Below are 142,119 nucleotides of genomic sequence, written 5' to 3'. Positions count from 1 at the left end.
CTATGCTTAGGATTAAGGCTAGGTTTAGGATTAGTGTTATGGTTATGGTTAGGGATTGTTTAGGTTTTCGGTTAAGGTTAGGGATAGGGGTAGGGTTAGGGTAAGGGTTAGGTTAGGGTTAGGGTTAGTGATAGTGGTAGGAGTTGGGTTAGGGTTAGGGTTAGGTTTAGAGGAGTGGTAGGTTTAGGGGTAGGGTGAGGGTTGGGTTAGGGTTATAGTTACGGTGAGCATTACGGCTGGTGGTAGCATGAGAGTTAACGTTAAGGCTAGAGTTAGAGTTTGGGCTAGAGTTATGCTGAGGGCTGGGTTACACCTAGCATTAGGGGTAGGTTTAAGTGTAGGGCTAGGGTGAGGGTTATGTTTTGCATTATTTGTAAGGGCAGTTTTAGGGCTACAGCTAGGGTTACTGGTAGGTTAGGGTTACATTTAGGGTTAGGGTTTGGGTTAGGTATAGGTTTAAGGTTAGTGTCGGGTTTAGGGCTAGTGTCATGGTTAGGAGTAGGATTAGGACTAGGGTTAGGCTTAGGGTTGGACATGGGCTAGTGTTTGCATTAGGGCTAGGGCTAGGGCTAGGGCTAGGTTTAGGGCAGTGTTAACATTAGGGTTAGGGTTAGTGTTGGGTTACGTTTAGGGTTAGAGTTAGGGTCATCTCTAGGGCTAGGGTTGCGGTTAGGACTACAGCTAGGGTTAGAGTTAAGATAAGGTTTAGTTATAGGGTTAGTCCTAGAGCTTGGGTTAGGTTTATTTTTAGTGGTAGTGTTAGGGTTAGAGGTAAGTTTAGGTTAGGTATAGGGCTAGGGCAATGGCTCGGGCTAGTTTTTGTTAGGGATAGAGTTACGGTTAGTGTTAGGGATCAAACTAGGGTTAGGGCTGTGGCTCAGACTAGGATAAGGGTTAGGGTCAGGGTTAGCATAGGGATCAGTTAGAGTTAGGGTTAATGATCGGTTACGTTTAACGTTAGGGGTAGGGTTAGCTGTAGAGCTCAGTTAGAGTTAACATTAAATTTAGGGGTAAGGGTAGGGATGGTGTTAGAGGTCGGTTTGGATTAGGGTTAGGTTTAGAGTTAGTGGTAGGTGTAGGTGCAGGATTCGGATTAGTGTTAGGGTAAAGTTAGGGTTAAGGTTATGTTTGGGACAGGGTTAATGTTAGTTATATGGTTAGCGGTAGGGTTAGGGTTCAGGTTAAATTTAAGGATTGGGTAGTGTTCGGATTAGGATTAGGGGAGAAGTAGGTGTAGGAGTAGAGTTAGGCTTAGGGTTAGAGCTTGTGTGGAGTGTTATGGTTAGGTGTAGGGTTAGGTCTAGTGCTAGGGTTAGGGTTATGGTTAGTTCTAGCTTTAGGGTTAGTGTTATGTGTAAGGCTAGCATTTTGGTTATGCCTAACGTTAGGTTTAGCGATTGGGTTAGGGTGAGGGCTGATGTTAGGGTTAGTTTTAGGTTTAAAAGTAACTTTAATGTTAGGGTTACCATTATGTTTAGGGTTTGGGTTTGGCTTAGGGTTAGGAATACGGTTAGGGTTAGTGGTAGAGCTAGGGCAAGGGTTTGTGTTAGGACTCTGTCTAGGATTAGTGTTAGGCTTAAGGTTAGGGTTAGAGTTATGCTAAGTGTTTGGGTTAAGGGTATCTGTAGGGATAAGGGCACAGTTAGGGTTAGGTTTAGGATTAAAGTTAGGGGTGGGGGAGGTCTTCTTGTAGTGTTATTGTTAATATTAGTGTTTGTGCTACTGTTAGGGTTCCGCATATGATTAGTGTTAGGGGTAGGGGTAAGTTTAGGCTTCCGATTGGATTAAGGTTAGGGTTAGTGTCTGGGTAGGTGTAGGGGTAGGACTAGGATTAGTGTTAAGGTTAAGGATAGTGTTAGGGTTAGGTTTTTGGTTAGGGTTAGAGTTAATTTATGGAGATAAGCACGGGTAGGGTTGGGGTTTGGGTTGCATTAGGCTTAGGTTTAAGGTTAGTGTTAGGGATAGGGTTTGGTTACAGTTAGGGTTAGGGTTAGGGTGGTATTAGTGTTAGTGTTAGCGTTATTGTTAGGGTTAGAGTTAAGGTTAGTGTTAGCCTTAGTGTTTGTGCTAGAGTTAGTATAAGGTTAGCGTTAGGGTTAAGGTTTAGGCCAAGGCTAGTCTTAGAAATAGGGTTAGGGTTATGGTTAGTGACAAGTCTGGGTTTAGGGCTAGGGCTAGGATTACTTTCAGGTGTACGGTTGGGTTAGGGCTAGATCTAGGGCAAGGGTTAGGGGTAATGTTACAGTTTGGGTTAGAGATAAGGTTAATGCCAGGGTTAAGGTTAAGGCTTGGACTAGGTTTAATGTTAGGGATAGGGCTAGGCTTAGGCTTAGTGTTACATCTTGGATTATTGTTAGGGTTAGGGTTAGTGTTTGGGTTGGTGTTAGGTTGCAGTATGGGTCAGTTATAGGGTTAGTGGTAGGCGTAGGTTAGGTGGGGTAAGTTTAGGGTTAGCTTTAGGTTTAGGGTTAGAGATAAGGTTAGGTCTACGGCTATGGTTAGGGTTAAGGTTAAGGCTAGGTCTATGGTGAGAATTAGGCTTCACATTCGGATTAATGTTAGCATTAGTTGTAGGACTAGGGTTGAGGTTTGCATCACGAACTCTAACCCAACTTTAGCTCAAAGCATAAGCTTATCCAAAACCCTAAAACTAGACCTAGCACTAACCCTAATCGCATGCCTACCCCTAGCACTCACTGTAGCTCTAACCCTAAGCCAACTATAACACTAATTTTAAACTTAGTCCTAGCCCTAGCCATAACAGTAACCCTAACACTAGTATAACGCTAACTCTAAACATTGTTCTAATCCAAACCAAAGTCCTATGCCTACTCTTACCCTTTCCATTGTCCCAACCTTAAGGCACACCCAACACTAACGTCAGACCTAATCCTAATCCTACCCCTAACCATAACTTCAAAACCAGCCCCATCCCTAACCATAAAAATAAATTTAGCCATAAACTTAAAGAGAAACCTAACCCCAAATATAATAACTAAACTTAGTCTTAAGCCCAGCCCTAATGATAACTCTTGCCATAACACTAACCCTAATACTACCCCGACCACTATTCTTCACCATGACCCTACACGTAACCCAACCGTAACCCTAACCCTAGCCATTGCTGTAGCCCTAAACCAGTCCTAACACAAAACCTAGCCCTATTCATAATCCTACCCCTACTGCTAAACCTAACCTTAACCGAAACACAAACCACCTCCCCTAACACTAATAATAACCCTGACACTAATCCTAGCTCTATCTAATCATAAACCAGCCCTAGCTAATCATAACCCAGCCCTAAGAGTAACCCTACCCTAGCCCTAAGCAACACTAATGCTAACCCAAATGGTAAACCTCACCCTAAACCTAACCTTAACCCTATTCTTAACCCTCACATTGAGCTAGACCTGACGCTAACACTAGCCCTAGCCCAAATCTTAATACTCGACCAAACCTTAGACATAACCCTAACCTTAGCATTAACCCTAACAATGGCCCTAACCCTTACACTAACCCTAACCTTAACCTTAGCCCTAACCAACAATAACCCTAACCCTAATTGTAACACCAAGCCTACTCTTTTCCTTCACCTAACCCTAAACCATTCCTAGACCTGACACAAACACTGGCTCTAGAATGAACCGCAAACATTCATCAAACCCTAGAACTAATCCTAATCTTAGCACTAACACTAGCAATGGCCCTAACCCTAAACATAACACTAAATCTATCCCTAACCCTAACACAAAACCTAAAACTAACACTAACACGCACCCTAAACCTAACCCAAAACCCATCCCCACCCTTAACCCAAACCCTAATTAGAACTGTATCCCTGACACAAACATGAACCTTAACTCTAATCCGAACCTGAACTCTAACCCTAACCCGAACCACAAGCTAGCCCACATCATAACCCTAAGCCTAACACGTATCTTAACCCTAACCCGAACACTAACCTGAATGCTAACCCTAAACTGAACCCAAACCCAAATACTAAGACTAACCAGAACTCTAATCCTAATCTAACCCTAACTTGAACACTTACTCTAACCCTAGAACTAACACTAAACATAAAACAAACCTTAGCCCTAACCCAACCAATGGCGAACCCGAGCACTAGCCTTAACCCTAACATGAACCCTATCCTTAGGCCTAACTCTAACTTGAATCAAATTGTAACCATAACCAAAAGCATAACCCCACCCTAACGCTAAACCTAACCCAAGCCCGAACCGTAAACCTAAACTTAACCCTAACCCTAATCTTAACGCGAACCCTAACCCTAACCCTAACCTAACACTAACCCTAACCCTAAACCCTAACTCTAACACTAACCCTAGATAAAACCGGTGCCCGTACCCTAACCCTAACACTAACCATACCCATAACCCTAGCCCTAACCCCAACCCCAACCCTAACTCTAACCTGAAACCTAAACCTAACTGTAAACTGATCTCTAACCCTAACACTAACACTAACCCTAAAATGAACCCTAACCCGAACACAAACCTTAAACCTAACCGGAATCCAAACATAAGCCTAACCATAACCTTAACAGTAACCCTCACCCTAACACTAGCCAGAAACCTAACACTAATCCTAACCATAAGCCTAACCAGACCCTTAACCCTTACCCTAACCCAACCCAACCATAACCCTAACCCTAACAATAACCATAACCCAAACCCTAACAGTAACCGTCAGCCTAACCCGAACCCGAACCCTAAACCTAACCCTAACCATAACGCTAACCCTAAGCAAACCCAATTCTAACCCTAACCTTAAACCTAACCCTAATTCTAACCCTAAACTTTACACTAACATGAAACCTAACGGTAACCACAACCCGCACCAGAACCCTCAACATGATCCTAACCCTAAAACTACCCAGAACACTAGGCCTAAAACTAAGCCGCACTCTAACCTTAACCCTAAGCTGAACCCTAACCCTAGCCCTAAACCGAATCCTAAACCTAAACCTAAGCATAATCCCAACCCTAAACCTAACCCTAACACTAACTCTAATGCTTAACCGAACGCTAACCCTAACCCAAACCCAACCCTAACTTGAAACCTAGCCATTACCATAACACCAACCCTACCGCTAATCCTAACGCTAACCTGAACCCGAAACCTAACCCTAACCCTAACCCTAACCCTAATCTGAACACTAATTCTAAACCTAAACCTAGCCCTAACACTAATGCTAACATAAACCCTAACCCTAACCATAAGCCAACCAATCCTAACCCTAACACAAACCTTAACGATAACCCTAACCCAAACCCAAACCCAACCCTAACCTTCAATCTAACTCTGATCCTAACCCGAACACTAACTCTAACCATAACCCTAACCTGAACCCTAGCCTAAACCTAACCCTAACCTTAACGTTAACCCCAAACTGAACCCTAACTGTAACCATAACACTAACTCTAACGTGAAAACTAACCTTAACCCTAACGCAAACTTGATTCTTAAACCTAACCATAACTCGAACCTAAACCCAACCTGAACCCAGCCCTATCCCTAATCCAAAACTAACCCTAAACCTAGCCCTAACCCTAAGCTTAAACATAACCCAAACTCTAACAATAACCCTAACCCGAACCCCAACCCTAACCTTGACGCTAATCCCAACCTTAACCCTTTCCCTAAAACTAACAAACACAAACCCAAAGCCTAATCCGACGGTAACGCTAACCCCATCGATAACCCACACCCTAACCCTTACCCTAAGCCAAACACTAACCTCACTCTAAACGTTAACATAACCCTAAAAGTAACCTTAATCCTAACTATGACAAAAAAGCAAAACATAATCCTAACCCTATCTGGAAAATGAACCCGAAACCCTGCCCTAACTCTAACCAGAAAACAACCCTGACGTTACCTAACCCTAAACATAACACAAACATTAAACCTAACCCTAACATCAGCCCTAATCCGAACCATAATCCTAACTATAACCCTAATCCCAGCCCGCCTCTAACCCTAAGCTCTAAGTAGATCCTGAAACCGAACCCTAACCCTAACCCTAACTTGAACACTAGCCTTAACACTAAAACTAAACCTTACCCTAACTTGAACCCTATTGTTAACCCTAACCCTAACCCAAACTCTGACCGTAATTCTAACCCTAATGCTAACACAAAACCTAACCCGAACCCGAAGCCTAATCCTACCCTAACTCTAACCCTAACCCGAATCCCGAACCCAAACTGGAACCAGAACCCAATCAGACAACTAACTCTAGTCTTACACCTAACCATAACCCTAAGCCAAATCCGAACCCTAACCCTTGCACTAACCCTAACCCTAACCTTAACTGTAACCCTAACCCTAACCCTAAACCTAATCTTAACCCTAACCTGAGCCTGAAAACTAACACTAACACTAACCCAAACTAGAATGCTAACCCTAACCTAACCCAACACTAAACCTAGCCCTAAATCTTAGCCTAACCATAACCCAAACCATAGCAGTAACCCTATCACTAATCCGAACCCCAACCCTAACCCTAAAACTTCCCAGATCCCAAAAACAAAGCCTAACCCCAACCCTAATGCAAACACTAACCCTAACACTAATCATAAACCTAACCCTAACCCTAACCCTAACCCAAACACTAACCTTAAACTTAACATGAATACTAACCCTAACCCTAAACCCTAACACTAACTTTAAGCCTAAAGAAAACAGGTGCTGGAACCCTGACCCTAACATTAACCAGACCCCTAAGCTGCATCCTAATCTTAAACCTAACTGTAACCCAAACAGATCCTAAGCCTAACTCTAACAGTAACCCTAACCATAACACTGTCCTGAAACCTAACACAAATACTAACCCTAACCTTAACCCTAACTCTAACCTGAACCCTAACCCTAAACCTAACCGGAACGCAACCATAACCATAAACCTAACCCTAACAGTAACGCAATCCCTAACCCTAACCCGAACCTGCACCCAACTCTAACACTAACCCTAGGCCTAACCCTAACACTAACTCATACCAGAACACGAACCCTAACACTAAACCTAACCTGAAGCCTAACTCGACCCTAACCCTAACAATGACCAATCCGTAACCTGAAACCTAAGCCTCACCCTAATCCAAACACTAACCCTAAAACAAAACTGAACCTTAAACCTAACCCTAACCCTAACCCTAACCGTAACGCTTACCCTAACAAGAAACCTAATCCAAACCATAACGTGAAGTTGAATCATAACACTAACCCTAACTCTTACTCTAATTCTTACTCTAACTCTAAACCTAACTTGTACCCTAACCCTAACACTAACTCTAACTGTAAACTTAACCCTAACCTTAATCCTAACCTGAAACCTAACCTTAACGCTAAACATAAACCTAATCCAATCCCTAACCTTAACCCAAAACCAAACCTAAACCAAACTCTAACCCTAACACTAACCTGAACACTATCGCTATCCCTAACCCTAACCAGAAACTGAAATCTAACCATGACACAAACACTAACACAAACCCTAACCCTAACCCAACGAAACCCGAAGAGTAAACCTAGCCCTAACCCTAAGCCTAACCATAACTCGAACTCTAACAGCAACCTTAACCCTAAACTGAGCCATAACCCTAACTATAACCCTAACATGAATCCTGAACCTAACCGAAACTTGAACCCTAATGCTCTCCATAACCTAACGCTAACCCTAACCCTAGCGCTAACCCAAAGCCTAACCCTAACACTAGCCTTAACCCTAACCCAAACCCAAACATTAATCCTAACCCAGCCCTACCCCTAACCCTAACACAAACTCTAACCCTAACACAACCCAACTCTAACCCTAACCATAGCACTAAACCGAAGCCTAATCCTAACCCCAACCCTAATAGTAACACGAAACTTAACTCTAACCCTAACCGTTACACTAAACCAAACCCTAAACCTAACCCTGACACTAAGCAGAGCCCGACAATAACCGAAAACCTAACACGATCCAGAACCCGAACCCTAACCCTAACCCTAATCCGAACACTAACCTCTCCCTAAGTGTAACATTAACAATAACTGTAACCCCCATCTTAACCCTAAACATAACCCGAAACATAACACTAACACTAACCCGAACAAGAACTTGAACCCTAAACATAACCTGAAGCCCAGATCTAACCCTAACCCGAACCCAACCCTAACCCTATAGCTAAACTTTATCCTAACATGAATATTAAGCCCAACACTATCAGAAACCCTAACCTGAACCATAACCCTAACCCGAACACAACCCTAACCCTATAGCTAAACATTATCCTAAAGATGAATATTAAGCCCAACAATATCAGAAACCCTAACCTGAACTGTAACCCTAACCCTAACCCGACTCCTAGCCTGACACTAACCCTAACCCTAACGTGATCTTGAAGCTCAACCCTAACAATAACACTAACATGAACGCTAACCCTAACACTAAACCCAATCCTACCCCTAACTCTAACCCTTATACTAACCTTAACCCTAACACTACACCGAACCATAACCCTAAATCCAGCCCTAATTCTAACCCTAACCCGAACCCGAACCCAACCCTAACCCTAACCATGGCACTAACCCTAACCCTAACCCGAACCCTAAAGCTAAGTCTAATCCTAAACCGAAACTGAAACCTAATCGTAACATTAATCCGAACACTAAACATAACCCTATACATAACCCAACTCCTAACCCTAAACTGAAGCCAACCGTAATCCTAACCCTAACGTGAACCCTAACTCTAAAGCTAACCATAAACCAAACCGAAAACCTAACCATAACCCTAATCTAAACACTAACAATAAAACTAAACCTAACGCTAACCCAAACCATAGCCGTTACCCTAACATGAAACCTAAACCTAACTCTAACCCGAAATCGAACCATAATACTAAAACTAACCCTAAACTTAACATTAACCCTAACCCTAACCCTAACCTTAACCTGAAACCTAACCCTAATGCTAACACTAACCCGAACCCGAACCCTAGCCCTAACCCGAACAATAACTCTAAATGTAATCCGAACTGGAACCCGACCACTAACCATAACCCGAACCCTATCCCTAACCCGAACACGAACCCAACCATACCCCTAAACCTAACCCTAACCCTAAAACAAGCCCTAAACCGATCCCTAAGCCTAACCCTAACCTGAAGACTGACCCTACCTAACTCTAACCCTAAACCTAACTCTAACTCTAACAATTACCAGACCACTAAACCTAACCCTTACCCCAACTTGAACCCTAACACTAACCTTAAACTAAAGCTAACACAACCACTGACCTGAAGGCTAAAACTAACCATAAACCTAAACCAAAACAGTACACGAACCCTAACTGTAACCCTAACCAGAACCCTAACCCTAACCCTAACCCCAACTCTAACCCTAATACTAACCCTAAATTAAAACCTAAACTGAACCATAACCCTAACCCTAACCTGAACCCTAACAGTAACCCGAACCTTAACCCTAATGGGGAGGCAAAGATAACCCTAATTCTAAGCAAGCAGTAACACTTACCCTAAGCCTAACCCTAACTCAAACCTGAACCCTAACTCTAACCCGACCCTAACACTAACTAGAATCCTAAGTCTAACATTAACCCAAATCCTAAATGTAACCCTAACCATAAACCAGCCTGAACTCTAACCCGCACCCTGATCCTAACCCTAAGTGGAACCCAACCATAACCCTGACACTAACCCTAACAGTAACCCGAACCCTAACCCAAACCCGATAGATAACCCTAGACCTAAGCCTGACCCTAACCCTAGCCCTAACCCTAAACCTAACCCTAAACCTAAACCAAACCAGTACACAAACCCTAACCTGAAACCTAAGCCAAACCTTAACCCTAACAGCAACCCAACCCGAACCCTAATCCTAACCCTAAACCTAACCCAATCCCTAACTCAAACTCTAACATGAACCTTAACCCGAAAGCTAGTAATGATTCACACTTGGATACAAAGATGTTTCTTTCTGTCAATTTACAAACCGAGAGAAGAAAGTGTGTTCTCTAAGGAATTTGAGAGTGTTCCTGTCTCTAGGAACTCCACGGCCCTGTTTCCAAACCACCTTTCAGAAGGTGATCATTAGCAAGTAGAAGGAAGGAAGACGGGGCATGAAGGTACTTCCAGGAATGGATGTTATCCATAGTTTAACTCAGCTGTAGTAGTGAATGCCCCTCAGATACCAAGATGTTTCTTACCATCTTCTCACAAGCCAGGATAAGAAAGTGCCTTCTCTAAGGAATTAGACTGAGATTCTGTCTCAAGGCCCTACATGGTGCTGTGCACAACTTTCTCCGGGAAGGCAATCCTTAGGAGCTGGAAGGAAAGGAGATGAGCATGAAGTTACTTCCAGGAATCGCTGGTATCCATCGTTTCACTCAGCTCTAGTAGCGATTGCCACAAAGATAGAAAGATGTTTCATAACAGCTACTTACTTTCCAGGAGAAGAAAGTGCCCTCTCTAAGGCATGTGAGTGAGAGTCTCTCTGAAGGCCCTCTGTGGGCCTGTGGAAACCTTTTTGGGAAGGCAATCTTTAGGAGTGGGAAGGAAGAGAGATGGGGCATGAAGTTACTTCCAGGAATGGGTACTATACATAGTTTGTCCGAGTTGTAGTGGTGATTGCCACTCAGATACACGGATGTCTCTTACCATCTAAATACAAGCGAGGATAAGAAAGTGCCTTCTCTAAATCATGTGAGTGAGATTGTCTCTCAAGGCCCTTCATGGGCCTGTGTAAACCTGCTTTGGCAAGGCGATCCTTATGCGCTGGAAGGAAGGGAGATCTGGCAAGAAGTTTTTTCCAGGAATGGATGTTATACATAGTTTAACTCAGATTTAGTAGTGATTGCCACTCAGATAGAAAGATGTTTCTTTCCATCTACTTACAAGCCGAGATAAGAAAGTGCCTTCCCTAAGGCATGTGTGTGAAATCCTCTCTCAAGGCCCTCCATGTCCCTATGCACAACCTGGTTTTGGATGGCGATCTTCAGGAGCTGGGAGAAAGGGAGATTGGGCACCAAGTTGTTTCCAGGAATGGGTCTTATACATAGTTTAACTCAGCTGTAGTAATGACTGCCACTCACAAACAAAGATGTTTCTAACCATCTACTTCCAACCCAGGATAAGAAATTCCATTCTCTAAGGCATTTGAGAGTGATCCTGTGTCAAGGCCCTACACAGCCCTGTTTTCGTACCTGCTTTGGGAAAGTGATCCTTTGGAGCTGGAAGGAAGGGAGATTGGGCACATAGTAATTTCCAGGAATGGGAGTTATACTTAGTTTAGCTCAGCTGTAGTAATGCCTGCCACTCAGATACAAACATGTTTCTAGCCATCGACTTAGAATGTAGTATGAGAAAACGTGCTCTCAATGGATTATGAGTGGGATGCTGTCACAAGACACCACACAGTCCTGTTTCCAAATCCGCTTTGAGAAGGCGATCCTTAGGAGCTGGAAGGAAGGGAGATTGGGCACTAAGTCATTTCCAGGAATGGGTGTCATACTTAGTTTAGCTCAGCTGTGGCAATTCTTGCCACTCAGATATAAACATGATCCTAACCATCTATTTAGAATCCGCTATCAGTAAGTGTGCTCTCTATGGCTTGTGAGTGAGATTGTCTCAAGGCAGTACATGGTCCTCGTTCCATACCGTCCTTAGGAAGGCGATCCTCATGTACCGGAAGGAAGGGATATTGGGCCTGAACTTCGTTCCAGGAACTGGTGTTATCCATGGTTTAACTCAGCTGTAGTAGTGATGCCACTCAGAAAGATGTTCCTTACCATCTACTTACAAACCGGGATAAGAAAGTTCCTTCTCTAAGACATGTGCGTGAGATTCTCTCTCAAGGCCCTACATGGCCCTGTGCAAAACCTGTTTTGGGAAGGCGATCCTTAGGAGCTGGAAGGAAGACACATTGGGCATGAAGTTACTATCAGGAATGGTTGTAATACATAGTTCAACTCAGCTGTAGTAATGAATGCCTCTCAGATACCAAGGTGTTTCATACCATCTACATTCAAACCGGGAAAAGAAATTGTGTTCTCCAAGGCATTTGAGAGTGATCCTGCCTCAAGGCCCTACATGGCCCTGTTTATAAACCTGCTTTTGGAAGGAGATCTGTAGCAGCTGGAAGGAAGGGAGATTGGGCACGAAGTCATGTCCAGAAACTGGTGATATACATAGGTTAGCTCAGTTGTAGTAATGATTACCACTCACATAGCTACTTGTTCCTAGACTGTTACTTACAAGGGGGTTGAGAAAGTGCCTTAGCAAAGGAGTATGAGATTCGTTCTCAGGGCACAAAATGGCATTATGCTCCAAACCGGGTTCAGGTTTTTCACCATTACAAGATGGAAAGAAGAGAGGTTAGGCACAAATTTATTTCCAGGAATGGGCGTTACACATACTTCGGCTAAGCTCTAGGAATGATTGCCACTCATATAGAAACTTGTTCATGGACTTCTACTTAGAAGCCTGCATCAGAAATTTCCTTCTCAAAGGAAAGTGAGATTAATTCTCAGGTCCAGAAATGGCATTATGTTCCAAACCTGGGTGAGGAAAGTGATCTTTACAACATGGGAGGAAGAGAGGTTATGCACAAAGTTATTTCAGGGATTATGTGTTATACACTTTTTAAAAGAGCCTTCTCAAGGGAATGTGAGATTTGTTGTCCAGGTGCGAAATGACAGTATGTTCGAAATCTGGTTTAGGTTTGTGATCTTTATGAGATGGAAGGAAGAGAGTTTAGGCACAAAGTTACTTCCAGGAATGGGTGTTATGTGAAGTTTACCTCAACTGTAGTAATGATTGCCAATCATATACAAACTTGTTCCTAGACATCTACGTAAAAGCCAGGATCAGAACATTCCTTCTGAAAGCAATGTGAGACTCCTTCTTAAGGACCGACATGGCACTATGGTCCAAATCTGGTTTAGGTTTGTGATCCTTACGTGATGAAAGGAAGAGAGATTAGGCACGAAGTGATTTCCAGGAATGGGTGTTATACCAAGTTTGTCAGCCCCAGTAATGACAGTCACGCCTAAACAAACTTGTTCCTAGATATCTACTTAGAAGCTGGTATCAGAGAATGTGTTCTCAAAAGAATGTGAAACTCCTTCTAAAGGCCTGAGAGGACACTATGTTCCAAACCTGGTTGATGAAGATGGTCCTTACGAGCCGGAATGAAGAGAGTTTGGGCATGAAGTTATTTCCAGGAATGACTGTTAGTCACAGTTTAGCTCAGCTGTAGTAATGATTGCCAAACATATACAAACTTGTTCCTGGACTTCTACTTAGAAGCTGGGATAAGAAGGTTCCTTCTGAAAGGAATATGTGGTTCCTTCTCTTTTCTCTTTGTGAGTAAGATCAGCCCTGAGCTAACGGCCATGCCAATCCTCCTCTAATTGCTGAGCAACGCTGGCCCAGACCTAACATCCGTCCTGATCTTCCTCCACTTTATGTGGGGTGCCACCACAGCATGGCCTGACAAGGGGTGTGTCGGTGTGTGTCCGGTATCCGAACCTGGGCCACCAGCAACAGAGGGTGCACTTAACCACTACACCATGGGGCTGGACCCTATGAGGTTCCTTCTCAAGGCCAGAAATAGCATGATGTTCCAAAAATGGTTGAGCAAGCTGATTCTGATGAGGTAAAGGAAGAGCGATTAGGCAAAAAGTGATTTCCAGGAATGGCTGTTATACATACTTTAGCTCCCGTAGTCATGATTGCCACTCATATGCAAACTTGCTCATAGAAATCTACATACAGGTCAGGAACACAAAGGGCCTTCGCAAAGGAATGTGACATTCCTTCTCAGGGCCCAAAATCCCAATACTGTCCAAACCTGGCTTAGGTTTGTGACCCTTACTGGATGGAAGGAAGAGAGATTGGGCACAATGACATATTCATGAATGAGTTTTACACATAGATTAACTCAGGTGTAGTAATGATTGCCACTCATATACAAACTTGTTCCTAGACATCTACATAAGCCCGGGATCAGAAAGTGACTTCTCAAAAGAATGTGATATTCCTTGTCAAGGCCTGAAACAGCAATATGTTCCAAACTTGGTCGACGAAGGTGGTACTTACGAGCTGGAAGTAAGAGAGATTGAGCATGAAGTCTTTTTCCAGGAATTGATGCTACTCATAGAATAGCTCAGTTGTACTAACGATTGCCACTTATATAGAATCTTGTTCCTGGACATATACTTAGAAGCAGTGATCAGAAAGTGCCTTCTTAAAGGAATATGAGATTCCTTCTCAAGGCCGGAAATGGCAATATGTTCCAAACGTGGTTGAGGAAGGTGGGCCTTATGATCTGGAAGGAAGAGAGACCGGCACGAAGTTATTTTCAGGAATAGGTGTTATTCATAGTTCATCTAAGTTGTAGTGATGATTCCCACTCATATACAAACTTGTTTCTAGGGATCTACTTAGAAGCTGGGATCAGAAAGTTCCATCTCAAGGTAATGTGAGATTCCTTCTCAAGGCCCGACATGGTATTACATTCAAAACCTTGCTTAGGAATGTAATCCTTTAGAGCTGGAAGGAAGAGAGATGGGGTAGGAAGTTATTTTGAGGAATGGTTCTTATACACCGTTTAGCTCAGCTGTAGTAATGGTTGCCACTCATTTAGAAACTCGTTACTAGACGTTTACTTACAAGCCGAGATCAGAAAGTGCTTTCTCAAAGGAATGTGAGATTTGTTCTCAAGGGCCTGAAATGGCATTATGTTCCAAACCTGATTTAGGTTTGTGATCCTTACGAGATGGAAGGAAGAGAGAAGCACAGCTCTATTAGTGATTGCCACTCACATGCAAACTTGATCCTAGACGTCTACATACAGGCTGCGATCAGAAACTGCTGTCTGAAAGAATTGTGAGATTTCTTCTCAAGGTCTGAAATGGCAATATGTTCCCAACTCGGTTGAGGAAGGTCTTCATTACGAGCTGGAAGGAAGATAGATTGGGCATGAAGTTATTTTCAGGATCGGGTGTTACTCAAAGAATAGTTCAGTTGTAGTAACGATTGCCACTTATATAGAATCTTGTCCTGGACATTTCCTTAGAAGCAGAGATCAGAAAGTGCCTTCCAAGTAGTGTGAGATTCATTCTCAAGGCCTGAAATGGCATGATACATGAAACTTGGTTTATATTTGTGATCCTTATGAGATTGAAGGAGGAGAGATGAGGCAAAAAGTATTACCAGGAATGGTTGTTATAGACAGTTGAGCTCAGATCTAGTAAGGATTAACACTCATATACATACTTATTCCTAGACTTCAACATTCTGGACAGGAAAAGAATGTGTCTTCTCAAAGGAATATGAGATTCCATCTCAAGGAGTGACATGGCAATATGTTCCAAACCTGGTTTAGCTTTGTGATCCTTATGAGTTGGAAGGAAGAGAGATGAGGCACAAAGTTATTTTCAGGAATGGGTATTATACACAGCTTAGCTCAGCTGTAGTAACGCTTGCCACTCATATACAAACTTGTTCCTAGACATCTACTTCCACTCTGGGATCAGAAAGTGCCTTCTCAAAGGAATGCGAGATTCCTTCTCAAGGTCCAACAAGGCAATATGGTCCAAAACTGGTTTAGTTTAGTGAATCTTAGTGCTAGAAGGAAGAGAGTTTTTACATGAAGTTATTTCACGGAATGGGTATTATAAATCATTTTACTCAGCTGTAGTACTGATTGATGCTCCAATATAAACTTGTTCCTAGACATCTACTTACAAGAAGTTATCAGTAAGTGTCTTCACAGAGGAATGTGAGATTTGCTCTCAACGACCAAAATAGCATTATGTTCTAAACCTGGTTTAGGAAGGTGATTCTCACGAGCTGAAAGGAAGAGTGAGTGAGCACAAAGATACTTCCAGGGATGGGTATTTTATACAGATGAGCTCAGCTGTAGTGATGATTGCCACTCATATACTAACTTGTTCCTGGACATCTACTTACATGCTGGGACGAGAAATGCCTTCTCAAAGGAATGTGATATTCCCTCCTAAGGCTCGAAACAGCAATATATTCAAAACCTGTTTTAGGAATGTAAACCTTCAGAGCTGGAAGGAAGAGAGATTGGGCATGAAGATATTTCCAGAAATGGGTGTTAACCATAGATTAGCTCAGCTGTATTAATGATTGCCACTCACATACAAAGTCGTTTCTAGACATTTACTTACAAGCCTGGATCAGAAAGTGCCCTCTCAAAGGAATATGAGATTCAATCTCAAGGCCTGAAACTGCATTCTGTTATATACCTGTTTTAGGTTTCTGATCCTTACGAGATGGAAGGAAGAGATAGTGGGCATGAAGTTATTTCCAACAATGCGTGTTATACATAGTTCAGCTAAGTTCCAGTAATCTTTGAAACTCATTTACTAACTTGTTGCTAGAGCTCTACTTAGAACCCGGGATCAGAAATTGCCTTCTCAAAGGAATGTGATATTCCTTCTCAAGGCCTGAAATGGCAATATGTCCCCAACCTGGGTAAGGTAGGTTGACTTCATTTGCCGGAAGGAAGAGAGACAGGGCACGAAGTTATTTCCTTACTTGTTACTGGCAAAAGTGCTTGAGCAGTAGTATTTTGTCTTTCCATTGAGAAGGCAGCCTCAGTGCAGGCAACGAACCAAAAGGAAGAAAAGGCACTTTCCATTATGATCCTCAAAAACTAAATGGAAATGTTTTTCTCCACAGAGTACGTTCATTAGATGGATACTATAGATATTCGCTCTCAGCTGTAGTGGAAAATTTAAAAGTTCTCAGGGGTAGATGCTCCTTAAACCTACTTGCAAGCAGAGTTAAGCAAGAACTTTCTGGCATTACATAGGAGAGACATTATTTTTAGCATGTGTGAGGAAGATCAACCCTGAGGTAACATCCGATGCTGATCCTCCTCTATTTTGCTGAGGAAGTTTGGCCCTGAGCTAACATGAGTGCCCATCTTCCTCTACTTTATATGGGACACCACCACAGCATGTCCTGGCAAGCAGTGCATTGGTGCGTGCCCAGGGTTGGGAAACTGAAAACCCAAGGCCACCAAAGTGGAGCGTGCACACGAAACTGTTTGTGACACCGGGCAGGCCCCAGGGAGAAAATTCTTAAGTAAATGTCGTTAACCGCAATGTTGAGAGAGGCAATTTTCAGGAGAGTCCTCTGCAGATGCAAGTAAGAATTTTGCTCCATACTGGCCTTTCCTTTTACAGATGCTATAGATACTATCTCCCAGGTGTACTGAAATTTTAAAAGCTCTCATATGAAGATGTTACTTACACTTATTGGGTACCTGTGTTAAGAAAAAGTGTTTGTCATGATATGCTAGTGAGACCCTGAATGTAGTTTGAACTGCAGTGTATTCAAATTCTCAAGATGATCCTAAACAGGTACAAGGAGGAGTTTCTCTGAAAAGTCAACTGTCATTGAATGGATGGTAAGGATAATCTGCACCACCTGTAGTGATAGCTCTCCTAGTAAGATGATCCTGAAAACTACTGGCAAACTTGGTTGATTAGTGGTGTTTTGTCATTCCATTGGGAAGACGGCCTCAGTGCAGGCAATGAACGGCAAAGAGGAAAAGTCACTGAACCACATCATCCAAAAATCTACAGGGAAGAGTTTTTCTGCACAGGGTACGTTCATGTACTGGATGTTATAGATATTCTGTCCCAGCTGCAGTGGAAAGTTTAAAAACTCTCAGAGGCAGATCCTGCGGAAAGCCACTTGCAATCTGAATTCAGCAAGGTCTTTCTTTCATTAAATAGGGAGAGAATTACTAAGTGAATGTTGTTAACTGCAAGGATGGAAAGAAAAATTTCAGGATAGTCCTATACAGATATTAGCAAGAAATATTCTCTACAATGATCTTTCATTTTATGGATGTTATAGATACTCCCATCTGTACTGAAATTTTAAAACCTCTCATATGAAGGTATTCCTAACAGATATTTGCAACCTGTGTTAAGCAATAGTGTTGATAATGATATGCTAGTGAGACCCTGAAGGTAGACTGTACTACAATGGTTTTAATGTCACTCATGAATATGATTCTAAACAGCGACAAGATATTCTTCACACGGTACTTTCCTTGAATGGATGTGATACAGTTTCCTCCCCGGTTGTGGTGACAACTCTAACATCTCATAGGAATGTGCTCCTAGCAGCAACTGGCAAAATAGGTTTACAGTGGTGTTTTGTCTTTGTGTTGGGGAGGAGGCCTGAGTGCAGGCAGTGAACTGCAGAGATGAAGAGGCACTTTGCAAGATGATCTTAAAAAGCTAAAATGATGTATGTTCCTCCACAGAGTACTTACATGGAATGTATGGCATAGATATTCTGTCCCAGCTGCAGTGGAAAGTTTAAAAGCTTGCAGAGGCAGATCTGCTGAAAGCTACTTGCCATCTGAGTTCATCAAGATCTTTCTTGCCTTACCTGGGAGTGAATTCCTAAGGGAAGGTCCTTAACCGCAATGGTGGAAAAGGCAATTTTCAGGATACTCCTATACAGATACAACCAAGAGATTTTGTCCCCACTGAACTCTCATTTTATGGATGTTATAGATACTCTCTCCAGCTGTCCTGAAAATTTAAAACCTCTCATATGAAGAAGTTATTAACAGATATTGGCAACCTGTGTTAAGCAATAGTGTTTATCATGATATGCTAATGATACCCTAAATGCAGGCTGAACTGCAGTGCCTTTAAAGTCATTCATGAAGATAATCCTAAGCAGGTACAAGAAGAGGTCTTCTTCATGGTATACTTTCATTGAATGGATTTGATAGAGCTTCTTTCCGAGGTGTGTTGAAAAGTTGAAACTCTCCTAGGAAGGTGTTCCTAACAGCTACTGGCAGAGTAGGTTTAGCAGTAGTGTTTTCTCTTTAAATCAGGGAGGAAACGTGAGTGCAGGCAATGAAATGCAAAGATGAAAATGCAACTGACAATATGATCTGAAGAAGCTAAAAGCAAGTGTTTTCCTCCACACGGTAATTACATGGAATATATATTATATATAAGTTCTCCCAGCTGCAGCGAAAATTTTAAAAGCTCTCAGAGGAAGACCATTCTTAAAGGACCCTGCAAGCTGTGTTCAACAAATGCTTTCTTGCTTTACTTTGGAGAGATAGCTGAGTGAAGGCCATTGAATGCAATGAGGGAAAAGGCAATTTGCATGATGAACCTACACAGACACACGAACGAGATTTTCACCAAACTTGTCTTTCATATTATGGATATTATAGATACTCTCTCCCAGCAGTACTGAAATTTTAAAACCTCTAAGATGAAGATGTTCCTTTCAGATATTTGCCACCTGTCTTGAGCAATATAGTTCATCATGATATGCTAGTGGGACCCTGAATAGAGTTTGAACTGCAGTCTATTAAAAGTCTCTTCTCAAGATGACCCTTAACAGCCACAAGCTGGAGTTTCTCTGAAGCGTCAACTTTCATTGAGTTGATCATAACAACAATCTGCACCACCTGTAGTGATCGTTCAAAAGCTCTCCTAAGAAGATACTCCTGATGGCTACTGACAAAGGTCATTGAGCAGGAATGTTTTGTATTTCCAATGGGAAGGGAGGCTCAGTGCAGGCAATGAACGACAAAGAGGAAAACTCACTTTACAATATGATCCTAAAAAGCTAAAAGGAAGACTTTTTCTCCACTGGGTACATTCCTGAAATAGATGTTATAGATATTCGCTCCCCGCTGCAGTGAAAAGTTTAAAAGCTCTCAGAGGGAGAGCCTCCTTGAAGATACTTCCAAGCTGAGTTCAGCAAACATTTTTTACCTGACTTGGGAGAAAGAGCACGGGTGAAGTTTATTTACTGCAATGTTGGAAAAGGCAATTTTCAGAATAGTCCTATAGAGATACACGCAAAAGATTTTCTCCATACCTGAATTTCAATTTATGGATGTTATAGATACCCTTTGCCAGCTGTATTGACATTTGAAAACCACTCATATGAAGATGTTACTTACAGATATTGGCCAACTGTGATAAGCAATGGTGTTCATCATGATACGTTACTGAGAACCTGAATGCAGATTGAACTGCAGTGTAGTCAAGTCTCTTCTCAAGATAATCCCAAACAGCTACAAGCAGAGTTTCTCTGAAGAGTCCACTTTCCTGGAATGTGGGGTAATGATAATCTGCACCACATGTAGTGATAGTTTGAAAGCTCTCCTAGGAGTGTTTCAAAGAGTTACTGGTAAACTTCGTTGAGCAGTGGTATTTTGTCTTGCCTGTGGGAAGGAAGCCACAGTGCAGGACATGAACTACAAAGAGGAAAAGGCACTTTACTATGTGATCCAAAAAACTAAAAGGAAGACTTTTCCACCACACAGTATGTTCATGGAATGGATCTTATAGATAGTCTCTCCCAGCTGCAATGGAAAGTTTAAAAGCTCTCAGAGGAAGGTGCTCCTTAAAGATACTTGCAAGCAAGTTGAGCAAGAACTTTCTGGCATTACAAGGAGAGAATTCCTATGTGTAGGTCGTTAACGGCAATGATGTAAAAGGCAATTTTCAGGATAATCCTATACAGATATAAACAAGAGTTTGTCTCCAAACTGGAATTTCATTTTATGGATGTTACATATACTGTCTCCCAGCCGTACTGAAATTTTAAAACCTCTCCAATGAGAATGTTACTAACAGATATTCTTCACCTGTGTTAAGCAATAGTGTTCCTCATGATATGCTAGTGAGACCCTGAACGCAGATTGAACTGCAGTGTATTTGAAGTCACTTATGAAAATGACCCTAAACAGTTATAAGCAGAAGTTATCTTCACGGTATACTTTCATTAAATGGATGTGATAGAGCTTTTTCCTGAGCTGTGGTGAAAAGTGTCAACTCTCATGGGAAGGTGTTCCTAATCGCTACTGGCAGAGTAAGTTTAACAGTGGTGTTTTTTCTTTACATCAGGGAGGAAGCCTGAGGGCAGGCAATGAAATTCAAAGGTGAGCATGCAATTGACAATATGATCGAAAGAAGCTAAAAGCAGTGATTTCCTCCACAGAGTACTTACATGGAATGGATGTAATGAATAGGTTTTCCTAGCTGCAGTGAAAAGTTTACAAGCTCTCAGAGGAAGATCATCCTTAAAGATTCCTGCAAGGCGAGTTAAGAAACACTTTCTTGCGTTACATGGGATAGAGAGCCTGAGCGAAGGTCGTTAACTGCAGTGATCTAAAGGCAATATGCAGGCTGATCCCATAAAGAGACAAGCCACAGATTTTCTCCATATTTCACTTTCATTTTATGGATGTTCTAGATACACTCTCCTAGCTGTACTGAAATTTTAAAACATCTCAGATGAAGATGTTACTTACAGATATAGGCCACATGTGTTAAGCTATAATGTTTGTCATGATATGTTCATGAGAGCCTGAAAGTGGATTGAACTGTAGTGTATTAAATGTCTCTTCTCAAGATGATCCTAAAGAGCTACTAGCAGGAGTTTCTCTGAAGATTCAACTTGAATGGAATGGATGTTAAATATAATCAGCAAAACCTGTAATAATACTTTGAAAGCTCTCATACGAAGATGTTCCTTACAGCTACTGGCAAAATTGGTTGAGCAGTGGTGTTTTGTCTCTATATTAGTGAAGGAAACATCATTGCAGGCAATGAACAGCAAAGAGGAAAAGGCAATTTACTATATGATCCTAATACCTAAAAGGAGGAGTTTTTCTGCACAGAGTATGTTCACGGAATGGATGTTGGAGATATACTCTCCCAGCTGCAGTGAAATGTTTAATAGATCTCAGAGGAAAATCCTCCTCAGAGATACTTGCATGCTGAGTTCAGCAAACATTTTCTTGCATGTCTTGGGAGAGAGAGCCTGAGTGAAGGTCGTTAACCGCAAAGAGGGAAAAGGCAATTTGCAAGAAGATCCTATATAGATACAAGGCAGAGATTTTCCCCACACTTGACCTTCATTTTATGGATGTTATAGATACTCCACCCTAGCTGAAATGAAACTGTTAAACTTCTCATATGAAGATGTAACCTATGATATTGACCACCTGTGTTAATCAATAGCGTTCATCATAGTGTGCTACTCAGACCCCGAATGCAGATTGAACTGCAGTAATTAAAAGACTCTTCTCAAGATGATCCTAAACACCTACAAGCAAGAGTTGCTCTGAACAGTCAACTTTTATTGAATGGATGGTAATGATAGTCTGCACCACCTGTAGTGATAGCTGGAAAGCTGTCACAGGACATTGTTCCTAACAGCTACTTTCAAACTTGTTTGAGCAGTGGTGATTGGTCTTTCGGTTGGCAAGGGAGCCTCAGTGCAGGCAATGAGCGACAAAGAGGAAAAGGCACTTGAACATATCCTAACATGTTAACCTTAAGAGTTTCTCACCACAGAGTAGGTTCATGGAATGAATGTTAGCGAAATACTCGCCCCACTGCAGTGGAAAGTTTAAAAGCTCTCAGAGGCAGATCCTCCTGTAAAGTACTTGGAAGCAGAGGTCAGCAAGAACTTTCTTGCTTTACATGGGAAAGAATTCCTGATTGAAGGTAGTTAACGGCAATGTTGTTAAAGGCAATTATCAGAATAGTCGTATACAGATAGAAGCAAGAAATTTTATACATACTGGACTTTCGTTTTATGGATGTTATAGATACACTCTCCCAGTGGTAATGAAATTTTAAATCCTCTCATATGAAGCTGTTACTAACAGATACTGGCAAGCTGTGTTAAGCATTAATGGTCATCATGATATGCTAGTGAGACCCTGAATACAGATTGAACTGCAGTGTATTTAAATCCACTTAAGAACATGATCATAAACACTTACAGAGGAGGTTTTCTTCACGGTGTACTTTCATTGAATGGATGTGATACAGCATCTTTTCGAGCTGTGGTGAAAAGTGGAAACTCTCCTAGTAAGGTGTTCCTAACAGCCACTGGCAAAGTAGTTTTGGCAGGGGTGTTTTCTTTTATATCAGGAAGGAAGCCTGAGTGCATGCAATCAGCTGCAAAGATGAAAAGGCACTTTACGATATGATCCTAAAAAGCTAAAAGGAAGTGCTTTCCTCCACAGAGAACTTACATGGAATGGATGTTACAGATATTCTCTTGCAGCTGCAGTGCAAGTTTACAAGCTCTCAAAGGAGGATGCTGCTTAAAGCTCCTTGCCAGCTGAGTTCAGCAAGTAGTTTCTTGCATTACATAGGAGAGAGAGCCAGAGTGACGGTCGTTATCTACAATGATGGAAAAGGCAACTTGCGGGAGGATCCTATACACATACCAGGCGGAGATTTACTGCACACTTGACTTTCATTTTATGAATGTTACAGATCCTCTCTCCCAGCTGTAGTGACAAGTTTAAAAGCCCTCCAAGGAAGAACTGACTTACAGCTACAGGGCTGTTGAGTTCAGAACGGGTGTTGTTCCATTATATTTGAGGGAAAGCCTGAGTGCAGGCCATGAAGATCGATGATTGAAAAATTCACTCATCAAGATGATCCTCAACAACTAAGAAGAGTTTTATTCCACCGTGTATGTTATTTCAATGGATGTTATAGATACTTTCTCCCAGCAGTAGTGAAAAGGATCAAAGCTGTCTTCGGAAGATCTTACTTACAACTAATGGCAACCTTTGCTCAGTAAGAACATTCTCTCATATACTGTGTGAGAAAGCCTGAGTAAATGTCGTGAGCTGCAATGTTTGAAAAAGTACTTTTCAGTGCAGATGCTAAACAGGTACAAGAAAGTGTTTTTCTCCACACTGTGCTTTTCATAAATGGATATTAGATATATTCTCTTCCTTGTGTAGTGAAAAATTTAAACCCTCTCATAGGAAGATGCTCCCAACAGCTACTGGCAAACTGAGATCAATGAGCACATTCTTTCGTTCCATGTAAGAGAAAGCCTGAATGAAAGACGCGAACTGCAACTTTTGAAAAGGGACTTTTCAAGACGATCATAAACAGATTTAAAAAAGGAGTCTTTCTTCACACTGTACTTTCGTTCAATGGATCTTACAGATAATCTGTACCAGTTGTAGTGAAAAGTATAAAAGGTCTCATTAGAGTATGTTCCCTAGAGCTACTGGCAAGCAGAGTTCAGCAGAAGTGCTCTTTCAATACATTGGATAGAAACCTGAGTGTAGACTATTAACAGCTTATTTGTGATATCAGTCATGTGTCCTTAGTGAGATTACCTCATATATTTATGTGTGACATCACTCCCATTGTTATGAGTGACATCGCACCAATAGTGTGACATCACTCCCATTGCTATCTGTGACATGAGTGACATGTAACTTGTAACATCACACCCATTGTGTTCATGTGATATCATACCCTATGTTATGCGTGATGTGACACACTTGGCTATGGGTAACATCACACCCCTTGTGTGTGTGTAACAACATCCTCCTTGCGTGTCACATCTCATCAATTGTGAATGACATCAACCTTGTCATATGATATCAAACCATTAGTATGTGTGGTGTCACTCCCAGTATTATGTATGACATCACACCAATTGAGTGTGGCATCACCCTCATAGTGTTTGACATCACTCCACTGGTGTGTGACATGGCTCATATTTTGTGTCTGACATCACTCCAATCCTTCTGTGTGACATCACACCCATTTTGGTACATCACACACTTTGAGCAGGATAAAACTAGGTTAGCCTGTCACCTCTCTCAAATTGTGTGATATCACTCCCGTTGTGTGAGGGAAGTCATTTTGTTAACTTTGAGATGACATCCACAGTTTTGTATGAAATCATTCCCAGCTTTCTGTGAAGTCTCTCACATTTTACTCTGACTTATATCCCTATTTGTGTTTTATGTAACTCTCATTGTTATGTGTGAATTCACACTCATTTTCCTTAGAGATACCACTCCAAATGTCCGTGACATCACCAGATTGGTGTGTGCTTTCACACACTTTGTGTGTCTGACCTCACTCAATTTGTGTGTCACATCACACCAGTGGTGTACTTGTGATAGGGCTCACATTTGTGTGTGAAAACACACCCATTGATATGTCTGACACCATTCACTTTTTGGTTACATAAGACACATTTTTATGTATGACATCACACGTATTATGAGCGTGACAATATGTACAGATATTGACATCATACCAATTACGTGTGACATGAATGCAATTTAGCATATGAAATCGCTATTGTTACGTGTGATGTCACTCCCAATATTCTGTGTGACGTCACACTAATTCTCGAGGACATCACTCTACTAGTGTTCTGATATCACTCTCATGGTGTTTCTGTGACTTCACTCATATATTTCGAGTGATATCTGTCTTTTATTTGAGACTACATGCCTCTTGTGTTTACGACATCACACCAATAGTGTGACATCACTGACACATGTGTGTGACATTAGTCACGAGTCATCTGCTATATTACTCACATGTTTCTGTGTGACATCACTCACATTATGTGTGACATCATATGAATTGTGTGACAACACTCCCACTGCTATGTGTAGCATCATTGTGTCCCTTTTGACATAAATCACATTTTATAGTGTGACATCACTCCCATTGTGTGCATGTGATATCACTCCCATCATTATGCGTGACGTGACACACACGGTTATGGGTGACATCACCCCACTTGTGTGTGTAACAACATCCTCATCTTGTGTCACATCATATCAATTGTGTGCGACATCAACCTTAATTAGCATATGATATCCCAACCGTTATTATGTTGGTGTCACTCCCAGTATTATGTATAACATCACACCAGTTGAGTATGACATCACTGTGATACTGTGTTTGACATGACTCCAATGTTGCGCTTGTGACATCGTTCACTTTTTGTGCGTGACATCACTGCAGTCGTTATGTGCGACATCACACCCTTTTTTGGACATCACATAACTTGATTGTGATAACACGAGGATAGCCAGTCACATCTCACAAATTGTGTGATATCACTCCCATTGTGTGTGACGGCAGTCATATTACTCAGTGTGATGTGACTTCCGCTCTTATGTATGAAATAACATCCAGTTTTCTGTGAAATCTCTCACATTTTACTCTGACTTAAATCCCACCTTTGTGTATTGTGTAACTCTCAATTTGTGTGAATTCACACTCATTATCGTGAGAGACACCACCTGCATTGTCTGTGACTTCACCACGTTGGTGTCTGCCTTCACAGACATTGTGTGTCTGACATCACTCAATGTATGTGTGACATCACACCAATGTTGTAGGTGTGACAAGGCTCACGCTTGTGTATGAAAACACACCCACTGATATGTGTGACACCATTCACCTTTTTTGTGACATAATTCACATTTTTATGTATGACATCACACCCATTGTGTGTGACAATATTCACATATGTTGAAATCAAACCAATTGTGTGTGAGTTAGGGTTAGTGTTAGCATTAGTTTTAGGGTTTGTGTTAGGGTTAAGGTTAGGGATAGAGCTAGGCTTAGGGTTAGGAGTGGGGCTAGGGCTAAGGTTGGGTTAGCATTAGTGTTAGGGTTATGGCTAGCGATAGGTTTAGGGTTAGGGTTAGAGTTAGGCTTGTGGCTAAGGTTATGTCTAAGGCTAGGTTTAGGGTTAGGGCTAAGGCTAGGGCTAAGGCTAGGTTTAGGGTTATTGGCAGGGTTAGCGTTAAAACCAGGAGTTGGGTTAGGGCTACAGTTAGGGTTAGGGCTAGGCTTAGGGCCCGTGTTAGGGTTCCGGTTCTGGTTAGGATTAGAGTTAGGGTTAGGGTTACGGTTAGGTTTAGTGTTAGGGCTAGGGCTAAGCTTAGAGTTAGGATTAGGGTTAGGGTTATTGTTATGGTTACTGCAAGGGCTAGGGTTAGGGCTAAGGTTAGTGTTATTATTAGGGTTAGTGCTAGGGTTAGTCTTAGGGTTATTGTTGGGTTTATGGCTAAGACTAGGCTTAGGCTTAGGTTTAGTGCTAGGGTTAGGGCTAGGGCTAGTGTTAATTCTAGGGTTATTGTTAGGGCTAGTGTAAGCCTAGTGTTAGGTGTAGAGCTAGGGTTATTCCTAGGGTTACGGCTAGGGTTAGGGTTAGGGCTAGGGTTAGGGGTATTGTTATGGTTAGGATTAGTGTTACTGCTAGGGCTAGGCTTATGGCTAAGGTTAGTGTTATGGTCAGGGTTACTGCTAGGGTTAGCGTTAGGGTTATGGTTGGGGTTATAGCTAGGGCTAGGGTTCAGATCCCAGGCGTACACTGATGACCACTTCTCTGGCTATGCTGAGGGTGCGTCCCACATACAGCACCTAGAAGGATGTGTAACTATGGCATACAACTATCTACTGGGGCTTTGGGGGAAAAAAGGAGGGGGATTGGCAATAAATGTTAGCTCAGAGCCAGTCTTCCTCAGCAAAAAGAGGAGGATTAGCACAGATGTTAGCTCAGGGCTGATCTTCCTCACACACGCACAAAAAAAGTCTTGGGTCAAGGTTTGGGCTAGGGTTACAGTTAGAAGTAGATTTAGGTTTAGGGTAAGGGCTACAGTTAGGGTTAGGGTTAGTTTTAGGGTTAGTTTTATGGCTATGGCTAGGGTTAGGGTTAAGTTTAGTGTTAGTTTTAGGTTTATAGCTATGGTTAGGGTTAGGGCTAGGCATTTGTTTAGGGTTAGTCTCAGTGGTAGTGTTAGGGCTAGGTTTAAGGTTACATATAGTGGTACGGTTACAGTTAGCATAAGTTTTAAGATTAGAGTTAGTCGTAGGGATAGAAGTGGGGTTGGAATCAGGTTAGGGTTAGGGTTAGATTTGGGGTTAGTGTTAGGGTTAGTGTAATGGTTAAGGTTAGGGCTAGGGACAAGGCTAAGTTTAGGGTTATGACTAGTGTTGTAGTTAGTGTTAGAACTAGGCCTAGGGTTAGGATGAGAACTAAGACTAGGATTAGTGTAAAGGTTAGGATTAGGGTTGGGTTATGCTTGGTGTTAGGAGTAAGATAAGCGTTTGGTTAGGTTTAGGTTTAGGGGAGGGGTTGGTGTAGGGGTAGTGTTAGGGTTAGTGTTGCGTTAGGGTTAGGGTTAAAGATAAGGTTATGGCTAAGGATATGGTGAGAATTAAGGTTCAGTTTAGGGTTAGGGTTAAGTTTGATTTAGGTGTAGGGGCAGGGGTAGAGGTACGGATAGTGTTGGGCTAGATTTAAGGGTATGGGTAGTAGTAGGGGTAGGTGTTAGGCTAGTGTTTGGGTTAGGGGAGGGGTAGAGGTAGGATTGGGGTTAGGGTTTGTGTTAGACTTATGCCTAGGGCTAAGTTTAGGGTTAGGTCTCGTGTTGGGTTATGGTTATGGTTATGGTGAGAGTTAGGGGTAGGTTTAGCGTTAGAGTTGGGGTTAGGACTAGAGTTCAGGTTAGGGCAATGGTTAGAGTTAGGGCTAATGTTAGGCCTAGATTTATGCATAGTGTTAGGACCAGAGTTAGGGTGGGTTAGTATAAGAGTTTGGGTTAGGGGTAGTTTTAGGTCTTCGGTTAAATTTAGTGCTACGTTAGAGTTACAGTTAAGCTTAGTGTTTGGTTTAGGGCTAGGGTTAGGGTTAGGGCTAGGCTTATGTCTAGGCTTAGAATTAGGGTTAGGACTAGGGCTAGAGTTGGGTTTAAGGCTATGGTTAATGTGCTAGTGTTAGAGTTAGCGTTATGGCCAGGGCTATGGAAAGGGCTAGGGGTATCATTCGGGCTAGGCCTAAGTCCATAGTTATGGTTAGGGTTAGAGTTAGGGCTAGAGCTAGGGTTAGGGTTAGGGATATGGTCATGTCTGGGGCTAAGTTTAGGGTCAGGTCTAGGGCTGGGATTTGTGTTAGGGTTAGGGCTTGTGTAGAGTGTTACAGTTAGGTGTAGCTTTAGGGTTACCGCTAGTGGTAGCTTTAGGGTTAGTGTTATATGTAAGCGCTAGCATTTTGGTTTAGCCTAGCGTTAGGCTTAGCAATTGGGTTAGGGTTAGGGCTGATGTTAGTGTTAGGGTTAGGTTTAAGAGTAGGTTTAGTGTTAGGGTTATCATTATGTTTAGGGTTTGGATGTGGCTGAGGGTTAGGAATAGGGTTAGGGTTAGGGCAAGGGTTTGATTTAGGACTCTGTCTAGGATTAGGGTTAGGCTTAGGGTTAGGGTTATGGTTGGGTTAGAGTAAGGGTTGGTGTTAGGGTTAGGTTTAGGGCTATGACTAAGGTCTGGGGTAGTGGTATGTGTTGGCTTAGGGCTAGGATTAAGGTTTGGGTTAGGGTAGGGCTAGGGTTAGTGTTAGATTTAGGGTTAGGTTTAGGGTTATGTTTAGGGCTAGGGCTAGAGCCAGGGTTAGGGTTGAGGATAGCATTAGGTCTACAGTAAGCGTTATTTTAAGGCTATGGCTAGGATTATGATAGGGATAAGGTCACAGTTAGGGTTAAGTTTACGGTTAAAGATGGGGTAAAGTTCGGTGTGGGGGAGGTCTAGTGATAGTGTTATGGTTAATATTGGTGTTTGTGCTAGCGTTAGGGTCCTGCAAATGACTAGTGTTGGGGTAGGGTTAGGCTTAGGCTTCGGATTGGGTTAGGGTTTGGGTAGATGTAGAGGTGTAGAGATAGGGCTAAGATTAGTGTTAGGGTTAAGGATAGGGTTAGGGTTAGGTTTTGGTTTTGGTTAGAGTTAGTTTATGGAGAGAAGGATGAGTAGGGTTGGGGTTAAGTTTGCGTTAAGTTTAGGGTTCTGATTAGGGTTTTGGTTCGGATTAGAGTTAGGGTTAAGGTTAGGCTTAAGGTTCGGATTAGGGTTTGTGTACTGGTTTGGTTTAGGATTCCAAACAGCAATCTGTACCAAATGTTGTTTAGGTATTATGTGATCCTTACTAGCTGGAAGGAAGGGAGATGGGGCATGAAGTTATTTCCAGGAATGGGTGCTAGACATGATTTGGCTCAGTTCTACTCTGGATTCCCTGTTCTATACAAATTAGTTCCCAAGGTTAAGTATAGGGTTAGGGTTAGGTTTTGGTTAAGGTTAGAGTTAGTTTTATGGAGAGAAGCAGGGTTAGGGTTGGAGTTAGGGTTGCGTTAGCCTTAGGTTTAAGATTAGGGTTAGGGCTAGGTTTGTATTAGTGTTAGGGGTATTGTTAGGATTAGAGTTAAGGTTAGTGTTAGCCTTAGTGTTTAGAGTTAGTGTACTAGAGTTAACATAGGGCTAGTGTTAAGGTTAAAGTTTGGGCCAGTGCTAGGTTTAGACGTAGGCTTATGGTTATGGCTAGTGTAAGGTCTGGGTTTTAGGGCTAGGGTTAGGGCTAGGATTAGTTTCAGTTGTAGGTTGTGTTAGGGTTAGATATAGGGCAAGGGGTAGGGGTAGGGTTACAGTTAGGGTGAGTGCTAAGACTAGGACTAGGTTTAGTGTTAGGGATAGGGCTAGTGCCAGGGTTAGGGTTAAGACTAGGACTATGGTCAGTGATGGGGATAGGCTTAGGCTTAGTGCTAGTTCTTGGATTATTTTTAGGGTTAATGTTAATGTTTGGATTGAGGTTGAGTTGCGGTAAGGGTCAGGTATAGGGTTAGTGGTAGGCATAGGTTTAGTATAGGGGTAAGTTTAGGCTAAGATTTAGGGTTAAGGTAAAGGATAATGTTATGTCTACGGCTACGGTTAGGGTTAGGTTTAGAGTTAGGGCTATGGTGAGAATTAGGCTTCACGGTCGGATTAATGTTAGCATTAGTTTTAGGGCTAGGGTTGGGGTTTGTATCATGAACACAAATCCAACTTTAGCTCTAACGATAAACCTATCCCAAACCCTAAAACTAGCCCTAGCCCTAACCCTAATCATATGCCTACCCCTAAAACTCACTGTAATGGTAACCCTAACCCACTGTAACTCTAACCCTAACTTTAAACCTAGTCCTAGCACTAGCCCTAACAGTAACCCTAACACTAGCATAACCTTAACGCTAACCCAAACCAAAACCCTATGCCTACTCCTACACTTTCCATTGTCCCAACCCTAAGGCACACCCAACACTAACGTCAGACTTAACCCTAATCATACCCCTAGCCCTAACCTCAAAACCAACCCCATCCCTAACCATAAAAATAAATCTACTTATAAACCTAAAAGGAAACCTAACACTAAATGTAATAACTAAACATAGCCCTAAGCCCAGCCTTAATGATAATCTTGCCATAACACTACGCCTAACACTACTCCCACCCCTAACCTTCACCCTAACCCTACATGTAATGCAACCTTAACCCTAACACTAGCCCTTGCTGTAGCCCTAAACCAGTCCTAACACAAACAGTAGCCCTATTCCTAATCCTACCCCTACGGCTAAACCTAACCTTAACTGAATCTCAAACCACCTCCCCTAACTCTAAGAGTAACCATAACACTAATCCTAGCCCTAGCCCTGAACATAACCCAGCCCTAGCCCTAACTCTAACCCTAGCCCTAAGCAACAGTAACCCTAACCCCAACGGTAACCCTCACCCTAACCCTAAGATTAACCTTGACCCTAACCTTCACCTAGTCCTAGACCTGATGCTAACACTAGCCCTAGCCCAAACCTTAATGCTTGACCAAGCCTTAGACATAACCCGAACCTTAGCATTAACCCTAGCTATGGCCCTAACCCTTACATTAACCCTAACCCTTACCTTAGTCCTAACCAACAATAATCCTAATCCTAACTGGAACACCAAGCCTACTCCTTGCCCTGGACCTAACCCTAAAACAGTCCTAAACCTGACCCTAACCCTGGCTCTAGAACGAACCGTAAACTTTCACCAAGCTGTAGACCTAACCCTAACCTTAACACTAACACTAGCAATGGCCCTAACCCTGACCATAAAACTAAACCTATCCCTTACCCTAACCCAAAGCCTAACCCTAATACTAACCCGCACCCTAACCCTAACCCAAACCATAACAAGAACTGTATCTCTGACCCGAACACGAGCCCTAACTCTAACCTGAACCCTAAGCCTAACCCTAACCTGAACTCTAACCTTAAATCAAACCCGAACCCAAATACTAACCCTAACCCGAACCCTAACCCTAACCTCACCCTAACCCGAACTCTTACCCTAACCCTAAAACTAACCGTAAACCTAAACCAAACCTTAGCCTTAACACAAGCAACGACTAACCCGAGCACTAGCCCTAACCCTAACACGAACCCTATCCCTAAGCCTAACTCTAAACCAAATCCTAACCCGAACCAAATTGTAACCGTAACCGAAAGCATAACCCCAACCTAATGCTAAACCTAACCTGAACCTGAACCTGAACCGTAAAGCTAAGCCTAATGTTAACCCTAATCCTAACACGAACCCTAACCCTAACCCTAACCCAAAGCCTAAACCTACCCTAACCCCAACCCGAATCCCGAAACCGAACTGGAACCATAAACCTAATCTGAACACTAACTCTAATCCTACACTTAACCGTAACCCTAATCCGAAATCAAACCCTCACACTTGCCCTAACCCTAACCCTAACAGTAACCTTAGCCCTAACCCTAACCCCAAACCTAACACTAACCATAAACTGAATCCTAATACGAACCCTAACATTAAGCCTAAGTTGAACCCTAACCAGAACCCTAGCAATAACCGTTACTGTAACCATAACTTTAACCCTAAACCGAACCCGAACCCTAATTTTAATGTGAACCTTAACTCTAATCTGAACCCTAACCCTAACCCCAGCCCTGACATTAGCCTAACCTGAAGCCTAACTCTAACAGTTACCCTAACCAGAATCCTTTCCAGAAAGCTAACACTAAGCATAACCTGAACCTTAAATTTAACCCTAATCTTAACCCTAAACATAAGTAGAATGCGAAGCCGAACCCAAATGCTAATTCTAACCCTAAACCTAATCCTAACACTGATCCAAGCCCTAACGTTAACACTACCGCAATCCTAACCCGAACCCTAACACTAACCATAACCCTAACCCTACCACTAGCACTAACATGAACCCTAAACCTAAAACTAATGCTAACTTTAAGCCTACCCAGAACCCAAACCCCAACAATAACCTATCCTCAACTTAACCTTAACCTAACTCGAATACACACCTCAACAATACTCCTAAACCTAACCCGACCCCTAAACCAATCCCTAACTTGAACTCAAACCAAACCCTAACCTGAAACATAACCTGAACCCGTACCGTAACCCTAACCTAAAACCTAACTCAAACTCAAACTCGAACCCTAAACCTAACCCTGACCCTAAATTTAACCTAAGCTTAAAACTAACCTAGCCCACAAAACATAACACTAACTCAAACCCTAACACAAACCATAACCCGAAACTAATCCTAACCCGAACCCGAACTCTAACACTAACCCAATCAAGGACCCTATCAGGAACCCTAACTCTAACCGAACACTAAGTCTAATCCTAACCCTAAACTAAACACTAACCCTAAACCCTAACACTAACCCTAACCCTAAATAAAACAGGCGCCCGTACCCTAACCCTAACACTAACAGACCCATAACCCTAGCCCTAACACCAACCCGAACTCTAACACTAATCTGAAACCTAAACGTAACTGTAAACTGAACCCTAACCCTAACCCTCATCCTAACACTAACCATAAACGAATCCTAACACGAACACAAAACTTAAACCTAACTGGAACCCAAACATAAGCCTAACCCAACCCTAACAGTAACCCCAACCCTAACACTAGCCTGAAACCTCATACTAATCCTAACTATAACCATAACCTGAACCCTAACCCTAACCTAAACCCAACCCAACCATAACCATAAACCTAGCCCTAACCCAGAGCCTAACCATAACCCAATCACTAACAGTAACCCTAACCCAAAGCAGAACCCAAATTCTAACTTTAAACCTAACCCGAACCCTAAACCTAACCCTAACCCTAATGCTAACGCTAACCCAACACAATCTTAACCCTAACCCTAACCTTAATTCTAACCCTCGACTTTACCCTAATATGAAACCTAACGTTAAGCATAACCCGTACCGGAACCCTAACCCGGACCCTAAGCCTAATGCTAACCAGAACACTAGCTCTAACACTAAGCTGCACCCTAACCTTAACCCTAAACTGAACCCTAAGCCTAGACCTAACCCTAACCCTAACCCTAACCCGAATCCTAAACCTAATCCTAAACATAATCCCGACCCTAACCCTAACCCTAACAATAACCCTAACGCTCAACTGAACCCTAACCCTAACCCTAACTCGAAACCAACCCTAACTTGAAACCTAGCCATAAACCTAACATGAACCCTACCGCTAATCCTAACCCTAACCTGAAACCTAATTCTAATCATAATCTGAACACTAATTCTAACACTAACCCTAACCCTAAACCTAACTCAACCCAATAATATCTCTAAGCCTAAGCCTAACACAAAATTTAACGTTAACCATAACCATAACCAAAACCCAAACTCTAAGCCTAACACTAACCCTAAACCTAACTGTACACCGAACCTTAGCCGTACCTTAACCCGACCCTAACACTAACTTCAATCCCATCTTGAGCCTGAAACAGTGCCCTAACCCTAATCCGAATCGTAATCCCAAACCTAACACTAACTCTCACCCTAATCTTCACCCGAACTCTAACCCTAACCCTAACCCGAACCCAAACCTAACCCGAACCCTAGTCCTAACCCTAACCTGAAACCTACTGCTAATCCTAACCCTAACACGAACCTGAAATCTAACCCTAACCCTAATCTGAACACTAACTCTAAGACTAAACATAACCCTAAACCTAACATGAACCCTAATAGTAAACCTAACCCGAACCCAACCCTAACCTTAACCTAACTCTAATCCTAACCCTAACACTAACTCTAACCATAACCCTAAGCCAAAACCTAACCCTAACGATAAACTTAACCTAAACCCTGACCGTAACCATAATGCTAACTTGAACACGAAAAATAACCCGAATCCGAACCCAAATGCTAAACCTAACCCTAACTCGAACCCAAACCCAACCTGAACCCAGCCCTATCCCTTATCCAAAACTAACCCCAACCCTAAGCCTAAAGCTAACCCGAACCCTAACCCTAACCCGAACCCCAACCCAAACCCTGACTCTTACCCTAAACTTAACCCTCACCCTAAAACTAACACAAACTCAAAGCCTAATCCGACACTAACACTAACCCCAATGAGAACCCAAACCCTAACCCTAATCCTAATACAAACACTAACATCACCCTAAACCTTAACATAACCCTAACAGTAACCCTAATCCTAACCGTCCCAATAAGCAAAACATAACCGTAACCCTAACCGGAAATTGAACTTGAACCCTAGCTGTAACCATAACCCGAAAACAATCCTGACCTTAAACCTAACCCTAAACTTAACATGAACATTAACCCTAACCCTATCAGAAATCCTAGCACTAACTGTAACCCTAAACATAACCATAATCTTAGCTCGAGTCTAACCCTAACCCTAACCCGATCCCGAACCTGAATCCTAACACTAACCCTCATTCGAACACTAGACTTAACACTAAAACTAAACATTTCCCTAACCCTAACCCTATTGCTAACCCTAACCTTAACCTGAGCCCTAAACATATTTCTAACCCTAAATCTAACCCTAACCCTAATCCAAAACCAAGGCTAACCCTAACCCTAGCCCTAAATCGAACCCTAACACTAACCATAACCCTAATTCGAAACCAAAACCTAAACCTAAACCTAACCTTAACCATAACCCGAACCCAACCCTAACCCTAAGCCTAACCCTAGTCCTACCCTAACCCTAACCCTAACAAGAAACCTAACGCGAAAGCTAAGCCTTTTTCGAACCCAAAACTTAATCATAACACTAATCCGAATATTAACCCTAAACCTCAGCCTAACCCTAACCCGAACCCTAACCTGAATCTTAACCCTAACAAGAACCCTAACTCGAACCTGAACCCTAACACTAACCTGAAGACTAACCCAACCCTAACTCTAAGCCTAAACCAATACCGAAACCAAGCTCTAACCCTGACACTAACCCGAAAACTAACACAAACACTGAACCTAACCCTAACCCTAATGCTAACTCGAACCCAAACACTAACCCCAACACTAAACTGAACCTGACCACTGATCCTAACCATAAGCCTGACCCTAAACTCAAACCCTAACTGTGCACGTAAAACAAACATGTACCAAACCCAAACCCTAACCCTACCCAGAACGATAAACCGAATGCTAAACCTAACCCTAACCCCAACAGTAACAGAAATGCTAACCCTAACACTAACTTGATCATAACCCTACGCTAACTGAACCCTAACCCTAACCTGAAATCTAACCCGAACCTGGCAATCAACCTTAACCCTAACCCCAACCCGAACCTAAACTCAACCATACCATTAACATGAATCATAACACTATCCCTAACCAGAACCATAAACCTAACCTTAACCCTAAACATATACCTAAACATAAACCTAACACTACCTCGAAAACTAAACCTAGCCCTAAAACTGACATTAACCGGAAACCAAACATAACACTAACGTAAGACTAACAGTAGCCCAGGCCATGGCTCTGGGGAGAAAAGCATGATGGAGGACACGAGTGAGGCCTTCTGCCTGAGTGCAGAGGAGCCACGCAGAGGGTGACGGGAAGGCCAGCTCAGTTCGCCTACTTTGTCCAGAGGTGTTTGGCCGGCCAGCCGGCCCAGTCTCCTGGGACAGGCCACTTTCAGAGGGAGAAGTTCCGCACGAAAGAGACTTGAGGCCCGCAGCCAAGTTTTCTGGGGCGAGTGCTAGGCCTCGACAGAAGAGGAAGCAGCCTGGCAACCTGTGTGCCAGACCTGAGATCAGCCGGCCTCCCACACCCTGGTCCATGCCCTGCCCAAGCCTACCTCCATCGATGGAGGAGGATGGGGTTGGCACCTGTGATTGGAGATAGTCATTAGAGACTTAACTTGGAGTTGTAGTCAAAGAGCATAACATAAGAGCACTGAGCTTGGGCTGAGCCATATATCAGCTTCTTAACCTGGGTGAGTATTCTATCCACTGTACCCAGTCTCTTCATCTATAAAATGGTTAAAACATCAACATTTACTACGTCGGGATATTTTCAGGGTCCTGTGAGTTAATGTATGTTCAAGCACAGAATTTACATTCAAAGTGCAGTCCTTGGTTCAGTAGAAGTGTTTGTTGCTGTTATTATAATTATCATTATTTCATGTCCTTATCTTCTTCGTGAGTTTCCTGTAAAACCAACCATGATCCACGGTGACAGCACTTTTATTCCAGGTCCCTGCTTAAAGGCCTGCAGAGGGAGCCTCCTGCTCATAACCTCCTGTTTTTATCCCAGTCTCTGGAGGGATGCATTTACCTCTTCTTCTTTGCACTGAGGCACTGACTGGGGGCCCACACCCAAACCTGCATGTCCTCCTTTTAATATCCGATGCTTTTGAAACACTGCTTAGTGTTCACTTGGTGGACTATACTCCCTGACATGAACAATGCACGGGAAAGAGCATGTAGAAAACATTGATGCATGTAGGGCTCTGAGTTTACCATAACACAGAGTACAGTTGATCAAGGGCCAAGGTAGTGTTCCTTAACGCAAAGATCTTCAGAGATGAGGGTGTTCTAATGTGACACCACCTAAACATAGAGCAAACACATAAAAGCATATGTAGTTTTAAAAGGGAAAGCACACAAGTAAAAGAATTGATCCCGTTAGATAGACTATTCTATTTGTTTATGTATCTAATTACTGATAGGAAATAGCCAGGTATAGAGACAGTAGCATTGATCAATTTCATAGAGAATTCTTTTAACAGTTGTTCATAACTTGTGTTTGACATCATTGATTAGGGTAATATTTTCATCTTTTCCTTTCCTAGTGTCTCCATCATTCTCAACTTGTCCAAGACATATATTCCTATTATCCTCTAAAATTTTAGGGAAATTTTAAAAAATTATGACACATTTTAAGTTGTTGATTTTGTATATTGGAGGAGCACTAGATTGCAAGTGAATTAGTGATAATGAGAGTTTTAGTTTGGTAAAAGATGGTAGTTGGAATTGATACCAGGATGTTTATAAACCAGTTTTTGCTTCATTATTGGACATAGTTTTCAAAATGCCAGAGCCAGTAATTTTTAATATAATAACTTGTCTCATTTTAAAATATGTGTTCTTGGAGAGGGTGATGGAGGTAAGTAGAAAATAATTTAATGTAGTGACTTGTTTTTCTCCAATTGATCTGTTATAAACCCAAAAGCCATATAACATTCTTTTGTCCAAATGTCCTGATGGCACTTTCTTAACTTTTCTTGCTGTGACTCTAGTAATCTAGGGTCATGCCACCTGCTCTCTCCTAGTCAAGATTACAGTTCTAAGAGTGACATTGTCAATAATATAATGACGAATTTGCACACAGTCTACTATTTTCTAAAGTGCATATATATCAATTGCAAACTTTGATAACATAATTGTTAAGGAATGAAGTATTTGCAATGAACTTAACAACTGATTGCTACACATTATTGGGTAGTGACATCATGGTTAAAAGCATTATTTGCAACATGTGGCCCCTTTCAATTTTATTTTAAAGGAAAGGGTTCAATGACTTTTTTCTTTTTGAAGAAGAAAGACTTGCATTTCCATTTTAGGAAATTGAGAACTTGTTTTTTGCCTTTCCTTTGTCTTCAGCTCTTCTTTATACTGGTTACTAATTCACATGTCCAGTTACTTCAGATTCATGGTGCTACTTCCTCTGCCTTTTTCATGGATCTCACTTTAATTTTTCCATAACCCCTTCTGTGAAACAGGTTTCTCTCCATGTTCATATGTCAAGAAAGGAACCGACTCTCCTTTATGTGAACTTGGAGACAGAGGCCAAGGTGAAGCCTCAGTGACCCTCCCCACCAGTGAGCTGCAGAAGGGCTGCAGATTCCTGTGAATCTTTTGCTTCCCTCCTGGCTCCCTACATAGTTGGCATTTTCTGCAGGGAGGAGCCCAGCTTGTTACAATTGAATTGTTGAAGTCTCTAGAAGCCGGCTGAAGGATAAGACTGGCTAGAAAGGACATCAGCAAGCACTGTGCTCCAAAATCTGGTGGCAAAAAGCATGAAGAAGAAGAAAACCTTTCCATTTATCTCATTTTCTCTTTATCTTCTCTCCCTTCCTTTTCCTTTCCTTAGATGGTACAAAGCCTGTCCACCCCCCATGATGGTTATTTTTTTCCTCAAATCCCCAGTACATAGCTATATATCTTAGTTGTAGGTCAACCCATGGTGGTTCTTTCCCTGGAGTCTGACGGCAGTTTATTCATATCTCTTTCATTCATATTATCTCTGTAGTCTAATTTATCTGTTTACACATATCTGTCTTCCTTGTGGACCCCCAACATTTCAAGACCATTGGGCACATAGTATATACTTAAGTATTTGAGTGAATCAATGAAGATCTTTTGTTCAATAAGATCTAAATAAATACAATACATAGTCAGCACATGAATGCAAGCATTTGAGAGAGAGTTTTGTGTCTGCTGAAGCAGGCTGTGTTGCAGTTTAGGGGCTCATTGCCAAGATTACTCAAGAGATTGAGGCAAAATCAAAGAGATAATTAACTTGAGTTTTAAAATTCATGGAGAACAGGAGCAGGCTGTCTAGGTGTGAATCGGGACTTGATCATTCTTGTTGCATCTTTTGAAAATCCAGTCGCGTATCTTTCTATGGAAATGTGACTAGCCAAGAGAGTGAACAGAAGACTGGCTTTTAGAAAGGCAATTTTGTCACAGGAAGTCCTGGAGAAAAATATATGAAAGGAGAGCTGGTAGAAACATGGCAGAAACGTTTTGTGTAGAAACCCTAAAAATTGGGTTTACATGCTGTCTGAAAGAATTGTAACCCAACTTTCCTACAATATAGATTTGAGCAGCTTTTAAATATCTAGGAATACAAAAGGATTACAAAGGGAAATAGATCAAACTGAAAGGAATTTAGGACTGAACAGTGCAATGAAGCTGAATTAAGCCAGCGCACTGAAATGTGTTTCAGAAGGACCTGCAGTATTTAAAGGTAGTCGGAAATGTATCTCTCAGGTTTAAAGTAGAAAGAGAAATGGGAAGAATTCTCGATCATCTCATGTCCATGAGATGAAAAGCAGCAGTCTCTCAGAGAAGCAAAAGTTTTCTGGCCTCTAATATCGCAAAAAATTGTTTTGAATGGTGCCTAATGAAGGAGATTCTGTGTGATGTAATGCAAATACAGTATCATCAACTCATTCCCAAGTTTAGTTCAAACACTTTAGGACATGTTCAATTGAGGTAGTGCACACATTCTATAAGGGACCAAGGAAGAGGTTGACAGCATTCTCTCTCAGCTAGTCACTTGACCAAGGGAGAAAATATTCTTGAACACATTGACCACATCTCCTAAAGATAATGCCCTATTTTGAATTTTTCTTTTTGTAAACTCAGCCTGCATTTCCCCTTACATATGCAAGCTAAAGGCTGTGTGTAGACATCCTTCATTGGCAATGAGGAACAGATCCATACTATTAAATAATCAAATAAGCAGACCACACGGTTGGCCCCTTTTAGGAAAATGACAGGTTTAAGCCCACCTTCATTTTTGGAAGGACATAGTATACCAGAATTAAAATATCAACCATTTATTATGCAGCTAATCATAAGTCATGTTATTTAAATGAAATATAATGAATTCTTCCTCTCTTAAGTTGACTAGATTTTAGTCAAACTAATGTATAATTTTATATAAGTGCATTTTTACTTAAAATGTAAAATTCTTTAGAGGCCAGTTCATTCAGTATTAGAGGCATATTTTGTGTATTTTGGTGTGATTTTATTTATTTTCCTTCATAGCAGAGAGGCACATCCTAGTCTTTTTCTTGCTGACCTCTCTCTACAAGATAAAACTCATCCAAGTTTATTTTGTTTTATAAGACATAGGCTTACTTTGTGATGATAAAAAGATCATTTCTGAAACACATTTGCAACTGTGGGCAGCCCAGAATTTTAGATTATGCTCAGAATTTTTGTGATGTAACTTCAAAAAAGATGGAACATTTAAAGTTTTGCCAGGAAAGTTTTCTCCTACTTTGCTTCACAGTAATTAAAAAAAAACAAAAAAAAAACAGATTAGTTTCTTAATTCTTCAGAAGGATGAGTGAAGGAGTTGGCAGGTTTAAATGTATCCTTGAGAGAGCTCTCTCTGGGTTACTCTTTTAAAACAACCATCCCAGTTGATGAATATTTAGTGGGGACTCCGTCAGTGCCAGAGCTGAGAGAGGCAGTTCCCAAAGCTCCAGCAGGTGCTGGGAGAGGAGAGCACTGGTAACCAGTGCCGTCCGAGTTTGGATGAAGCCTGGTCAATCTCAGGATGTTAGAACTGAGTGGAGTTCTCAAATGTAGTCCAGTGACTATAGAACTGAGCCCTGCTCAGAAGCCAGTTGACCTGTCATTCGCTCTGAGCATGGTGTCTTCCCTCTGCTCGTGCCACTTTCTGCTATTTCTCATGTTACTCCTGACTCTTTCTCTTTCCTACACGTTCTTTCATCTTTTTTCTCTCTTTCTGACTTTTACTCTCTATTATAGTCCTTCTCCTTAGCATTTTTTCCTCTGTCTCTTATTGTTCTCATTCATTTTTTTTTATTTTATAGTACAGTTTGATGTAGTACAGTTTTATTTTGATGTACAGTTACTCTGTACATCACTTTCATCTTAAAATCATGACCCTCTACAACTCCTATACTTCAGCTAGCTATTTTGAAGAGAGTATTTTGAGAAATTTCTCTTAGATGTTATAACATACTGATTCAAAGAAATAAAAACTATCACGAAAGGGATGGGGATGGAGAAGGAATTCACTTCAGGTAGCCATGGAATTAGACAGAGGGAAACTGGGAGCTTAGGTGTGGGTGTTCAAAATATTTTCTGATACATCTTTGTAGTTCATTGTTGTGGTAAACTGCACACAGTCTTATTTACTGTTGGAGCCCACAAGTTTGCTCCTCTGGGCAGATCAGCAGGTCTCAGCCTATGGAAAAGAAACTAGGAACACTGCATGCATTTCTAATGTAAAGAACTGTTAGTGTACCACCAGGAGACACTTTGGGCTCTTCCCTGCACTATCTGAATAGAAAAAGAGGAAGAGAACCTTTGCTCTATCTGCACAAAGCCAGGACATTATCTTGAGTTTGAGAGGATTTGGAGGTGACTGAAAACAAAAGTGTTCCCAAGTTTGGATTTGCTTTAACAAGAACTATTGGCTGGCTTTGATGTTAAAAGTCTTTATTCAAAATTGGCTACCTCTAGTCCTAAGTTCAGAGTGGAGATTTGTCAGTATAAGAGAGAAGAATCCCTTTTTGATTAAGTCAGAGAAATACAGTATTTGGGAGAATGGTTATATTTGAAGGCCACTTGTTAATATTCTGTTGCCACAGTGAAATCTGTTGGTAAGTGACTACTTCATGCTATTCTCAATGATTTCTGTTTGAAAGACATACTGAGCTTGATAAATAAATGGCAAGCAATAGGATATATTGGAAGATATGAAGAAGCAAATTTGGGCCGGCCCCATGGCTTAGCAGTTAAGTGCATGCGCTCTGCTACTGGTGGCCTGGGTTTGGATACCGGGCACGCACTGATGCACCGCTTCTCCAGCCATGCTGAAGCCGCGTCCCACATACAGCAACTAGAAGGATGTGAAGCTATGACATACAACTCTCTAGCGGGGCTTTGGGGGAAAAAAAATAAAAATAATTTGAAGAAGCCATTTGGGGTAAAGCTAATTCAGCCTGAATTTGTTTTTCCAAAATGGCTTGTCGCCTGCATTGTGTATCTGCTTTGCCATGTCCCAAAGAGAAGAGTAAATGCCCTTAAGATAAGACTGTAACTTCCCCCTCATTGGCATTTCCTTAAGGATAAGCATTTCTCCCTAGGCTAGGATTTGATTGCTGCAATCATCCTGTGACCACCCAGCTCCAGACAACTGATCTGACACCAGCCACGCCCATCGAGACAGCAGATCTGCTCCCCCGCTGTGTCCATCAATAGCTGTTCTGGTAGGGCTGATCTCGTGGCTATTGTAAAAAGGACAATGCAATCACATGTGATACATGCTCTTTGACGGTATATAACTGCTCTGTACACCCCACTTCTTTGGTGCCCTTCTTTCCTTAGGGAAGGAAGATCACAGACTGTCGTCCTCAAAAGTTGGCTCTTAATAAACGCCCAACAATTTTGATTTATAGATTGATTATGGATTATTTACGTCGACAAGCTGATGTGCAGGAAATAGTAAAGGCACAGTGGTATCCGTGTTGCCTGACATAAAATCTTTCCTCCCTCTTACCCTTCCCAGGATACACACTCTTCATGGTGGCACCTACTTCCTTGGTGTGATCATTCTTCTGATCACTCCTTTCCTTCCCTTTTACAATTACTCAACAAATATTTAAACACCTACTGTATGCCAGTCTTGGGATACACTAAGTAAAAAAATTTCTACAAAATCTCTGTCTTCACAGAGTTTGTTTTTGTTGGGTAAGAGAGATAATGGATAAGTAGGCAGACAAGTGAATTACATAGTCTATTGTGTGATGACCTGTGTCAAGAAGAAGGTAAGTCACAGGCAATGGGGAGAGCTAGAGAGCGAGTAGGTTGCTACTTTAATTAGAGAGCCCAGGGAGGCTGAAGCAAGGCCCAGAGGGAAGGGACAGAGCAGGAGGACATGCAGATATCCCAGCACTGCAGAGATGCTGTGGAGGAACTGTGACTCGGATGTTGTTGGGCAGCAAGAAGCCAGTGGGGCTGGAACACAGTGAGTAAGAGGGGAAAGACAGAGAAGTTTTGAGACTCCAGGGAGGGTGAGCAGATTAAAGAAGGCCCCTGGGCCCATCCTAACTGTGCTGTAAGTGAAATGAAAACTTTCAATGTCATTTAACTATACGTTATACAATTTAAGTAGTAAATACCTTTTGTTTTTCTATAGCCTTGTCACTTACATCAACTAAAATGCTGCTAAATTGGGAATGTCTAAATTATTCCAAGGAGTTTCTGCTGTATCTTGTCAGGCATCTGCTATGCACAACAGTCAGGGGTGGGACTGATGTGACAGTCAGGAGACAAACTCTAGTCTTCAGGTTGCCACCAACTGCTTGTGTTATGTCTCATCTGTAAAACGTGGAGGACGGAAAAGATGAGTGGTTTTCAGACTCCCATCAATGGATCACTGGGGATTCCTGAAGGCTCTTGTTTTTTTTTGTTTGTTTGTTTGTTTTTGTGAAGAAGGTCTGCCCTGAGCTAACATCTGCCACTCCTCCTCTTTTTGCTGAGGAAGACTGGCACTGGGCTAACATCCATGCCCATCTTCCTCCACTTTATATAGGATGTCGTCACAGCATGGCTTGACAAGCGGTGCGTTGGCATGCTCCCAGGATGCGAACCAGTGAACCCTGGGCCCCCGAAGCGGAGCGCGTGCACTTAACCACTTGTGCCACCGGGCTGGCCCCCAAGACTCTTTGGTTTTTTTCTTATGTTTACAAACTTTGATGCAAGCTTCACTTAGAAGAAAGTGTCCCCTAGCTTTAAAAGGATTCCTGGACTTGGTTATCTCTTAAGTTTTCCAGTATGAAGAATTTGCAGTCTCACAGACTCCCAAAGGACAGACAAAAGGAGCAAGATCCGTTTTTCCCGAGTGTCTACTGTGACAGGGCTGATTGTCTCTCATTCAAACCAGAAGGTGATTTGCCAATAGTGAAATATAGCATTTGAGAGCCCGTGCTTCAAGATGGCTGAGTTGTCGCCCATCATTGTACAGACTTACGCAAAGTGAATAATATAAAAACTGAATGTCTTAGCAGGTACTTTCTGGCACAAAACAGAAACTAGCAATTGAGAAAATTAATTATGATTGATGTCTGTCAATAAGGGCATAGGGCTATTCTAATTTCAAAAGTCATTAATGGCATGAGTGTTAGTCACTGTACATATTAAATATATTGAAAAGCAGTCATGTTCTCATAACACAGAATTATAACGGGAAGATAAACTGGATGTTTTAGGTACTTATGGTTAAAGATATATTTTGTTTAGTTTGGTTTTCTGATTGAGGAAATGAGAAAATTTATTTTTTAATATATTGACTATCTTCTTCCTTTCCAACCTAGTATCTCAATGTGCTATTTTGGAAACTCTGAAAAAAAATGTTCAGATGCTGTTCAACCGGTAAGAAGATCTTGTTAGGATGTCGAATCCTTTTCTCTCTTATTTGTCATAAAATTGTGACAGACTCTCATTTATCTTCCTGTCTGCCCAGGTGGCTAGGCCACCTTGTTTCTCTAGGCCTGCAGGGGAATCCAGTCAGGTGGAAGGGGATGTTTTCCTCCACTTAGACTTTGCAGAGAAAATCAGCCTTGAAGTGGAACTGAGCACATGCTTTTCAGAAGCTGCATCATTCTCTACCCAACCAGAGCATTGGGCCTGACAACAGCTGGATCCAGCAGAAAACTGGACACTTTAGGAGATGTCATGTGGAGATCTGCCTGGCTGGACTAATAGTCACATGGATATGATTTTTAAAAAAATCTCTCAGAGCTTTTCTAAAATCAAATAATATTCTTAAGTTGCTTTAGTAGATGAAACACTAGTTAGTGTCTTTTTAATTTCCACAGAAGCTTTTTTTGCTGTTACTAAAGAAGCAAAATATTATGTCTTTTTTCTTGTTACCAAAATGAACTTGCTATTAAAAAAAAGAAACCTGCAAGAAAGGAAACACTCATATGGAATAGAAATTGTGGGTAGCAATTGCTACTTTTTTATATAAAATCATCTGTTTTATTTATTTACACTTTCTCTTAACTGTGCTTTTGAAAATAACTTAGTATTAGAAATTACTAGTAAGAAGAGAGTGTGCTCTCTTGAGTGTTTTCCAGTAGAAGTCAGGCGACTCAGACCTAAGTTCTAGGCCCAGGTCTGTTTCTGGTTAGTGTGTGACAACGTACTTAGGCTCTCTGGAACGTAGTATTCCTCTCTGTGAAATTAAAGAATTTGATGATTTTTGAGAACTTTTTGAAATATTAAATGACTTCTCTTTTTAAAAGCAGAAAGATCCTTCTCAAACTTACAAATTATCAAAAAATTTTTGTGACCTTTCACTTACCAAGAACAATTGGTGTCCCTTCAATTATACTGATTGAAAATAAAGATCATAAAAGTATAAATTTGGTAATCTAATAAATGATTTAGCATAAAAATGAGCCAGAAAAAACTTTATGATCAATCAAGATATTACATTATGAAAGTATTACTGTTTGTTACAGTATATAAAATTATGACACTAAAATAGTATCTTTTTGCTGTTTGTACGTTTATATTGTTACTCATGTATTACTATTCACCCTATTAAGTTTTACAAGTAATAAAATGTCTTGAAAGGAAAAAACAATAAAGCAGCAGCCCTGCATTACACATGAAAGTTGTGCTCTCTTCCTCTGGAGGGAAAATGAGGATACCACATTGGTCGAGTAGTTCATTTTGTAATCCACTGGTGCCTTTCAAAAATATAGCTATTATTGTAAGAGTAAAGACATTCTTACGAATAGTGCCATAAAACTGGTTTTCCAGCTTCTTTTTGTCAGAGCTGAGACCAATATCAGACTGGGGCACTTGAAGAGGCATGCTCGACTCAGCTGAGGGTGATTTAATTACTACGAGATGATTAGCCAATAGTGAAAAAGATGGAGAAAGATTAAAAATAGGTAAAAGGAAATAAAGTTGGAAATAATTGAGAAAAATATCTTAATGCCTTCAAAATATCCTCTCAATTTTATAGCAGTTTTTTTTTTTTGAGGCACGACTCCAATAGTATGATAGATTTTTCTAAATCCTTATCTCCAAGGCATATATTGCTGAATTCTTCATTATATATAATAATGCCAAAGTAAACCTGGACAAAAGTATTCTGTACTATCGATAAGGAAAAAACATGTACAAAATTGCTCTATATATTAAGATTCCAGCTGTAATAGTCAAGATATATATTCATGTGTGTAAAATTATAATAATTTTCTATTTGTCTCGGGCTGTGAACCCTGGTAATAAGCCGAATACCTGGAGAACTAGGTGATTTAAAACACCTGATGTTACAGCTTGGCCATTCAAGGGTGAAATAGATCAATTTAAATTTCATACCTTCTCCTTGTAGCCAGTGAAGTGTCTGGAAGACAGAAAACATATAAAATTAACTGACAGTTAACAGTATTTGGAGTCAGTTGAGGTTAAGCACTCAACAATGATGTCCCTTACTTCAGGAGCCATTGACTCTTTGTCATAAGTTTATTTTATACACGGGTTCTCTTCTTAGATGAAGTGTGTATGTTTCATAGAAGAAAGTGAAGGAGAATTAACTATCAATCTACTGTGCACCGGTTCCTTTACTGTATTACCTTATGCAATTCTTACAGTAATCCTTTAAAGTAACTGTTATAATTCATATTTAACCGATAAAGAAAACCATGTTTACAAAATTAATCAAGGGTAAGAGGGAAGATCTGAACATCAGTCTGTTGGGTTTATGCCTCATATTCTCTCCACTGTGATAAAAATAGTGCTTCACCATGGGTACTCACCATCTGGCTATTTAATACCGGCTCCTGCCAACAGCATTGGATGAGATGAGATGAGAAGTTTATTTCCAAAGTTATTCAATTATATTTAAACTGTACTATTTGTGAGTCAGATGTCAAGACATGTTTTAAAGACATAGAGAACTGATTAATTCACATACACATTTTTCAGGTTTACTATAACTTTCGTATGCCACAACGTGTCAACTTTGTGTCAACTTTACCAACTTTAGTGCTTCACTGTTTTTTTAAAAACTCAGAATCTCACTTTTCATGTAAAGCACCTTGCTGTTCTCTTCTTAGTCGCTAGATGGCAGTGCTGTATCTCTGTAAATTACCACTGCAGCAGGAAACGAGAGGCCTTAAGCCAGTTTGCTCTGTACAAATGATGGACATAGGAGGACTTCTGGTCCATCAAGGCTGCCTGTGTTATTGGGTGGACGTAATGGGGATGTCCAGGACTGCTTTGTCAGAGGCAGGAAACAGAGTCAGAAAACATCCTCCAAGTTCTTCTTCAGATGTGAGTTCAGGCACCTGTCCTCTCACCTGAGCACACCGGAGTTTATTGAATGTGTTCTGACTCTTACTCTCTCCCTGTACTTAATAAGTCTGGGAACTCCATACCCCTAGAAAAAACACAGGACTCATAAAACCTTTTCTCAACTAAACGGAGTTGAGGGCTATGGTGTTGCCTGAGAGTCTGATGCTTAAAGAAAATACAGCTGGTGCTCAGGCGGAAGGAAAGAGTGTCAGCCACTCCTGGAGGGCTTTTATTGATGCTCCCATGGAATGAGCAAGTTTAAAATAAAACCACGTTGCTTAAACCTCACTAACTCATTGTTTTATTTTCAAGAAATATGCTCTGAAAATCTGCTATGTCTAAAAAACCATTTCATAAAACTGAAACCATTCTGTTTATTATTCTCTGGCATTTGAAATACTATTAAAACTGTAAATTCTCTAGCATTCTACAATATACAAATTGGCAAATATCAATTATATTCTCTAAAAATCTTTGCTCCCATGTTGAAGATTAATATATGGTAGATTAACATATGGTTACCACTCAGTTTTTAAGTCATTTTTTGTTTTTGAAATTACGTATAAAATTTGTGTTTTGGAGTATTTTCCTAAAACTCAACAACTTTCTGATATAAATGGACTAGATGAAAGGTAACTAAAATGAATTTTGACCTTTAAAACTTTAGCTTTGGGGAGACTGCCCCGTGGCTTAGAGGTTAAGTGCTTGCGCTCCGCTGCTGGCGACCCGGGTTCGGATCCTGGGTGCACACTGACGCATTGATTCTCGAGCCATGCTGAGGCTGCGTCCCACGTACAGCAAGTGGAAGGATGTGCAGCATGACATACAACTATCTACTGGGGCTTTGGAGGTAAAAATAAATAAATAAAATTATAAAACTCTAGCTTTGTGTAAGAATTGATAATATCAGGCAGCTGAAAGTTGGGTCTCTCCACATTATGATATTTATTAATTGTGAATAGCCACATCTATTACAAAGTGCTGAAAAATAAAAAGAAATTAAACAATATCAACACTCTCTTATTCCACATGTTGTATAGTTTATAAGCAAGTAAATTCTCAAAGGTCAGAAAAATGCTTATGATTTCAGATAACTGTTAAAATACTATCTCATTCCAGTTTTAGCCTCATTTGAAATTGACTTAAAACTCTTCCCTTAGGATCCTGCTCTGATCAGTGCCCCCAGGTCCCCTCAGCCTCATTTGATTGCAAACTTATCTGAGGAATTGAATATTCTTTTCCATTTCTTCTCTTTAAGATATCTGTGATACTGCCTTTTATACAGTGACCACTTGGTACAATTTATTATTAGATTCAGAAACATGTTTGTTTAGGAACAAATCAAGGCAACAGATGTGAGGAATGTGGGGTCACCTAGCTGATGGTGTTCGAGGGATTCCTCATGTGAGTCTTGGCATAGAAAAGTTTAAAGAGTAAAGCAGCGTTGGTCAGATCAAAAGTGTGGGGTGAACATAATTCTGAAGGAATAATGATGGAGAGGTAAATACAAAAAGCCACTTGAATTACATTGGAATGTATTAGACACATCAAAGGGCTGGGAAAAAACATTGTTTAATGTAAGTTATTTTTAAACTCTAAGTCAAACAGTAACATGAATTTACATGGTAATTATAAACCACAAAATAACAATTCACAAGACAAGTAAACAACTAAAGTAGAAACCAGAGTAAGAAAAACAGAGGCTAAAGGAGAGAAAGAGAGAGATGATTGTGGTCAGAAAACATGGCTTTGTCATCCTTGAAGTCTCCCTCAGACTCTGCTCATTCTTAGTGTTCAGTAAACACTTTGACCCCATGAGACTGGGTAAGGGCAAAATGAGAGGCGGTTGGGAGGGGAGACAATGCAAGGATAACCTTGCGGAGGCACTGACATTGAAAATCAGTGACATTTTGCAAAGGAGTTTACCATAATATATTAAGGATTATTCTGGAAAGTGGAAATAAAGCGAAGGGCCAGCCCCGTGGTGCAGCGGTTAAGTACGCGCACTCCACTGCGGTGGTCTCAGGTTCCTAGGTTTGGATCCCGGGTGCCCACTTACACACCGCTTGTTCAAGCCATGTTGTGGCAGCATCCCATATAAAGTAGAGGAAGATGGGCACAGTTGTCAGCCTAGGGTTAATCTTCCTCAGCAAAAAGTGGAGGATTGACATTGGAAGTTAGCTCAGGGCTGATCTTCCTCACAAAAAAAGAGAAAGAAACAAAGAAATAATGGGAAATTTTTTTCTGTCTGTTTTAACAATGAAAACAAGTTAGCATCTGGAAACCAGTTGCAATTTGAGATGAGAATGTAAAGAAAGAATTAGATGTCACACGTTGTTTTTGCTTCTCTGAGGCAGTAAGGTTTGCAGGGGGAATGAATTTCTATCTTTGCTCTATTGAGTTTGAGAAGGTGTAAAATTCATTTGTGCTGGGCAACACTGTTGACCTGTGGAGAAAAACAAATGGTTTAAGCAGATGATCTAAAGGAATAACTGAGTTTATAAAAGTTCTTAGCTTATAAAGCGGTGCTTCTTCTTTACTGAACTTTACTGGACATCCATTCACCTATATGTGCAAGGTATTTGTGGTAGGTATTGAAGGAAATACAAAGAATTATAAGGTTCCAAGCTCCTCCACATACATGACATGGTTTGCAAGATGTAATTTGATTCTGCCAAGGTATTTAGTGTATGTTACATTACAGAACCTAAAAAACATTGGCAATGCTATGGAGAAATTGTAATTAAAGACAGCTTCTTAGGAGAGATGGACTAGATCAGGTCCTCAAATGAATCACTTTTGGGCAGGTGGAGGGAAGAAAGAGTGAGGATTTCAGAAGGGGGAAGAGAGGAAAGGTACAGACGTAGAAAAGAACATGGCATTTGTGCATGGGGGTGGGGAGGCCATGACATGCACAGTCTTCCCGTGACTAGAGGCAGCTCAGTTTCCTCCTCCAGGAGCCCAGCACTGCTTCCCACCTCCTGGCCTCCTCCACCTGCAGACCCCATTTCTGAGCCAAGGATTATCTTATCTGGATTGCTGCCTAGTCTCCCAACAGTTCCATTTACTTCCAGTTTTAATTTCTTCTAATCTTTCCTCCACCATGCCTCCAGACTTACCTTCTAGAATCCAAATTTGCTTAAATCTGATATCTGCTTAGACTCCTCCAATGACTATTCAGAGCAGCCTAGAGAGCATTCAGACTCCTGAGCTGGACACGCAGGCTTTCCCTTGTTGTCCTCATCTTTACCCGCATAACACACTCTGTCCTACATGTTTGCTTTGTTCCAGCCTTAAAAATACCACCCATTTTCTGAAAGATTTAGAATCCTTTATATCTGTCTTTTTATATCTGTTTCTTCTGTCCTCCTATCCCCTTTTTTAATCAACTTAATTCCTATTTCTTAATCTAAACTCATGTTAAATATTTCTTTCTCTTGGAGACTTTTCCTGAGAGGTCTCCATCTAGAGACCCCATTTGATATACCCACTCTGGGACCCTGTACTTACCTACTTTTCCATAACTGTTGTTTTAGTCATGTCTCATAGACAGTGAGCTCCTTAAAGCTGAGACTATCCTTCTTCTTGATAAATAAATGGCAAGCAGTAGGATACATTGGAGCATATGAGGAAGCCATTTGGTGTAAAACTAATTGGGCCTGACCTAGTTTTTTTTTGGTCCAAAAGGGGCCTGTAGCCTCTGTTCATCCATTGTATATCCGCTTTAAGCAATTAACATGTCCCAAAAACAAAAGCAATGCCCTTAAGATGTAAATGCAACTTCCCCCACAATAACATTTCCTTAAGGATAAGCATTTCTCCCTAGGCTAGGATTTGATTGCTGCGCTCATCCTGTGACCACCCAACTCAAGACAACAGCCACGCCCATGGAGACAGCAGACCTGATACCCACTGTGTCCGTCAATCGAGGTGCCGACAGGTCAATGTCGTGGCTATTGTAAAAGGGACATTGCAATCACATGTGGTACATGCTCTTTGATGGTATATAACCACTCTGTACACCCCACTACTTTGGAGTGCTCCATTTCTTCGTGAAAGGACTCTCCTGGGCTATATGGTCCTCATAGATTGGCTCATAATAAGCTCACTCCAGTTTTGATTTATAGATTGGTTATGGATTATTTGTGTCGACCTTTATGGCATAGTTGTGGCAGGATTTCAGAGAAACCCACTGGAGACCACCTGGAATCTACACTGAACCGGTTCTTGGTACCGCAGGGGCCCTTTGAGCCCCATCCGGATCACTGCATTCCTCAGGTCAACTTGGTGAGTTCTCCTGAAACCTGGACCTCCTTATTTTAAGTTGATGGTCCAAGAGTTTATTTGAACTGTTTCAAGGTCTTAAGACTAAAGGCTTTGAAAGGTACTGGTACATTTCCTAGGTAGAGAAAAACCTAGGGGGAATTTCCTAGGCCAGGGGAGCTTAGGGGAAACTTGGAGTAAACTGGGTTGGTTGTCCTTTTAATTTGGATTTAAAATTGGAAATAATTATGTTTATAAGGTCTGAACAAATCTGCTTGATAGAGAAATGAGAGTCTGAACTTGTTCAGCTCTGAAGAAAAGGGACATTGTTCCTTCCGACCAAAAAGGCATTATTTGTGTGACTGAAAAACCTCAGTGGGAGTGTCAGAGGTGAACCTCACAACGTGTAGTGGTCCTATAGGGCGTTCCACTATCATTCACCTTAATTAATTATAGCTTCAGCCGGGGACATGCACCTGAGGGTTGGTCACCCACACTCCCAACCCTGACAGTGGTCTTAAGACTGCCGGCGGGAGAAACTGAGACACATAAGAGAGTGATTCTGACATTCCTTTGGGGAGTAACACTCAAAGCAGCACACTTGTGACCCACTACACAGTTCCTAGAAGTTGTTCAGACTTTATAAAAAACAAACAAACAGAACTAAAAGAAAATGGGAAGCCGTGCTTCAAAAGCCAGCTGGCTCCCGGAAGGACAACCCCCCATGGGACTGCAGCGGGTTTCATGTATAATGCATACTGCAACAATGCTTGCAAATATTTAACTAAATGGGAGAGATTAACCAAGGATGACTTAGGTCGTAAATGGCCAAAATGGGGAAAGTTTGACTTCTGAAAACTACTGTATTTGCGTGCATAGGTTGAAAAAGCCGGCAATAAAACCAAAACAAAAGAAAGAGAAGCTTATGTGCTTGGCATTTAGAGGCTTCAAAGCGTAATAATAGTAAAATGACTTCTTTACAGGAGACTAACTGTAAATTGACAGAGACTCTTTCTGAATTAAAGAGAGATAAGAAGTCAGAAGCTGTCCACCCCCCTCACCTCCTCTACCTCCTCCACCGCCACCGCTTTCGGCACCTCAGAGCTCATCTCCTCCTCCTCCTGCACCCTTCCCTCCTCCTCCACCCCTAGAGAAAACAAGGAGTAACACTCAGGGGCAGATACTGAAAGACCTAAAGTTATAGTGGCTCCCTTTAAGGAGAAACCTGTTACTGGGAGAGGTGAGCCTGCTCTTGTGTATACTCTCTGGACTAGAACTGAACTTAAGAATTTGACAAAGGGCTTCCCAGACCCTTTGCAAGATCCTTTAGGGTTTGCTCGAGAATTTGACTTAATTGTTAGAACATATGCACCAGGATGTTCAGATTTATATCAGCTTGTGCATTTGCTGGTGTCTGAGAACAAAACAAATGAATGGATAAAAGAGGCAGATTGGAGACCCCCTGGAGGATTTCCATAAGCATGAGCCTCATGGCCTTAAGGAGTGTAGGGATATCGCTCAAAACTTACACAAAGCCATTCCAGTAATTTTTTCCAGGAAGATAGATGGTGCTAAATTCCAGTAATGTAAGCATAGACCCGAGGAATCTATCTTTGATTATTTTGAAAGGCTTGAGAAAACATTCAAACAGCACTCTGGGATGGCTCCTGAAAGTTTTGAGGATCACCAGAATGATTCAATTTTCAATTCAATTTTTTTAGAAGGATTAGATGAGGAATTAGCAAAGTTAGTTAAGAGACATGAACTGGATTGCACTTTAAGGCACACTAGTGCTCTTGTCACTATTACAGATAAACTCTCTAAAACATTACAGAAAACAAAAAGGCCACTAAGCTTATGAGTATACAGCTACAACAGCTTAGTGCCCCCAACAAAAGCAAACCTTTTCAAATCTAACCAGAAACGAAATGACCTTGTCTGTTACTATTGCAAAAAGCCTGGTCATTTCAAACGACACTGCCGGAAACTCAAATGGGACTTAGGGCGTGACAGCAATAAACAGGAATTAGGCTGCTCAGAGGATTACCAGAGGGCATTTCCCCTCCTCCTCACAAATGCCTTAGGGAAAATTGAGATAACTATTAGAGGGGAAACTTTAAAGGCCCTAGTAGATACCGGGGCTACCTTATCTGTCCTCAGCCCTACCCTTATTCATTGCCCTCTCCCTCGGAGTAAACAGACAGTTCAAATGGTAAGTGTTTCGAATTTTCCAATGCAGGTTTTTAAATCAGAACCAATCATTTTTCAATTAAGAACCATCACAGGAAAAAATGTATTTCTTCTGGTTAAATGTGCTCCAATTCATTTGATTGCACGAGATCTTTTAGAAGCATACAACGCCCATATTGCCTTTTCACAAAAGGGCAAAATGCTTCTGGATTCAGAAAATCGGGATGCTGACCAGAATGTAATTGCTGAAAGGTTGATGACTGTGAAATCAATGACTCAAATAGAAGAAGAGAAAACTGATGACCTGTTATTACAAGTGTCTAGATAATTATGGTCATCATCCTCTTCAGATATTGGGAAAATTAAATCAGCCACTCCTATTAAGGTGACTGTTGACAACTCTAAACCTCTACCTAATATTCGGCAATATCCACTTAAACTAGAAGCATTAAATGGGATGAGGCTTATCATTCAGGAATTTCTTGAAAAGAGACTTATATTTCCTTGTGCTAGTCCCTGTAATATACTTATCTTGCCCGTAAAAAAGCCGAATGGGAAAGGCGGGAGATTTGTTCAAGATCTGAGAGCTATAAATAATGTCGTGATTCCCCGACATCCTGTGGATCCTAACCCACACACTTTGCTCTCAACCATTCCAACTAACAGCTGCTATTGCTCAGTCATTGATTTATGCAGTGTCTTCTTTAGCATTCCCATGGAAAAGGATAGTCAATATCTTTTTGCCTTCACGTGGGAAGATCGCCAGGATACCAGGACAGTGTTGCCACAGGGCTAGACTGAAAGCCCCACTTATTTTTCCCGGATACTCAAGGCTGACTTAGTGAATACAGAATTCCCTAATGACTCCACTTTAATTCAATATGTGGATGATTTGTTCTTGTGTTCAAACACTAAGTTGGGTTCTCAGAAGGGCACAATTTATCTATTGCAACAGCTAGCATCTAAGGGGCATAAAGTGTCCAAGGACAAATTACATTTTTGCCTGCTTATTGTAAAATATCTAATACACTTGATATCTAAAGATGGACTGTTGATTGATTCTGAAAGGATTAAAAGAATCCTGGCTTTTACTCTCCCTAAGACAAAGAAACAGTTAAGAGGATTCCTAGGACTAACTGGATATTGCAGGAACTGGGTACCTAACATTTCACTTATTGCCCAGCCCTTACATATGTTACTAAGTCTGACCAGCCTGATTTAATTGAATGGACACCAGAAGGAGAGAAGGCAGTAACTACCTTCAAGTCTGTTTTGGCCCAAGTACCAGCCTTAGGACATCCTAATTACAGCTTGCCATTATTCCTCTTCCTACATGAAAATAAAGGAAATGCCTTAGGTATCTTAACTCAAAAACACGGAGGTCGACAGCGACCTATAGGGTATTATAGTCAGCAGTTAGATTCAGTGGCAAAAGGGCTTCCACCTTGTATTAGAGCCATTTCAGCAACAGTGTTCTTATGCAAGACCACTGAAGAAATAGTGATGGGGATTCCTTTGACTATCTATCTTCTTCACTCAGTCAAATCTCTCCTAAATTCTCATCACACTCAGCATTACTCTGTCAGCCGGCTAGCCTCCTATGAAGTTCTGTTGGTCTCTGCTCCTAATATTACCTTAGCTCGGTGTAATTATCTTAACCCTGCAACTTTACTTCCAGCATCACAAGAAGATGCCCACGAGTGTGTTTTATTAATTAATTATCTACTTACTCCTAGGAATGATTTGAAAGAAACTCCCATTGATAATGCTGATCTAATTTGGTTTACAGATGGATCTTACTCAAAGGATGAACAAGGACATTATCAGGTGGATAGGCAGTAACGTCCTCAGTAGACATAATCGAGAGTTCTTATTTACCAGAGTTAAAGTCAGCACAGCAAGCTGAGTTAATTGCTTTAACTCGAGCTTGTCAATTGGCCAGAGACCAGGTAGCAAGTATCTACACTGAGAGCCGTTATGCTTTGAGAGTAACACGTGATTTGGGAATGCTGTGGAAACAACGAGGACTTTTAACCTCTTCAGGTCAGCCTATGAAGAATAGGAAACAGGTTGCAAAATTATTAAATTCCATACAGCTACCGAGACAACTAGCGATTATTAAAATGCCAGGGCATTCCAAATCTGATACTTTAGAAGCTACAGTAAACTAGCTTGCTGATGCAGCTGCTAAACAAGCAGCCTTGAAGGCTTGCCCTACCCAGCCTCGAGAACGCCTGCTGCTTCCTATTAACTCTGCTAACTCAGTAAAAGACTTCCTTCTACAGGCCAAAGAAGTGGCTACGGAAGAAGAAAAACAGATATGGCAGTCAAAAGGGGGAATTTTTGACACCCCCTCACAGATGTGGTTTGGGCCCAATAGGAAACCCACAGTACCTGTTGGAGCACAATTGCCCCTGCTCCAGCATAAACACTAACTAACCCACTGGGCACTTGAAAAGATGATTTTATGGGCAAAACAATACTTTAGGAAACTCTTTCCCACAGTGGCCCATAAAGCTTATACTCCTTGTGTTATATGCCCAAAATATAATCCAGGGAAACCACTTCATGGGTCACAAGGCCACTTTCACCTTCCTAAGGGACCCTTTGAGGTATGGTAAGTGGACTTTGTCCAAATGCCACCATCTCAAGGATATAAATACATCTTGGTAATTATCTGTATGTTCTCACATTGGCTTAAGGCCTTTCCTTGCAGAAGAGCAACGGCTCTAACAGTAGGAAAATTACTATTAGAATAATTCCTGTTTGGGGAATGCCTACCGAGTTACATAGTGACCAGGGAACTCATTTCACTGGACAAATAATTAAATCTATTTGTAATATTTGCCCAATAATGCAGCATTTTCACTGCACTTACCATCCCCAATCCTCAGGATTGATGGAAAGAACTAATGGCACCATCAAAATTCAATTGGCAAAGCTTTCAGAAAGCTTTTTAGTCTCTCATGGCCAAATGCTCTTCTGCTAGTGCTCCTCAATCTTAGATCTACGCTCTTTGGTAAACATCGACTGTCTCCTTTTGAAATAATAACTGGACGACCTATGCAATTAGACGAAGTAATGTATGAACCAAATTTACTTAAAGGAGATATTTTACATTATTGTCAAGGTCTCATTGTGGCTCCTAAAAGAAACGAGAAATTGGTAGCTAATTCATTTCACATTAAGCTCCCAGGAGAATAAGACCTTAAGGATCATGGAGTACAACCTGGAGATTTTGTTTATTGGAAAAGACATCTGATAAATAACTCTTTGCAGCCCCGTTGGAAAGGACCATATCAGGTGCTTTTAACCAAGCCACGTGCTGCAAAATTTAAAGGTGTATATTCATGGCCTCACATTTCTCATTTATAAAAGGCTTCTCCACCTGAATGGACTTCAACTGTAGTCTCTGACACCTGACTTCGACTGACCAAGATGAATATTTCCAAACCAGGATGAGAAGAAGACAACATCTGTTGTAGACAGCTGTCCCAAGACTCCGGACCAGGCCTGTATTCCTAACTTTATATCTCCTCATGTAAACCCTCGTAAAGTTTAAGCTTTATGTAATTGCTAAAATAATCAATATCTATATTGCCTTACCGTTTTCCTACACCAATACTTTACCTTTCAACTTTATAAGATAGATTAGAACCTAATTACAAAACCTTTTGTTAATTACCAAAAAAATGCCATGTAAAGTTTTTCTAATGCTATGTTTGTTTTCCAAACTACATCTTAATAGACCTCTGATGGCAATATTTTTCTGCAATGGGCTCATTCCTTTGCTATATACAAAAATCAGTCCACTTGTTGGATATGCGGCCAACTTCCACTTTCTAACACCTCTGGGTTGCCTTGGTGGGTCTCTCCCTTTCAAGGCACGGATTGGAAAGCTCTAAATCAATTTATTGTGATAGAAAGAGCTAGTTCTAATGTTTGCACTTTGTCTGATATTAGTAATTATGATCCTGAAATGGATATGGTATGGGCCAATGGTATGGGCCAATAGCCCATACCATTAATAATACAGGTTACGGTTATTCTTTTTCTGTTACTCAAACCACCCAGTTATCCCAACAAATTGCAGATAAACAAAAGAAACCAGACATTACAGTAAAAACTACGGAAAGTTTCACACAAATTTGGGATGGATATGTTTGGCTTACTTCTAGCCTTGGAACTTTAAACATACCAGCACCTTTATGTTGGGAGCAGAGAAATCATTCCAAACAAAATCTACCAAATTACACTTGAAAGATAGGCTGGATACCCCCCTGAGTCATGTCAGAATACTATTATACTTAAAAAAAGTGATTGGTTTGGTACAGACTGGTCTCGAAGACCAAGCGTGTATTGGACGGCTCCTAATGGAACTCAGTGGTTATGTGGAACAAACCTCTGGCTTTGGCTGTCACCAGGATGGTTAGGGTGCTGCACTCTGGTCTTCTTTTGGATACAGGGAAAGATTCGCCCAGATCTAATATCTGTTGCCAATCTGCCTCTCCTTAAGGACAGAGGGGCTCGTTCAGTATTCCACTAGTATGACCACCTAGCAGCTATATTTGCTCCTTCCTTGGGGCTAGAAGATGTCATATTTCATAGACAGGATCTGACAAAATTTACTCTACAAGCCCTTAACGATAGTCAGGTAACAAGAGTTTTATTAAATACTGAAATGTCTTTAATGAGAATAGCTGTTCTTCAAAATAGAATGGCCTTAGATATTCTTACAGCATCCCAAGGTGGTACATGTGCGATCATTCAAACCGAATGCTGTGTTTTTATACCTGACCAGTCTTCCAATGTGTCATCTCTACTAAAGCACATGAAAAAAACAAGTGAATGCCCTAAGCGATCCTACACTCAGCCTTGATTTGTTTGGTCAGCTCTGTCGGGAGAATCTCCCTCTGCCCTTTTCCTTAAGGTTCTTATGGCTGGCCAAATAATTAACCAGACAGGTTAGCAGGAGAAAATAATACCAAGTTTAATAATAACATGTATACATGGGAGAAACTCAGAAATGAGCAACTCGTCCCTCTGTCTAAGCTGTCTGCTTAAGTATTGCAGCTAAAGGTGAGGAAGGTGTCAGGGATGGGTAGTGGTCTGGGACCTCAGAGGGCAAGAAGACAACTCACATGGAGATAGAAATGCAAATGTTTGCATGGCAACTCTTCTCAGGGTCATCTATAGATAATGTGGTCAGGGAGAGATAGAGTTTTTGATAAAAGAGGCTTGGTGCCTTTCCTATTGTAACCTCTATCCTACATTATCTTTACAGCATCATGATAATAACTCCTTCTTGAAACAGATCTTTTGTTTTAAATTCTTCAGGCAGTTTGGGAGGGGAAACTCAAATATTCTTCCTGAGTTCTCTGAGTCCTTATTGTCTTCAGCTCGAAATAATCCACATACCAGAGTGGTGCCTCCCGGGGTAGCTTGCCCTGGGCACCATCAGTTCCCTCCTCTGAAACTTCCCTAGAGGTTTCACAGTCCTTTTGAAACTTAAAGAAGTTTCATAGTCCAGACGCTGAGTTGGTAGATTGTTTCATCTCACTGAACACATTTCTTAGTCCTGATAATAGATCAGTTCAATTAAATTCATTTTAGAAGGTGGTGATGCAGGTGGGCTCTCAAGGTTATGCCTATATTGTGGAAGCAAGCAATCAAGTATTTAATAGAAGCATTTCTATGTAAACGAAAGAAAAACAAGGTTAATGGTTGGAGCAAGTTGTAAAGCAGTTTCTGAGTTTAGGGGAGAGCCAGTTAAGAAGATTTTTAGATGTCAGCATCAAAGCATCTTTTGCAGTTTAAAATGTCTCTGATGATGTCATCGGGTCATCTCTTAAGTTTATATCAAGTCCATCAGCTTCAGTTTGTAAGGCTTCAGGAAAAAGGGTAGGTTCAGTTTTCAGTGATTCCAAATGAAAACAATGGAAAAAAAATGAAAAATATTAGTTTGGAGATCTGTAGCCAGATATTTCAGGAGACTAGAAGAAATCAGGATCCAATCCAGTCAACAGATATAAAACAAAAACCTCAAAAGACAATTAAAAAAAATAGGATCTAATATCCGCAAAAGTACACTATAGTTTTACTGAAATATAATTTTCCTCTCTAAAATCACCCTCATTTTTATTAAGATAGCCTAATTAAAGCTAACTAGTTTGCAAAATAAGTCTAGTTCCAATAGAGTTGGCACAATTATTTACATAAGTACAGCAAGAATAGCAATTGATCACATAGGCTCTTTTAAATCTACTTTGCTGGAACTTTTTATAAGGAATCTCACATTGAACTTCAAAGGCCTCTCGAGGCCAAGAAAGCCAAGCCAAGGACTTTGTCATCACTTTGCCTGCAATACCTACAGATTTGGGTGAATTCTCCTCTTCCAAGGTTCCCCCAAAATATTTCGAGGTTCCTTGTACCTGCCAGATAAGTGACATTCTTTACTTATCCTGGTAAGTGCTGCTTGGAACATAAGGTACAAAGCCAATATTTCCACGTGGCTTTACTCTATAAAATCCAATCTTCATTCCTCAAAAGCTGTATGGTTATATCACAAATATGATGTTCCAGTCACCACCTCGGTAATATAACCAGTGTTTCCAATTGTGTCCCGTTATAAGGAGAACAGAGTCTTATTGAACTTATGCAAATAACTATATTGCCATGAAAACAACAATACTAACTTACTTAGAGTTTCCAAATCCTGGAGGGATCAGGTAGAGAGAAAAAGATAAATATTTCCTTTTTACTTGCAAAAGTATCATTTACCAAATTTCTATAAGTCATAGCTAGCTCAGGAGAAAAGAGAAAAAGTTTTCCTTAAATCTGAAAAAACAAAATATTAAAAATTCAGCAATACTTCAAATGAAAAATCATAAAAATTATAATCATCCTTATCAGTTCATTCAGTCCTGTGTAATCTAGTCTTGATCCCACTCTTTTTGTTAGCAGCTTCATGATGTTATCAGTCTCTCCATCGGATTTCTGTAATTTTTTACCAAGTTAAGCTTTATGATCAGAAAGTTTGTTAGAAACCTGTGTTACAGTATAAATGTCAGAGTCCTTTCTATGAATTTTTTTGAAGTTGAAACATATTTTGCAAAAGCATTAGAGCCAAGAAATGTCTGTAAACAAGACCTCAAAAATGACAATTGACAGAGAAATTTGGTTAATTCTGTGACATACAACACTTTAAAATAATAATAACCAGAATTATGACTGATAACCAGGACAAATCAGAATTTCAGTAATGTTATACAATTTTAAAACACCTTTGTCAATAACATTTACCCACATAATACCACCTAAGCAGACTTATCATCACTTGTCTGACAATGCTTTTCACATAGTTTAACATACTGAATAAACCCCGTAAGTTTAGTATCTTCCTCCTTATAGGAAGAGAGCAAATATCTTTGAGAAATTCCAGGGCACTTTGAAAATTCTCAAAGAAAAAAAAGTAAAAAAAAGACTTTATTTATGACATGAATTTTGGGGATCTTGTCAAAAATATAAAAAGTTAAAGCAAACAGAGCATTAACAGTCCAAAAAGCCTCAATAGAGAGACCTCAGTCTTTTGAACACAGGAAATTATTTTAACAAAACATAGATTTTCTGTCTTTTAGGTAGACTTACTCAGAGGTAAAGAAAAATCTTTTGTATCCTCTTTATCATGTTTAAGCAAATTATCCTTTTAAGAGACAGAAGACCAAATTTTAATTTTGCACCAGCTTACTTCTGCTATTAAAACTCATTTACTTAATTAAATTCCTTTTAATCTTAGCCAACTTGACCATGCATAAAACTCTTTTTCTAGAATTCCTCTTCCACAAACTTTCTATAACTTCCTTTTTACCTTCAGAATTTGTCTTATATCTTTCTTTTCCCTCCTAGTACTTGAGGACAAATTTACCTTTCTTAATCAATCAAAGTATTTTCATTCTTTGTATCTTTTTTATATATCTTATTTTCCCTGTACACAGATATATTTTTCTTAATTTTTAGTAGCCTCAATCACATATATTAATTAGAAATTTTAACCTTTAGAAACCTTAATTTGTAAGTAAAAACTAAGTAAACAATTATAAACATTCTTTTACATTGGTATCTTGTGGCTTGGAAAATTTATAAACACTTCATAACTTCTAGAAATATGTTACTTTATAGTACAATCTTTTAATAAAACACATGTTTACCAATAGACCCAAAACACCTTTTAGTTTTCCTGTAATGAAAAGCCAAAAGTAGACAAATGTACATTTCGCAATCAATGTCTAACATATTATGTTGTTTGGAAATGATGACACAGAGTATTTTTATCATAAAATTTAGCAAAACTCTAAAGTTTTAAGTCACCAAAAAGAGTTTGGAAGCTGTAACCACCATAAGACAAAATTATTGTTTAAAGTTCATCCAACATTCATCTTTTTCACAATTATTTACTTATTCCCAATAATTATTTAGATTGCCTACAAGACTTCATAAGACTTCAGATAAAATTAGCCATCATTTAAATTACTATTTTTGTTACCCAGTTCTGTAATAGAAATAACATCGGTTTTTTCTACAAAATTTCATGTAAATTTCATCAACTCTTATACCTTTAAACATAGTTACCATTAAGATTTTTATCAATAGGTCTTGGTCTTATAATTTTGGACAAGGGAAGCATTCCCAGTCAGACATTTTATTTTATTTTATTTATTTTATTTTATTATTTTATTTTATTTATTTTATTTTATATTTTATTTATTTATTTTTCTGAGGAAGATCAGCCTTGAGCTAACATCCATGCTAATCCGCCTCTTTTTCCTGAGGAAGACCGGCTCTGAGCTAACATCTATTGCCAGTCCTCCTCCTTTTTTTCCCCAAAGCCCCAGCAGACAGTTGTATGTCGTAGTTGCACATCCTTCTAGTTGCTGTATGTGGGACGCTGCGTCAGCATGGGCAGAGAAGCGGTGCCTCGGTGTGCACCCGGGAACCGAACCCCAGCTGCCGGAAGCGGAGCATGCGCAATTAACCGCTGAGCCACAGGGCCGGCCCCCCAGCCACACATTTTAAAACATACTCAGGCAAAGTTGATGTAACCTCTTTATATAAAATTAGCTCAAACATTCCAACCTTTATAATCTTATCAATATTTACACTTTTACATGTTCTTAATTCAATTGTAGCCTGAGTCGAGGTCTTAAGGCTATTCAAATTTTTCCCTTCCTTTTTCTGGCCCATTTTTGTGTACCAATTAAACAATTGTGTGAGAGCTCTGAAAACATTCTTTTGTCCCCCAATTTAGAAATTTTCCTAACTCAAAGGATCTGTGTCTGGCCATTGATGAGTAGGATCTTCATTTGTATATTCATTCTAATAGTGACTCAATCCAATAAGCCTTTTTAAGGAAAGATCTGGAAGTAACTTTCCACGCTTAGAGTAAATCTTTACCTTGGATGCAAGAGGCATCCCTGGTGAGGGCGCAGATGATGTAGCCCCCATGATCCACAGAATTCACTCCCAAAGATATTCAGAGAAAGTAAAGACCTTCATTGCACAGGCGGTAAGGATGGTGTAGTGAAAACGGTGTCTCAGGTCTCCCACAATAGTGTGGGACGCCTCCAGTCACAGAGCCGCTAATCTGTGACACGGGGCAGGTGATATTGGGATGTGATTTTTCCAGCACTAACAAGCAACGAAGGTTAAGACAACAAAAGCCCTTATGGACTGGGCCCTTTATGACAAACTCCCCAGAAAGGTTGGCACAGCCAGACAAAGAGACAGTTCAGAACCCCAGCCTACTCGACTGGCCACCAAGGGGCACGCTGGTAAATGCACCTTCTGTATGGTGGAGACCAAGGAGAAGATTCTCACTGGTCACAAAGTCAAGTTTTCTCAGGACACAGAACAAGACAGAAGGGAAAAGGTCATCCGGTTTTTTTCTTATGTGCACAATGACAGCTTTAGCCACTCCTTAGGTCTCTTGGAGCCAGAATAATACCTGGGGGGGAAGTGCCATGGGGTTAGGGACTGTGTGCTTTACAGAGTACCTTGCCGTTGCACGGACATTTTCTTGGAGTTGGCGGGGGACCTGAATCATCTACCCCATTCCGTGACCCAACTTATCCTGTCATGGGAGTCTTCTGAAAGTGGCAAGCACCCTAATGGCTCTTAACTGCTCGACTCGTGCCCACCAAATTTGAGGCCATTTTGGCTTCCAAGATGTCCTTGGCAATGGCCTTCGCTTCATGTGCATATTAACCCACAGCAAAGTTTGTCTTAATAGACGCCAGTCTGGTGAGACTTGCAAACTCACCAGTCTGTGGGGACGGCCCAGAGAGCAGGCTTATAGGGCCTATGCCTGCGTTCTACCCTAAGGTATTTCCTTCTTATCACACATGATACAAAAGACAGACACAAAAGAGAAAAACAGAGACTATCTCTGGGAGGAAAAGTGATCAAGATCAAAACCAAGAGTACTCTACCAAATTTACCAACGTCACTAAAAGCACAAGAAACTAGTTTCCCAAATATTTTCTCCTGCCAATCTAAATTTAGAAAGAGAAAAAAATTCTCACCGCTTCCTTCCACCAGACTCCACAGATAGAGATTCCTGGTGGCTGACGTGGTAAGAAGTCTTACCTTCTGCCTGCTTTCATCAGGCATTCCCGTATCTCATCATCTGCAATAGTCCAGGGAGAAGGTAGTTCTTCCAGCCAGAGAAGGCAATTTGCCAGCCAGTGTGGCCCCACATTGGGCGCCAAAACTGTCGGGAGAGAGAGAGAATCTCCCTCTGCCATTTTCTTTAAGGTTCTTATGGCTGGCCAAATAATTAACCAGACAGGTTAGCAGGAGAAAATAAAACCAAGTTTAATAACATGTATACATGGGAGAAACTCAGAAATGAGCAACTCGTCCCTCTGTCTAAGCTGTCCGCTTAAGTATTGCAGCTAAAGGTGAGGAAGGTGTTGGGGATGGGTAGTGGTCTGGGACCTCAGAGGGTAAGAAGACAACTCACATGGAGATAGAAATGCAAATGTTTGCCTGACAACTCTTCTCAGGGTCATCTATAGATAATGTGGTCAGGGAGAGATAGAGTTTTTGATAAAAGAGACTTGGTGCCTTTCCTATTGTAACCTCTATCCTACATTATCTTTACAGCCATCATGATAATAACTCCTTCTTGAAACAGATCTTTTGTTTTAAATTCTTTAGGCAGTTTGGGAGGGGAAATTCAAATATTCTTCCTGAGTTCTCTGAGTCCTTATTGTCTTCAGCTCGAAATAATCCACATACCAGAGTGGTGCCTCCTGGGGTAGCTTGCCCTGAGCACCATGAGCTCCCTTCTGGTATTGGTTCCCTTTTTCGATCTGGATTGCAAATCCTATTTCTATTACATCTTGGAATTCTTGTACTAATCATAATATTCAAACTGATTGTTGTTTTCTTTACTCAGTGCTGTAAGACTGTCATGCAAAATAGAGTAATGATGGCTCGGCGACTTGAGATGGCCAATCAATCTTATAACCTTGGACAAATATCCTTTTCTGATAAGGACTATGCCTAAAATCTCATTGTAAACTAATCTTTTAAAAAAATGTTAAATTATTATCATTGCTACCGTACTTGTTCTATAATTGTGCACAATGTACATAAGGGGCTATAGTATTTTTAAAAAGGCGCATATGCAATGTTTGTGCAACAACCTAAAATTATCCAAAACCCATGAAATACTTTCTCTATTTTTATATATATATATACCTCTTTGCTTGTGCACAATATCCGACTAATTCCCCACAACGTGGACAACTAGACAAATAGATGAGATAAAAAAAAAGCCTGGCACCCAGGGACATGATAAACCCAGGGAAGAAGGCAAGCACCCTGGCACCAAGGGACAATATTTTGATCATCAATGTTTTCTATCAAAAGATTATAGATCAAAAGGGGGAAAACGATAAATAAATGGCAAGCAATAGGATATATTGGAGCATATGAGGAAGCCATTTGGTGTAAAACTAATTGGGCCTGACCTTGTTTTTTTTTCCCCAAAAGGGGCCTGTAGCTTCTGTTCATCCAGATATCCGCTTTAAGCAATTAACGTGTCCCAAAGACAAAAGCAATGCCCTTAAGATGTAAATGCAACTTCACCACATTGACATTTCCTTAAGGATAAACATTTCTCCCTAGGCTAGGATTTGATTGCTGTGCTCATCCTGTGACAACCCAACTTGAGACAACAGCCACGCCCATGGAGACAGCACATCTGATACCCACAGTGTTCATCAATCCAGGTGCCAACAGGTCAATGTCGTGGCTATTGTAAAAGAGACATTGCAATCACATGTGGTACATGCTCTTTGATGGTATATAACCACTCTGTACACCCCACTTATTTGGAGTGCTCCATTTCTTTGTGAAAAGATTCTCCCGGGCTATATGGTCATCAAAGGTTGACTCATAATAAACTCACCTCAATTAGGTTGTATAGATTTTTTATGGATTATTTGCGTTGACATTCTATTTGTCCCTCCAGTATCTAAACACAGTACCTGATACCTTGGGGGCACTCAGAAAATGTTTCATGAGTGAATAAGTATGTGGGAGACAACACTGGCTGGAGCAGAAGGGGTTTTTTGGGAGTGGTAGAAAATTCGCTCACGTTCCTACCATAGTGGTTGAGGCTGTGAGCTTTGGACCAGTTTGTCTGGACACTAATCCCAGTGATCCCACTTTTAACTGGGGAACTTGTGCACAGTATTTAGTCTCTGAGCCTTAGTTTCCTCATCTATAAAATGGGGCTACTGAGAACTCCTGTCTCATAGGGTTTTAGTGAGATTTAAATGCATTAACTTATGTAAAGTGTTTAGAAGAGCTCTTGGCGCATAGTAGGCATTAACGTGTTGGCTGTTGTGTTATCATTATTGCTCTTATATCTGAACGATACTCTGGTTTTGAAAAGATGTTTTCATAATATAGTTGATCCTCATTATTTGTGGATTCCGTGTCTGCACAATTGCCTACTAGCTAAAATGTACTGGCAGCCCCCAAATCAACACTCACAGGGCTTTCTTGTCCATTTGCAGATAAGTGCAAAGTGGTGAAATATTTGATTCACTTGAAGTACACGTTCCCAGTTGAGGGGAACAAGGTGACGCTCTGCCCTGTTGTTTCAGCCCATACTGTAAACAAGTGTCCTTCTTGCAGTCCATTTAGTGCCTCATTTGCTATCTTTTTGTGCCTGTGTTGGTGACTTGGCTGTTTAATATGTCCCCCGTGTGTAGTGCTGCAATGCTCCCTGGTGTTCCTCAGGGCAAGAGGCTGTGACATGCCTTTATGGAGAAAGTATGTGTGTTCAACAAGCTTCTTTGAGACACGAGGTACAGTGCTGTTGGTCTAAGTTCAATGTTAATATATCAACTATATATTAAATAAGGTGACTTTAAAGAGAAACACACAGAGAACAAGGCTATGTATTGATCAGTTGAAGAAAATGTGACTAAGGCTTGCAGGAACCTAACACTGCATTTCCTGTAGGAGCAGTGGGTCATATTCACTGATTCAGTGTTTCCAGTGACTTTATAGAATGTCACACTGTGCATAACAAGAACTGACTGTATCTTATGTAATCCTCACATACTCCTTTATAGCAGGCAGAGTAGGGAACAGGGTGTCTGCATTTTGCTATTAAAGTAAGGCTATTAAAGACCTTATGAGGCAAGTAGAGAATTTAAAATGTCTTGTGCTCAGCATAAGAGACATGAGTTTTTGAGCAAGGAAGATCTATGATGCACTGATGTTTAAGGAACAATTACCTGGCAAGAGAATGTAGTATTGAGAGGAAGAGGGAGAACTGAGCCGGAAGAGAGGACCAGCTGTTAAACTCTCCAAGTATTCCCATTCCTAGATGAGGAGATTCGGAGCTAAGGTTTTGATGTGATAAAGGAAAAATGGCAGCCAAAGGATGAAATAATTGATTTGGTAACCATATATAGGGTCTAAATTAGGCTGTGGTTCTCAAAGTGGGGTCCCTGGACCAACAGCATCAGCATCACCTGGGAACTGGGTAGAAATGCAAATTCTCAGGTGCTGCTGCAGACCTGCTAAACTGGAAACTCTGAGGTGGGGCCCAACAGTCTGGGTTTCAACAAGGCTTCCAGGTGCTTCTGGAGCCCATCAAGTTTAAGAGCCAATGAATTAGAAAAATGATTCCAACACGTCACCATGCCCAGGTAAGCCACAAGGCAGGGAGGTGGTATTTGTTTGGAGGATAAGATGCATTTTAAATTTTAGGAAAAAGTAGTTCTGCATCTGTTTCAGTGTTAGGATTCCAGAGATGCCATTTTAGCTCTCTGCATGTGAAGCTCTTTTGTCCACAATATGTTTTCCTTTAGAGAGCCCTTGCTAAGTTATTTACCACTTCCCACATGTTCTGAGAATCCCTTCTTTCTTGAAATCCCCTTTCAGACTTGAAAAGGTACTTTATTTTTGTGCACAATCTCCTCTATTTAAAATCTGGATTTCTCTTCCTATAGGATCTTGTATGGCACATGCAGCCTTACTGTAAATTTGGAATACGATTGGTTTCTTCCAAAAGCTTAGAATGTTTTAGAATTTAGATCCTGATGAATAGAGAGTTTATATGCTTCCGTGTAGGATTCATGTTTTTCATATGACTAGAGGTATCCCAACTTGCCAGTAATGTGGCCTTAGATTTAGCAGAACTTGAAAATCTGAATATAGTAGAAAATGAATTACATCTCTCATATTAACATTTACAAAATAAATGATCACAATGTTAACTTACCAATAAGCACTTTCTATATTCTAGTCTCTGAAAGTATCTTGCTTACATAATAAACATGATAAAGTTTCAAAGAGGAGCCAATTAACTTTTGAGCAAAAGCTTGACTTGAGTGTATCTTGGCTTCCTTTTTCACAGTTGTAGCCTTAATGTTATAGTAATGTTTTCTTTTTTTGGGTATCAGATAATCTTGTATTTGGTGAACATTTTAATTTTTAATGGCCACTTGTATTTTGTGATATGCATGTGTTCAAACAATCTATAAGAACTAACCATTACCACCCACATATAAGATTATATTGGAATAGAGGAATTATGGCTGACATTGTATACAATGGTTCAGCCAAAGCAGATATCAGACTCTACCACTTACAATGATTTAAGGTTTTGAAGCAGTATTTTTAAATACAAATAATCTCAAAATTGGTAATATATAAAGTGTATTACTTACAGTGTTAATCTGTACAAAATTGCAAAGATCACTTTTTCCTTTTCAAAATTTATTTGTTTCAACTTTCAATGGTGAGAACCTTACTGTTGGGTATACTGCTGCACAATTACTGGACATGCTGAGAGTTTTTTGAAAAGTGTAGAAGTCTAAAGATAATGAAAAGTACATTTCTCAAATGTCAAGTCCCTTGAGGATCTGATAGGCCTCTGTCTAGTGGTACCCTGAAGAGATGGAAGATTGAACACCAGCACAGGACACAAGGGAACAGGCTGCCAACTTGAGGGATTCCCATGGACAACAGAGTGCCTGGCAGACTCTTGCAGATTAAATCTTGGCTTTGTCTATGGGTAGGCTCTGAGAGGAAGATTTTGCTTAAATGACCAAGGAATACACAACCATTTTTCTTGATAATAATACTTATCATGTAAATTTCTTTATAAACCTCTGAATAAAATAAAAAAATATAACTCTCATAGAAATCATCTCTTACTGACAAGCCTCACATCCTTCTCTAGAGAGCTCAACAGAAAATGTCCCAGCTGACTGTGAATTGCTCTTCTCTGAAAGTCAGCCAGCACTTCACTGATAGCCCTGGATAAGGAAGACCAGGTACAATTCTTTGAAGATGTTTAGCTGAATTCAGAACCAAAAATCCTACCTCCAGTTGGCTCCTCTGTGAGAATGGATGGTCGGCCATATTTCACAGGTTGGGCACTTGAGGTTTCAGATGAGCTTAATTGCTCTGTTCCCCAGAGATGGAAAATCTCGACTCTGACATCGATTCAGGGCTGAGATTTTGCAGGTAAAGATAGGGTCATAGAGGGGAATAAAGATTTCAGCAAATTGGTTTTTTGTTCTCTACAGTGGAAATAATTTAAGAAGCAGATAGTCTCTCACTCCAACTTCTCTTCTCTGTTCTCTATCTGTCATATCATTGTAAAAATCCTCTCTATAAAAATTTCAGTTTCTTTCCTTTGTAGTGTGTTTATTATCATCTTTATGAATTCTTTGACTTCACCACTTTCTTGGCACCACAACGCTAGCCATTGAGATATTATTATAGATTCAGTTTTGCAATTTCATCCCCTTATCTCTATTTCCTCTGCCATTTCTTACTTTTAGTTCTTATTGTATCTTATGCTTGAAAACATTTGAAGCTTACAGAGTATATGAGTTCCTTATTTTCTCAACTTCTTATTATCTAAGTGCCCTCAACTATCATTTCTTTAAAAAAGAAATAAAATACATAACAGGACAATACACTGTAATAAATTGACCATTTATAAAATTAAGTTCAACCTGAAATCCCTCTCCACTTAACAGAGACCATCTTTTATAATTCACCATGGTTTAGTTTGGGCAGGGTCAGTTTATCAATGATTTTTGGATGTTTTAAACCACATGAGATAAATAGAGTGTAAGGTAAAATTGTTAATTTTGCAGAAGTTGTAGAATTTCCTGATGGTTAAGGAAGTCGGTGATGGAGAACCTGAATCATATGAAAAGTAGTTGATTAATTAGCACCTGACAGAGTTTGTTAATTTGGTAAAGACATATATGTTGAAAAGATAACTTTGCATATCAGAGTTTTGTCAGAGACCACTGGGAAAATTCATAATATTCTCAAATACTACAAAAAATGACCATTTTTTTCATAAAAGATGTCATACATGACGGCATCATATAATTATGTCAGAAAATTTACAATGAAGAAAATTAACACGAGTCATTTTAATTCTAACAATTTGTTCATGCTTACTAGTAGGTTAAAAAAACTTTTTAGAAATAAAGTGATAAGTGATGTACTTGCTTCATTTTTAATTTTTTTAGTAAAAAAACTTTTTCACATTTTTAAAAAATATTTATTTGTATTTATTTTATGCTGAATTTATTCCTGGGCCCAAAGACGTTTTTTCAATTAACTAACACCAATTCTTTTCAAACTCGCTCAAAAGTTGAAGAGGAGAGAATACTTCTAAAGTCATCCTATGTGGTTAGCACTACCCTGATATCAAAGCCAAAGACACTAAGAGAAAAGAAAACTACAGGTCAATATCTTTGACAAATATTGATACAAAAATCCTCAATAATAAATATTATAAATAGTATCATTATAAATAATAAATACTAACAAACCAAATCCAGCAGCATATTAAAAGGATATAAATCATTTTTAAGTTGGATTAATTTCTGGAATGCAAGGATGTTTCAATATATGAAAATGAATCCACGTAATAAACCACATTAACAGAATGAAGGAAAAAAACACATGATCGTCTCGATGGATGCAGAAAAAGCGTTTGACGAAACTAAACATGCTTTCATGTTAAAAACACTAGAAAACCCTCAGAGTAAAAGGAAGCTACTTCAACAAAATAAAAGCCATATATAGAAATCCACAGAGAACATCATATTCAATGGTGAAAGACTGAAAGCTTTTCCTCTAACATCAGGAAAAAGGCAAGAAGGCCCACTTTCACCACCACTTTTCAACATGGTATTAGACGTTCTAGCGAAAGCAATTAGGCAATAAAAAGAAAGAGCATCCAAATTGGAAAGGAAGAAGAAATATTATATTTGTTTACACATAATATCTTATATGTTGAAATCCCTAAAAATTCCACAAAAACATTGTAAAAACTAATAAATTCTGCAGAGTAATGAGACACAAAATCCACATGCAAAAATTACTTGTTCTTCTATACATTAATAATAAATAATCTGAAAAGGAAATTTACAAACTTTACATTTTTATTTACAATAACATCAAAAAGAATAAAATACTTAAGAATCGACTTACTCAAGGAGGTAAAAATTCCAATGATTTTTTGCAAAAATAGAAAAATCTATCCTAAAATTCATATGGACTCTCAAGGGACCCTAAATCTCTAAAACAATCTAGAAAAAGAAGAACAAAGTTAGAGAACTCACCCTTTCTGATTTCAAAACTTACTACAAAGTAATCAAAACAGTGTGGTACTGGCATAACTACACACAATATACTAAGGAAATAGTATAGAGAGCCCTGAAATAAACCTTTGCATATATGGTCAAATGATTTTTGACAAGGGTGCAAAGACCATTCATTGGAGAAAGGATAAGTTTGTACCAAATGGTGCTGGATAATTGGACACCCACATACAAAAGAATGAGTTGGACCCTTATCTTACACCATATACAAAAATTAACTCAAAATGGATCAAAGATATAAATGTTAGACTTGAAGTTATAAAATCCTTAGAAGAAAACACAGGGTAAAACCTGTGTTTTCGGTTCCAAAATTTGGGTCCAAATGTCATTGCCGACAATGATTCCTTTAATATGACACCAAAGACATAAGTAACAAAAAAAATAACAAATTGAACTTCATCAAAATGCAAAAGTTTTCTGTATCAGAAGATACTATCAACAGAGTAAAAAGGGAAACCATGGAATGGTTGAAAATATTTGCGAATCACATATCTCATAAGGAATTAATATCTAGAATAAGTAACTCCTACAACTCAAAAATAAAAAAGCAACCCAATTTAAAAATGCAAATTGAAATTGAATAGACATTTCTCCAAGAAGATATAAAATGACCAGGAAACACATGAAAAGATGCTCAACATCACTAAGTATCAGGAAAATGCAAAATAAAACCACAATGAGATACCTCTTCACACCCATTAAGATAATTACCATCACAAAATCAGAAAATAACAAGTGTTGGCAAGGATGTTGAGAAATTGGAACCCTTGTGCTCTGATGGTGAGAATATAAAACTGTGGAAAACAGTATGGCAGTTCATTCAAAAATTAAAAATAGAAATACTATATGATCTAGAAATTCCAATTATGGGTTCTGAAATAATAAAAAATATATTTATTGGCCTCTGCCTCCAGTTCTTGGCACAGAGTTCCTAAAACCCTTGTAATTTACCCAGTGATAAGAATACTAGGAGAATCTTTTGTTCTATTGAGGCAACTCTGGGTGAGTTCCTAAATGGCTCCTGGATGGGGGTTGGTCACCAGAAAGACCAAACCCTGATTAGAAGCTTGGAATTTTTAGCACTACCCCTTATCCTCCAGAGAGAGGAGAGTGGCTGGAAACTGAGTTAATAATTGATCATGCCTATGTGAGGGAGCCTCCATAAAAATCCCAGTAGAAGGCGGTTCAGAGAGCTTCCAGGTTGGCAATGACAAGGAGTGCTTGGAGAGTGGTGCATCTGGATATGACATGAAAGATCTGTGCCCCTTCTCACAATTATATCGTTTTATAATAAACTGGTGATCTAGTAAATGTTTTTCTGAGTTTTGTGAGCCACTCTAGCAAATTAATCAAACCCAAGGAGGAGGTTGTGGGAACCTCTGGTTTATAGCCAGTCAGTCAGAAGTACAGGTAAAACTTGGGCTTGTAACTGGCATCTGAAGTTGAGGTGAGGTTAGGTGGGTGTGCAGACTTATGGGACTGAGCCCTCAACCTGTGGAATCTGATGTATCTCTGGGTTGACAGCATCAAATTGAGTTGAATTATCTAGCGACCAGATGATATTCCAAGAATTGCTTGTTGGAGGTGTGCAGAACCCTCCTACATGTGAGAAAATGAATCTGAGAACACCATTTATGGGAATACACCCAAAAGAACTGAACGCAGAAGTATAAAGATGTATATATACTCCTGTGTTCTTCACAGCATTATTCAAAATAAGCAGAAGCTGGAAGCAAGCCAGGTGTCCATCAACGGATGAATTCACAAAAAAAAATGTGGTGTATACACATCGTGGAATACTATTCACCCTTAAAAAGGAAGGAATTCTGACACATGTTATGACATGGATGAACCTTGTGGACTTTATGCTAAGTGAAATAAAGCCAGTCACAAAAGGAAAAATACTATATGATTCCACACATATAAGGTACTTAAAGTAGTCAAATTTATAGGGATGGAAAAGAGAATGGTGGGCAAGAGGGAGGGATAACAGGGAGTTGTTGCTTAATGGGCACAAAGTTTCAATGCAAGGTGAAAATAGTTCTGTGGATGGTTGGAGGTTATGGCTACACAATTATGTGAATGTATTGAATGTCGCTGAACTGTACACTTAAAAATGGTTACAATTTTATGTTATGCATATTTTATGACCATTAAAAATTAATTATTTTCAACAAATGAACAAACACTAGCTACATGCAATAGCATGGATGAATATCACAACCATAATGCTGTATAAAAGAAATTATATTCAAAAGGCTATATATTTTATAATTCCATTTATATAAAATCCAAGAAAGCAACAAAACAGAGGTCTGGCTTCCAGTAATGGTGGAGTAGCTTGTTGAACTAACACTCTCACAGATAACAATGATAAAATTTGCGTAAATCATTATATATACTTATACAGACTCATGTATCTATATCTAATACAGATACAATAAATGTGTATATGTGTGTAGGTATAAATCACTTCCAAAAACAAGCAGAACTGAGAGGGAGTCTTCCCTTAAATGATGGGAATTGCACCAGGAGCTATTTGCAAGCTTGAGTCTTTTGCCTCAAAGCATTCCGAAATCTGTACTTGGCCCAGACTGTGGAAAAACTACAGTCTTACTTGTAATGTTAGAGGATATATTTTGGGGCTGACAGAGTAGCTGGAAAGTTCGGGGAGAAATTCTGGAATGGAGGGAGCCACAAAGAGGAAAATCTCAAAATATGCATGTAAGTCTCCCCCCCACACACACACCAAATTGGCAGATCTTTGAACAACACACATGCAGTGTAGGCCACAGAGGGCCTAGTGTAAAAACAGCAGTTGGAAGATGAAAGAACTGAATGAGGATTTCAGCTATGTCCACTGTAAATGAGATAGGATTGGAGTTTTAGTCCAGCCAAGTTAACTCCCTGCTAGAAAAATAACAACACTCTTCAAAGGAATACAATAGAATCCAGAGTCTCTATAACTATCTTTCATGATTTCCAGTACATAATTTAAAAGACTCATGAGATTTGAAGAGATAGGAAAATATAATCCATATATGACCAAAAGCAGGCAGTAGAAACTATCCCCAAGGTGTTGCAATTAGCAGACAAGGATAAGAAAGCAGGTATTCTAAAGATGATCATGGTGGTAAAGAAAAATATTCCCATAATGAATGAACAGACGTGGAAACTCAGCAGAGAAGTGGAAATTACAAAAAAGAACCAAATAAGAAGATGAAATAAAAAAAATACTTTTGAGTTTACCAGTAGATTAGAAACAGTAGAAGAAACATGAAGATAGAGCAATAGAAATTATCCAGTCTGAAGAAAAGAATGTAAAAATCTTGAAGAAAAGTGAAGAGAGCCTTATGACCTGTGAGATGATTGAGTCCCAAGCAGAGAGGAGAGAGACAGAAAAATTAAATGAGGCAGAAATGCAAATCAATAAGTAATAGCATAAAATTTCAAAAATTTGGTGGAAAATCTAAAATTTTAGATCCAAGAAAGTCAGCAAACCCACAAAATAAAATATAAAATAAAACCCTACTTAGGTACATGATAGTCAAGCTACTAAATTCCAAAGATAAAAAGAAAATCTTGAAAGCAGTCAGGGAAATATAGATATACAGGGGAAGACATTACATACAGGGAGAAATAATGTGAATGATGGATGATATATTATCAAAAACAAAAGAAACAACTCAACAACGAAATTACATCTTTCAAGTGCAGAAAGAAAACCCAAAAGTCAACACAGGATTCTATGTTTAGCAGAACTCACTTTCAAAATGGAAACAGAAGCCACAATAAGATACCACAGAACTATTTGCTGGCTGAAATAAAAAATAAAATTGCAAATACCACATGCTGGTGAGGAGTAGGAGCAATTAGAACTGGGAATGCAACATGATAGTTGCATTCAGAAAACAGATGAGCAGGTTCTTATAAAGTTAAACATACACTTATTATATGACTCAGATATCCCACTCCTAGGTATTTACTGAAGCAAATTGAAAACTAATGTTTAAACAAAAATCTTTGTGTGAATATTGATAGCCATTTTATTCATAATTGCCACAAGCTGGAAATAAACTAAATGTCCTTCATCAGGTGAATGGGGAAAGAAACTGTGGACACTGGGACATTAGAATACTACTTGGCAATAAAAAGGATAAACTCTTTTTTTTTTTTTGTGAGGAAAATAAGCCCTGAGCTAACATCCATGCCAATCCTCCTCTTTTTGCTGAAGAAGACCGGCTCTGAGCTAACATCCATTGCCAATCGTCCTCCTTTTCCCCCCAAAACCCCAGTAGATAGTTGTATGTCATAGTTGCACACCCATCTAGTTGTTGTATGTGGGACGTGGCCTCAGCATGGCAGGAGAAACAGTGCATTGGTGTGTGCCCTGAATCTGAACCTGGCCTGCCAGTAGCAAAGCGCACGCACTCAACCACTAAGCCATGGGGCCAGCCCCAGGATAAACACTTGATTCACACAACAACATAGATGGATCTTGGATACATTTCTCTAAGTGAAGGAAGCCCGATTCAAAAGGCTGTACAGTATATGATTCCATTTATATGACTTTCTAGAAAGGTTGAATTACAAGGATGGAAAATGATCAGTGGTTGCCAAGGGATGGAGTAGGGGAAGGGGTTGAATACAAAGGGATAGCATGAGAGAATTTTGGAGGTGAAAAAAACAACTCTGTATAGTACTGTGGACATGGATACATTACCATGAAGTCAAAACCCATAGAACTGTACACCGAAAAGAGTGAATTTTACTCTGCAAATTTTAAAAATCAATCAGAATGCTGGGGAACCCAGATAGAATGCAGTGAAAAATGAATCCCACTGTATTACAAGCATGTGACAAAACCACACTGAAGGGGTGGGGATGAAATGTCCCGACCTATGTAACTTTGGAAGACAGTGTTTTGATGGGATACTGTAAAACTAAAGTACTGGACCCAAACACTGTACTCTAGGTGGTGAATTTGTTTTTCATAAGGGTATGGATTAGCAATTCTGAAAGTAGTTGACACATTAGTAAATATATTATAGGTAATTGGAGTTAAGTTTCTCACTGTTGGTGAAAGAAATTACAAATAAACAAAAGGAGAATGCTAGAATAAACTCTGTGGTGCTCGATTGGAGTTGGAAGTATCAGTATGAATCCATGTCACTTTTAATATGTCTACTAAATAGATAGATTGATAGATAGATTGATAGATTGATAGATAGATGTGTATACCTGAGTTTATATTCATACATACATTTCCAAACTCTGCTGAGAGGGTCTAGAAGCAGTGACACTCTAGTATTAATAAGCACACCTCGCTCCCAGATCTTGTTTTCTAAATATCATTCTCAAATAAAAAGAACCAGGTTTTCTTGGAGAAATGGCTAATTCTAGGGCTGGAGATGGAAAATACAAGATGAGCCTGGATCATCTTGTAGTGCCAGAAAGTAAGAAAGTCAATTAAAAAAAAAAACACAGAAAATGATGGGACGTGTCAAAAGGAATCAATCTGAAAGACTTCCCAATGGCTCAAGCTGGAAAACTGTGAGCAACAAAATAAATAATGGTAGCATTGGATTATTACCCAGAGAACAAAATAAATATCCACGAGGCTATACTGATATAAAAAAGATTAAATAAGAAAGGAAGGAAAGGAAGAAAGGAAAAAGGGGAAAAAAAGAATGAGAAAAAGAGAGAAAGAAAGGAGGAAGAAAGGGAGAGGGAGGGCAGGGAATCTTCCTCCCAGAATTCCAAATAATAAATGCGGCTGGACAGCATGAAATAGAAAATCGCCACTAGAACACCACAGTAATAATTACTGTGGAAAAGACTGACCGGTGAATGCAAAAACTGTGGATGAAACTTAAAGAAGAGACAGTACATTTGCAGAGTCTCAAAGCATTTCCTTCCAAATACTTAACTTTTTTATCTTAATTTCTCTAAAAGACCTATGACTATTTAAAGCAAAAATTATAACACTGTATTGTGGGATTTATAACATGGGTAGTTGTAAAATTTATGACAGCAATAGCACAAAGGACAGACAGAGGTAGATGGAACTGTTGTGTAGCAAGGCTTCCATATTTACATTGATTAAATTGGTGAACTATTAAGTCTAGGTAGGCTGTGATATGTTAAAGATGCATATTGTAATCTGGACCAACCACTAAAAAGTGCAAAGGTGTGTAACTTAAATGCTAATAAAGAAATTAAACAGCATACGAAAAAAGTTTGTACAAGACTGTTCACAGGAGATGACCTGCATGTCCCCAGGAGGAAGATGAGCGCACTGCAGGGGAACCACAGAGCAGATCGCCCTCAGCCCTGCTGAAGAGCAAACGCTGACACACACATGCTGAAAGACACTCATCAACCTCGTGCAGAGGGAGACAAGCTGGACAGAAAACAATACACGTGGGATGATTTCAGCCAAGATGAATCTATGCTGAAAAAACCAGAACAAGGGTTGCTTCGGGGGAACGAAAAAATTGCCTGGGAAGGAACAGGAAGGAGTTTTCTGGGGGTGATGGAAATATTCTATTCTTAAAGAGATGAAAGCTATCTGGGCATGTTTATTTGCCAAAACTGTACGGTTGAGATTTGTGCCTTTCACTGTTGTACGTCTTACTCCCCCCCCACACACAAAGTACTAAAAGAATAATAAAGTGAGGTGGAAATGGGATGGAGTGTGGATGAAACCAAAATGGCAGATGATTAGTAGTTGTTGAAGCTGGGTGACAGGCCTACCATGCTATTTTGTTTATTTTGTATATTGTTTAAATTGTTCTGTGATAAAACACTTGTATAAGAAGACAAACTCGATATACAGTGTTTGCTGGTAAGATATCAGTTACCTTTGGGGAGGAAGGAGGGAGAAAGGGATTGCTGGGACCTGAGTGAAGCTGGTGCTAGTTGTTGGTCACACAAGTGTGTTCACTTTGTAATAATTCTTTGAGATTTACGTGGATGACTTCTGCATATATTTCTGTACACATGTTACAAATCAATAACCATTTTAAATCCTGCATATTTGCACAAAGATACTAACTCAATATCTAAGAATAACAGCAGTGTTTTGTTTTAAAGTGGAACACATTCACTTATGACACCATTAGATGGATTTTAATACTTCCAAGTGTCTATTAATGCCCTCATCCTTGCGTTGGCCCCTAGGTCTTTCCATTTTTGCCTCAATTTGGTAAGTGGCATGGATTTGAGGTTTTATGATGCTTTTTCCAGCAAGGTCCACCCCCACCACAATGCTTACCAAGGCCTTGACACCTAGCACAATGCCGTGTTCACAGCATGCACTCAAGACCTGTGGGACTGGGTTGAATGAGGAAAAAAATGAGGAACACCTGATGTTCGGAACTTATGTCTAGGTGCCATAATGTGAGTGAGGAAATTGCTAGAGTTTTTCGATAGATTTACTATGCTTTCTAATTTTTCCTATTTAAAACAATGGGAAACATGGTCTCCAAGTTCTTTCTCAGAGAAAGTCTGACATTTCAGGCACAGATTACTGACAATTATTAATGGCATGTGATTTTCCCACCTCATCTTAGTTTTAAGTTTTTAATTCTTTACCTTGGAAATGACCTAACTTTGGTTTTTCCAAATCTTGTAGTAATACTGATGCTCCAGAAAGTCAGGCCACGGGTATTCTGCTGTTGTTCGTCCTCCCTGCAAAGAAGTGGAGATGTGCATCCACGCAACTGAGAAGCGTGTGGTGCTGTAGTATTTGGAGTCAATCAGAAAAGCTAAATGGAAAAACGACTTCAGAGAATTACCACCATAACCCCCCACAACAACAAATTATTTTGCTTAATTATTTTGTGATTCTGAGGGTATATTTAAACAGGGATATTAAAACTAGTTCCCAAGAAGCCAGCCCTATAGTAGAGCAGAAATTGTATATTACCTTCCTGCACAAACTTGCCTAACATTGTGGGGAGGACCAATGGGAAGTTTCAGTGTTGTTGCCTGTGTTAATGAGGCCAAGAGGTCCACACTGGGATAAGGAAATCCAGTGAACAAGCCTGTGTGCAGTATGGGAGAAGGGGCATGCGTGTGGTCCCATGAAGTGGCTTAAGGGTCACTTACAAGTGCACCTGAGTTTCCTGTCTGTATAATGCAGGAATTGGGGTTGTCAAATATGATGTTTTCTCCTTTTTATGACATGGCTAAGGGCAGTCGTTCTAAGACGTCTGATCAAGGTATGGGCCCTTCAGGCAGGCAGGGTCCAAAGGGAGGATCTCTGCAGCGACACTGACCATGGGGTTCAGAGGGAGGATCATGGCAGCCTGGAGGGATGGAGGGGATGATAGGACAGGTGGCCTTGAAAAGGCAAATTCCAGGATGCCTGGCACCCGGTATTTCCATTTTAGATATTGAATTTACATTTCAAATACTGGCCAGGGTGCTTCCACCAGGGCTGCAAGCATCCTCAGCAATAACCAGGCTGGTGAGCCCCACCCCTACCTGAGTACCAGCCTTAATGGATGCAGCCCAACCACACTATGAAAACTCTGGTGGGCAGGGCATGGAGAGTAGGCGTGGTATAGAGAAGAGGTGGGGTAGAGGGTGGGGTGGAGAAGCAGAGGGGTGGGGCCCAGGGCCGGAGGAACAAGGCGAGAGTGGGGGCCACAAACTGTGCATGCTAGGAGCTTTCGTCTCTTAACTGCTCCTAGCTGGCAACCTGTAGGGCTGCAGGACTACAACTCTCAGGATGCTCTGGGCATGGGGCGGTGCCTAGGCCTGGGGGTAGGAGCAGGGCGGTGTGAGCTTTGTCGAGGGCCAAACCGCCGTTGGCTGTGGACTCTGGTCCTGCACCCGCTCCACGTTGACTGAGTCTTGGAGGGATGTGACGAGACGAGGGGGACCAGAGAGTTAGGAAGGCATGGCAGCTGCATGGCAACTGCTGGCCTGCAGCATGCAACTGGTTTTGTCCAAAATTGAAACCTGACTCGCACCTCTTCCCCACGGCCTCCCCCTATTGCTTGAATCCTCCTCCCAACTGTGTGCCTGTGGGTCTTTTCATAGCCTCCTACCTAGTCCAGGTTCAAGTGCTTCTCTAAACTGCTTATAGGAACTGGTTTGACATCCCAGAAACTTTCCACTTTGCCTGCTGCCCTCTGTCTTCTCCAGCCAAAGTGCCATCATTTCATCAGCTTTTGGGAGACATTTGCCCTTGTGGTCCCTCTTGCAAGCACAACTTAAGAGCTTTTCAGCTTGGTAACATTGGCTGTTTCTTGCCTTTTTCACAGATGTGGAAGTTGAGACATCTGTGAGGTTAATCACTGGTTTCCCCAGGATCCATTAAGAGCAGAGGGGAACAACCTCATTCTCAGGCAAGTATCTATTAGGTCATTTTCACCAACACATTCCAGTGCAGAGGACTCCGAAACAACATCCTTAAGATGATAATAGCTTAACAATTTTTCCCTTTAGATTGATCACCTAATCTCAGCTGAGGCCTGAGTGACCAGTCTCTCAGGGACACGGCTGGAGACTCTGATCCCTCAGGAAGAGAACAGTGGTCCAGCTTTGGGTAAGGGATGTTCAAGGTAGACAGCACTTGTGCAGCATTTGAAACTCATCAGCATTAACAATTCCGTTTTGGATTCTGGCAAGGTTCCTGGATAAACACGCCTAGGGATAGTCAGATGTACCGTATTCTTTAAAAATTGATTAGAGTAGTGAAAGGAACAGAACATAAAATATCCTGCTTATTTGAAAAAGATGAAATGCAAGCAAGAACTTCTTGTTAATTTTTTTTATGCTCATTCTGTTGGCTGTACTGTACGCTTGAATGCAGAAACAAAAAATTTGAATTGCCAAGTTCTCTTTTCCTGAGATTGGTAAATTAACTTAAAAGTCTTATTGAAACCTGTAGAGGAATGATTAGCAGCTTTCACGATTTATGTCCTCTCTAAAAATCTGGGTGTTGATCTACATGAAAAAAAGTCCTTGTTTATATTACACACCCCAATAGGTTACATTTCTGATTCCTGAATGTGGGATATTATCAAAACAACTGAAAAATCTGCTCCTGGAAACTGGACTCTGTAATTATGTCAAGAATTTGCCTCTTTATGATTAACGACACGAATTCTTTAACATTTTTGTAAAGAACGGGTGAGAAACTCTGCAGTGTCTCTGAATGTGGCAAGATGGGGAATTCTCTTTAGACCACATCCTCGGGTTCTTCTCTCGTGTTCAATAGACCCGGGTGATAGTCCGTGTGGTCAAGTGCAGCGCAGCTCCCCCAGCCCCCAGTGTTCCATCCTACTCTGGCCTGTCCCCTCTTCAGGGGGTTCTGATGACACTCGTCCACAAGTGTTGGAAGGAGACATTGTAACATGAGGATATTCATCATCTTAAAACAAGGATTAATGGAGAGGAAAGTCTCTGGGTCTGTGTGCTCCGATGCAACTGCTGTTGGGGTGTGGCTGCAGTGACCACTGTGCTCCCAGCAGTCCCCACAATGGCTGTCTCAGACGTTTGATCTCCTGGTGCAACTACTGCAGCCGTTGACAGAGCTGGGAGCTCGTGGTTCAGTGTTTTCTGTCAGATTTTGTGGCTCTGACCCTCCTCTGCTCGCCTATTGCCCATTCCTAACTGCTGCGTTGATTGCTTTGTAATTGTTTCCTAGGAGCCACTGTGTGTAACTGTATTTCACAGTGTCTTTAGGGACCCACCCTCACTACACGAGTCACTGTACAACAGTGTACCTGGTGTACCCCGTGTTCGTCCTCTCCAGTGGAGCTGTGAAGAACCCTGCTTACTTGGAGTTCCTCTCATTCTCATGCTGCTGGTGCTGCTTCTGAAGCTGGGTAGCTCGTCTTTGGTTTCATTAACATTATACTTTTCATCAATTATTTGGAAGTCGAATATGACTTTGTTAATAATGTGGACACTGCCTGTCACAGGAACTTTTATGTATCTTCCCCAACAACTCTATGAAGTAGGCCTGTGATCCCCATTTTACAGGAGGGGACACTGAGGATCAGAGAGGTCGAGTAGCTTCCTTCACTTCACACAGTTTCTTAGTACATTTTGAGTCTCCACCTGGAATTCCGCCTCTCAGGTGTGTGCACTTAGCTGGTGTTCCACTTTGTGCCTCTCTGCCAGCCTCCCCAAAGGCACACACTGCATCCTGAGTCCATTGTCTGCTTGATGGCAGTCACCCTGCACAAACCGGCTCCTGGCAGGGAGTGGACTAGCGGGGTGTGGTCTTCCGGCTTACCCTGGGCAGGTTCTAGGTTCATTGCGAGAGCTGGAGCAGTGGAAGATACTGACTGTAACTCACCTGGAATGTTTCTTATGTAGAAATACTCCACTGACTTTTTGCAGGTGTCATGTCTTCTTTGTCTTCATTGCTCCTCTGGGCTTTCTCCTACAGTCCATGCTGTGCAGTAACATAGAGAACAGAGACTGGTGAACATAATACTGTTGCCCTGCACCAAACGGTCACATCACTCATTTTTCTAATTATGAAACAAATACACACTGTAATAAAAGTCAAATTATACTGATCTATGTAGAGTAAAGTGAAACCTTCCTTCTCTGCAAACTCACTCCCCTACTCAGAATGAACTATTGTTAAGAGGTTGCGGCTTATTCTTCTGGAAATTTCCTATGAATTTATATATACACAAAGTTTTTTTTTTAAACACAAATTACATAACGACATCGTTTTGCAATTTGCTGTTTCCCAAACCATATATCATAGACCTCTCTCCTTATCAGTACACATCACTCTAACTTACTTTTTTAGAAGTTTTAGAGGTATTCCAAAGAATAGGTATACCATGATCTGTTTATATCTTCTTTGATAGAAACAGGATTACATCCAGTTTCACTATTATACATAATGCTGCAATAAGATCCTTGTATGGAATTTATTAAACTGGTATTCAATTGCTCAATTTGCTTCCTTTCCTTTTAGTCAGAGACTATGATACATTTTTAACATTTTTATGGGAATTATTTTATAGGGAAATTAATTTTATCACTGAATAATGACATTTATGGGGAAACTGGACTTCAAGCTCATCCATCTCAGTATTCTGGAGAAAAATTATGAAACTTAGAACATATTATGCTCGCTCCATCACATTCTAACAAGTCATGTTAAAAATTTAAAGTTGTATCTTTGAATAGCCTCTACTCTTTCTGTTCAGGAGGATGAATTTTTCTTGTCTTGAAAACTTCTGACTCCAGGGGCTCTCAGTTGGCCTTCAGAGAGGATAAGATATTGATGTTGTATCTATTTCTCTTCAGCTGTAGGTTGCATCTTCTAAAGATCATAGAATTGAACATGGTCCAATCTATATATATGATTTGCTTCAAAAATTCAAAGTAATGAACCCAAGATAGGAATCTATAACTTTAGTTCTTAATAAAGAATTTCCTTTGATATCATTAAGTCTCTGTGATTACTAGTAAAAACTCACCTATGGGTGAAGAGATGTGGTTCTCCTGGCAATGTCTGGCTTGAACATCCATAGCTAAGCCTGCCACATCTGTAGGTAGATTAGACTTGACCTTTTGATGACCTCTGCTCTTGTTCTTTGACCTGGAAAATATAAGAATTTAAAAAAGCTGGTGTTACTAGCACTGAATGCTAGAAATGCCCATTAAAGAATGAGTTTCATTTGGTAAACCAAAGGGAGTATAAGCAGAACAAAGTATTTAATATCTATAAAATTTCAAAAATTTCTAATTTTTTAAAATATAACTCTATTTTTGCCAAAGTGCAAACTGTGTATATATGTATGAAATATCCCTCTGTCTATTTCTTAAGTTTTTTTCCATTGATTTGATGGATTTATCTTCTAATCCGGATTCCAAGTGTGAAAGAACATCCGAGTCCTTCAAAGAAAAGAAGCCATTGAAATTTGATTTTCTTTTAGCTCCGCATCCCACCGGTTTGAGGAATAAATGATAATGTAATGATACAGTGATTTTGAAATCTAATTGTTAATTAGAGGGGTGTAAGGGATGATTGAATGGTGGTTCATCCCCATGGTCAGAGGTATTGTACACATGGACGTGTAAACACGATTCAGGAAGCTGTTTCAGCCCTGTGACATCCCTGAGAACCACAGTGCAGGAGGATCTAGGTACACAGCCGTCTGCCTCGATCTCCTGGGGTACATGTAGATCCAGGGGTCTTGAGAGTGGCTTCAGAGCAGCTAACTTTTATCTATTTCTACCCTTCCTTCTCTCCAGCTTATCTCAAATAGTCCTGACTATCATGTTTCAAAGTAAGACCAATTATAGTTATCTACCTGAGTTTCTTGTTCATTATTGCAGAGTAATAATTAAGGATACCATTAAATATCATTTAATTGACCTAATTAAATTTGTTGTAGCTTATAATTGATTAGAACACTAAGTTTAGTTCAGCGTATGATTTTCACCAAATGTATTACTCTGCTTACAACTGCCATGTGCCTCACTCCTCTTAGAAATCTATCTTTGGCCCATCACAAGATTTTAATGACTCAAATCATCATAAATTAAGATAATGTACTGTCTTTTGGATGATAGGGAGGCATATGGGTCCATTTTGGAAATATGCCCATCTGTCTTTGCTCCCCATGGGAAGTTTCTGGTCACTAGGTCTCCAGGTGGCTTTCATAATCCCTAGTTCTGTAATAGCTTGGTGCCTTTCCTTCTAATTGGGGTAGAAATAAAAGAGATCAGAGAGACTTATTAGTTTTGGTTGCATGAAGTCTTCTATGAAGACCATCCATGCATATTGTTCTGGATAGCTCTCTGTTCCTAAGACTACTAGTTACTTTAAGGGCTTGACGGGAACTGTGAAAGGTCTGATATTTTACCTTACCTGCTAGCTAATGTCAGCCTACCATGGTCTTATAGATGATGGCAAAAGACACGATACCCATGGGTCAGAGACAAAGAACTTAATGACACAGCAATAGCAGTGGCCAGAGTATCAGCATTTGCACCGGTTCACTGAATCTCACTTCCTACAGTGTGATACAGTGTGGGGCAGGTGACATGCAGAGGGTTGCAAGATCTCAGAGCCTAAGGAACTCAAATCTTTGATAACGGGCAGGATGTCTGCTAAACATTGCCTTGGGGGTGTGTTATTTGTATTATACTGGGTAGTAAGCAAGCCTGCCCTTTGCTCCAGAGGAGGCCACTATTTCTATCTTTCAAGGCTGACAGCTCTACACACATCCTTGAAAAGACAGCCTGGTCTTACTGGCTTTCAAAGATAAGCTTGAATGAGACTTTACCATCATTCAGTTCTTCTGTTTCCATTATTGAGATTGTGCAAATATGCTCTTTTCTCTGTAGAGTTCACTAATTTTATTCATACATAAGGGATACCTTTGGTTTTATTTATTAAGTTGAAATTGTCTTATTAGAGGAAATGATGAAACTATTATGGGTTGGATCTGAAAATATGCTTTTCCCGGAAAAATGTGAAAGAAGATCAGTGCTCATAGAACTTTGCCACAAGGAGCTGATAGCAACTTAAACGATTTTAATTTGAATAGTGTTTTATACAACTTTCTTCCATTTACTTCATCCTCTCTGCTTCTTGTAACTTCCATATGGGAATGGGGCACTTTCAGGGATTCACTGAACTCATTTATAATATTAAAATTGTTTTGTCTGTTGTGTTTTTTTTTTATTGAGGTAAAGTTGACATACAAAATTATATTGGTTTCAGGGGTACAATGTAATGATTCAATGTTTGAGTGTATATTGAAATGATCACCACACCACCACCAGATGGGAAGCATTTCAGTATTTTAATTGGTAAGACTGTGCTCATGCACGTCCATGGATCATCAGTTCCATGGCATTCCCTGCTGGAGCCCCCCACACCCCTGTCCTGCCTCATCTTTCAAAGCTCCAAACAGTGTTCCCACCCCAGCAGGTGGTGGTAATGTAACCACAGCACACGATTGAGGAAAAAATCACAACCACCCAAGGCCAACACACTTTAAGGTCTCGGGCCCAGTTGCCCCATTTGGACGAGTTGGTAACACCAACACTTAGTGTGTAAACTGGAAGATTGTCCAAGACCATGGACCACAGAATGACATGGGCTCAGAAGTCACCTTGGACAGCAAGGGACAGTGTGAGGTCACTCACTGACCAAGATTATGGTCCCTTATCCTGGCAAAGTAGAGCTCACCCGGGATCCATCAGGCCAAGCCAGGGAGGAGGCTGTGGGCCTTCTAGGGAATATCTGCCCTAAAGGGAATTGCATAAGAAAGGCAGGGGTGCTGAAAATCCTACTCCACAGGGAACAGTCATGTTTATGGAACGAGGCCCAGTAGTAGCCTTAAAAGCTGCGTCACAAATCTTTCCTCCTGGATACAAAACAAGCAGGAAAAGGAATTCAGAGTCCTGATCAAGGATCAAAGGCGGATTCAAAGCTAGGTCAGGGGTGAACACAGAGCCCCTAGAGGGGCCTCAAGAGGGAAAGTCATGCCTGCCTTTAGTCCATTTGCAAATGACCTTCCTCAGTCCTTGTCGTCTCCACGTGCACGTTTTGATCTTTTACATGGTTTTCCCCACTTAGAGCTGATGCAATCCCAGAGATTGAACTAGAAAACTACAAGTTCCTAAAATTTGGTTAAAAGACACCTCAAGAAGAGAAGCATAAAATGTTCCCTGGCCCCCAAACCCTCTGGTGCCATCTGCCTGTCTCGGCACTTCTGACTCCACAGAGCCTTTCCTACATCTGGGCTGCCTGCCGTGGCAAAGTGCAGGCGTGGGGTGAGGCCATGGCTTTGTCTTTCCAGGAAAAAATGAGCCCCTGGCCGAAGCAGCAGGCCCAGGCAGAGCCTTGAGCTTGAAGCCCAGTAGGTCTGTGGCCCTCAGGGCCAGAGCCATGCTTTCAAGGCAGGGAAGCGGCCTGCAAGCTGAGTGGGAGTGGGGGAGGGGAGGGAGACAGCTGAAGCCGAGTCCAGAAGGGCGGCGATGGAAGAGCTGCAGCTGGGTCAGAGCCTGGAGGGAGTTCGGGGCCTTCACTGAGGACCCCCCCCCCCGAGGCCAGCCCTAGGCCCCGGCGGTCGCGCATGCGCCCTTGGCCTGTGCGGTGTGTGGGGGGTTGAACCCAAGCCCGCAGGGCTCCCGGAGCGGCCAGAGAAAGAAGGGCCGATGGAGAGGTAGGCGAGGTGGGCAGGGGGCGCCACCTTACTCTCCTCAGCTCCCTGAGGGAGAGAGAGAGAGACAGAGACAGAGAGAGAGATCCCTGACCTCTGAGTCTCTGCCTCCACCGCTGGCTGGTGCCAACTCACGCGCCATCCCACTTCCAGCCATCACCCCCACGCCTGCCCCGGGGCCAGCCCCACCACAGACAGGCCGGTTGGTTCCTGCTCACCTCTGTGCCGTCCCTTCCCGACCTGACCCCAGTGCAGGGGATAAGCTTCAGACAAGTCTTTCCATGTCCCTCTGCATGACAATAGACTTCCTCCCCTCTCCCATTCCACAGGCCCACCCGGGACATCCACCTTTGTCATTAGCTCAGGAGAGGATGCAAGATGAGAATCTCTGCTATTGTGTGGGGAGACTCAGTTTCCCGGGTTTCCCCCATGGACACATGTTCTTCAGCTGGGTCTGATTTTCTCCAGACAAGCTGTCTTGGGAAGGATTTGGCCAGCACTAAGAACCTGAAGGGAAAGGGCGGAGGGGGGTTCTCTCTCTGACCCCGACAGCCCCGAGCTGGGTCGGTCCCTCAGACCTGGCCAGGGGCAGCCCATCCCCCGGCGCCCTTCCCCGGGGCATCCAAGGGCAGGCTCAGCGCCAGCCCCACCCCGCTCGCCACTGCCCGACCATCGTCCTCCCTCGGGGGGCCTGGGCAGGACAGGGACCCGGCTGTGGGAGGCCTCCAGATCTCAGGCCTGGCACACCGTTTACCAGGCTGCTTCCTCCTCTGACGGGGGCCCAGCACACGCCCCAGGAGACTTGGCAGCCGCCCTCAGGGCTCTATCCTCTGGAACTCGTCCCCTTGGAAGGGGCCTGGCCCAGGTGCCAGGTTCGGCTGGTCGGCCAGCCTCCTTTGGAGAAAGCAGGCAAGCCGAGCCAGGCTGGCAGTGGCCCTGGCGTGACACCTGCCACCTCAGGCAGAGGGCCTCCCGCGTGCCCTCCATGGCGGGTTTCTCCCCGGAGCCGTGGCCTGGGCACTAGGAAGGCCGGGCCTCCCCGACTCCCGGGAGGAGGGGCTAGCCCAGTTGCGCCCTGGCCCCCAAACCCTCTGGTGCCATCTGCCTGTCTCGGCACTTCTGACTCCAAAGAGCCTTTCCTACATCTGAGCTGCCTGCCGTGGCAAAGTGCAGGCGTGGGATGAGGCCATGGCTTTGTCTTTCCAGGAAAAAATGAGCCCCTGGCCGAAGCAGCAGGCCCAGGCAGAGCCTTGAGCTTGAAGCCCAGTAGGTCTGTGGCCCTCAGGGCCAGAGCAATGCTTTCAAGGCAGGGAAGCGGCCTGCAAGCTGAGTGGGAGTGGGGGAGGGGAGGGAGACAGCTGAAGCCGAGTCCAGAAGGGCGGCGATGGAAGAGCTGCATCTGGGTCAGAGCCAGGAGGGAGTTCGGGGCCTTCACTGAGGACCCCCCCACCCCCGAGGCCAGCCCTAGGCCCCGGTGGTCGCGCATGCGCCCTTGGCCTGTGCGGTGTGTGGGGGTTGAACCCAAGCCCTCAGGGCTCCCGGAGCGGCCAGAGAAAGAAGGGCCCATGGAGAGGTAGGCGAGGTGGGCAAGGGGCGCCACCTTACTCTCCTCAGCTCCCTGAGGGAGAGAGAGAGAGACAGAGACAGAGAGAGAGATCCCTGACCTCTGAGTCTCTGCCTCCACCGCTGGCTGGTGCCAACTCACGCGCCATCCCACTTCCAGCCATCACCCCCACGCCTGCCCCGGGGCCAGCCCCACCACAGACAGGCCGGTGGGTTCCTGCTCACCTCTGTGCCTTCCCTTCCCGACCTGACCCCAGTGCAGGGGATAAGCTTCAGACAAGTCTTTCCATGTCCCTCTGCATGACAATAGACTTCCTCCCCTCTCCCATTCCACAGGCCCACCCGGGACATCCACCTTTGTCATTAGCTCAGGAGAGGATGCAAGATGAGAATCTCTGCTATTGTGTGGGGAGACTCAGTTTCCCGGGTTTCCCCCATGGACACATGTTCTTCAGCTGGGTCTGATTTTCTCCAGACAAGCTGTCTTGGGAAGGATTTGGCCAGCCCTAAGAACCTGAAGGGAAAGGGCGGAGGGGGGGTTCTCTCTCTGCCCCCGACAGCCCCGAGCTGGGTCGGTCCCTCAGACCTGGCCAGGGGCAGCCCATCCCCCGGCGCCCTTCCCCGGGGCATCCAAGGGCAGGCTCAGCGCCAGCCCCACCCCGCTCGCCACTGCCCGACCATCGTCCTCCCTCGGGGGGCCTGGGCAGGACAGGGACCCGGCTGTGGGAGGCCTCCAGATCTCAGGCCTGGCACACCGTTTACCAGGCTGCTTCCTCCTCTGACGGGGGCCCAGCACACGCCCCAGGAGACTTGGCAGCCGCCCTCAGGGCTCTATCCTCTGGAACTCGTCCCCTTGGAAGGGGCCTGGCCCAGGTGCCAGGTTCGGCTGGTCGGCCAGCCTCCTTTGGAGAAAGCAGGCAAGCCGAGCCAGGCTTGCAGTGGCCCTGGCATGACACCTGCCACCTCAGGCAGAGGGCCTCCCGCGTGCCCTCCATGGCGGGTTTCTCCCCGGAGCCGTGGCCTGGGCACTAGGAAGGCCGGGCCTCCCCGACTCCCGGGAGGAGGGGCTAGCCCAGTTGCGCCCTGGCCCCCAAACCCTCTGGTGCCATCTGCCTGTCTCGGCACTTCTGACTCCACAGAGCCTTTCCTACATCTGAGCTGCCTGCCGTGGCAAAGTGCAGGCGTGGGGTGAGGCCACGGCTTTGTCTTTCCAGGAAAAAATGAGCCCCTGGCCGAAGCAGCAGGCCCAGGCAGAGCCTTGAGCTTGAAGCCCAGTAGGTCTGTGGCCCTCAGGGCCATAGCAATGCTTTCAAGGCAGGGAAGCGGCCTGCAAGCTGAGTGGGAGTGGGGGAGGGGAGGGAGACAGCTGAAGCCGAGTCCAGAAGGGCGGCGATGGAAGAGCTGCAGCAGGGTCAGAGCCTGGAGGGAGTTCGGGGCCTTCACTGAGGACCCCCCCCCCGAGGCCAGCCCTAGGCCCCGGCGGTCGCGCATGCGCCCTTGGCCTGTGCGGTGTGTGGGGGATTGAACCCAAGGCCGCAGGGCTCCCTGAGCGGCCAGAGAAAGAAGGGCCCATGGAGAGGTAGGCGAGGTGGGCAGGGGGCGCCACCTTACTCTCCTCAGCTCCCTGAGGGAGAGAGAGAGAGACAGAGACAGAGAGAGAGATCCCTGACCTCTGAGTCTCTGCCTCCACCGCTGGCTGGTGCCAACTCACGCGCCATCCCACTTCCAGCCATCACCCCCACGCCTGCCCCGGGGCCAGCCCCACCACAGACACGCCGGTAGGTTCCTGCTCACCTCTGTGCCGTCCCTTCCCGACCTGATCCCAGTGCAGGGGATAAGCTTCAGACAAGTCTTTCCATGTCCCTCTGCATGACAATAGACTTCCTCCCCTCTCCCATTCCACAGGTCCACCCGGGACATCCACCTTTGTCATTAGCTCAGGAGAGGATGCAAGATGATAATCTCTGCTATTGTGTGGGGAGACTCAGTTTCCCGGGTTTCCCCCATGGACACATGTTCTTCAGCTGGGTCTGATTTTCTCCAGACAAGCTGTCTTGGGAAGGATTTGGCCAGCCCTCAGAACCTGAAGGGAAAGGGCGGAGGGGGGTTCTCTCTCTGCCCCCGACAGCCCCGAGCTGGGTCGGTCCCTCAGACCTGGCCAGGGGCAGCCCATCCCCCGGCGCCCTTCCCCGGGGCATCCAAGGGCAGGCTCGGCGCCAGCCCCACACCGCTCGCCACTGCCCGACCATCGTCCTCCCTCGGGGGGCCTGGGCAGGACAGGGACCCGGCTGTGGGAGGCCTCCAGATCTCAGGCCTGGCACACCGTTTACCAGGCTGCTTCCTCCTCTGACGGGGGCCCAGCACACGCCCCAGGAGACTTGGCAGCCGCCCCCAGGGCTCTATCCTCTGGAACTCGTCCCCTTGGAAGGGGCCTGGCCCAGGTGCCAGGTTCGGCTGGTCGGCCAGCCTCCTTTGGAGAAAGCAGGCAAGCCGAGCCAGGCTTGCAGTGGCCCTGGCGTGACACCTGCCACCTCAGGCAGAGGGCCTCCCGCGTGCCCTCCATGGCGGGTTTCTCCCCGGAGCCGTGGCCTGGGCACTAGGAAGGCCGGGCCTCCCCGACTCCCGGGAGGAGGGGCTAGCCCAGTTGCGCCCTGGCCCCCAAACCCTCTGGTGCCATCTGCCTGTCTCGGCACTTCTGACTCCACAGAGCCTTTCCTACATCTGGGCTGCCTGCCGTGGCAAAGTGCAGGCGTGGGGTGAGGCCATGGTTTTGTCTTTCCAGGAAAAAATGAGCCCCTGGCCGAAGCAGCAGGCCCAGGCAGAGCCTTGAGCTTGAAGCCCAGTAGGTCTGTGGCCCTCAGGGCCAGAGCCATGCTTTCAAGTCAGGGAAGCGGCCTGCAAGCTGAGTGGGAGTGGGGGAGGGGAGGGAGACAGCTGAAGCCGAGTCAAGAAGGGTGGCGATGGAAGAGCTGCAGCTGGGTCAGAGCCTGGAGGGAGGGCGGGGCCTTCACTGAGGACCCCCCCCCCCACCCGAGGCCAGCCCGAGGCCCCGGCGGTCACGCATGCGCCCTTGGCCTGTGCGGTGTGTGGGGGGTTGAACCCAAGCCCGCAGGGCTCCCGGAGCGGCCAGAGAAAGAAGGGCCCATGGAGAGGTAGGCGAGGTGGGCAGGGGGCGCCACCTTACTCTCCTCAGCTCCCTGAGGGAGAGAGAGAGAGACAGAGACAGAGAGAGAGATCCCTGACCTCTGAGTCTCTGCCTCCACCGCTGGCTGGTGCCAACTCACGCGCCATCCCACTTCCAGCCATCACCCCCACGCCTGCCCCGGGGCCAGCCCCACCACAGACAGGCCGGTTGGTTCCTGCTCACCTCTGTGCCGTCCCTTCCCGACCTGACCCCAGTGCAGGGGATAAGCTTCAGACAAGTCTTTCCATGTCCCTCTGCATGACAATAGACTTCCTCCCCTCTCCCATTCCACAGGCCCACCCAGGACATCCACCTTTGTCATTAGCACAGGAGAGGATGCAAGATGAGAATCTCTGCTATTGTGTGGGGAGACTCAGTTTCCCGGGTTTCCCCCATGGACACATGTTCTTCAGCTGGGTCTGATTTTCTCCAGACAAGCTGTCTTGGGAAGGATTTGGCCAGCCCTCAGAACCTGAAGGGAAAGGGCGGAGGGGGGTTCTCTCTCTGCCCCCGACAGCCCCGAGCTGGGTCGGTCCCTCAGACCTGGCCAGGGGCAGCCCATCCCCCGGCGCCCTTCCCCTGGGCATCCAAGGGCAGGCTCGGCGCCAGCCCCACCCCGCTCGCCACTGCCCGACCATCGTCCTCCCTCGGGGGGCCTGGGCAGGACAGGGACCCGGCTGTGGGAGGCCTCCAGATCTCAGGCCTGGCACACCGTTTACCAGGCTGCTTCCTCCTCTGACGGGGGCCCAGCACACGCCCCTGGAGACTTGGCAGCCGCCCCCAGGGCTCTATCCTCTGGAACTCGTCCCCTTGGAAGGGGCCTGGCCCAGGTGCCAGGTTCGGCTGGTCGGCCAGCCTCCTTTGGAGAAAGCAGGCAAGCCGAGCCAGGCTTGCAGTGGCCCTGGCGTGACACCTGCCACCTCAGGCAGAGGGCCTCCCGCGTGCCCTCCATGGCGGGTTTCTCCCCGGAGCCGTGGCCTGGGCACTAGGAAGGCCGGGCCTCCCCGACTCCCGGGATGAGGGGCTAGCCCAGTTGCGCCCTGGCCCCCAAACCCTCTGGTGCCATCTGCCTGTCTCGGCACTTCTGACTCCACAGAGCCTTTCCTACATCTGGGCTGCCTGCCGTGGCAAAGTGCAGGTGTGGTGTGAGGCCATGGTTTTGTCTTTCCAGGAAAAAATGAGCCCCTGGCCGAAGCAGCAGGCCCAGGCAGAGCCTTGAGCTTGAAGCCCAGTAGGTCTGTGGCCCTCAGGGCCAGAGCCATGCTTTCAAGTCAGGGAAGCGTCCGGCAAGCTGAGTGGGAGTGGGGGAGGGGAGGGAGACAGCTGAAGCCGAGTCAAGAAGGGTGGCGATGGAAGAGCTGCAGCAGGGTCAGAGCCTGGAGGGAGGGCGGGGCCTTCACTGAGGACCCCCCCCCCCGAGGCCAGCCCGAGGCCCCGGCGGTCACGCATGCGCCCTTGGCCTGTGCGGTGTGTGGGGGGTTGAACCCAAGCCCGCAGGGCTCCCGGAGCGGCCAGAGAAAGAAGGGCCCATGGAGAGGTAGGCGAGGTGGGCAGGGGGCGCCACCTTACTCTCCTCAGCTCCCTGAGGGAGAGAGAGAGAGACAGAGACAGAGAGAGAGATCCCTGACCTCTGAGTCTCTGCCTCCACCGCTGGCTGGTGCCAACTCACGCGCCATCCCACTTCCAGCCATCACCCCCACGCCTGCCCCGGGGCCAGCCCCACCACAGACAGGCCGGTTGGTTCCTGCTCACCTCTGTGCCGTCCCTTCCCGACCTGACCCCAGTGCAGGGGATAAGCTTCAGACAAGTCTTTCCATGTCCCTCTGCATGACAATAGACTTCCTCCCCTCTCCCATTCCACAGGTCCACCCGGGACATCCACCTTTGTCATTAGCTCAGGAGAGGATGCAAGATGAGAATCTCTGCTATTGTGTGGGGAGACTCAGTTTCCCGGGTTTCCCCCATGGACACATGTTCTTCAGCTGGGTCTGATTTTCTCCAGACAAGCTGTCTTGGGAAGGATTTGGCCAGCCCTCAGAACCTGAAGGGAAAGGGCGGAGGGGGGTTCTCTCTCTGCCCCCGACAGCCCCGAGCTGGGTCGGTCCCTCAGACCTGGCCAGGGGCATCCCATCCCCCGGCGCCCTTCCCCGGGGCATCCAAGGGCAGGCTCTGCGCCAGCCCCACCCCGCTCGCCACTGCCCGACCATCGTCCTCCCTCGGGGGGCCTGGGCAGGACAGGGACCCGGCTGTGGGAGGCCTCCAGATCTCAGGCCTGGCACACCGTTTACCAGGCTGCTTCCTCCTCTGACGGGGGCCCAGCACACGCCCCTGGAGACTTGGCAGCCGCCCCCAGGGCTCTATCCTCTGGAACTCGTCCCCTTGGAAGGGGCCTGGCCCAGGTGCCAGGTTCGGCTGGTCGGCCAGCCTCCTTTGGAGAAAGCAGGCAAGCCGAGCCAGGCTTGCAGTGGCCCTGGCGTGACACCTGCCACCTCAGGCAGAGGGCCTCCCGCGTGCCCTCCATGGCGGGTTTCTCCCCGGAGCCGTGGCCTGGGCACTAGGAAGGCCGGGCCTCCCCGACTCCCGGGAGGAGGGGCTAGCCCAGTTGCGCCCTGGCCCCCAAACCCTCTGGTGCCATCTGCCTGTCTCGGCACTTCTGACTCCACAGAGCCATTCCTACATCTGGGCTGCCTGCCGTGGCAAAGTGCAGGCGTGGGGTGAGGCCATGGTTTTGTCTTTCCAGGAAAAAATGAGCCCCTGGCCGGAGCAGCAGGCCCAGGCAGAGCCTTGAGCTTGAAGCCCAGTAGGTCTGTGGCCCTCAGGGCCAGAGCCATGCTTTCAAGGCAGGGAAGCGGCCTGCAAGCTGAGTGGGAGTGGGGGAGGGGAGGGAGACAGCTGAAGCCCAGTCCAGAAGGGCGGCGATGGAAGAGCTGCAGCTGGGTCAGAGCCTGGAGGGAGGGCGGGGCCTTCACTGAGGACCCCCCCCCCCCCGAGGCCAGCCCTAGGCCCTGGCGGTCGCGCATGCGCCCTTGGCCTGTGCGGTGTGTGGGGGTTGAACCCAAGCCCGCAGGGCTCCCGGAGCGGCCAGAGAAAGAAGGGCCCATGGAGAGGTAGGCGAGGTGGGCAGGGGGCGCCACCTTACTCTCCTCAGCTCCCTGAGGGAGAGAGAGAGAGACAGAGACAGAGAGAGAGATCCCTGACCTCTGAGTCTCTGCCTCCACCGCTGGCTGGTGCCAACTCACGCGCCATCCCACTTCCAGCCATCACCCCCACGCCTGCCCCGGGGCCAGCCCCACCACAGACACGCCGGTAGGTTCCTGCTCACCTCTGTGCCGTCCCTTCCCGACCTGATCCCAGTGCAGGGGATAAGCTTCAGACAAGTCTTTCCATGTCCCTCTGCATGACAATAGACTTCCTCCCCTCTCCCATTCCACAGGTCCACCCGGGACATCCACCTTTGTCATTAGCTCAGGAGAGGATGCAAGATGAGAATCTCTGCTATTGTGTGGGGAGACTCAGTTTCCCGGGTTTCCCCCATGGACACATGTTCTTCAGCTGGGTCTGATTTTCTCCAGACAAGCTGTCTTGGGAAGGATTTGGCCAGCCCTCAGAACCTGAAGGGAAAGGGCGGAGGGGGGTTCTCTCTCTGCCCCCGACAGCCCCGAGCTGGGTCGGTCCCTCAGACCTGGCCAGGGGCAGCCCATCCCCCGGCGCCCTTCCCCGGGGCATCCAAGGGCAGGCTCGGCGCCAGCCCCACACCGCTCGCCACTGCCCGACCATCGTCCTCCCTCGGGGGGCCTGGGCAGGACAGGGACCCGGCTGTGGGAGGCCTCCAGATCTCAGGCCTGGCACACCGTTTACCAGGCTGCTTCCTCCTCTGACGGGGGCCCAGCACACGCCCCAGGAGACTTGGCAGCCGCCCCCAGGGCTCTATCCTCTGGAACTCGTCCCCTTGGAAGGGGCCTGGCCCAGGTGCCAGGTTCGGCTGGTCGGCCAGCCTCCTTTGGAGAAAGCAGGCAAGCCGAGCCAGGCTTGCAGTGGCCCTGGCGTGACACCTGCCACCTCAGGCAGAGGGCCTCCCGCGTGCCCTCCATGGCGGGTTTCTCCCCGGAGCCGTGGCCTGGGCACTAGGAAGGCCGGGCCTCCCCGACTCCCGGGAGGAGGGGCTAGCCCAGTTGCGCCCTGGCCCCCAAACCCTCTGGTGCCATCTGCCTGTCTCGGCACTTCTGACTCCACAGAGCCTTTCCTACATCTGGGCTGCCTGCCGTGGCAAAGTGCAGGCGTGGGGTGAGGCCATGGTTTTGTCTTTCCAGGAAAAAATGAGCCCCTGGCCGAAGCAGCAGGCCCAGGCAGAGCCTTGAGCTTGAAGCCCAGTAGGTCTGTGGCCCTCAGGGCCAGAGCCATGCTTTCAAGGCAGGGAAGCGGCCTGCAAGCTGAGTGGGAGTGGGGGAGGGGAGGGAGACAGCTGAAGCCCAGTCCAGAAGGGCGGCGATGGAAGAGCTGCAGCTGGGTCAGAGCCTGGAGGGAGGGCGGGGCCTTCACTAAGGACCCCCCCCCCCCCCCCCGAGGCCAGCCCTAGGCCCCGGCGGTCGCGCATGCGCCCTTGGCCTGTGCGGTGTGTGGGGGGTTGAACCCAAGCCCGCAGGGCTCCCGGAGCGGCCAGAGAAAGAAGGGCCCATGGAGAGGTAGGCGAGGTGGGCAGGGGGCGCCACCTTACTCTCCTCAGCTCCCTGAGGGAGAGAGAGAGAGACAGAGACAGAGAGAGAGATCCCTGACCTCTGAGTCTCTGCCTCCACCGCTGGCTGGTGCCAACTCACGCGCCATCCCACTTCCAGCCATCACCCCCACGCCTGCCCCGGGGCCAGCCCCACCACAGACACGCCAGTAGGTTCCTGCTCACCTCTGTGCCGTCCCTTCCCGACCTGACCCCAGTGCAGGGGATAAGCTTCAGACAAGTCTTTCCATGTCCCTCTGCATGACAATAGACTTCCTCCCCTCTCCCATTCCACAGGTCCACCCGGGACATCCACCTTTGTCATTAGCTCAGGAGAGGATGCAAGATGAGAAGCTCTGCTATTGTGTGGGGAGACTCAGTTTCCCGGGTTTCCCCCATGGACACATGTTCTTCAGCTGGGTCTGATTTTCTCCAGACAAGCTGTCTTGGGAAGGATTTGGCCAGCCCTCAGAACCTGAAGGGAAAGGGCGGAGGGGGGTTCTCTCTCTGCCCCCGACAGCCCCGAGCTGGGTCGGTCCCTCAGACCTGGCCAGGGGCAGCCCATCCCCCGGCGCCCTTCCCAGGGGCATCCAAGGGCAGGCTCGGCGCCAGCCCCACACCGCTCGCCACTGCCCGACCATCGTCCTCCCTCGGGGGGCCTGGGCAGGACAGGGACCCGGCTGTGGGAGGCCTCCAGATCTCAGGCCTGGCACACCGTTTACCAGGCTGCTTCCTCCTCTGACGGGGGCCCAGCACACGCCCCTGGAGACTTGGCAGCCGCCCCCAGGGCTCTATCCTCTGGAACTCGTCCCCTTGGAAGGGGCCTGGCCCAGGTGCCAGGTTCGGCTGGTCGGCCAGCCTCCTTTGGAGAAAGCAGGCAAGCCGAGCCAGGCTTGCAGTGGCCCTGGCGTGACACCTGCCACCTCAGGCAGAGGGCCTCCCGCGTGCCCTCCATGGCGGGTTTCTCCCCGGAGCCGTGGCCTGGGCACTAGGAAGGCCGGGCCTCCCCGACTCCCGGGAGGAGGGGCTAGCCCAGTTGCGCCCTGGCCCCCAAACCCTCTGGTGCCATCTGCCTGTCTCGGCACTTCTGACTCCACAGAGCCTTTCCTACATCTGGGCTGCCTGCCGTGGCAAAGTGCAGGCGTGGGGTGAGGCCATGGTTTTGTCTTTCCAGGAAAAAATGAGCCCCTGGCCGAAGCAGCAGGCCCAGGCAGAGCCTTGAGCTTGAAGCCCAGTAGGTCTGTGGCCCTCAGGGCCAGAGCCATGCTTTCAAGGCAGGGAAGCGGCCTGCAAGCTGAGTGGGAGTGGGGGAGGGGAGGGAGACAGCTGAAGCCGAGTCCAGAAGGGCGGCGATGGAAGAGCTGCAGCTGGGTCAGAGCCTGGAGGGAGGGCGGGGCCTTCACTGAGGACCCCCCCCCCAGGCCAGCCCTAGGCCCCGGCGGTCGCGCATGCGCCCTTGGCCTGTGCGGTGTGTGGGGGGTTGAACCCAAGCCCGCAGGGCTCCCGGAGCGGCCAGAGAAAGAAGGGCCCATGGAGAGGTAGGCGAGGTGGGCAGGGGGCGCCACCTTACTCTCCTCAGCTCCCTGAGGGAGAGAGAGAGAGAGAGACAGAGACAGAGAGAGAGATCCCTGACCTCTGAGTCTCTGCCTCCACCGCTGGCTGGTGCCAACTCACGCGCCATCCCACTTCCAGCCATCACCCCCACGCCTGCCCCGGGGCCAGCCCCACCACAGACACGCCGGTAGGTTCCTGCTCACCTCTGTGCCGTCCCTTCCCGACCTGACCCCAGTGCAGGGGATAAGCTTCAGACAAGTCTTTCCATGTCCCTTTGCATGACAATAGACTTCCTCCCCTCTCCCATTCCACAGGTCCACCCGGGACATCCACCTTTGTCATTAGCTCAGGAGAGGATGCAAGATGAGAAGCTCTGCTATTGTGTGGGGAGACTCAGTTTCCCGGGTTTCCCCCATGGACACATGTTCTTCAGCTGGGTCTGATTTTCTCCAGACAAGCTGTCTTGGGAAGGATTTGGCCAGCCCTCAGAACCTGAAGGGAAAGGGCGGAGGGGGGTTCTCTCTCTGCCCCCGACAGCCCCGAGCTGGGTCGGTCCCTCAGACCTGGCCAGGGGCAGCCCATCCCCCGGCGCCCTTCCCCGGGGCATCCAAGGGCAGGCTCGGCGCCAGCCCCACACCGCTCGCCACTGCCCGACCATCGTCCTCCCTCGGGGGGCCTGGGCAGGACAGGGACCCGGCTGTGGGAGGCCTCCAGATCTCAGGCCTGGCACACCGTTTACCAGGCTGCTTCCTCCTCTGACGGGGGCCCAGCACACGCCCCTGGAGACTTGGCAGCCGCCCCCAGGGCTCTATCCTCTGGAACTCGTCCCCTTGGAAGGGGCCTGGCCCAGGTGCCAGGTTCGGCTGGTCGGCCAGCCTCCTTTGGAGAAAGCAGGCAAGCCGAGCCAGGCTGGCAGTGGCCCTGGCGTGACACCTGCCACCTCAGGCAGAGGGCCTCCCGCGTGCCCTCCATGGCGGGTTTCTCCCCGGAGCCGTGGCCTGGGCACTAGGAAGGCCGGGCCTCCCCGACTCCCGGGAGGAGGGGCTAGCCCAGTTGCGCCCTGGCCCCCAAACCCTCTGGTGCCATCTTCCTGTCTCGGCACTTCTGACTCCACAGAGCCTTTCCTACATCTGGGCTGCCTGCCGTGGCAAAGTGCAGGCGTGGGGTGAGGCCATGGTTTTGTCTTTCCAGGAAAAAATGAGCCCCTGGCCGAAGCAGCAGGCCCAGGCAGAGCCTTGAGCTTGAAGCCCAGTAGGTCTGTGGCCCTCAGGGCCAGAGCCATGCTTTCAAGGCAGGGAAGCGGCCTGCAAGCTGAGTGGGAGTGGGGGAGGGGAGGGAGACAGCTGAAGCCGAGTCCAGAAGGGCGGCGATGGAAGAGCTGCAGCTGGGTCAGAGCCTGGAGGGAGGGCGGGGCCTTCACTAAGGACCCCCCCCCCCCCCCGAGGCCAGCCCTAGGCCCCGGCGGTCGCGCATGCGCCCTTGGCCTGTGCGGTGTGTGGGGGGTTGAACCCAAGCCCGCAGGGCTCCCGGAGCGGCCAGAGAAAGAAGGGCCCATGGAGAGGTAGGCGAGGTGGGCAGGGGGCGCCACCTTACTCTCCTCAGCTCCCTGAGGGAGAGAGAGAGAGACAGAGACAGAGAGAGAGATCCCTGACCTCTGAGTCTCTGCCTCCACCGCTGGCTGGTGCCAACTCACGCGCCATCCCACTTCCAGCCATCACCCCCACGCCTGCCCCGGGGCCAGCCCCACCACAGACACGCCGGTAGGTTCCTGCTCACCTCTGTGCCGTCCCTTCCCGACCTGACCCCAGTGCAGGGGATAAGCTTCAGACAAGTCTTTCCATGTCCCTCTGCATGACAATAGACTTCCTCCCCTCTCCCATTCCACAGGTCCACCCGGGACATCCACCTTTGTCATTAGCTCAGGAGAGGATGCAAGATGAGAAGCTCTGCTATTGTGTGGGGAGACTCAGTTTCCCGGGTTTCCCCCATGGACACATGTTCTTCAGCTGGGTCTGATTTTCTCCAGACAAGCTGTCTTGGGAAGGATTTGGCCAGCCCTCAGAACCTGAAGGGAAAGGGCGGAAGGGGGTTCTCTCTCTGCCCCCGACAGCCCCGAGCTGGGTCGGTCCCTCAGACCTGGCCAGGGGCAGCCCATCCCCCGGCGCCCTTCCCCGGGGCATCCAAGGGCAGGCTCGGCGCCAGCCCCACACCGCTCGCCACTGCCCGACCATCGTCCTCCCTCGGGGGGCCTGGGCAGGACAGGGACCCGGCTGTGGGAGGCCTCCAGATCTCAGGCCTGGCACACCGTTTACCAGGCTGCTTCCTCCTCTGACGGGGGCCCAGCACACGCCCCTGGAGACTTGGCAGCCGCCCCCAGGGCTCTATCCTCTGGAACTCGTCCCCTTGGAAGGGGCCTGGCCCAGGTGCCAGGTTCGGCTGGTCGGCCAGCCTCCTTTGGAGAAAGCAGGCAAGCCGAGCCAGGCTGGCAGTGGCCCTGGCGTGACACCTGCCACCTCAGGCAGAGGGCCTCCCGCGTGCCCTCCATGGCGGGTTTCTCCCCGGAGCCGTGGCCTGGGCACTAGGAAGGCCGGGCCTCCCCGACTCCCGGGAGGAGGGGCTAGCCCAGTTGCGCCCTGGCCCCCAAACCCTCTGGTGCCATCTTCCTGTCTCGGCACTTCTGACTCCACAGAGCCTTTCCTACATCTGGGCTGCCTGCCGTGGCAAAGTGCAGGCGTGGGGTGAGGCCATGGTTTTGTCTTTCCAGGAAAAAATGAGCCCCTGGCCGAAGCAGCAGGCCCAGGCAGAGCCTTGAGCTTGAAGCCCAGTAGGTCTGTGGCCCTCAGGGCCAGAGCCATGCTTTCAAGGCAGGGAAGCGGCCTGCAAGCTGAGTGGGAGTGGGGGAGGGGAGGGAGACAGCTGAAGCCGAGTCCAGAAGGGCGGCGATGGAAGAGCTGCAGCTGGGTCAGAGCCTGGAGGGAGGGCGGGGCCTTCACTAAGGACCCCCCCCCCCCCCCCGAGGCCAGCCCTAGGCCCCGGCGGTCGCGCATGCGCCCTTGGCCTGTGCGGTGTGTGGGGGGTTGAACCCAAGCCCGCAGGGCTCCCGGAGCGGCCAGAGAAAGAAGGGCCCATGGAGAGGTAGGCGAGGTGGGCAGGGGGCGCCACCTTACTCTCCTCAGCTCCCTGAGGGAGAGAGAGAGAGACAGAGACAGAGAGAGAGATCCCTGACCTCTGAGTCTCTGCCTCCACCGCTGGCTGGTGCCAACTCACGCGCCATCCCACTTCCAGCCATCACCCCCACGCCTGCCCCGGGGCCAGCCCCACCACAGACACGCCGGTAGGTTCCTGCTCACCTCTGTGCCGTCCCTTCCCGACCTGACCCCAGTGCAGGGGATAAGCTTCAGACAAGTCTTTCCATGTCCCTCTGCATGACAATAGACTTCCTCCCCTCTCCCATTCCACAGGTCCACCCGGGACATCCACCTTTGTCATTAGCTCAGGAGAGGATGCAAGATGAGAAGCTCTGCTATTGTGTGGGGAGACTCAGTTTCCCGGGTTTCCCCCATGGACACATGTTCTTCAGCTGGGTCTGATTTTCTCCAGACAAGCTGTCTTGGGAAGGATTTGGCCAGCCCTCAGAACCTGAAGGGAAAGGGCGGAAGGGGGTTCTCTCTCTGCCCCCGACAGCCCCGAGCTGGGTCGGTCCCTCAGACCTGGCCAGGGGCAGCCCATCCCCCGGCGCCCTTCCCCGGGGCATCCAAGGGCAGGCTCGGCGCCAGCCCCACACCGCTCGCCACTGCCCGACCATCGTCCTCCCTCGGGGGGCCTGGGCAGGACAGGGACCCGGCTGTGGGAGGCCTCCAGATCTCAGGCCTGGCACACCGTTTACCAGGCTGCTTCCTCCTCTGACGGGGGCCCAGCACACGCCCCTGGAGACTTGGCAGCCGCCCCCAGGGCTCTATCCTCTGGAACTCGTCCCCTTGGAAGGGGCCTGGCCCAGGTGCCAGGTTCGGCTGGTCGGCCAGCCTCCTTTGGAGAAAGCAGGCAAGCCGAGCCAGGCTGGCAGTGGCCCTGGCGTGACACCTGCCACCTCAGGCAGAGGGCCTCCCGCGTGCCCTCCATGGCGGGTTTCTCCCCGGAGCCGTGGCCTGGGCACTAGGAAGGCCGGGCCTCCCCGACTCCCGGGAGGAGGGGCTAGCCCAGTTGCGCCCTGGCCCCCAAACCCTCTGGTGCCATCTTCCTGTCTCGGCACTTCTGACTCCACAGAGCCTTTCCTACATCTGGGCTGCCTGCCGTGGCAAAGTGCAGGCGTGGGGTGAGGCCATGGTTTTGTCTTTCCAGGAAAAAATGAGCCCCTGGCCGAAGCAGCAGGCCCAGGCAGAGCCTTGAGCTTGAAGCCCAGTAGGTCTGTGGCCCTCAGGGCCAGAGCCATGCTTTCAAGGCAGGGAAGCGGCCTGCAAGCTGAGTGGGAGTGGGGGAGGGGAGGGAGACAGCTGAAGCCGAGTCCAGAAGGGCGGCGATGGAAGAGCTGCAGCTGGGTCAGAGCCTGGAGGGAGGGCGGGGCCTTCACTAAGGACCCCCCCCCCCCCCCCCGAGGCCAGCCCTAGGCCCCGGCGGTCGCGCATGCGCCCTTGGCCTGTGCGGTGTGTGGGGGGTTGAACCCAAGCCCGCAGGGCTCCCGGAGCGGCCAGAGAAAGAAGGGCCCATGGAGAGGTAGGCGAGGTGGGCAGGGGGCGCCACCTTACTCTCCTCAGCTCCCTGAGGGAGAGAGAGAGAGACAGAGACAGAGAGAGAGATCCCTGACCTCTGAGTCTCTGCCTCCACCGCTGGCTGGTGCCAACTCACGCGCCATCCCACTTCCAGCCATCACCCCCACGCCTGCCCCGGGGCCAGCCCCACCACAGACACGCCGGTAGGTTCCTGCTCACCTCTGTGCCGTCCCTTCCCGACCTGACCCCAGTGCAGGGGATAAGCTTCAGACAAGTCTTTCCATGTCCCTCTGCATGACAATAGACTTCCTCCCCTCTCCCATTCCACAGGTCCACCCGGGACATCCACCTTTGTCATTAGCTCAGGAGAGGATGCAAGATGAGAAGCTCTGCTATTGTGTGGGGAGACTCAGTTTCCCGGGTTTCCCCCATGGACACATGTTCTTCAGCTGGGTCTGATTTTCTCCAGACAAGCTGTCTTGGGAAGGATTTGGCCAGCCCTCAGAACCTGAAGGGAAAGGGCGGAGGGGGGTTCTCTCTCTGCCCCCGACAGCCCCGAGCTGGGTCGGTCCCTCAGACCTGGCCAGGGGCAGCCCATCCCCCGGCGCCCTTCCCCGGGGCATCCAAGGGCAGGCTCGGCGCCAGCCCCACACCGCTCGCCACTGCCCGACCATCGTCCTCCCTCGGGGGGCCTGGGCAGGACAGGGACCCGGCTGTGGGAGGCCTCCAGATCTCAGGCCTGGCACACCGTTTACCAGGCTGCTTCCTCCTCTGACGGGGGCCCAGCACACGCCCCTGGAGACTTGGCAGCCGCCCCCAGGGCTCTATCCTCTGGAACTCGTCCCCTTGGAAGGGGCCTGGCCCAGGTGCCAGGTTCGGCTGGTCGGCCAGCCTCCTTTGGAGAAAGCAGGCAAGCCGAGCCAGGCTTGCAGTGGCCCTGGCGTGACACCTGCCACCTCAGGCAGAGGGCCTCCCGCGTGCCCTCCATGGCGGGTTTCTCCCCGGAGCCGTGGCCTGGGCACTAGGAAGGCCGGGCCTCCCCGACTCCCGGGAGGAGGGGCTAGCCCAGTTGCGCCCTGGCCCCCAAACCCTCTGGTGCCATCGGCCTGTCTCGGCACTTCTGACTCCACAGAGCCTTTCCTACATCTGGGCTGCCTGCCGTGGCAAAGTGCAGGCGTGGGGTGAGGCCATGGTTTTGTCTTTCCAGGAAAAAATGAGCCCCTGGCCGAAGCAGCAGGCCCAGGCAGAGCCTTGAGCTTGAAGCCCAGTAGGTCTGTGGCCCTCAGGGCCAGAGCCATGCTTTCAAGGCAGGGAAGCGGCCTGCAAGCTGAGTGGGAGTGGGGGAGGGGAGGGAGACAGCTGAAGCCCAGTCCAGAAGGGCGGCGATGGAAGAGCTGCAGCTGGGTCAGAGCCTGGAGGGAGGGCGGGGCCTTCACTGAGGACCCCCCCCCCCCCCCCGAGGCCAGCCCTAGGCCCCGGCGGTCGCGCATGCGCCCTTGGCCTGTGCGGTGTGTGTGGGGTTGAACCCAAGCCCGCAGGGCTCCCGGAGCGGCCAGAGAAAGAAGGGCCCATGGAGAGGTAGGCGAGGTGGGCAGGGGGCGCCACCTTACTCTCCTCAGCTCCCTGAGGGAGAGAGAGAGAGACAGAGACAGAGAGAGAGATCCCTGACCTCTGAGTCTCTGCCTCCACCGCTGGCTGGTGCCAACTCACGCGCCATCCCACTTCCAGCCATCACCCCCCACGCCTGCCCCGGGGCCAGCCCCACCACAGACACGCCGGTAGGTTCCTGCTCACCTCTGTGCCGTCCCTTCCCGACCTGACCCCAGTGCAGGGGATAAGCTTCAGACAAGTCTTTCCATGTCCCTCTGCATGACAATAGACTTCCTCCCCTCTCCCATTCCACAGGTCCACCCGGGACATCCACCTTTGTCATTAGCTCAGGAGAGGATGCAAGATGAGAAGCTCTGCTATTGTGTGGGGAGACTCAGTTTCCCGGGTTTCCCCCATGGACACATGTTCTTCAGCTGGGTCTGATTTTCTCCAGACAAGCTGTCTTGGGAAGGATTTGGCCAGCCCTCAGAACCTGAAGGGAAAGGGCGGAGGGGGGTTCTCTCTCTGCCCCCGACAGCCCCGAGCTGGGTCGGTCCCTCCGACCTGGCCAGGGGCAGCCCATCCCCCGGCGCCCTTCCCCGGGGCATCCAAGGGCAGGCTCGGCGCCAGCCCCACACCGCTCGCCACTGCCCGACCATCGTCCTCCCTCGGGGGGCCTGGGCAGGACAGGGACCCGGCTGTGGGAGGCCTCCAGATCTCAGGCCTGGCACACCGTTTACCAGGCTGCTTCCTCCTCTGACGGGGGCCCAGCACACGCCCCTGGAGACTTGGCAGCCGCCCCCAGGGCTCTATCCTCTGGAACTCGTCCCCTTGGAAGGGGCCTGGCCCAGGTGCCAGGTTCGGCTGGTCGGCCAGCCTCCTTTGGAGAAAGCAGGCAAGCCGAGCCAGGCTTGCAGTGGCCCTGGCGTGACACCTGCCACCTCAGGCAGAGGGCCTCCTGCGTGCCCTCCATGGCGGGTTTCTCCCCGGAGCCGTGGCCTGGGCACTAGGAAGGCCGGGCCTCCCCGACTCCCGGGAGGAGGGGCTAGCCCAGTTGCGCCCTGGCCCCCAAACCCTCTGGTGCCATCTTCCTGTCTCGGCACTTCTGACTCCACAGAGCCTTTCCTACATCTGGGCTGCCTGCCGTGGCAAAGTGCAGGCGTGGGGTGAGGCCATGGTTTTGTCTTTCCAGGAAAAAATGAGCCCCTGGCCGAAGCAGCAGGCCCAGGCAGAGCCTTGAGCTTGAAGCCCAGTAGGTCTGTGGCCCTCAGGGCCAGAGCCATGCTTTCAAGGCAGGGAAGCGGCCTGCAAGCTGAGTGGGAGTGGGGGAGGGGAGGGAGACAGCTGAAGCCGAGTCCAGAAGGGCGGCGATGGAAGAGCTGCAGCTGGGTCAGAGCCTGGAGGGAGGGCGGGGCCTTCACTAAGGACCCCCCCCCCCCCCCCCCGAGGCCAGCCCTAGGCCCCGGCGGTCGCGCATGCGCCCTTGGCCTGTGCGGTGTGTGGGGGGTTGAACCCAAGCCCGCAGGGCTCCCGGAGCGGCCAGAGAAAGAAGGGCCCATGGAGAGGTAGGCGAGGTGGGCAGGGGGCGCCACCTTACTCTCCTCAGCTCCCTGAGGGAGAGAGAGAGAGACAGAGACAGAGAGAGAGATCCCTGACCTCTGAGTCTCTGCCTCCACCGCTGGCTGGTGCCAACTCACGCGCCATCCCACTTCCAGCCATCACCCCCACGCCTGCCCCGGGGCCAGCCCCACCACAGACACGCCGGTAGGTTCCTGCTCACCTCTGTGCCGTCCCTTCCCGACCTGACCCCAGTGCAGGGGATAAGCTTCAGACAAGTCTTTCCATGTCCCTCTGCATGACAATAGACTTCCTCCCCTCTCCCATTCCACAGGTCCACCCGGGACATCCACCTTTGTCATTAGCTCAGGAGAGGATGCAAGATGAGAAGCTCTGCTATTGTGTGGGGAGACTCAGTTTCCCGGGTTTCCCCCATGGACACATGTTCTTCAGCTGGGTCTGATTTTCTCCAGACAAGCTGTCTTGGGAAGGATTTGGCCAGCCCTCAGAACCTGAAGGGAAAGGGCGGAGGGGGGTTCTCTCTCTGCCCCCGACAGCCCCGAGCTGGGTCGGTCCCTCAGACCTGGCCAGGGGCAGCCCATCCCCCGGCGCCCTTCCCCGGGGCATCCAAGGGCAGGCTCGGCGCCAGCCCCACACCGCTCGCCACTGCCCGACCATCGTCCTCCCTCGGGGGGCCTGGGCAGGACAGGGACCCGGCTGTGGGAGGCCTCCAGATCTCAGGCCTGGCACACCGTTTACCAGGCTGCTTCCTCCTCTGACGGGGGCCCAGCACACGCCCCTGGAGACTTGGCAGCCGCCCCCAGGGCTCTATCCTCTGGAACTCGTCCCCTTGGAAGGGGCCTGGCCCAGGTGCCAGGTTCGGCTGGTCGGCCAGCCTCCTTTGGAGAAAGCAGGCAAGCCGAGCCAGGCTTGCAGTGGCCCTGGCGTGACACCTGCCACCTCAGGCAGAGGGCCTCCCGCGTGCCCTCCATGGCGGGTTTCTCCCCGGAGCCGTGGCCTGGGCACTAGGAAGGCCGGGCCTCCCCGACTCCCGGGAGGAGGGGCTAGCCCAGTTGCGCCCTGGCCCCCAAACCCTCTGGTGCCATCTGCCTGTCTCGGCACTTCTGACTCCACAGAGCCTTTCCTACATCTGGGCTGCCTGCCGTGGCAAAGTGCAGGCGTGGGGTGAGGCCATGGTTTTGTCTTTCCAGGAAAAAATGAGCCCCTGGCCGAAGCAGCAGGCCCAGGCAGAGCCTTGAGCTTGAAGCCCAGTAGGTCTGTGGCCCTCAGGGCCAGAGCCATGCCTTCAAGGCAGGGAAGCGGCCTGCAAGCTGAGTGGGAGTGGGGGAGGGGAGGGAGACAGCTGAAGCCCAGTCCAGAAGGGCGGCGATGGAAGAGCTGCAGCTGGGTCAGAGCCTGGAGGGAGGGCGGGGCCTTCACTGAGGACCCCCCCCCCCCCCGAGGCCAGCCCTAGGCCCCGGCGGTCGCGCATGCGCCCTTGGCCTGTGCGGTGTGTGTGGGGTTGAACCCAAGCCCGCAGGGCTCCCGGAGCGGCCAGAGAAAGAAGGGCCCATGGAGAGGTAGGCGAGGTGGGCAGGGGGCGCCACCTTACTCTCCTCAGCTCCCTGAGGGAGAGAGAGAGAGACAGAGACAGAGAGAGAGATCCCTGACCTCTGAGTCTCTGCCTCCACCGCTGGCTGGTGCCAACTCACGCGCCATCCCACTTCCAGCCATCACCCCCACGCCTGCCCCGGGGCCAGCCCCACCACAGACACGCCGGTAGGTTCCTGCTCACCTCTGTGCCGTCCCTTCCCGACCTGACCCCAGTGCAGGGGATAAGCTTCAGACAAGTCTTTCCATGTCCCTCTGCATGACAATAGACTTCCTCCCCTCTCCCATTCCACAGGTCCACCCGGGACATCCACCTTTGTCATTAGCTCAGGAGAGGATGCAAGATGAGAAGCTCTGCTATTGTGTGGGGAGACTCAGTTTCCCGGGTTTCCCCCATGGACACATGTTCTTCAGCTGGGTCTGATTTTCTCCAGACAAGCTGTCTTGGGAAGGATTTGGCCAGCCCTCAGAACCTGAAGGGAAAGGGCGGAGGGGGGTTCTCTCTCTGCCCCCGACAGCCCCGAGCTGGGTCGGTCCCTCAGACCTGGCCAGGGGCAGCCCATCCCCCGGCGCCCTTCCCCGGGGCATCCAAGGGCAGGCTCGGCGCCAGCCCCACACCGCTCGCCACTGCCCGACCATCGTCCTCCCTCGGGGGGCCTGGGCAGGACAGGGACCCGGCTGTGGGAGGCCTCCAGATCTCAGGCCTGGCACACCGTTTACCAGGCTGCTTCCTCCTCTGACGGGGGCCCAGCACACGCCCCTGGAGACTTGGCAGCCGCCCCCAGGGCTCTATCCTCTGGAACTCGTCCCCTTGGAAGGGGCCTGGCCCAGGTGCCAGGTTCGGCTGGTCGGCCAGCCTCCTTTGGAGAAAGCAGGCAAGCCGAGCCAGGCTTGCAGTGGCCCTGGCGTGACACCTGCCACCTCAGGCAGAGGGCCTCCCGCGTGCCCTCCATGGCGGGTTTCTCCCCGGAGCCGTGGCCTGGGCACTAGGAAGGCCGGGCCTCCCCGACTCCCGGGAGGAGGGGCTAGCCCAGTTGCGCCCTGGCCCCCAAACCCTCTGGTGCCATCTGCCTGTCTCGGCACTTCTGACTCCACAGAGCCTTTCCTACATCTGGGCTGCCTGCCGTGGCAAAGTGCAGGCGTGGGGTGAGGCCATGGTTTTGTCTTTCCAGGAAAAAATGAGCCCCTGGCCGAAGCAGCAGGCCCAGGCAGAGCCTTGAGCTTGAAGCCCAGTAGGTCTGTGGCCCTCAGGGCCAGAGCCATGCCTTCAAGGCAGGGAAGCGGCCTGCAAGCTGAGTGGGAGTGGGGGAGGGGAGGGAGACAGCTGAAGCCCAGTCCAGAAGGGCGGCGATGGAAGAGCTGCAGCTGGGTCAGAGCCTGGAGGGAGGGCGGGGCCTTCACTGAGGACCCCCCCCCCCCCGAGGCCAGCCCTAGGCCCCGGCGGTCGCGCATGCGCCCTTGGCCTGTGCGGTGTGTGTGGGGTTGAACCCAAGCCCGCAGGGCTCCCGGAGCGGCCAGAGAAAGAAGGGCCCATGGAGAGGTAGGCGAGGTGGGCAGGGGGCGCCACCTTACTCTCCTCAGCTCCCTGAGGGAGAGAGAGAGAGACAGAGACAGAGAGAGAGATCCCTGACCTCTGAGTCTCTGCCTCCACCGCTGGCTGGTGCCAACTCACGCGCCATCCCACTTCCAGCCATCACCCCCACGCCTGCCCCGGGGCCAGCCCCACCACAGACACGCCGGTAGGTTCCTGCTCACCTCTGTGCCGTCCCTTCCCGACCTGACCCCAGTGCAGGGGATAAGCTTCAGACAAGTCTTTCCATGTCCCTCTGCATGACAATAGACTTCCTCCCCTCTCCCATTCCACAGGTCCACCCGGGACATCCACCTTTGTCATTAGCTCAGGAGAGGATGCAAGATGAGAAGCTCTGCTATTGTGTGGGGAGACTCAGTTTCCCGGGTTTCCCCCATGGACACATGTTCTTCAGCTGGGTCTGATTTTCTCCAGACAAGCTGTCTTGGGAAGGATTTGGCCAGCCCTCAGAACCTGAAGGGAAAGGGCGGAGGGGGGTTCTCTCTCTGCCCCCGACAGCCCCGAGCTGGGTCGGTCCCTCAGACCTGGCCAGGGGCAGCCCATCCCCCGGCGCCCTTCCCCGGGGCATCCAAGGGCAGGCTCGGCGCCAGCCCCACACCGCTCGCCACTGCCCGACCATCGTCCTCCCTCGGGGGGCCTGGGCAGGACAGGGACCCGGCTGTGGGAGGCCTCCAGATCTCAGGCCTGGCACACCGTTTACCAGGCTGCTTCCTCCTCTGACGGGGGCCCAGCACACGCCCCTGGAGACTTGGCAGCCGCCCCCAGGGCTCTATCCTCTGGAACTCGTCCCCTTGGAAGGGGCCTGGCCCAGGTGCCAGGTTCGGCTGGTCGGCCAGCCTCCTTTGGAGAAAGCAGGCAAGCCGAGCCAGGCTTGCAGTGGCCCTGGCGTGACACCTGCCACCTCAGGCAGAGGGCCTCCCGCGTGCCCTCCATGGCGGGTTTCTCCCCGGAGCCGTGGCCTGGGCACTAGGAAGGCCGGGCCTCCCCGACTCCCGGGAGGAGGGGCTAGCCCAGTTGCGCCCTGGCCCCCAAACCCTCTGGTGCCATCTTCCTGTCTCGGCACTTCTGACTCCACAGAGCCTTTCCTACATCTGGGCTGCCTGCCGTGGCAAAGTGCAGGCGTGGGGTGAGGCCATGGTTTTGTCTTTCCAGGAAAAAATGAGCCCCTGGCCGAAGCAGCAGGCCCAGGCAGAGCCTTGAGCTTGAAGCCCAGTAGGTCTGTGGCCCTCAGGGCCAGAGCCATGCTTTCAAGGCAGGGAAGCGGCCTGCAAGCTGAGTGGGAGTGGGGGAGGGGAGGGAGACAGCTGAAGCCGAGTCCAGAAGGGCGGCGATGGAAGAGCTGCAGCTGGGTCAGAGCCTGGAGGGAGGGCGGGGCCTTCACTAAGGACCCCCCCCCCCCCCGAGGCCAGCCCTAGGCCCCGGCGGTCGCGCATGCGCCCTTGGCCTGTGCGGTGTGTGGGGGGTTGAACCCAAGCCCGCAGGGCTCCCGGAGCGGCCAGAGAAAGAAGGGCCCATGGAGAGGTAGGCGAGGTGGGCAGGGGGCGCCACCTTACTCTCCTCAGCTCCCTGAGGGAGAGAGAGAGAGACAGAGACAGAGAGAGAGATCCCTGACCTCTGAGTCTCTGCCTCCACCGCTGGCTGGTGCCAACTCACGCGCCATCCCACTTCCAGCCATCACCCCCACGCCTGCCCCGGGGCCAGCCCCACCACAGACACGCCGGTAGGTTCCTGCTCACCTCTGTGCCGTCCCTTCCCGACCTGACCCCAGTGCAGGGGATAAGCTTCAGACAAGTCTTTCCATGTCCCTCTGCATGACAATAGACTTCCTCCCCTCTCCCATTCCACAGGTCCACCCGGGACATCCACCTTTGTCATTAGCTCAGGAGAGGATGCAAGATGAGAAGCTCTGCTATTGTGTGGGGAGACTCAGTTTCCCGGGTTTCCCCCATGGACACATGTTCTTCAGCTGGGTCTGATTTTCTCCAGACAAGCTGTCTTGGGAAGGATTTGGCCAGCCCTCAGAACCTGAAGGGAAAGGGCGGAGGGGGGTTCTCTCTCTGCCCCCGACAGCCCCGAGCTGGGTCGGTCCCTCAGACCTGGCCAGGGGCAGCCCATCCCCCGGCGCCCTTCCCCGGGGCATCCAAGGGCAGGCTCGGCGCCAGCCCCACACCGCTCGCCACTGCCCGACCATCGTCCTCCCTCGGGGGGCCTGGGCAGGACAGGGACCCGGCTGTGGGAGGCCTCCAGATCTCAGGCCTGGCACACCCCGTTTACCAGGCTGCTTCCTCCTCTGACGGGGGCCCAGCACACGCCCCTGGAGACTTGGCAGCCGCCCCCAGGGCTCTATCCTCTGGAACTCGTCCCCTTGGAAGGGGCCTGGCCCAGGTGCCAGGTTCGGCTGGTCGGCCAGCCTCCTTTGGAGAAAGCAGGCAAGCCGAGCCAGGCTTGCAGTGGCCCTGGCGTGACACCTGCCACCTCAGGCAGAGGGCCTCCCGCGTGCCCTCCATGGCGGGTTTCTCCCCGGAGCCGTGGCCTGGGCACTAGGAAGGCCGGGCCTCCCCGACTCCCGGGAGGAGGGGCTAGCCCAGTTGCGCCCTGGCCCCCAAACCCTCTGGTGCCATCTGCCTGTCTCGGCACTTCTGACTCCACAGAGCCTTTCCTACATCTGGGCTGCCTGCCGTGGCAAAGTGCAGGCGTGGGGTGAGGCCATGGTTTTGTCTTTCCAGGAAAAAATGAGCCCCTGGCCGAAGCAGCAGGCCCAGGCAGAGCCTTGAGCTTGAAGCCCAGTAGGTCTGTGGCCCTCAGGGCCAGAGCCATGCCTTCAAGGCAGGGAAGCGGCCTGCAAGCTGAGTGGGAGTGGGGGAGGGGAGGGAGACAGCTGAAGCCCAGTCCAGAAGGGCGGCGATGGAAGAGCTGCAGCTGGGTCAGAGCCTGGAGGGAGGGCGGGGCCTTCACTGAGGACCCCCCCCCCCCGAGGCCAGCCCTAGGCCCCGGCGGTCGCGCATGCGCCCTTGGCCTGTGCGGTGTGTGTGGGGTTGAACCCAAGCCCGCAGGGCTCCCGGAGCGGCCAGAGAAAGAAGGGCCCATGGAGAGGTAGGCGAGGTGGGCAGGGGGCGCCACCTTACTCTCCTCAGCTCCCTGAGGGAGAGAGAGAGAGACAGAGACAGAGAGAGAGATCCCTGACCTCTGAGTCTCTGCCTCCACCGCTGGCTGGTGCCAACTCACGCGCCATCCCACTTCCAGCCATCACCCCCACGCCTGCCCCGGGGCCAGCCCCACCACAGACACGCCGGTAGGTTCCTGCTCACCTCTGTGCCGTCCCTTCCCGACCTGACCCCAGTGCAGGGGATAAGCTTCAGACAAGTCTTTCCATGTCCCTCTGCATGACAATAGACTTCCTCCCCTCTCCCATTCCACAGGTCCACCCGGGACATCCACCTTTGTCATTAGCTCAGGAGAGGATGCAAGATGAGAAGCTCTGCTATTGTGTGGGGAGACTCAGTTTCCCGGGTTTCCCCCATGGACACATGTTCTTCAGCTGGGTCTGATTTTCTCCAGACAAGCTGTCTTGGGAAGGATTTGGCCAGCCCTCAGAACCTGAAGGGAAAGGGCGGAGGGGGGTTCTCTCTCTGCCCCCGACAGCCCCGAGCTGGGTCGGTCCCTCAGACCTGGCCAGGGGCAGCCCATCCCCCGGCGCCCTTCCCCGGGGCATCCAAGGGCAGGCTCGGCGCCAGCCCCACACCGCTCGCCACTGCCCGACCATCGTCCTCCCTCGGGGGGCCTGGGCAGGACAGGGACCCGGCTGTGGGAGGCCTCCAGATCTCAGGCCTGGCACACCGTTTACCAGGCTGCTTCCTCCTCTGACGGGGGCCCAGCACACGCCCCTGGAGACTTGGCAGCCGCCCCCAGGGCTCTATCCTCTGGAACTCGTCCCCTTGGAAGGGGCCTGGCCCAGGTGCCAGGTTCGGCTGGTCGGCCAGCCTCCTTTGGAGAAAGCAGGCAAGCCGAGCCAGGCTTGCAGTGGCCCTGGCGTGACACCTGCCACCTCAGGCAGAGGGCCTCCCGCGTGCCCTCCATGGCGGGTTTCTCCCCGGAGCCGTGGCCTGGGCACTAGGAAGGCCGGGCCTCCCCGACTCCCGGGAGGAGGGGCTAGCCCAGTTGCGCCCTGGCCCCCAAACCCTCTGGTGCCATCTTCCTGTCTCGGCACTTCTGACTCCACAGAGCCTTTCCTACATCTGGGCTGCCTGCCGTGGCAAAGTGCAGGCGTGGGGTGAGGCCATGGTTTTGTCTTTCCAGGAAAAAATGAGCCCCTGGCCGAAGCAGCAGGCCCAGGCAGAGCCTTGAGCTTGAAGCCCAGTAGGTCTGTGGCCCTCAGGGCCAGAGCCATGCTTTCAAGGCAGGGAAGCGGCCTGCAAGCTGAGTGGGAGTGGGGGAGGGGAGGGAGACAGCTGAAGCCGAGTCCAGAAGGGCGGCGATGGAAGAGCTGCAGCTGGGTCAGAGCCTGGAGGGAGGGCGGGGCCTTCACTAAGGACCCCCCCCCCCCCCGAGGCCAGCCCTAGGCCCCGGCGGTCGCGCATGCGCCCTTGGCCTGTGCGGTGTGTGGGGGGTTGAACCCAAGCCCGCAGGGCTCCCGGAGCGGCCAGAGAAAGAAGGGCCCATGGAGAGGTAGGCGAGGTGGGCAGGGGGCGCCACCTTACTCTCCTCAGCTCCCTGAGGGAGAGAGAGAGAGACAGAGACAGAGAGAGAGATCCCTGACCTCTGAGTCTCTGCCTCCACCGCTGGCTGGTGCCAACTCACGCGCCATCCCACTTCCAGCCATCACCCCCACGCCTGCCCCGGGGCCAGCCCCACCACAGACACGCCGGTAGGTTCCTGCTCACCTCTGTGCCGTCCCTTCCCGACCTGACCCCAGTGCAGGGGATAAGCTTCAGACAAGTCTTTCCATGTCCCTCTGCATGACAATAGACTTCCTCCCCTCTCCCATTCCACAGGTCCACCCGGGACATCCACCTTTGTCATTAGCTCAGGAGAGGATGCAAGATGAGAAGCTCTGCTATTGTGTGGGGAGACTCAGTTTCCCGGGTTTCCCCCATGGACACATGTTCTTCAGCTGGGTCTGATTTTCTCCAGACAAGCTGTCTTGGGAAGGATTTGGCCAGCCCTCAGAACCTGAAGGGAAAGGGCGGAGGGGGGTTCTCTCTCTGCCCCCGACAGCCCCGAGCTGGGTCGGTCCCTCAGACCTGGCCAGGGGCAGCCCATCCCCCGGCGCCCTTCCCCGGGGCATCCAAGGGCAGGCTCGGCGCCAGCCCCACACCGCTCGCCACTGCCCGACCATCGTCCTCCCTCGGGGGGCCTGGGCAGGACAGGGACCCGGCTGTGGGAGGCCTCCAGATCTCAGGCCTGGCACACCGTTTACCAGGCTGCTTCCTCCTCTGACGGGGGCCCAGCACACGCCCCTGGAGACTTGGCAGCCGCCCCCAGGGCTCTATCCTCTGGAACTCGTCCCCTTGGAAGGGGCCTGGCCCAGGTGCCAGGTTCGGCTGGTCGGCCAGCCTCCTTTGGAGAAAGCAGGCAAGCCGAGCCAGGCTTGCAGTGGCCCTGGCGTGACACCTGCCACCTCAGGCAGAGGGCCTCCCGCGTGCCCTCCATGGCGGGTTTCTCCCCGGAGCCGTGGCCTGGGCACTAGGAAGGCCGGGCCTCCCCGACTCCCGGGAGGAGGGGCTAGCCCAGTTGCGCCCTGGCCCCCAAACCCTCTGGTGCCATCTGCCTGTCTCGGCACTTCTGACTCCACAGAGCCTTTCCTACATCTGGGCTGCCTGCCGTGGCAAAGTGCAGGCGTGGGGTGAGGCCATGGTTTTGTCTTTCCAGGAAAAAATGAGCCCCTGGCCGAAGCAGCAGGCCCAGGCAGAGCCTTGAGCTTGAAGCCCAGTAGGTCTGTGGCCCTCAGGGCCAGAGCCATGCCTTCAAGGCAGGGAAGCGGCCTGCAAGCTGAGTGGGAGTGGGGGAGGGGAGGGAGACAGCTGAAGCCCAGTCCAGAAGGGCGGCGATGGAAGAGCTGCAGCTGGGTCAGAGCCTGGAGGGAGGGCGGGGCCTTCACTGAGGACCCCCCCCCCCCCGAGGCCAGCCCTAGGCCCCGGCGGTCGCGCATGCGCCCTTGGCCTGTGCGGTGTGTGTGGGGTTGAACCCAAGCCCGCAGGGCTCCCGGAGCGGCCAGAGAAAGAAGGGCCCATGGAGAGGTAGGCGAGGTGGGCAGGGGGCGCCACCTTACTCTCCTCAGCTCCCTGAGGGAGAGAGAGAGAGACAGAGACAGAGAGAGAGATCCCTGACCTCTGAGTCTCTGCCTCCACCGCTGGCTGGTGCCAACTCACGCGCCATCCCACTTCCAGCCATCACCCCCACGCCTGCCCCGGGGCCAGCCCCACCACAGACACGCCGGTAGGTTCCTGCTCACCTCTGTGCCGTCCCTTCCCGACCTGACCCCAGTGCAGGGGATAAGCTTCAGACAAGTCTTTCCATGTCCCTCTGCATGACAATAGACTTCCTCCCCTCTCCCATTCCACAGGTCCACCCGGGACATCCACCTTTGTCATTAGCTCAGGAGAGGATGCAAGATGAGAAGCTCTGCTATTGTGTGGGGAGACTCAGTTTCCCGGGTTTCCCCCATGGACACATGTTCTTCAGCTGGGTCTGATTTTCTCCAGACAAGCTGTCTTGGGAAGGATTTGGCCAGCCCTCAGAACCTGAAGGGAAAGGGCGGAGGGGGGTTCTCTCTCTGCCCCCGACAGCCCCGAGCTGGGTCGGTCCCTCAGACCTGGCCAGGGGCAGCCCATCCCCCGGCGCCCTTCCCCGGGGCATCCAAGGGCAGGCTCGGCGCCAGCCCCACCCCGCTCGCCACTGCCCGACCATCGTCCTCCCTCGGGGGGCCTGGGCAGGACAGGGACCCGGCTGTGGGAGGCCTCCAGATCTCAGGCCTGGCACACCGTTTACCAGGCTGCTTCCTCCTCTGACGGGGGCCCAGCACACGCCCCTGGAGACTTGGCAGCCGCCCCCAGGGCTCTATCCTCTGGAACTCGTCCCCTTGGAAGGGGCCTGGCCCAGGTGCCAGGTTCGGCTGGTCGGCCAGCCTCCTTTGGAGAAAGCAGGCAAGCCGAGCCAGGCTTGCAGTGGCCCTGGCGTGACACCTGCCACCTCAGGCAGAGGGCCTCCCGCGTGCCCTCCATGGCGGGTTTCTCCCCGGAGCCGTGGCCTGGGCACTAGGAAGGCCGGGCCTCCCCGACTCCCGGGAGGAGGGGCTAGCCCAGTTGCGCCCTGGCCCCCAAACCCTCTGGTGCCATCTTCCTGTCTCGGCACTTCTGACTCCACAGAGCCTTTCCTACATCTGGGCTGCCTGCCGTGGCAAAGTGCAGGCGTGGGGTGAGGCCATGGTTTTGTCTTTCCAGGAAAAAATGAGCCCCTGGCCGAAGCAGCAGGCCCAGGCAGAGCCTTGAGCTTGAAGCCCAGTAGGTCTGTGGCCCTCAGGGCCAGAGCCATGCTTTCAAGGCAGGGAAGCGGCCTGCAAGCTGAGTGGGAGTGGGGGAGGGGAGGGAGACAGCTGAAGCCGAGTCCAGAAGGGCGGCGATGGAAGAGCTGCAGCTGGGTCAGAGCCTGGAGGGAGGGCGGGGCCTTCACTAAGGACCCCCCCCCCCCCCCCCGAGGCCAGCCCTAGGCCCCGGCGGTCGCGCATGCGCCCTTGGCCTGTGCGGTGTGTGGGGGGTTGAACCCAAGCCCGCAGGGCTCCCGGAGCGGCCAGAGAAAGAAGGGCCCATGGAGAGGTAGGCGAGGTGGGCAGGGGGCGCCACCTTACTCTCCTCAGCTCCCTGAGGGAGAGAGAGAGAGACAGAGACAGAGAGAGAGATCCCTGACCTCTGAGTCTCTGCCTCCACCGCTGGCTGGTGCCAACTCACGCGCCATCCCACTTCCAGCCATCACCCCCACGCCTGCCCCGGGGCCAGCCCCACCACAGACACGCCGGTAGGTTCCTGCTCACCTCTGTGCCGTCCCTTCCCGACCTGACCCCAGTGCAGGGGATAAGCTTCAGACAAGTCTTTCCATGTCCCTCTGCATGACAATAGACTTCCTCCCCTCTCCCATTCCACAGGTCCACCCGGGACATCCACCTTTGTCATTAGCTCAGGAGAGGATGCAAGATGAGAAGCTCTGCTATTGTGTGGGGAGACTCAGTTTCCCGGGTTTCCCCCATGGACACATGTTCTTCAGCTGGGTCTGATTTTCTCCAGACAAGCTGTCTTGGGAAGGATTTGGCCAGCCCTCAGAACCTGAAGGGAAAGGGCGGAGGGGGGTTCTCTCTCTGCCCCCGACAGCCCCGAGCTGGGTCGGTCCCTCAGACCTGGCCAGGGGCAGCCCATCCCCCGGCGCCCTTCCCCGGGGCATCCAAGGGCAGGCTCGGCGCCAGCCCCACACCGCTCGCCACTGCCCGACCATCGTCCTCCCTCGGGGGGCCTGGGCAGGACAGGGACCCGGCTGTGGGAGGCCTCCAGATCTCAGGCCTGGCACACCGTTTACCAGGCTGCTTCCTCCTCTGACGGGGGCCCAGCACACGCCCCTGGAGACTTGGCAGCCGCCCCCAGGGCTCTATCCTCTGGAACTCGTCCCCTTGGAAGGGGCCTGGCCCAGGTGCCAGGTTCGGCTGGTCGGCCAGCCTCCTTTGGAGAAAGCAGGCAAGCCGAGCCAGGCTTGCAGTGGCCCTGGCGTGACACCTGCCACCTCAGGCAGAGGGCCTCCCGCGTGCCCTCCATGGCGGGTTTCTCCCCGGAGCCGTGGCCTGGGCACTAGGAAGGCCGGGCCTCCCCGACTCCCGGGAGGAGGGGCTAGCCCAGTTGCGCCCTGGCCCCCAAACCCTCTGGTGCCATCTGCCTGTCTCGGCACTTCTGACTCCACAGAGCCTTTCCTACATCTGGGCTGCCTGCCGTGGCAAAGTGCAGGCGTGGGGTGAGGCCATGGTTTTGTCTTTCCAGGAAAAAATGAGCCCCTGGCCGAAGCAGCAGGCCCAGGCAGAGCCTTGAGCTTGAAGCCCAGTAGGTCTGTGGCCCTCAGGGCCAGAGCCATGCCTTCAAGGCAGGGAAGCGGCCTGCAAGCTGAGTGGGAGTGGGGGAGGGGAGGGAGACAGCTGAAGCCCAGTCCAGAAGGGCGGCGATGGAAGAGCTGCACCTGGGTCAGAGCCTGGAGGGAGGGCGGGGCCTTCACTGAGGACCCCCCCCCCCCCGAGGCCAGCCCTAGGCCCCGGCGGTCGCGCATGCGCCCTTGGCCTGTGCGGTGTGTGTGGGGTTGAACCCAAGCCCGCAGGGCTCCCGGAGCGGCCAGAGAAAGAAGGGCCCATGGAGAGGTAGGCGAGGTGGGCAGGGGGCGCCACCTTACTCTCCTCAGCTCCCTGAGGGAGAGAGAGAGAGACAGAGACAGAGAGAGAGATCCCTGACCTCTGAGTCTCTGCCTCCACCGCTGGCTGGTGCCAACTCACGCGCCATCCCACTTCCAGCCATCACCCCCACGCCTGCCCCGGGGCCAGCCCCACCACAGACACGCCGGTAGGTTCCTGCTCACCTCTGTGCCGTCCCTTCCCGACCTGACCCCAGTGCAGGGGATAAGCTTCAGACAAGTCTTTCCATGTCCCTCTGCATGACAATAGACTTCCTCCCCTCTCCCATTCCACAGGTCCACCCGGGACATCCACCTTTGTCATTAGCTCAGGAGAGGATGCAAGATGAGAAGCTCTGCTATTGTGTGGGGAGACTCAGTTTCCCGGGTTTCCCCCATGGACACATGTTCTTCAGCTGGGTCTGATTTTCTCCAGACAAGCTGTCTTGGGAAGGATTTGGCCAGCCCTCAGAACCTGAAGGGAAAGGGCGGAGGGGGGTTCTCTCTCTGCCCCCGACAGCCCCGAGCTGGGTCGGTCCCTCAGACCTGGCCAGGGGCAGCCCATCCCCCGGCGCCCTTCCCCGGGGCATCCAAGGGCAGGCTCGGCGCCAGCCCCACACCGCTCGCCACTGCCCGACCATCGTCCTCCCTCGGGGGGCCTGGGCAGGACAGGGACCCGGCTGTGGGAGGCCTCCAGATCTCAGGCCTGGCACACCGTTTACCAGGCTGCTTCCTCCTCTGACGGGGGCCCAGCACACGCCCCTGGAGACTTGGCAGCCGCCCCCAGGGCTCTATCCTCTGGAACTCGTCCCCTTGGAAGGGGCCTGGCCCAGGTGCCAGGTTCGGCTGGTCGGCCAGCCTCCTTTGGAGAAAGCAGGCAAGCCGAGCCAGGCTTGCAGTGGCCCTGGCGTGACACCTGCCACCTCAGGCAGAGGGCCTCCCGCGTGCCCTCCATGGCGGGTTTCTCCCCGGAGCCGTGGCCTGGGCACTAGGAAGGCCGGGCCTCCCCGACTCCCGGGAGGAGGGGCTAGCCCAGTTGCGCCCTGGCCCCCAAACCCTCTGGTGCCATCTGCCTGTCTCGGCACTTCTGACTCCACAGAGCCTTTCCTACATCTGGGCTGCCTGCCGTGGCAAAGTGCAGGCGTGGGGTGAGGCCATGGTTTTGTCTTTCCAGGAAAAAATGAGCCCCTGGCCGAAGCAGCAGGCCCAGGCAGAGCCTTGAGCTTGAAGCCCAGTAGGTCTGTGGCCCTCAGGGCCAGAGCCATGCCTTCAAGGCAGGGAAGCGGCCTGCAAGCTGAGTGGGAGTGGGGGAGGGGAGGGAGACAGCTGAAGCCCAGTCCAGAAGGGCGGCGATGGAAGAGCTGCACCTGGGTCAGAGCCTGGAGGGAGGGCGGGGCCTTCACTGAGGACCCCCCCCCCCCGAGGCCAGCCCTAGGCCCCGGCGGTCGCGCATGCGCCCTTGGCCTGTGCGGTGTGTGTGGGGTTGAACCCAAGCCCGCAGGGCTCCCGGAGCGGCCAGAGAAAGAAGGGCCCATGGAGAGGTAGGCGAGGTGGGCAGGGGGCGCCACCTTACTCTCCTCAGCTCCCTGAGGGAGAGAGAGAGAGACAGAGACAGAGAGAGAGATCCCTGACCTCTGAGTCTCTGCCTCCACCGCTGGCTGGTGCCAACTCACGCGCCATCCCACTTCCAGCCATCACCCCCACGCCTGCCCCGGGGCCAGCCCCACCACAGACACGCCGGTAGGTTCCTGCTCACCTCTGTGCCGTCCCTTCCCGACCTGACCCCAGTGCAGGGGATAAGCTTCAGACAAGTCTTTCCATGTCCCTCTGCATGACAATAGACTTCCTCCCCTCTCCCATTCCACAGGTCCACCCGGGACATCCACCTTTGTCATTAGCTCAGGAGAGGATGCAAGATGAGAAGCTCTGCTATTGTGTGGGGAGACTCAGTTTCCCGGGTTTCCCCCATGGACACATGTTCTTCAGCTGGGTCTGATTTTCTCCAGACAAGCTGTCTTGGGAAGGATTTGGCCAGCCCTCAGAACCTGAAGGGAAAGGGCGGAGGGGGGTTCTCTCTCTGCCCCCGACAGCCCCGAGCTGGGTCGGTCCCTCAGACCTGGCCAGGGGCAGCCCATCCCCCGGCGCCCTTCCCCGGGGCATCCAAGGGCAGGCTCGGCGCCAGCCCCACACCGCTCGCCACTGCCCGACCATCGTCCTCCCTCGGGGGGCCTGGGCAGGACAGGGACCCGGCTGTGGGAGGCCTCCAGATCTCAGGCCTGGCACACCGTTTACCAGGCTGCTTCCTCCTCTGACGGGGGCCCAGCACACGCCCCTGGAGACTTGGCAGCCGCCCCCAGGGCTCTATCCTCTGGAACTCGTCCCCTTGGAAGGGGCCTGGCCCAGGTGCCAGGTTCGGCTGGTCGGCCAGCCTCCTTTGGAGAAAGCAGGCAAGCCGAGCCAGGCTTGCAGTGGCCCTGGCGTGACACCTGCCACCTCAGGCAGAGGGCCTCCCGCGTGCCCTCCATGGCGGGTTTCTCCCCGGAGCCGTGGCCTGGGCACTAGGAAGGCCGGGCCTCCCCGACTCCCGGGAGGAGGGGCTAGCCCAGTTGCGCCCTGGCCCCCAAACCCTCTGGTGCCATCTTCCTGTCTCGGCACTTCTGACTCCACAGAGCCTTTCCTACATCTGGGCTGCCTGCCGTGGCAAAGTGCAGGCGTGGGGTGAGGCCATGGTTTTGTCTTTCCAGGAAAAAATGAGCCCCTGGCCGAAGCAGCAGGCCCAGGCAGAGCCTTGAGCTTGAAGCCCAGTAGGTCTGTGGCCCTCAGGGCCAGAGCCATGCTTTCAAGGCAGGGAAGCGGCCTGCAAGCTGAGTGGGAGTGGGGGAGGGGAGGGAGACAGCTGAAGCCGAGTCCAGAAGGGCGGCGATGGAAGAGCTGCAGCTGGGTCAGAGCCTGGAGGGAGGGCGGGGCCTTCACTAAGGACCCCCCCCCCCCCCCCGAGGCCAGCCCTAGGCCCCGGCGGTCGCGCATGCGCCCTTGGCCTGTGCGGTGTGTGGGGGGTTGAACCCAAGCCCGCAGGGCTCCCGGAGCGGCCAGAGAAAGAAGGGCCCATGGAGAGGTAGGCGAGGTGGGCAGGGGGCGCCACCTTACTCTCCTCAGCTCCCTGAGGGAGAGAGAGAGAGACAGAGACAGAGAGAGAGATCCCTGACCTCTGAGTCTCTGCCTCCACCGCTGGCTGGTGCCAACTCACGCGCCATCCCACTTCCAGCCATCACCCCCACGCCTGCCCCGGGGCCAGCCCCACCACAGACACGCCGGTAGGTTCCTGCTCACCTCTGTGCCGTCCCTTCCCGACCTGACCCCAGTGCAGGGGATAAGCTTCAGACAAGTCTTTCCATGTCCCTCTGCATGACAATAGACTTCCTCCCCTCTCCCATTCCACAGGTCCACCCGGGACATCCACCTTTGTCATTAGCTCAGGAGAGGATGCAAGATGAGAAGCTCTGCTATTGTGTGGGGAGACTCAGTTTCCCGGGTTTCCCCCATGGACACATGTTCTTCAGCTGGGTCTGATTTTCTCCAGACAAGCTGTCTTGGGAAGGATTTGGCCAGCCCTCAGAACCTGAAGGGAAAGGGCGGAGGGGGGTTCTCTCTCTGCCCCCGACAGCCCCGAGCTGGGTCGGTCCCTCAGACCTGGCCAGGGGCAGCCCATCCCCCGGCGCCCTTCCCCGGGGCATCCAAGGGCAGGCTCGGCGCCAGCCCCACACCGCTCGCCACTGCCCGACCATCGTCCTCCCTCGGGGGGCCTGGGCAGGACAGGGACCCGGCTGTGGGAGGCCTCCAGATCTCAGGCCTGGCACACCGTTTACCAGGCTGCTTCCTCCTCTGACGGGGGCCCAGCACACGCCCCTGGAGACTTGGCAGCCGCCCCCAGGGCTCTATCCTCTGGAACTCGTCCCCTTGGAAGGGGCCTGGCCCAGGTGCCAGGTTCGGCTGGTCGGCCAGCCTCCTTTGGAGAAAGCAGGCAAGCCGAGCCAGGCTGGCAGTGGCCCTGGCGTGACACCTGCCACCTCAGGCAGAGGGCCTCCCGCGTGCCCTCCATGGCGGGTTTCTCCCCGGAGCCGTGGCCTGGGCACTAGGAAGGCCGGGCCTCCCCGACTCCCGGGAGGAGGGGCTAGCCCAGTTGCGCCCTGGCCCCCAAACCCTCTGGTGCCATCTTCCTGTCTCGGCACTTCTGACTCCACAGAGCCTTTCCTACATCTGGGCTGTCTGCCGTGGCAAAGTGCAGGCGTGGGGTGAGGCCATGGTTTTGTCTTTCCAGGAAAAAATGAGCCCCTGGCCGAAGCAGCAGGCCCAGGCAGAGCCTTGAGCTTGAAGCCCAGTAGGTCTGTGGCCCTCAGGGCCAGAGCCATGCTTTCAAGGCAGGGAAGCGGCCTGCAAGCTGAGTGGGAGTGGGGGAGGGGAGGGAGACAGCTGAAGCCGAGTCCAGAAGGGCGGCGATGGAAGAGCTGCAGCTGGGTCAGAGCCTGGAGGGAGGGCGGGGCCTTCACTAAGGACCCCCCCCCCCCCCCCGAGGCCAGCCCTAGGCCCCGGCGGTCGCGCATGCGCCCTTGGCCTGTGCGGTGTGTGGGGGGTTGAACCCAAGCCCGCAGGGCTCCCGGAGCGGCCAGAGAAAGAAGGGCCCATGGAGAGGTAGGCGAGGTGGGCAGGGGGCGCCACCTTACTCTCCTCAGCTCCCTGAGGGAGAGAGAGAGAGACAGAGACAGAGAGAGAGATCCCTGACCTCTGAGTCTCTGCCTCCACCGCTGGCTGGTGCCAACTCACGCGCCATCCCACTTCCAGCCATCACCCCCACGCCTGCCCCGGGGCCAGCCCCACCACAGACACGCCGGTAGGTTCCTGCTCACCTCTGTGCCGTCCCTTCCCGACCTGACCCCAGTGCAGGGGATAAGCTTCAGACAAGTCTTTCCATGTCCCTCTGCATGACAATAGACTTCCTCCCCTCTCCCATTCCACAGGTCCACCCGGGACATCCACCTTTGTCATTAGCTCAGGAGAGGATGCAAGATGAGAAGCTCTGCTATTGTGTGGGGAGACTCAGTTTCCCGGGTTTCCCCCATGGACACATGTTCTTCAGCTGGGTCTGATTTTCTCCAGACAAGCTGTCTTGGGAAGGATTTGGCCAGCCCTCAGAACCTGAAGGGAAAGGGCGGAGGGGGGTTCTCTCTCTGCCCCCGACAGCCCCGAGCTGGGTCGGTCCCTCAGACCTGGCCAGGGGCAGCCCATCCCCCGGCGCCCTTCCCCGGGGCATCCAAGGGCAGGCTCGGCGCCAGCCCCACACCGCTCGCCACTGCCCGACCATCGTCCTCCCTCGGGGGGGCCTGGGCAGGACAGGGACCCGGCTGTGGGAGGCCTCCAGATCTCAGGCCTGGCACACCGTTTACCAGGCTGCTTCCTCCTCTGACGGGGGCCCAGCACACGCCCCTGGAGACTTGGCAGCCGCCCCCAGGGCTCTATCCTCTGGAACTCGTCCCCTTGGAAGGGGCCTGGCCCAGGTGCCAGGTTCGGCTGGTCGGCCAGCCTCCTTTGGAGAAAGCAGGCAAGCCGAGCCAGGCTTGCAGTGGCCCTGGCGTGACACCTGCCACCTCAGGCAGAGGGCCTCCCGCGTGCCCTCCATGGCGGGTTTCTCCCCGGAGCCGTGGCCTGGGCACTAGGAAGGCCGGGCCTCCCCGACTCCCGGGAGGAGGGGCTAGCCCAGTTGCGCCCTGGCCCCCAAACCCTCTGGTGCCATCGGCCTGTCTCGGCACTTCTGACTCCACAGAGCCTTTCCTACATCTGGGCTGCCTGCCGTGGCAAAGTGCAGGCGTGGGGTGAGGCCATGGTTTTGTCTTTCCAGGAAAAAATGAGCCCCTGGCCGAAGCAGCAGGCCCAGGCAGAGCCTTGAGCTTGAAGCCCAGTAGGTCTGTGGCCCTCAGGGCCAGAGCCATGCTTTCAAGTCAGGGAAGCGGCCTGCAAGCTGAGTGGGAGTGGGGGAGGGGAGGGAGACAGCTGAAGCCCAGTCCAGAAGGGCGGCGATGGAAGAGCTGCAGCTGGGTCAGAGCCTGGAGGGAGGGCGGGGCCTTCACTGAGGACCCCCCCCCCCCCCGAGGCCAGCCCTAGGCCCCGGCGGTCGCGCATGCGCCCTTGGCCTGTGCGGTGTGTGTGGGGTTGAACCCAAGCCCGCAGGGCTCCCGGAGCGGCCAGAGAAAGAAGGGCCCATGGAGAGGTAGGCGAGGTGGGCAGGGGGCGCCACCTTACTCTCCTCAGCTCCCTGAGGGAGAGAGAGAGAGACAGAGACAGAGAGAGAGATCCCTGACCTCTGAGTCTCTGCCTCCACCGCTGGCTGGTGCCAACTCACGCGCCATCCCACTTCCAGCCATCACCCCCACGCCTGCCCCGGGGCCAGCCCCACCACAGACACGCCGGTAGGTTCCTGCTCACCTCTGTGCCGTCCCTTCCCGACCTGACCCCAGTGCAGGGGATAAGCTTCAGACAAGTCTTTCCATGTCCCTCTGCATGACAATAGACTTCCTCCCCTCTCCCATTCCACAGGTCCACCCGGGACATCCACCTTTGTCATTAGCTCAGGAGAGGATGCAAGATGAGAAGCTCTGCTATTGTGTGGGGAGACTCAGTTTCCCGGGTTTCCCCCATGGACACATGTTCTTCAGCTGGGTCTGATTTTCTCCAGACAAGCTGTCTTGGGAAGGATTTGGCCAGCCCTCAGAACCTGAAGGGAAAGGGCGGAGGGGGGTTCTCTCTCTGCCCCCGACAGCCCCGAGCTGGGTCGGTCCCTCAGACCTGGCCAGGGGCAGCCCATCCCCCGGCGCCCTTCCCCGGGGCATCCAAGGGCAGGCTCGGCGCCAGCCCCACACCGCTCGCCACTGCCCGACCATCGTCCTCCCTCGGGGGGCCTGGGCAGGACAGGGACCCGGCTGTGGGAGGCCTCCAGATCTCAGGCCTGGCACACCGTTTACCAGGCTGCTTCCTCCTCTGACGGGGGCCCAGCACACGCCCCTGGAGACTTGGCAGCCGCCCCCAGGGCTCTATCCTCTGGAACTCGTCCCCTTGGAAGGGGCCTGGCCCAGGTGCCAGGTTCGGCTGGTCGGCCAGCCTCCTTTGGAGAAAGCAGGCAAGCCGAGCCAGGCTTGCAGTGGCCCTGGCGTGACACCTGCCACCTCAGGCAGAGGGCCTCCTGCGTGCCCTCCATGGCGGGTTTCTCCCCGGAGCCGTGGCCTGGGCACTAGGAAGGCCGGGCCTCCCCGACTCCCGGGAGGAGGGGCTAGCCCAGTTGCGCCCTGGCCCCCAAACCCTCTGGTGCCATCTTCCTGTCTCGGCACTTCTGACTCCACAGAGCCTTTCCTACATCTGGGCTGCCTGCCGTGGCAAAGTGCAGGCGTGGGGTGAGGCCATGGTTTTGTCTTTCCAGGAAAAAATGAGCCCCTGGCCGAAGCAGCAGGCCCAGGCAGAGCCTTGAGCTTGAAGCCCAGTAGGTCTGTGGCCCTCAGGGCCAGAGCCATGCTTTCAAGGCAGGGAAGCGGCCTGCAAGCTGAGTGGGAGTGGGGGAGGGGAGGGAGACAGCTGAAGCCGAGTCCAGAAGGGCGGCGATGGAAGAGCTGCAGCTGGGTCAGAGCCTGGAGGGAGGGCGGGGCCTTCACTAAGGACCCCCCCCCCCCCGAGGCCAGCCCTAGGCCCCGGCGGTCGCGCATGCGCCCTTGGCCTGTGCGGTGTGTGGGGGGTTGAACCCAAGCCCGCAGGGCTCCCGGAGCGGCCAGAGAAAGAAGGGCCCATGGAGAGGTAGGCGAGGTGGGCAGGGGGCGCCACCTTACTCTCCTCAGCTCCCTGAGGGAGAGAGAGAGAGACAGAGACAGAGAGAGAGATCCCTGACCTCTGAGTCTCTGCCTCCACCGCTGGCTGGTGCCAACTCACGCGCCATCCCACTTCCAGCCATCACCCCCACGCCTGCCCCGGGGCCAGCCCCACCACAGACACGCCGGTAGGTTCCTGCTCACCTCTGTGCCGTCCCTTCCCGACCTGACCCCAGTGCAGGGGATAAGCTTCAGACAAGTCTTTCCATGTCCCTCTGCATGACAATAGACTTCCTCCCCTCTCCCATTCCACAGGTCCACCCGGGACATCCACCTTTGTCATTAGCTCAGGAGAGGATGCAAGATGAGAAGCTCTGCTATTGTGTGGGGAGACTCAGTTTCCCGGGTTTCCCCCATGGACACATGTTCTTCAGCTGGGTCTGATTTTCTCCAGACAAGCTGTCTTGGGAAGGATTTGGCCAGCCCTCAGAACCTGAAGGGAAAGGGCGGAGGGGGGTTCTCTCTCTGCCCCCGACAGCCCCGAGCTGGGTCGGTCCCTCAGACCTGGCCAGGGGCAGCCCATCCCCCGGCGCCCTTCCCCGGGGCATCCAAGGGCAGGCTCGGCGCCAGCCCCACACCGCTCGCCACTGCCCGACCATCGTCCTCCCTCGGGGGGCCTGGGCAGGACAGGGACCCGGCTGTGGGAGGCCTCCAGATCTCAGGCCTGGCACACCGTTTACCAGGCTGCTTCCTCCTCTGACGGGGGCCCAGCACACGCCCCTGGAGACTTGGCAGCCGCCCCCAGGGCTCTATCCTCTGGAACTCGTCCCCTTGGAAGGGGCCTGGCCCAGGTGCCAGGTTCGGCTGGTCGGCCAGCCTCCTTTGGAGAAAGCAGGCAAGCCGAGCCAGGCTTGCAGTGGCCCTGGCGTGACACCTGCCACCTCAGGCAGAGGGCCTCCCGCGTGCCCTCCATGGCGGGTTTCTCCCCGGAGCCGTGGCCTGGGCACTAGGAAGGCCGGGCCTCCCCGACTCCCGGGAGGAGGGGCTAGCCCCAGTTGCGCCCTGGCCCCCAAACCCTCTGGTGCCATCTGCCTGTCTCGGCACTTCTGACTCCACAGAGCCTTTCCTACATCTGGGCTGCCTGCCGTGGCAAAGTGCAGGCGTGGGGTGAGGCCATGGTTTTGTCTTTCCAGGAAAAAATGAGCCCCTGGCCGAAGCAGCAGGCCCAGGCAGAGCCTTGAGCTTGAAGCCCAGTAGGTCTGTGGCCCTCAGGGCCAGAGCCATGCCTTCAAGGCAGGGAAGCGGCCTGCAAGCTGAGTGGGAGTGGGGGAGGGGAGGGAGACAGCTGAAGCCCAGTCCAGAAGGGCGGCGATGGAAGAGCTGCAGCTGGGTCAGAGCCTGGAGGGAGGCGGGGCCTTCACTGAGGACCCCCCCCCCCCCGAGGCCAGCCCTAGGCCCCGGCGGTCGCGCATGCGCCCTTGGCCTGTGCGGTGTGTGTGGGGTTGAACCCAAGCCCGCAGGGCTCCCGGAGCGGCCAGAGAAAGAAGGGCCCATGGAGAGGTAGGCGAGGTGGGCAGGGGGCGCCACCTTACTCTCCTCAGCTCCCTGAGGGAGAGAGAGAGAGACAGAGACAGAGAGAGAGATCCCTGACCTCTGAGTCTCTGCCTCCACCGCTGGCTGGTGCCAACTCACGCGCCATCCCACTTCCAGCCATCACCCCCACGCCTGCCCCGGGGCCAGCCCCACCACAGACACGCCGGTAGGTTCCTGCTCACCTCTGTGCCGTCCCTTCCCGACCTGACCCCAGTGCAGGGGATAAGCTTCAGACAAGTCTTTCCATGTCCCTCTGCATGACAATAGACTTCCTCCCCTCTCCCATTCCACAGGTCCACCCGGGACATCCACCTTTGTCATTAGCTCAGGAGAGGATGCAAGATGAGAAGCTCTGCTATTGTGTGGGGAGACTCAGTTTCCCGGGTTTCCCCCATGGACACATGTTCTTCAGCTGGGTCTGATTTTCTCCAGACAAGCTGTCTTGGGAAGGATTTGGCCAGCCCTCAGAACCTGAAGGGAAAGGGCGGAGGGGGGTTCTCTCTCTGCCCCCGACAGCCCCGAGCTGGGTCGGTCCCTCAGACCTGGCCAGGGGCAGCCCATCCCCCGGCGCCCTTCCCCGGGGCATCCAAGGGCAGGCTCGGCGCCAGCCCCACACCGCTCGCCACTGCCCGACCATCGTCCTCCCTCGGGGGGCCTGGGCAGGACAGGGACCCGGCTGTGGGAGGCCTCCAGATCTCAGGCCTGGCACACCGTTTACCAGGCTGCTTCCTCCTCTGACGGGGGCCCAGCACACGCCCCTGGAGACTTGGCAGCCGCCCCCAGGGCTCTATCCTCTGGAACTCGTCCCCTTGGAAGGGGCCTGGCCCAGGTGCCAGGTTCGGCTGGTCGGCCAGCCTCCTTTGGAGAAAGCAGGCAAGCCGAGCCAGGCTTGCAGTGGCCCTGGCGTGACACCTGCCACCTCAGGCAGAGGGCCTCCCGCGTGCCCTCCATGGCGGGTTTCTCCCCGGAGCCGTGGCCTGGGCACTAGGAAGGCCGGGCCTCCCCGACTCCCGGGAGGAGGGGCTAGCCCAGTTGCGCCCTGGCCCCCAAACCCTCTGGTGCCATCTTCCTGTCTCGGCACTTCTGACTCCACAGAGCCTTTCCTACATCTGGGCTGCCTGCCGTGGCAAAGTGCAGGCGTGGGGTGAGGCCATGGTTTTGTCTTTCCAGGAAAAAATGAGCCCCTGGCCGAAGCAGCAGGCCCAGGCAGAGCCTTGAGCTTGAAGCCCAGTAGGTCTGTGGCCCTCAGGGCCAGAGCCATGCTTTCAAGGCAGGGAAGCGGCCTGCAAGCTGAGTGGGAGTGGGGGAGGGGAGGGAGACAGCTGAAGCCGAGTCCAGAAGGGCGGCGATGGAAGAGCTGCAGCTGGGTCAGAGCCTGGAGGGAGGGCGGGGCCTTCACTAAGGACCCCCCCCCCCCCCGAGGCCAGCCCTAGGCCCCGGCGGTCGCGCATGCGCCCTTGGCCTGTGCGGTGTGTGGGGGGTTGAACCCAAGCCCGCAGGGCTCCCGGAGCGGCCAGAGAAAGAAGGGCCCATGGAGAGGTAGGCGAGGTGGGCAGGGGGCGCCACCTTACTCTCCTCAGCTCCCTGAGGGAGAGAGAGAGAGACAGAGACAGAGAGAGAGATCCCTGACCTCTGAGTCTCTGCCTCCACCGCTGGCTGGTGCCAACTCACGCGCCATCCCACTTCCAGCCATCACCCCCACGCCTGCCCCGGGGCCAGCCCCACCACAGACACGCCGGTAGGTTCCTGCTCACCTCTGTGCCGTCCCTTCCCGACCTGACCCCAGTGCAGGGGATAAGCTTCAGACAAGTCTTTCCATGTCCCTCTGCATGACAATAGACTTCCTCCCCTCTCCCATTCCACAGGTCCACCCGGGACATCCACCTTTGTCATTAGCTCAGGAGAGGATGCAAGATGAGAAGCTCTGCTATTGTGTGGGGAGACTCAGTTTCCCGGGTTTCCCCCATGGACACATGTTCTTCAGCTGGGTCTGATTTTCTCCAGACAAGCTGTCTTGGGAAGGATTTGGCCAGCCCTCAGAACCTGAAGGGAAAGGGCGGAGGGGGGTTCTCTCTCTGCCCCCGACAGCCCCGAGCTGGGTCGGTCCCTCAGACCTGGCCAGGGGCAGCCCATCCCCCGGCGCCCTTCCCCGGGGCATCCAAGGGCAGGCTCGGCGCCAGCCCCACACCGCTCGCCACTGCCCGACCATCGTCCTCCCTCGGGGGGCCTGGGCAGGACAGGGACCCGGCTGTGGGAGGCCTCCAGATCTCAGGCCTGGCACACCGTTTACCAGGCTGCTTCCTCCTCTGACGGGGGCCCAGCACACGCCCCTGGAGACTTGGCAGCCGCCCCCAGGGCTCTATCCTCTGGAACTCGTCCCCTTGGAAGGGGCCTGGCCCAGGTGCCAGGTTCGGCTGGTCGGCCAGCCTCCTTTGGAGAAAGCAGGCAAGCCGAGCCAGGCTTGCAGTGGCCCTGGCGTGACACCTGCCACCTCAGGCAGAGGGCCTCCCGCGTGCCCTCCATGGCGGGTTTCTCCCCGGAGCCGTGGCCTGGGCACTAGGAAGGCCGGGCCTCCCCGACTCCCGGGAGGAGGGGCTAGCCCAGTTGCGCCCTGGCCCCCAAACCCTCTGGTGCCATCTGCCTGTCTCGGCACTTCTGACTCCACAGAGCCTTTCCTACATCTGGGCTGCCTGCCGTGGCAAAGTGCAGGCGTGGGGTGAGGCCATGGTTTTGTCTTTCCAGGAAAAAATGAGCCCCTGGCCGAAGCAGCAGGCCCAGGCAGAGCCTTGAGCTTGAAGCCCAGTAGGTCTGTGGCCCTCAGGGCCAGAGCCATGCCTTCAAGGCAGGGAAGCGGCCTGCAAGCTGAGTGGGAGTGGGGGAGGGGAGGGAGACAGCTGAAGCCCAGTCCAGAAGGGCGGCGATGGAAGAGCTGCACCTGGGTCAGAGCCTGGAGGGAGGGCGGGGCCTTCACTGAGGACCCCCCCCCCCCGAGGCCAGCCCTAGGCCCCGGCGGTCGCGCATGCGCCCTTGGCCTGTGCGGTGTGTGTGGGGTTGAACCCAAGCCCGCAGGGCTCCCGGAGCGGCCAGAGAAAGAAGGGCCCATGGAGAGGTAGGCGAGGTGGGCAGGGGGCGCCACCTTACTCTCCTCAGCTCCCTGAGGGAGAGAGAGAGAGACAGAGACAGAGAGAGAGATCCCTGACCTCTGAGTCTCTGCCTCCACCGCTGGCTGGTGCCAACTCACGCGCCATCCCACTTCCAGCCATCACCCCCACGCCTGCCCCGGGGCCAGCCCCACCACAGACACGCCGGTAGGTTCCTGCTCACCTCTGTGCCGTCCCTTCCCGACCTGACCCCAGTGCAGGGGATAAGCTTCAGACAAGTCTTTCCATGTCCCTCTGCATGACAATAGACTTCCTCCCCTCTCCCATTCCACAGGTCCACCCGGGACATCCACCTTTGTCATTAGCTCAGGAGAGGATGCAAGATGAGAAGCTCTGCTATTGTGTGGGGAGACTCAGTTTCCCGGGTTTCCCCCATGGACACATGTTCTTCAGCTGGGTCTGATTTTCTCCAGACAAGCTGTCTTGGGAAGGATTTGGCCAGCCCTCAGAACCTGAAGGGAAAGGGCGGAGGGGGGTTCTCTCTCTGCCCCCGACAGCCCCGAGCTGGGTCGGTCCCTCAGACCTGGCCAGGGGCAGCCCATCCCCCGGCGCCCTTCCCCGGGGCATCCAAGGGCAGGCTCGGCGCCAGCCCCACACCGCTCGCCACTGCCCGACCATCGTCCTCCCTCGGGGGGCCTGGGCAGGACAGGGACCCGGCTGTGGGAGGCCTCCAGATCTCAGGCCTGGCACACCGTTTACCAGGCTGCTTCCTCCTCTGACGGGGGCCCAGCACACGCCCCTGGAGACTTGGCAGCCGCCCCCAGGGCTCTATCCTCTGGAACTCGTCCCCTTGGAAGGGGCCTGGCCCAGGTGCCAGGTTCGGCTGGTCGGCCAGCCTCCTTTGGAGAAAGCAGGCAAGCCGAGCCAGGCTTGCAGTGGCCCTGGCGTGACACCTGCCACCTCAGGCAGAGGGCCTCCCGCGTGCCCTCCATGGCGGGTTTCTCCCCGGAGCCGTGGCCTGGGCACTAGGAAGGCCGGGCCTCCCCGACTCCCGGGAGGAGGGGCTAGCCCAGTTGCGCCCTGGCCCCCAAACCCTCTGGTGCCATCTTCCTGTCTCGGCACTTCTGACTCCACAGAGCCTTTCCTACATCTGGGCTGCCTGCCGTGGCAAAGTGCAGGCGTGGGGTGAGGCCATGGTTTTGTCTTTCCAGGAAAAAATGAGCCCCTGGCCGAAGCAGCAGGCCCAGGCAGAGCCTTGAGCTTGAAGCCCAGTAGGTCTGTGGCCCTCAGGGCCAGAGCCATGCTTTCAAGGCAGGGAAGCGGCCTGCAAGCTGAGTGGGAGTGGGGGAGGGGAGGGAGACAGCTGAAGCCGAGTCCAGAAGGGCGGCGATGGAAGAGCTGCAGCTGGGTCAGAGCCTGGAGGGAGGGCGGGGCCTTCACTAAGGACCCCCCCCCCCCCCCCCCCGAGGCCAGCCCTAGGCCCCGGCGGTCGCGCATGCGCCCTTGGCCTGTGCGGTGTGTGGGGGGTTGAACCCAAGCCCGCAGGGCTCCCGGAGCGGCCAGAGAAAGAAGGGCCCATGGAGAGGTAGGCGAGGTGGGCAGGGGGCGCCACCTTACTCTCCTCAGCTCCCTGAGGGAGAGAGAGAGAGACAGAGACAGAGAGAGAGATCCCTGACCTCTGAGTCTCTGCCTCCACCGCTGGCTGGTGCCAACTCACGCGCCATCCCACTTCCAGCCATCACCCCCACGCCTGCCCCGGGGCCAGCCCCACCACAGACACGCCGGTAGGTTCCTGCTCACCTCTGTGCCGTCCCTTCCCGACCTGACCCCAGTGCAGGGGATAAGCTTCAGACAAGTCTTTCCATGTCCCTCTGCATGACAATAGACTTCCTCCCCTCTCCCATTCCACAGGTCCACCCGGGACATCCACCTTTGTCATTAGCTCAGGAGAGGATGCAAGATGAGAAGCTCTGCTATTGTGTGGGGAGACTCAGTTTCCCGGGTTTCCCCCATGGACACATGTTCTTCAGCTGGGTCTGATTTTCTCCAGACAAGCTGTCTTGGGAAGGATTTGGCCAGCCCTCAGAACCTGAAGGGAAAGGGCGGAGGGGGGTTCTCTCTCTGCCCCCGACAGCCCCGAGCTGGGTCGGTCCCTCAGACCTGGCCAGGGGCAGCCCATCCCCCGGCGCCCTTCCCCGGGGCATCCAAGGGCAGGCTCGGCGCCAGCCCCACACCGCTCGCCACTGCCCGACCATCGTCCTCCCTCGGGGGGCCTGGGCAGGACAGGGACCCGGCTGTGGGAGGCCTCCAGATCTCAGGCCTGGCACACCGTTTACCAGGCTGCTTCCTCCTCTGACGGGGGCCCAGCACACGCCCCTGGAGACTTGGCAGCCGCCCCCAGGGCTCTATCCTCTGGAACTCGTCCCCTTGGAAGGGGCCTGGCCCAGGTGCCAGGTTCGGCTGGTCGGCCAGCCTCCTTTGGAGAAAGCAGGCAAGCCGAGCCAGGCTTGCAGTGGCCCTGGCGTGACACCTGCCACCTCAGGCAGAGGGCCTCCCGCGTGCCCTCCATGGCGGGTTTCTCCCCGGAGCCGTGGCCTGGGCACTAGGAAGGCCGGGCCTCCCCGACTCCCGGGAGGAGGGGCTAGCCCAGTTGCGCCCTGGCCCCCAAACCCTCTGGTGCCATCTGCCTGTCTCGGCACTTCTGACTCCACAGAGCCTTTCCTACATCTGGGCTGCCTGCCGTGGCAAAGTGCAGGCGTGGGGTGAGGCCATGGTTTTGTCTTTCCAGGAAAAAATGAGCCCCTGGCCGAAGCAGCAGGCCCAGGCAGAGCCTTGAGCTTGAAGCCCAGTAGGTCTGTGGCCCTCAGGGCCAGAGCCATGCCTTCAAGGCAGGGAAGCGGCCTGCAAGCTGAGTGGGAGTGGGGGAGGGGAGGGAGACAGCTGAAGCCGAGTCCAGAAGGGCGGCGATGGAAGAGCTGCAGCTGGGTCAGAGCCTGGAGGGAGGGCGGGGCCTTCACTAAGGACCCCCCCCCCCCCCGAGGCCAGCCCTAGGCCCCGGCGGTCGCGCATGCGCCCTTGGCCTGTGCGGTGTGTGGGGGGTTGAACCCAAGCCCGCAGGGCTCCCGGAGCGGCCAGAGAAAGAAGGGCCCATGGAGAGGTAGGCGAGGTGGGCAGGGGGCGCCACCTTACTCTCCTCAGCTCCCTGAGGGAGAGAGAGAGAGACAGAGACAGAGAGAGAGATCCCTGACCTCTGAGTCTCTGCCTCCACCGCTGGCTGGTGCCAACTCACGCGCCATCCCACTTCCAGCCATCACCCCCACGCCTGCCCCGGGGCCAGCCCCACCACAGACACGCCGGTAGGTTCCTGCTCACCTCTGTGCCGTCCCTTCCCGACCTGACCCCAGTGCAGGGGATAAGCTTCAGACAAGTCTTTCCATGTCCCTCTGCATGACAATAGACTTCCTCCCCTCTCCCATTCCACAGGTCCACCCGGGACATCCACCTTTGTCATTAGCTCAGGAGAGGATGCAAGATGAGAAGCTCTGCTATTGTGTGGGGAGACTCAGTTTCCCGGGTTTCCCCCATGGACACATGTTCTTCAGCTGGGTCTGATTTTCTCCAGACAAGCTGTCTTGGGAAGGATTTGGCCAGCCCTCAGAACCTGAAGGGAAAGGGCGGAGGGGGGTTCTCTCTCTGCCCCCGACAGCCCCGAGCTGGGTCGGTCCCTCAGACCTGGCCAGGGGCAGCCCATCCCCCGGCGCCCTTCCCCGGGGCATCCAAGGGCAGGCTCGGCGCCAGCCCCACACCGCTCGCCACTGCCCGACCATCGTCCTCCCTCGGGGGGCCTGGGCAGGACAGGGACCCGGCTGTGGGAGGCCTCCAGATCTCAGGCCTGGCACACCGTTTACCAGGCTGCTTCCTCCTCTGACGGGGGCCCAGCACACGCCCCTGGAGACTTGGCAGCCGCCCCCAGGGCTCTATCCTCTGGAACTCGTCCCCTTGGAAGGGGCCTGGCCCAGGTGCCAGGTTCGGCTGGTCGGCCAGCCTCCTTTGGAGAAAGCAGGCAAGCCGAGCCAGGCTTGCAGTGGCCCTGGCGTGACACCTGCCACCTCAGGCAGAGGGCCTCCCGCGTGCCCTCCATGGCGGGTTTCTCCCCGGAGCCGTGGCCTGGGCACTAGGAAGGCCGGGCCTCCCCGACTCCCGGGAGGAGGGGCTAGCCCAGTTGCGCCCTGGCCCCCAAACCCTCTGGTGCCATCTGCCTGTCTCGGCACTTCTGACTCCACAGAGCCTTTCCTACATCTGGGCTGCCTGCCGTGGCAAAGTGCAGGCGTGGGGTGAGGCCATGGTTTTGTCTTTCCAGGAAAAAATGAGCCCCTGGCCGAAGCAGCAGGCCCAGGCAGAGCCTTGAGCTTGAAGCCCAGTAGGTCTGTGGCCCTCAGGGCCAGAGCCATGCTTTCAAGGCAGGGAAGCGGCCTGCAAGCTGAGTGGGAGTGGGGGAGGGGAGGGAGACAGCTGAAGCCGAGTCCAGAAGGGCGGCGATGGAAGAGCTGCAGCTGGGTCAGAGCCTGGAGGGAGGGCGGGGCCTTCACTGAGGACCCCCCCCCCCCCGAGGCCAGCCCTAGGCCCCGGCGGTCGCGCATGCGCCCTTGGCCTGTGCGGTGTGTGGGGGGTTGAACCCAAGCCCGCAGGGCTCCCGGAGCGGCCAGAGAAAGAAGGGCCCATGGAGAGGTAGGCGAGGTGGGCAGGGGGCGCCACCTTACTCTCCTCAGCTCCCTGAGGGAGAGAGAGAGAGACAGAGACAGAGAGAGAGATCCCTGACCTCTGAGTCTCTGCCTCCACCGCTGGCTGGTGCCAACTCACGCGCCATCCCACTTCCAGCCATCACCCCCACGCCTGCCCCGGGGCCAGCCCCACCACAGACACGCCGGTAGGTTCCTGCTCACCTCTGTGCCGTCCCTTCCCGACCTGACCCCAGTGCAGGGGATAAGCTTCAGACAAGTCTTTCCATGTCCCTCTGCATGACAATAGACTTCCTCCCCTCTCCCATTCCACAGGTCCACCCGGGACATCCACCTTTGTCATTAGCTCAGGAGAGGATGCAAGATGAGAAGCTCTGCTATTGTGTGGGGAGACTCAGTTTCCCGGGTTTCCCCCATGGACACATGTTCTTCAGCTGGGTCTGATTTTCTCCAGACAAGCTGTCTTGGGAAGGATTTGGCCAGCCCTCAGAACCTGAAGGGAAAGGGCGGAGGGGGGTTCTCTCTCTGCCCCCGACAGCCCCGAGCTGGGTCGGTCCCTCAGACCTGGCCAGGGGCAGCCCATCCCCCGGCGCCCTTCCCCGGGGCATCCAAGGGCAGGCTCGGCGCCAGCCCCACACCGCTCGCCACTGCCCGACCATCGTCCTCCCTCGGGGGGGCCTGGGCAGGACAGGGACCCGGCTGTGGGAGGCCTCCAGATCTCAGGCCTGGCACACCGTTTACCAGGCTGCTTCCTCCTCTGACGGGGGGCCCAGCACACGCCCCTGGAGACTTGGCAGCCGCCCCCAGGGCTCTATCCTCTGGAACTCGTCCCCTTGGAAGGGGCCTGGCCCAGGTGCCAGGTTCGAGCTGGTCGGCCAGCCTCCTTTGGAGAAAGCAGGCAAGCCGAGCCAGGCTTGCAGTGGCCCTGGCGTGACACCTGCCACCTCAGGCAGAGGGCCACTCCCACGCGTGCCCTCCATGGCGGGTTTCTCCCCCGGAGCCGTGGCCTGGGCACTAGGAAGGCCGGGCCTCCCCGACTCCCGGGAGGAGGGGCTAGCCCAGTTGCGCCCTGGCCCCCAAACCCTCTGGTGCCGATCTGCCTGTCTCGGCACTTCTGACTCCACAGAGCCTTTCCTACATCTGGGCTGCCTGCCGTGGCAAAGTGCAGGCGTGGGGTGAGGCCATGGTTTTGTCTTTTCCAGGAAAAAATGAGCCCCTGGCCGAAGCAGCAGGCCCCAGGCAGAGCCTTGAGCTTGAAGCCCAGTAGGTCTGTGGCCCTCAGGGCCAGAGCCATGCCTTCAAGGCAGGGAAGCGGCCTGCAAGCTGAGTGGGAGTGGGGGAGGGGAGGGAGACAGCTGAAGCCCAGTCCAGAAGGGCGGCGATGGAAGAGCTGCAGCTGGGTCAGAGCCTGGAGGGAGGGCGGGGCCTTCACTGAGGACCCCCCCCCCCCCCGAGGCCAGCCCTAGGCCCCGGCGGTCGCGCATGCGCCCTTGGCCTGTGCGGTGTGTGTGGGGGTTGAACCCAAGCCCGCAGGGCTCCCGGAGCGGCCAGAGAAAGAAGGGCCCATGGAGAGGTAGGCGAGGTGGGCAGGGGGGCGCCACCTTACTCTCCTCAGCTCCCTGAGGGAGAGAGAGAGAGACAGAGACAGAGAGAGAGATCCCTGACCTCTGAGTCTCTGCCTCCACCGCTGGCTGGTGCCAACTCACGCGCCCATCCCACTTCCAGCCATCACCCCCCACGCCTGCCCCGGGGCCAGCCCCACCACAGACACGCCGGTAGGTTCCTGCTCACCTCTGTGCCGTCCCTTCCCGACCTGACCCCAGTGCAGGGGATAAGCTTCAGACAAGTCTTTCCATGTCCCTCTGCATGACAATAGACTTCCTCCCCCTCTCCCCATTCCACAGGTCCACCCGGGACATCCACCTTTGTCATTAGCTCAGGAGAGGATGCAAGATGAGAAGCTCTGCTATTGTGTGGGGAGACTCAGTTTCCCGGGTTTCCCCCATGGACACATGTTCTTCAGCTGGGTCTGATTTTCTCCAGACAAGCTGTCTTGGGAAGGATTTGGCCAGCCCTCAGAACCTGAAGGGAAAGGGCGGAGGGGGGTTCTCTCTCTGCCCCCGACAGCCCCGAGCTGGGTCGGTCCCTCAGACCTGGCCAGGGGCAGCCCATCCCCCGGCGCCCTTCCCCGGGGCATCCAAGGGCAGGCTCGGCGCCAGCCCCACACCGCTCGCCACTGCCCGACCATCGTCCTCCCTCGGGGGGCCTGGGCAGGACAGGGACCCGGCTGTGGGAGGCCTCCAGATCTCAGGCCTGGCACACCCGTTTACCAGGCTGCTTCCTCCTCTGACGGGGGCCCAGCACACGCCCCTGGAGACTTGGCAGCCGCCCCCAGGGGCTCTATCCTCTGGAACTCGTCCCCTTGGAAGGGGCCTGGCCCAGGTGCCAGGTTCGGCCTGGTCGGCCAGCCTCCTTTGGAGAAAGCAGGCAAGCCGAGCCAGGCTTGCAGTGGCCCTGGCGTGACAGCCTCCCGCGTGCCCTCCATGGCGGGTTTCTCCCCGGAGCCGTGGCCTGGGCACTAGGAAGGCCGGGCCTCCCCGACTCCCGGGAGGAGGGGCTAGCCCAGTTGCGCCCTGGCCCCCAAACCCTCTGGTGCCATCTTCCTGTCTCGGCACTTCTGACTCCACAGAGCCTTTCCTACATCTGGGCTGCCTGCCGTGGCAAAGTGCAGGCGTGGGGTGAGGCCATGGTTTTGTCTTTCCAGGAAAAAATGAGCCCCTGGCCGAAAAGCAGCAGGCCCAGGCAGAGCCTTGAGCTTGAAGCCCAGTAGGTCTGTGGCCCTCAGGGCCAGAGCCATGCTTTCAAGGCAGGGAAGCGGCCTGCAAGCTGAGTGGGGAGTGGGGGGAGGGGAGGGAGACAGCTGAAGCCGAGTCCAGAAGGGCGGCGATGGAAGAGCTGCAGCTGGGTCAGAGCCTGGAGGGAGGGCGGGGCCTTCACTAAGGACCCCCCCCCCCCCCGAGGCCAGCCCCTAGGCCCCGGCGGTCGCGCATGCGCCCTTGGCCTGTGCGGTGTGTGGGGGGTTGAAACCAAGCCCGCAGGGCTCCCGGAGCGGCCAGAGAGAAAGAAGGGCCCATGGGAGAGGTAGGCGAGGTGGGCAGGGGGCGCCACCTTACTCTCCTCAGCTCCCTGAGGGGAGAGAGAGAGAGACAGAGACAGAGAGAGAGATCCCTGACCTCTGAGTCTCTGCCTCCACCGCTGGCTGGTGCCAACTCACGCGCCATCCCACTTCCAGCCATCACCCCCACGCCTGCCCCGGGGCCAGCCCCACCACAGACACGCCGGTAGGTTCCTGCTCACCTCTGTGCCGTCCCTTCCCGACCTGACCCCAGTGCAGGGGATAAGCTTCAGACAAGTCTTTCCATGTCCCTCTGCATGACAATAGACTTCCTCCCCTCTCCCATTCCACAGGTCCACCCGGGACATCCACCTTTGTCATTAGCTCAGGAGAGGAGGCAAGATGAGAAGCTCTGCTATTGTGTGGGGAGACTCAGTTTCCCCGGGTTTCCCCCATGGACACATGTTCTTCAGCTGGGTCTGATTTTCTCCAGACAAGCTGTCTTGGGAAGGATTTTGGCCAGCCCTCAGAACCTGAAGGGAAAGGGCGGAGGGGGGTTCTCTCTCTGCCCCCGACAGCCCCGAGCTGGGTCGGTCCCTCAGACCTGGCCAGGGGCAGCCCATCCCCCGGCGCCCTTCCCCGGGGCATCCAAGGGCAGGCTCGGCGCCAGCCCAACACCGCTCGCCACTGCCCGACCATCGTCCTCCCTCGGGGGGCCTGGGCAGGACAGGGACCCGGCTGTGGGAGGCCTCCAGATCTCAGGCCTGGCACACCGTTTACCAGGCTGCTTCCTCCTCTGACGGGGGCCCAGCACACGCCCCTGGAGACTTGGCAGCCGCCCCCAGGGCTCTATCCTCTGGAACTCGTCCCCTTGGAAGGGGCCTGGCCCAGGTGCCAGGTTCGGCTGGTCGGCCAGCCTCCTTTGGAGAAAGCAGGCAAGCCGAGCCAGGCTTGCAGTGGCCCCTGGCGTGACACCTGCCACCTCAGGCAGAGGGCCTCCCGCGTGCCCTCCATGGCGGGTTTCTCCCCGGAGCCCGTGGCCTGGGCACTAGGAAGGCCGGGCCTCCCCGACTCCCGGGAGGAGGGGCTAGCCCCAGTTGCGCCCTGGCCCCCCAAACCCTCTGGTGCCATCTGCCTGTCTCGGCACTTCTGACTCCACAGAGCCTTTCCCTACATCTGGGCTGCCTGCCGTGGCAAAGTGCAGGCGTGGGGTGAGGCCATGGTTTTGTCTTTCAGGAAAAAATGAGCCCTGCGGC

The 142,119-nt window shown here is 49.9% G+C and overlaps 1 long non-coding RNA gene across 2 annotated transcripts; it reads right to left on the bottom strand.

The window, feature by feature from the left end:
- Positions 1 to 37,564: 37,564 nt before the first annotated feature.
- On the bottom strand, positions 37,565 to 88,111 carry LOC131402047 (uncharacterized). Of its 2 annotated transcripts, none has more exons than XR_009218215.1 (6): positions 88,018 to 88,111; positions 85,292 to 85,413; positions 84,145 to 84,243; positions 80,937 to 81,136; positions 80,421 to 80,565; positions 37,565 to 37,614 (listed from the first exon to the last, which is right to left on the bottom strand). It is a non-coding gene; the product is annotated as an uncharacterized LOC131402047 (long non-coding RNA). The 2 variants fall into 2 exon arrangements; XR_009218214.1 differs by lacking the exon at positions 37,565 to 37,614 and adding an exon at positions 70,153 to 70,208.
- Positions 88,112 to 142,119: the final 54,008 nt, after the last annotated feature.

The sequence above is a fragment of the Diceros bicornis genome (assembly GCF_020826845.1).
Source record: "Diceros bicornis minor isolate mBicDic1 chromosome 3 unlocalized genomic scaffold, mDicBic1.mat.cur SUPER_3_unloc_2, whole genome shotgun sequence".
Classification (NCBI taxonomy): Eukaryota; Metazoa; Chordata; class Mammalia; order Perissodactyla; family Rhinocerotidae; genus Diceros; species Diceros bicornis.
The sequence above is the reverse complement of the archived record's forward strand: the minus strand, read 5'-3'. Positions and strand labels throughout refer to the sequence as shown.